General features: G+C 34.0%; 17 protein-coding genes, 3 non-coding genes and 1 pseudogene across 34 annotated transcripts in view; 11 read left to right on the forward strand and 10 right to left on the reverse strand.

Moving 5' to 3' along the window:
- Window positions 1–1,295: 1,295 nt before the first annotated feature.
- Window positions 1,296–4,750, reverse strand: LOC110606717 (aspartic proteinase-like protein 1). Its single transcript, XM_021745668.2, has 10 exons — window positions 4,224–4,750; window positions 4,002–4,140; window positions 3,475–3,722; window positions 3,153–3,380; window positions 2,896–3,034; window positions 2,743–2,813; window positions 2,559–2,658; window positions 2,157–2,217; window positions 2,001–2,072; window positions 1,296–1,746 (listed from the first exon to the last, which is right to left on the reverse strand). The coding sequence occupies exons 1-10, from the start codon at window positions 4,574–4,576 to the stop codon at window positions 1,505–1,507; spliced, it is 1,653 nt and encodes a 550-aa protein (XP_021601360.1). The 5' UTR covers window positions 4,577–4,750; the 3' UTR covers window positions 1,296–1,504.
- Window positions 4,751–7,606: 2,856 nt separating this feature from the next.
- TRNAR-ACG lies at window positions 7,607–7,679 on the forward strand. Its single transcript has one exon. It is a non-coding gene; the product is annotated as a tRNA-Arg (tRNA).
- A 1,559-nt stretch (window positions 7,680–9,238) lies between these two features.
- On the forward strand, window positions 9,239–11,881 carry LOC110609939 (protein FANTASTIC FOUR 3). 2 transcript variants are annotated; one of them, XM_021749781.2, is made up of 2 exons: window positions 9,239–9,381; window positions 10,255–11,881. In XM_021749781.2, exon 2 carries the CDS (start codon window positions 10,565–10,567, stop codon window positions 11,627–11,629), a length of 1,065 nt encoding a protein of 354 aa, XP_021605473.1. In that variant the 5' UTR covers window positions 9,239–9,381; window positions 10,255–10,564; the 3' UTR covers window positions 11,630–11,881. The 2 variants fall into 2 exon arrangements, with proteins under 2 accessions (XP_021605473.1, XP_021605474.1); XM_021749782.2 differs by lacking the exon at window positions 9,239–9,381 and adding an exon at window positions 9,456–9,536.
- A 6,111-nt stretch (window positions 11,882–17,992) lies between these two features.
- LOC122723125 (protein FANTASTIC FOUR 1-like) lies at window positions 17,993–20,144 on the forward strand. Its single transcript, XM_043954248.1, has 2 exons — window positions 17,993–18,120; window positions 18,864–20,144. The coding sequence occupies exon 2, from the start codon at window positions 18,967–18,969 to the stop codon at window positions 20,026–20,028; it is 1,062 nt and encodes a 353-aa protein (XP_043810183.1). The 5' UTR covers window positions 17,993–18,120; window positions 18,864–18,966; the 3' UTR covers window positions 20,029–20,144.
- A 1,479-nt stretch (window positions 20,145–21,623) lies between these two features.
- Window positions 21,624–24,554, forward strand: LOC110609531 (F-box/kelch-repeat protein At1g22040). Its single transcript, XM_021749154.2, has 2 exons — window positions 21,624–21,808; window positions 22,541–24,554. Exon 2 carries the CDS (start codon window positions 22,585–22,587, stop codon window positions 24,010–24,012), a length of 1,428 nt encoding a protein of 475 aa, XP_021604846.1. The 5' UTR covers window positions 21,624–21,808; window positions 22,541–22,584; the 3' UTR covers window positions 24,013–24,554.
- A 1,960-nt stretch (window positions 24,555–26,514) lies between these two features.
- Window positions 26,515–29,241, forward strand: LOC110610073 (membrane-anchored ubiquitin-fold protein 3). Of its 3 annotated transcripts, none has more exons than XR_002487156.2 (4): window positions 26,515–27,090; window positions 28,054–28,227; window positions 28,659–28,777; window positions 28,870–29,241. XR_002487156.2 is itself a non-coding variant. In XM_021749945.2 (4 exons), exons 2-4 carry the CDS (start codon window positions 26,961–26,963, stop codon window positions 28,712–28,714), a joined length of 360 nt encoding a protein of 119 aa, XP_021605637.1. In that variant the 5' UTR covers window positions 26,516–26,703; window positions 26,843–26,960; the 3' UTR covers window positions 28,715–29,241. The 3 variants fall into 3 exon arrangements, 2 of the variants coding, with proteins under 2 accessions (XP_021605637.1, XP_021605638.1); XM_021749945.2 differs by having other exon boundaries at window positions 26,516–26,703; window positions 26,843–27,090; window positions 28,659–29,241; XM_021749946.2 differs by having other exon boundaries at window positions 26,522–27,090; window positions 28,057–28,227; window positions 28,659–29,241.
- Window positions 29,242–29,800: 559 nt separating this feature from the next.
- LOC110610072 (interaptin) lies at window positions 29,801–43,374 on the reverse strand. 3 transcript variants are annotated; one of them, XM_021749941.2, is made up of 12 exons: window positions 43,213–43,374; window positions 42,650–42,738; window positions 41,862–41,964; window positions 40,005–40,205; window positions 39,753–39,875; window positions 39,543–39,580; window positions 39,354–39,471; window positions 32,615–37,984; window positions 31,821–31,973; window positions 31,552–31,650; window positions 31,329–31,471; window positions 29,801–30,350 (listed from the first exon to the last, which is right to left on the reverse strand). In XM_021749941.2, exons 3-12 carry the CDS (start codon window positions 41,937–41,939, stop codon window positions 30,071–30,073), a joined length of 6,603 nt encoding a protein of 2,200 aa, XP_021605633.1. In that variant the 5' UTR covers window positions 41,940–41,964; window positions 42,650–42,738; window positions 43,213–43,374; the 3' UTR covers window positions 29,801–30,070. The 3 variants fall into 3 exon arrangements, with proteins under 3 accessions (XP_021605633.1, XP_021605635.1, XP_021605636.1); XM_021749943.2 differs by lacking the exon at window positions 43,213–43,374 and adding an exon at window positions 43,028–43,160; XM_021749944.2 differs by lacking the exon at window positions 42,650–42,738.
- An 18,799-nt stretch (window positions 43,375–62,173) lies between these two features.
- Window positions 62,174–65,527, forward strand: LOC110608492 (probable glycerol-3-phosphate acyltransferase 2). The gene is made up of 2 exons (XM_021747734.2): window positions 62,174–62,894; window positions 64,451–65,527. Exons 1-2 carry the CDS (start codon window positions 62,211–62,213, stop codon window positions 65,309–65,311), a joined length of 1,545 nt encoding a protein of 514 aa, XP_021603426.1. The 5' UTR covers window positions 62,174–62,210; the 3' UTR covers window positions 65,312–65,527.
- A 1,872-nt stretch (window positions 65,528–67,399) lies between these two features.
- Window positions 67,400–69,712, reverse strand: LOC110604794 (pentatricopeptide repeat-containing protein At4g18520, chloroplastic). Its single transcript, XM_021743104.2, has one exon. The coding sequence runs from the start codon at window positions 69,578–69,580 to the stop codon at window positions 67,724–67,726; it is 1,857 nt and encodes a 618-aa protein (XP_021598796.1). The 5' UTR covers window positions 69,581–69,712; the 3' UTR covers window positions 67,400–67,723.
- Window positions 69,713–69,812: 100 nt separating this feature from the next.
- On the forward strand, window positions 69,813–73,533 carry LOC110604804 (uncharacterized protein At4g37920). 2 transcript variants are annotated; one of them, XM_021743121.2, is made up of 7 exons: window positions 69,813–70,041; window positions 70,211–70,593; window positions 70,830–70,998; window positions 71,629–71,873; window positions 72,439–72,626; window positions 72,912–73,078; window positions 73,171–73,533. In XM_021743121.2, the coding sequence occupies exons 1-6, from the start codon at window positions 69,897–69,899 to the stop codon at window positions 73,069–73,071; spliced, it is 1,290 nt and encodes a 429-aa protein (XP_021598813.1). In that variant the 5' UTR covers window positions 69,813–69,896; the 3' UTR covers window positions 73,072–73,078; window positions 73,171–73,533. The 2 variants fall into 2 exon arrangements, with proteins under 2 accessions (XP_021598813.1, XP_021598805.1); XM_021743113.2 differs by having other exon boundaries at window positions 69,814–70,041; window positions 73,154–73,533.
- Window positions 73,534–76,257: 2,724 nt separating this feature from the next.
- Window positions 76,258–80,690, reverse strand: LOC110604814 (phosphopantothenate--cysteine ligase 1). 2 transcript variants are annotated; one of them, XM_021743124.2, is made up of 10 exons: window positions 80,442–80,690; window positions 79,690–79,831; window positions 79,460–79,583; window positions 79,320–79,364; window positions 79,135–79,220; window positions 78,678–78,730; window positions 78,484–78,543; window positions 78,029–78,130; window positions 77,466–77,585; window positions 76,258–76,804 (listed from the first exon to the last, which is right to left on the reverse strand). In XM_021743124.2, exons 2-10 carry the CDS (start codon window positions 79,820–79,822, stop codon window positions 76,565–76,567), a joined length of 963 nt encoding a protein of 320 aa, XP_021598816.1. In that variant the 5' UTR covers window positions 79,823–79,831; window positions 80,442–80,690; the 3' UTR covers window positions 76,258–76,564. The 2 variants fall into 2 exon arrangements, with proteins under 2 accessions (XP_021598816.1, XP_021598820.1); XM_021743128.2 differs by lacking the exon at window positions 80,442–80,690 and adding an exon at window positions 79,947–80,384.
- A 2,457-nt stretch (window positions 80,691–83,147) lies between these two features.
- Window positions 83,148–83,219, reverse strand: TRNAW-CCA. The gene has a single exon. It is a non-coding gene; the product is annotated as a tRNA-Trp (tRNA).
- A 2,517-nt stretch (window positions 83,220–85,736) lies between these two features.
- On the forward strand, window positions 85,737–85,809 carry TRNAR-UCU. The gene has a single exon. It is a non-coding gene; the product is annotated as a tRNA-Arg (tRNA).
- A 12,058-nt stretch (window positions 85,810–97,867) lies between these two features.
- On the forward strand, window positions 97,868–99,838 carry LOC110608442. The gene is made up of 2 exons (XM_021747658.2): window positions 97,868–98,586; window positions 98,673–99,838. Exons 1-2 carry the CDS (start codon window positions 98,230–98,232, stop codon window positions 99,282–99,284), a joined length of 969 nt encoding a protein of 322 aa, XP_021603350.1. The 5' UTR covers window positions 97,868–98,229; the 3' UTR covers window positions 99,285–99,838.
- Window positions 99,839–101,023: 1,185 nt separating this feature from the next.
- On the reverse strand, window positions 101,024–104,890 carry LOC122721251 (serine hydroxymethyltransferase 7-like). Its single transcript, XM_043954250.1, has 3 exons — window positions 104,792–104,890; window positions 101,863–102,002; window positions 101,024–101,568 (listed from the first exon to the last, which is right to left on the reverse strand). The coding sequence occupies exons 1-3, from the start codon at window positions 104,792–104,794 to the stop codon at window positions 101,412–101,414; spliced, it is 300 nt and encodes a 99-aa protein (XP_043810185.1). The 5' UTR covers window positions 104,795–104,890; the 3' UTR covers window positions 101,024–101,411.
- A 118-nt stretch (window positions 104,891–105,008) lies between these two features.
- LOC110608821 lies at window positions 105,009–105,924 on the reverse strand (annotated as a pseudogene).
- Window positions 105,925–108,710: 2,786 nt separating this feature from the next.
- On the forward strand, window positions 108,711–109,244 carry LOC110608822. Its single transcript, XM_021748112.1, has one exon. It carries the CDS (start codon window positions 108,711–108,713, stop codon window positions 109,242–109,244), a length of 534 nt encoding a protein of 177 aa, XP_021603804.1.
- Window positions 109,245–114,611: 5,367 nt separating this feature from the next.
- On the reverse strand, window positions 114,612–121,581 carry LOC110606665 (protein GrpE). Of its 3 annotated transcripts, XM_021745594.2 has the most exons (4): window positions 121,244–121,578; window positions 119,289–119,795; window positions 118,740–118,966; window positions 114,612–118,497 (listed from the first exon to the last, which is right to left on the reverse strand). In XM_021745594.2, the coding sequence occupies exons 1-3, from the start codon at window positions 121,478–121,480 to the stop codon at window positions 118,769–118,771; spliced, it is 942 nt and encodes a 313-aa protein (XP_021601286.1). In that variant the 5' UTR covers window positions 121,481–121,578; the 3' UTR covers window positions 114,612–118,497; window positions 118,740–118,768. The 3 variants fall into 3 exon arrangements, with proteins under 3 accessions (XP_021601286.1, XP_021601294.1, XP_021601277.1); XM_021745602.2 differs by lacking the exon at window positions 114,612–118,497 and having other exon boundaries at window positions 118,527–118,966; window positions 119,289–119,792; window positions 121,244–121,581; XM_021745585.2 differs by lacking the exon at window positions 114,612–118,497 and having other exon boundaries at window positions 118,527–118,966.
- Window positions 121,582–124,416: 2,835 nt separating this feature from the next.
- Window positions 124,417–127,563, reverse strand: LOC110609071 (eukaryotic translation initiation factor 5). 2 transcript variants are annotated; one of them, XM_021748395.2, is made up of 2 exons: window positions 127,400–127,563; window positions 124,417–126,437 (listed from the first exon to the last, which is right to left on the reverse strand). In XM_021748395.2, exon 2 carries the CDS (start codon window positions 126,075–126,077, stop codon window positions 124,743–124,745), a length of 1,335 nt encoding a protein of 444 aa, XP_021604087.1. In that variant the 5' UTR covers window positions 126,078–126,437; window positions 127,400–127,563; the 3' UTR covers window positions 124,417–124,742. The 2 variants fall into 2 exon arrangements, with proteins under 2 accessions (XP_021604087.1, XP_021604088.1); XM_021748396.2 differs by having other exon boundaries at window positions 124,417–126,471.
- A 2,990-nt stretch (window positions 127,564–130,553) lies between these two features.
- On the reverse strand, window positions 130,554–134,967 carry LOC110610024 (2Fe-2S ferredoxin). Of its 2 annotated transcripts, XM_021749892.2 has the most exons (10): window positions 134,808–134,966; window positions 134,534–134,619; window positions 134,161–134,239; window positions 134,000–134,040; window positions 132,901–133,016; window positions 132,003–132,109; window positions 131,643–131,691; window position 131,603; window positions 131,484–131,566; window positions 130,554–131,400 (listed from the first exon to the last, which is right to left on the reverse strand). In XM_021749892.2, the coding sequence occupies exons 3-10, from the start codon at window positions 134,216–134,218 to the stop codon at window positions 131,286–131,288; spliced, it is 570 nt and encodes a 189-aa protein (XP_021605584.1). In that variant the 5' UTR covers window positions 134,219–134,239; window positions 134,534–134,619; window positions 134,808–134,966; the 3' UTR covers window positions 130,554–131,285. The 2 variants fall into 2 exon arrangements, 1 of the variants encoding a protein (XP_021605584.1); XR_002487136.2 differs by lacking the exons at window position 131,603; window positions 131,643–131,691 and having other exon boundaries at window positions 134,000–134,045; window positions 134,808–134,967.
- Window positions 134,968–138,654: 3,687 nt separating this feature from the next.
- LOC110609671 (beta-1,3-galactosyltransferase 7) overlaps window positions 138,655–140,449 on the forward strand; it is a 3,665-nt gene continuing 1,870 nt past the window's right edge. The window contains exons 1-6 of one of the 4 annotated variants that reach the window (XM_021749426.2): window positions 138,655–138,872; window positions 139,015–139,111; window positions 139,203–139,261; window positions 139,381–139,598; window positions 139,691–139,754; window positions 140,311–140,383. In XM_021749426.2, coding sequence (XP_021605118.1) covers window positions 138,781–138,872; window positions 139,015–139,111; window positions 139,203–139,261; window positions 139,381–139,598; window positions 139,691–139,754; window positions 140,311–140,383 — 603 coding nt within the window. In that variant the 5' untranslated portion in view covers window positions 138,655–138,780. The remainder of the gene's footprint in view (window positions 138,873–139,014; window positions 139,112–139,202; window positions 139,262–139,380; window positions 139,599–139,690; window positions 139,755–140,310; window positions 140,384–140,449) is intronic. The other 3 variants (XM_021749429.2, XM_021749428.2, XM_021749430.2) reach the window with 3 other exon arrangements.

Here is a 140,449-nt window from a genome sequence, read left to right on the forward strand (position 1 = left end):
TTAATACTTATAATTTTAAAACTTTCAAAATATGCTTATATATTTTTAAGTGCTACCAAATAACTTTTAAATATATTGTAAACTTTTATAAATAGTATTTCAGAAATAAATTATACTTTCAGAAAAAAGTTTGAGTATCCACTAAATCTGAACTAATTTCTATAAAAGATTGTAGAATTATAATTTTAAACAAATTAAGTATAAAAAGATTTAAGGATTTAGTATTAAAAATACAAGTTAATAATACTAAAACTTAGAAATCAAAATATAATTTATATACTATAAAATTCTCACCCAAATTATAAAAAATTTTAAGTGTTCATGAGAATATTTTAAATATTTGAAATGTTTATTCTGTCATTAACCGGTTGATTAACGAAATTATCGATGGAAATAACTTAAATTTGAATGAATTAATTATAAAAAATTAAGTATTTAATTTTAGATTTATAGAAATTGATATTTTAATTATATTAAAATTTAGAGAAAAAAACATAATTTATTCTAATAATAATAATAAGAGTTATAATTAAAGACAATTCACTCTATCTTCTTCCTTCTTAGCAAGGGAGTATTGTTCTGCTCCTCCTTTTAGCAATCTCTCCCTTCACTCGTTCTTCTGACTGAGTTATTGTAAAAAAAGAATTCCATTCCTTAAACTAAAGCATATTGGTGTGTTATTGCTGAATTTTGATTTGTGCTTCAACGATCAAAATTTTATTGTTGAGTTTTTTATATTAGGAGATTATGAGTTGGCGTTTTCCATTTGTGGAATTGCTGAGTTTTTGAGATATTATTTTGACTTTCTTATTTTTCACAATTTTAATTTTCTTTTAAATAATATATTTTAATTTTTTATTTAAAGAATCTTCTAAAAATAGAGGCCAATTTTATAGTATGGACGCTTTAATGTGACTCTACACAGCAATAGAATGTCTTCAAGAAAATGTTAATGCCATTGAAGTCTTGTCACAAATAATCATCACTTGCATGAAAGGAATCATCATGAAAGTTTTTGCCTTTCTTTGATTTTGACACGTGGAGCAAGAAAATTATAACCTTTTGAAAAGCACAAAAATCTCTCATACATGTATACTATTGAATTAATTTTAGAAAAAATAAATAGTTTTAAACTATAATTAATTAATTAATTTTTTAATTTAATAGTTTTAAATTATATCATGAAAATTAACGCACGCAGCAAATCTACTATGCTTTCCAGCATTAACTTTGCATTAAAGATCATACCAAGTCTACAAAGATAATTTGACAAAAGCATGTAAATGCAAGAACCCTAGCGATAACTATACTATTAGCATTAATATATACCATGCAAATACAGAAGTTAGCAGCAAACTGAACCAGCTACGTGAAGAAGATAGTTGATGTTCTCTAGCAACCCCAACTAATAGAATGATTTTCAGTAATGCTGAAAACCTGAGGAAATTGGATGAGCTTGACAGGGATAAACAGGATTTACAAGCAGAACAGAGTGGGACAGATATTAGGTCCACAAAACAAACAAACACGAATTCAGCAGCAAAACTAAAGAACTCGTTAAATGAAGCAGAGAGGGAATATGATGCGATGCTGCAGAGGCTTTAGATGAAGTCCTTCCAGCAACAGCAGGCGCAATTGCATGCTTACTTGGGATGCTATGTTGCTCATTAGTTGGCAGCGGATTTGGTGATTTAGCATTTGGAGGTGGTGCAAGATTTACTTCTGTTTTATCGCTTGCATCTTGACCTGCACATACGAAACAAGGACAAAGTCGGTTCCATATCATCCAATAAATGTAAATGTTGAACCAAGAAAGCAAACAGGTTAAGTTTCTATAAATTTTATGTCAGAATCTCTTTTACTTGGAAGTTGATTCTATTATTCATATAAATTCTTCACCAGCGGTTTGGACCAAGTTAGAGATCTCTAAGAATCAATAATTCAAGGTATTCAGAAAAAAGTAGACTTCAAATCCAAATGACAGAAGCACAAATACTTACAATTTGAATTAGACCAACCCAATTTCAAATTCTCCATATCAAATACAACACGATAACCTGTCATGTAGTTTTCTGCAATTTCACATTTATCAGCGTCAGTATAGAAACTGTGAAAAACAATATGTATGCAAAGTGACAAGGCGGAGTAATACTCACGTCCAATAATACCAAATTCGAGATCGGTTGGCTGGAGAGCTAGGCAAAACATGGTGAATTTCTGCATCATTAAAGTCGAGATGATTAAACCCCTTAGAACTTGGTGAAAAGCACATATATAGAGAATGCTGAATCTGAAGCAGGTTAGATGATGGAAGGGTCACTGTGGCCTTGGGTCAGCCAACCTCTTTGGCTAATTGCTACTGACAAAATCCTCTTAAGGTTCCTTCCAATCACTTCTCAAATTTCCTGAATCAGGTCATGCATTGAATGCAGTACTCATAGAACTCCATGCACACAGTACTACTCTATCGAATGCTTATGTTGCACATCTTTTGTCCCAACTTTCTTCCCATAAACAGTCTCAGAAGTTCAAGAAAATATAAGAATAGGATTCAGTACCTGATTCTGGGAAATGGAATATTTGGGATTGTGAACTATAAAGCTCTGGTTCATTAGAAAGTGGAGTCGCAAGGCAGGAATATCAATTGAATCCTGTGAACTGTTCCAAAGAAAAGTAGCAGACAATCAGTTATGGGTGAAATGAGAAAAGGGGCTTGCAAATCTCTCAAGACTACAATCCAACCTGGAGTTATAACAATAATTCCATGGGACTCCTTCGTAGCTAATTCTCTGTGCATTCACTTGTTTGTCAAACTGCAATCAGGAAGCAATTACTTCTTAGGCCATATAATGACTAACTCTTTAACATATTGACATTGCAGGCTTAAATATGTACCTCTAATACAATCTTATTATAAACTTCAGTTGGGAGAAATGTGAAAGATGAACCACTGTCAATAGCTGCTTTGAATCCAGATTGCTTAAGACAAGAATTACCAACACAAACAGACTCCACCTCGACAAAATAAGTAATACTGAAACAGTAAACGTACTAGTTACATTATGTACAGACGGAAAGAATACAGGAGGCAGTAAGTATAAAGACAAGCGCTTTAGTAAATAAAAAATGAAAGGAAGAAACAGATGCCTTACTAATTTCCCTGTATAGGAACAAATGGTGTTGATTTTTGGGACGCATGTCCTTGGTCACCAAAGAAAATCCTCCCGCAATCATTCTCATCAAAACAGAGCGAGAAAGATTTCCGAACTAATCCAGCTTTTGCAAGTAAACTTGGAACAGAAATGTCTCCAGGTCCTAGACCCATAACGCCATCAGGAGCAGCTCCATCCAAATAGCCACCGCTTTGCTTTCTACCACAGCTATATCACACGAAAAAACATTAAAGAGTAAGAACCAAAACTTGAAGCAAAACAGAGTATTAGAAAAATCACAAGACGAGAATAACATAAGCACCCTATAATAACTGAAGCCTGCACCCTTCTCCGGGTTGCGTTTTCGCTAACTGAGTCCAGATGTAATGTGTCTTCGACCAAAAATCCAGAACTAGAAGTATTTGCAGCAGGGTCATCATAGGTAGCAATGTATGGGCAGGGCTCCTGGAGGTTTTTGCAATTGGGACCCAACTCGCAAAGCTGATGGCTGCAAGAAAGATGCCTGCTTGTGCTGGATAAGGATGGACTATACTGGCTTAAATCTCTTTCCTGCACAATTAGATGCCCCATATACAAGGGAGCACCTATAAATCAATCATTGGAAATTAAACGCTAAAACCTGCTATCCAATTCTTAGTTTGTACTATTACACTACTTGACTTCAAGTTACTACCATATTTCCAGTTCTAATTTCTCTATGTATTAGCTATTAAGCAACCAGTAGATGGGAAATTTTATTTTCTTGGAAAAGTAGGAGGAAAAAAACACATTAATCAGTTGAAAGGGGAATAGAAAAAAAGGGGGTAAATGCCTAAATGGCTTGCACACCAAAGAACTGTAGTAACCGGCAGACAAGGGGGCACATTGTATGCAATCACAGGGGACCCACAGCAGATCGCTCCCAGCATCCAATGCAACAAGAAATGATACATTCGGTGTACCTATATCAATCCATGTGTAATGTAACCTGAAAAAAAATATATAAAAAATAAATTTAAATAAAAAAGTCACTATTTTCTTTTACTTTCTTGGAAACCAAACAGCACAAACCAGTCAAGCTCATTTCCGAAGAAGAAAGTCTCGCTTCCCTGTACCGGAAACAGCAACTGACTATGCGAACCGAGCTTCATTCTCTGGCGCTTCAAGTCACTACCAAGCAACAACTGAAAATACTCAAAACTATTCCTTTTAGGCCAGGAATCAAGACTCACATTACGATTCCTAGAAATCCACAGAGCTTTGGCCTCATCAGAGAAACGATTAATCAGTTTCGAAGAGAATGTGAGTCCAACAACTCCAATCGAACCGTCAAACGCAAAGCAAAAGCAAATCGCCATGAAAACCAGCAAAGAAAGCAGACGATTCTCAGCCATTGCGTGCAAGCATGTGTTTGTGCAGTGCATGTGAGAGAGAAAGAGAGCTCTGCTTTTGAAGTTACAGAGGTGAGAGTGCTAAAGTGCGCGGGTGGGCGCAGTGCGCAGCGAGTCCAATAATGGTTAAATTGTTTTAGCCTTGTGCAGGCGTCGAGTAGCGGAAAAGTAGAAGGCAAAGGGGTAGGCCTAGGAGGAGCTTTTTGAATTTTTAAAATTGGTATGTGATAAAAAGAGCAGTTTTTAGCTCTGTTTGGACGTGTGGAAAGTTGGGAAAAGGGAATTGACTTGAGAACTATTTTATACATACGTATATTACTTTTCCTTGTTTTAAAAGAGAAAAAGTTTCCTTAAAAAAAAAAAAGAAAATATTTACTTTTTGTTACTTTTTTAATTTAGACAGAAAATAAATTGTGATTAGAAATTTTACTGTGTTTACTTTTTCATTTATTTTTTTAAATTATTTTAAATTTATTATTTTATTAAAAACTATATATATATATATATTAATGTTAATATTATTCTATTGTTAGCTTTCTTGTCTTTACTATTGTTTTGATATTAAAATTTTAAAATGATTTATTATTTTAAAATGAACACAACAATGTTATGATTTTATGTGTGAAAACTATGATTTCAACTAAAATAGAGATTTAAATTTAAATTTAAATAGAATTAAAATAAAAATTGAAAACGGTTAAGGTTGCTTATCCTTGACTTCCGTAATTATTAACTATTATACTCATGATTACTCATTCATTGCTTTTTTTAAAGAAATTTTATAACAAATAGCTATAATAATTTTATATAATTATTAATTTATTATAACAGACTATAATAATTAATATCTAATTAGTATATATAAATATATGATGGTTTGGTTGAACAATTTCTCCTTCTTTCCCTAAACTTACATTCTTTCCTACATCTACCATTTGGATCTAGATTTTTGTTATGTGGGTAGAGTGTAGTGTTTATTTGAGAACTTGGTTTCACCTTGGTCAATAGTTACTGGTGGTGGGCAAAGCTGGTAGATTCGACGCAGGAGTAAGTTATGTCTTTTAACAATGAGCTCTATAAGTATACTAAATTGGAAGTGTCATGGGCCAGCTTTTTTTCTAGTTATTGATGCTACTGCGCCTTGGAGACTTTGATTAGGGTGATATTTCTGGGTGTGAGATATCTCTGTGGGTTATGCAGCTTGGTTCTGAGTTTTATGACTCCGGTGATTTTTTGGGTTACGTATTATTTGTATGTGGAGATTTGTATTTTCGGTGTGTTTTTCTATAGTCATGCGTCTTTCTTCTATAGTCTGGTGGTGTTGAATCGGTGGTCATACGAATGTTCTAAATTTCTCTAGTAGAAGTAGTTATGGATTGGCGTCAGAAAACTGGTTTGCTGGCTAATGCTGCTGTGGACTAGGCTTCTCGAGATCAGATTTGGTGGACTTTGTTCTTTCATGTTTATGCTTTGCTTCTTTTTAGTTTGTAATGTTGCTCAATAGATTTTTAATACAATATACTTGTATTGTTAAAAATAAATTATTAAAAATAAAAATAAAAATTTATTAAAAAATAATTTTTTTCTACACAATAATTGTGTGTAAGTGTCAACATCATTTTAATATATTAACACGGTTATATAACAAAATCAATCACAAAAGGTTTACTTAATTTTATTTTTTAAAATTAAAGTTGAAAAATAATGTTTTAGCGAAAAATAATGAACAAAGAAAATTATAATTTCTCTTTTTTACAAGAAAAATAATTTTTTAATTTATATTTATTTCTCTTTAAATTGGAGGGAAACTAAATAAATTTATTTTATTCTGTTTAAATATTAAAATAGGATATTAATGAATCAGAGTGCTTATAAATTTTTTAGTAAAATTCATTAGTGAAATTATGTATTTAGCTTTACATATGTATATTCTTTCTCACGTGCACATAAATTTCATTCTATTTTTCAAGTAAAAGAATGATTTTTTTTTCCTTAAAAAAACAATTTTTTAAGCATTTGAGTACGTAATATAAATTTGCATAGACAAATACTCCATAATGTCACAACACATAACAAAGGAGAAAAGTGAAAAAAATGAAAATTGTAAAAAGAGAAGAATAATGATTGGTGGGCATATAGGAGGCGAGACGAGAGCGACAAGTGAGCGAAGGAGGCGGATGCGGAGCACACGTGGGATACTTCGAATTGCTGCTTTTTTGAATTGCGCAATCACAGTGTTCTGCCTTTTTAGTATGGCGGTTGGTAGCTCCACCTTCTATATTTTTCATTATAATTTCTTCTGCTTTATGATTTTTCTTTTATTTTTCAATTATAAACAAACAAAATTTTGACGTAGATTTTGCACTATAAAAGTTATATTATTATTTCTTACCAAAACAAGCAATCAATTTAAAGTATTTTCATCCTTTTCTCTCTTTTTTTCCCCTCATCTTGGAACCATCAAGCAATATCACTTGCCAACTCTTACAAATTCCATCTAGCACAAAGCCTCTCAATGTCTAGTTACACGTTAGCAAAGACATATTTCAAACAATTACCTCAAACTTTGAGAAGCTTGTACAAGTATAAAGGTATACATAGTTGATTTTGATAATTAATAAAGCACCACTTAGTTTTTCTTTTCATAGCATTAACAATGACTGGATTGGTTGCTCTGCATCTTTGGCTCCGATTGCACCTCCGTGACTAGGAAATGCTTTTGTCAGTGGGTCTCTTTGTTCTTAACTATGTTTGTTAGCCATTTTTGGCATTGATGGAGAGGATTCCTCTTCTTTTGGCTATGGCTTTATTGGTTCCCTTATGAACTTTGTGAGTTTAATTGAATAAAGTTTTATGTTTGTATGTATATATTTTCTTCTTTGAGTTTTTGATAGGAAATAATTTTATTTTCTTATTGGCTTTTAAAAGTTCTCTTATAATTGAATTTGGAGTAAAATTTCGAATAACTATTTTTATATCTCAAGCATTATGCTTTATAATCAGTCTACAATTAATTAATCTTTATGTTTAATGGGAAGGGAAAAGGGGAAGCATCACCAAAGGGACTCCGTGGCCCAATGGATAAGGCGCTGGTCTACGGAACCAGAGATTCTGGGTTCGATCCCCAGCGGAGTCGTTTCATTTTTCTTTCTTTTGAAATCTTTTTCGCGTTTCAACCTTCCTTTGTTGATTGCAAAAACAGTATCTGTTGGGATTGGACAAGTAAGTGCTCATAAGCTAGACTTTGGGTTTATCACTGTGGTAATATGAATTAATTAGCGAATTCAAAGATGTTGAAACTTTTGTCTCCAGGAATTTAAGTTCAATTCCCCAATAAAATTAAAACACTTAAGAAAGAATACTTTTCACCTCTGCCTGGCAAGCTAACTGTTATAGGAGAAATGCTGTCGTGGACCAGGAAGATGAAATGAGAAGATTTAAACCCTTATTTTCAAGTAGCTAACTGAATTTTCATTATTGACATAATTCCCCCAGTCAGTGAAGTTGCCTTGAACTTGTTGAATGAGTTTATTGGCGCAAGTATGGTCCGAGTATGCACCAGTCATGGGTCGATATGCCCCAGTTGTGAGGCGAAGATTTCCAACTAATGTGCTCGACTGACAGATTTCACATGAGAGGACTTGTTCCCTTCACAGTTGGAAATCTTTTGTTATCTTCATTACACTCCAATTCCTTCTTAAAATCCTCATGCTGCTTCTACTTGGCCATGCTTTTAGACAATGTTTATCTGGGAACAGCATGTGGCCAGAATTTTTTTTGTTTTTTCCTTTTTTGGTTTCGTGCTTCGCATAAGTTATATGTGCGATTTATTTTTAACTTTGAGTTGTTCCTTGAATTGCTTGTGCATGATGATTTAGATCATCTGTGTTTACAAACTGGATTTGTATAAGTATTTCTTACGTATAAGTTTTTTTTTTTAGGTTGGAGGCAGCAGCCTCTTTGATTGGAAAAGCTCCTGAAGAGCAGAGTTTCAAAATACCAACTTTTGTAACACTTCAATATTAACTACTATAATTAATTAACTTTACTGATCAAAGTAACTTCTACGTTAATTATTTTTTAACTTAAAACTTATTTTTGAGTACATGGGCAGGTAAGAAAAATATTTATATTTTTTTTAATAAATTTATTAATCAAAATAAAAGTAAATATTGATCACTTGAGAGGAATTAAATTGAAAATAAACAATATTTCAATTAATTTGATAGTATTACTGATTCTTTATTGCAGAATGTTATTAATCACATGAGAAATTTTAAAATCCAATCAATTTCTCAGATGAGAATTGAATGAAAGCTTACGCTGTTGAGCGAGGACGAATGGGGGAATTTTATTTTTTGGGTTAAACATATTTATTTATCATATTAAAATTTTATAAAACTAATTAAGACCTAAAAAAGGTAATTAAGTAAAGCATATACACTTGGCTGAGATCGACTCTACAGATTAACAGTCCTAATCCCTTCAACCCCGCCTAAAGATATATAGCCAAAACTTAAGATTATAATTTTAGAGTGAAAAATCAACAAAATTATTTTTTTTTATTTTTTTAATTATATATAAAAACTATAATTTATAAAAAAATTGGAAAAAATGGAAATCTTGAAAGTTGTATTTGAGCCTATCCATGGTTGGCTGCCTGTTTGTATCTCTCATATTGTGAGTTGTCGTGTGGGTTGCTCATCTTTTTAAGCCTCCTCTAGGTGGAAACGCCTAAGAGAGAGAGAGCGAGAGAGGGGGGATGTGCCTGCCAGCATTCATCAACCCATCTCCTACTCATCCTCCTCCCATTACTCTCTTTTCCTTGAATTTCTCTGGTAAGTGCTTTTTACCCAATTAAATTAATATTCTATTGTACCCTTTATTTTACCTTGATTATTTTCCCATTTTATTGTATTCATCAAGTGATCATACACAATCCTATTCCCTCTTCTTTTGTTTCTGCCAAATGTGGTTCTTGTTTTCTGCATTGGTATGATTTTTAATCTCGATTATTATTTTGCTTTATGGGTAGGGTTGTTTTCCATTATTGTAAATCAAGTGATTTGTTTTTCAATGGAGTTTTCGATCAACACAACATGACAAATCAAACAACCAAACAGTTTTAGGGTATTGAGTAGATTTTTTTTATTGATTAATTAATTGTATTTAGATTTTAATAAAGGATATATTATTAATTTATGGGTTGTGTTTCTGGATTTCGCATTTTCAATGGCAGATATTTTCCTCTCCTGTCAAGCTTTATGGACCCATTCCTTTTTTAATTTTTATTTTGTTTTCTCCTTCTGGCATTTCAGTTTTTTATGGATAAAATCTTATGCAAGTATTGTTGGGGTTGTTGTCGGAGCTAAGAATCCAAATTCCTAAAATTGCTATCTGCCGTAAAATTATCCATTCTATGATACTAGTGGACCTTCTTATGGAGTGTCGTTGTTGTTGATGATGATGATGATATTCTATCTTGTGGCCCCAACATATTAGCACGTGTCAAAGAATTCTACCCCACGTGTAAATAAATTTCTGCCTGTATTTACAAGCTGTACAAATTCCTTCTACTGCATATATTGTGTTTGTATATATGTGTGTTTCTAGCTTTCTTGATTTTTTTTTTTTTTTTGAAAAAGGATGAAAATTATATATGGGATTTGAAGCTTTTTTGGTAATGTGTGGTGAGATTTGAATTGTTGCAGGTAAGATTATAATGGCAGCAGATTGGGAAAATCTCCATTTCACATAAGGAACCAAATCTTGACGTCAAGGTATTAGCTGTCTCTGCCAGCATCTTCACCTACCTTTCAATTCAATTCTTGCATTTCTCGATAACATCTACTGTCTCCTCTATTTTAAACTGCAAGTATTAATTGACCAGCCACACTGCCAACGCTATTCTCTTCATGCACTACCCGTCACTACGCTTATACCCACAACCAGTAACTCCCAAAAAAAATTAAAAAAAAAAGAGAAGTAACATCCTCTCTTTCTCTTCTTGTTGCCTTTAAAATGCAGACCCAATTCCCAGCTACATTGACAACACACAACCACAACATTGATCACTGTCTTGTGAGCCTGACCTTTGACTCCTCACGAGAAGAAAAAATTCCCAGTAGTGGGAGATTTAGTGCAACTTCAAGCATTATGGGGTCTATTTCTTCATCACCACCTTCTTCTGCTCTCATTGGGGACTACATTGGCGTTGAGAGCTGTCTTGATCTGAAAAACAATGACGATATCTTCAAATCTTCATCAGAGGTAGAAAAGAGTCAGGGTTTCTGTCTACGACGTAGTAAGAGGGATCAAAGTTGTGCAGTGAAGAAAGAGTTTCCACCGCCAATAACATCGCTGGCTCGCACTGGGAACTTGTCTTCCCATATGCCTTGGGTTTTGAGGCGATACTACACTGATGATGGAAGATTGATTATTAGAGAAGAGAGGGTGAAGCATCATGAGTACTTCCAGGCTCACAGATCAAATGGCCGTCTTACCTTGAAGCTTGTTCCCCTAGACGATGAAGTTTATCCCCCCTATCCCCAAGGTCTCGCTGACGATTTAGATGACAGTGAGAGTGAGTTTGAGAATTGTCAAGAAGAAGTACCAGATGAACTCGATGACTGTCACACTGATGAAGTTGACGACGACGAAGAAGAAGTACAACCTGGGACTGATAACTGTAGCAGTGAAGAAGCAGTTAAAAATGAGCTAGAGAACTGTCTCGTCAATGAAGAAGAAGATGATGAAGAGCTTGATAACCGTAGAAGTAAAGAAGAAAAAGAGGACAAGCAAGAAACAGTCATTATAGATCAATACAAAGACACACAAGTGAATGAGAATGGAGGAGACTATGCATTTGATAATGGTGTGAACTATTTCCATAGTTGTAATGACATTACAGTGAAGGATGTCGTGTACGAAGATCAAAGAGTTCCTTCAGTGGAAACTGGGACTAGTGGAATTGGTGGAAATATGAGTGCATTCAAGTGCTTGAATATTTACAACAGTACCGTGAGACCAGACTCCAATTGCATATTTGGGGTGCCAGTATCACCTCTTAGGCCAGTTCATGGTTAGACAATAAAAATTCTAGAGTATTTATTATCATTATTATTATTTTTGGGGAATGGGGACGATGTGGGTGGTTCAGTTTTAGGTTTGAGGTGAGTCATCTTTATTGATAGATTTAGCTTTGCTTTCATGCTCCAGGAGGCTGTTAGTGCCATGTCAAGATTCAAGAGAGTAGGAATTAATCCTTATATTCTGTCTATATATCAGTACTAGTGAACTCTCATTTGAAATCTGATTGAGCTTTTGTTTTTCTGATTCTATGTGAGCCTCATGATTTACAATTTCTTTCTTAGATGTTTGTCAGTTATGGTTTGTGCATGCGTAACCGTCAGACACAGGAGGCAGTTTTGGCAAGAAATAAGATATTTTCGAAAGCAAAACATTAAAATGGTAAAAATTTGAACTTTTTAGCTGTACCCATGAATTGAAGAGAAGGAAGAAGAAATGGGTAGATAGGAGGTGGTAGCACCTGGCATGGGTTGCATGAAGGAGTCTTTAAAGAAAGTGCAGAGGAGAGCACGGCATAGAATGAAGAACAGGGAACAATTTCCGAGGTGGCGAATTCATTAGATGTTGGGATGATGAAGGAGTGATCATGTAGTACAGCTACCTCCCAATATCTGCAGGCAGTGGTTGTCAGTGCTCATGATTGGGCTGCCTTTGCCTCTGCACACTTCCACACGCATTTTCACACATCACTCTGGAGATCACTCATCATCCCTTTTACTCTATGTTGCCTTTGTCCTCCTCGATCTTCTCATTTGTTCACTCTTTCAATTCATTCTCCACTTAACAATCCATTTTACACTTCAGGATAAAGTATTATTATCTTACATATTTAAAATAAATTAAACATTATTAAATTAATATTTATATATTTATTATATATAGATAGTAGATCACTAGTCACCTTTAATATACTCGTCTGATACATATTGAAAAGTAAATTATTAATTCAAAAAATAATTTAGTAATTGAGAAATGTGTATGAAAGATATTTTAGTAAAGAAAATATAATATTTATTATTTTAAATTATATTTTTAATTTATATAAAAAATAAATAATTGATTATATTAATCATATGTTTTTAATTTATACAATTTTAAATGTTATTTAAAAAATCATTGACTTTGGATTATTTAGATATAATTACTGAGGGAGAAGAATATCTCCAAACCGGTCCTCCGTTTTGCCTGTAAACTTGGACACAACCTCTGACATGGATAAGGAAAAAATATAAATATATACACTATGTCGAATTTAAATGGGAATTAACTATTCAATTTAAAAATTCAGGATAGATTTGAGATTGACTTGTAATTTTTTATTATAATTTAATTTAATAATTAAAATATTTCATATTCTTTTCCAAATCAAGAAAAATCATCATAAGATTAATTATTTTAATTTGATAAAAAAATTGAAATAATGTAATTTTGCACTACAATTTTTTTAGTAAATGCAACTTATTCTAAACAAATATTGATAATCTAAATGGTTTTAAATTAATTTCAATTTTAAGTTTGCATGAACATGATTATCGGGAGATGTTTGGATTACAACTTTTGCATTGGTGTGTGCATGGCCCTTGGAAATTTAAAACAAGCAAATCAGTGCCAATATACACTTGTAACTCATCATGCGTTTGGAAATTAAGGAGGAAGACTAAAAAATGAAGGAAAAGAATTACTTTTAAAACACGCTAAGTTTAAAAAATTTTCAAAATATAAATTATAAAACTTAAAATTAATTTTTAATATATATATATATATATATATATATATATATATATATATATAATATTCTAAAAAAGAATTATATTTAAAAAGTATGGAGGAAAATAAGTAATGATCAAATTACACTTAAACTTAATCTCATCATAAACTTAATTATTATTATATGAATAAAATTTGAATTCATTTATTTTCATATATTTTAATTAATAATTTATATAAAAAACAGTTTTTATTAATAATGATCATTTAAAAGATTTAATATTTTTTAAAAAATATTTAAATTTTAATTTTTAAATAAATATATATAAATATTTTTATAAAATATATTTATTATATTAAATTAATTATTTTTATAAACAGATTTGAATAATAAATATCCATAAATAAAATTTAAACTCTTATATATATTATTTTTTAAATTCAAACTCATCTTGATTCATTTTATTAGATTTTGGTCAAATCGAATATTCAAAAATATTTGATTCATTATTCTCCCACAATTATGTAACGACCCGGAGACCGGATCGCTACCGGCGCTAGGATTCAGATCGACTTAAAGTCGTCGGAACCCGTAGCAAGCCTACTATGCATCCTGTGTGCCTGATAAGTCCCATACATGATCATACATTTCCATAAAAATTTGAAATTTTTCAATGACCAAACTTGACATGTGCATGCACTATCTCTGTGAACATAAAACTTCATACTAGATCCCTCATCAAATGCTCTAGATGGATCAACATTACATATATCAAGCTTGGTTCTCATCACAAAACATCATTAAAACATATTACATACTGATCATGTACAAAATGGATTAAACAAGCTCTAGGGTCAAGCACAATACTATCCTCAATATACATTACATTACATTACATCATTCTTTCTATAATACATGTCCACTACTATTCTATTACGTTTTATGCTCTTGCTGCTACCCTGTCTTATCTCTGGCCCTGCAAACCTGGGGGTTAGGGAGAGGAGTGAGCTACTAGAGCCGAGTGAGTAGAATCATAAAAACATTCAAATATCATATGCCATCATGAAATGCTTCACATCACAAACAATGCACATTAAGGATGGACTGACCCAAAAATCCCTCTACTCTGTGCCCGGCTCTCGAAGGAGCTCCTCAGGACTTCTATTACATACATAAACTCTGTGCCCGGTCCTCGGTGGGGCTCCTCAGGACTTCTTTACATAAAATCATAACTAGAGGGCTAAAGGGTCGTCCTGTTGTCCATCCACACCAACAAGAAATAATGCAATGCACCATATTCGTGTATCCTAATGCAATACAACCTAACATATTCATGGAATTCATGATGCATGTTTCATGCTAAAACCTTTCATTTATTTTAAAACATAGTTCAGTTCTACTCACCTCTAGCAAATGATGCACTAGCTTTGAACCAGCTAACTCTGTGGGCCTCCTGGGTTTCTTGGGTCCGATCCTACAAAGGTGGACTCAAATGAGGGACCAAACATACTCGGACATAACTCTAAACATCTCCCCAAAAACCCCCCTAAAACACCTTAAACATGCATGGAAAAACATGCAAAGGAAGGCTGGACAGGGCACTTTCGGCGGCAGGTTCGGCGGTCGAAAGTCCCTCCAGAGCCGAAACTCACTCTAGAGCCGAAACTCAACCACTTTCGGCCGCATCTTCGGCGGCCGAAAGTGGTTCCAGAGCCGAAACTCAACAACCTTCGGGGGCAGGTTCGGCAGTCGAAACTCCACTCCAGAGCCGAAAGTCCAAACTTTCGGGGGTGGGTTTAGGCGGCCAAAACAGCCTCCTCAAGGAGTTCGGCGGCCGAACCTAGGTTCTCCAAAAAGGTAGAACCCGGTTCCAACTCATGGTTCCAGCCTCCAAAACCTCTCCAAATGCCCATAACAAGCATCCAAACATGCAAAAATATGCAAATACTCTCAGCCATGCAAAAAGGAGTTTAAAACTAGCCTAAACTCCCACAAACAACATCATAGCAACACATATAGCTCAAAAGCTCAACATAAACCTTAACCTCTAAACATGCATAAAAACTCTCTTAAAACTCTCAAAACATGCTTTAAACATAAGGGGAGGTGAGGATCCATGCTTACCTCTTGAAGATCGAGAGGATTGATGGTCCAAACTCGGAGATGTCAAGGAAACTAGATCCAAAGTCTCCAAGTCTCAAAACTTTGCTCTTTTGCTCAAAATCTTCAAAACCAAACTATAAACTTATTAAAACTTGTAAGATTTGAAGAAACACATGAAATCAACCAAAGGAGAGCAAAAACCTACATATGACCGAAAAGAGAGAGATAGCTCATCCCTTTCCCGGTCAACGCACCTTTTATAGGTGGCCGGCCTAACCATCTTCGGCGGCCAAAGCTTGCTTCCACACCTCCACCACATTCGGCAGCCGAACATGGGGTTCGGTGGCAGCGATAAGAAGCCCCCTTTGGCGGCCGAACCTGACTTTTGGTGGCCGAACCTAGCATTTCCCTCCTTGGTCTTTTCTTTTCAAAACTCAAATTTTCTTAATCAATTCAATAAAAACATGTAAAAACATTTTGGAAAACCTTTATTTTACCCTTCTAAAAAGCTCCGACATCCTAGAATTCTAGATTCCAATGGAGATTCCGCCGGAAAGTAGGGATTCCGATGCTGGGGTCTAGCCGGGTATTACATTCTCCCCCCTTAATAACATTCATCCCCGAATGTTCCTCAACTAGTACATGCAAGACATAACATAATCACATAAAACACATAAACAAACACACAAAACTAACCTTAAAAGAGATGAGGGTATTGCTGGAGTATAGACTCCCGTGTCTCCCAGGTACATTCTTCAATATTGTGGTGGTTCCAAAGGACTTTCACCATCGAAATTTCCTTATTTCTCAACTTTCTGATCTGAGTGTCTATGATCCGCATTGGCTGCGGATCTCCACAAATTCCATGAAAAAACTAAAATATACAGAGATTAGATTTACATGTAATTGGAATCTATTAAAATTTAAATTAATTAATTTATGTGAGAATTAATTTAATAATTCATAAATATATTTTTATATAATTTATTGATATATATATTTTTATATATAAATATTTAATTTAATTATATAATTATTGTATATAATTAAATTAAATTTATTGTTGATTAAAGTATATTTTAGTAAAATATTTTTTTTTATTTCAACAATGATTTAAGTAATATCAAAATATTATTTTATTATCAAGATTTTTTATGGTATTAATTATTTATAGTGAAATGTGTATTAAAATATTAATATTTATTCATAAAAATTACTAATATGTTATAGAACAATAATTGATATACATATTCCATTGCTAATTTCCTTTAGGGAATTATTCATTTAGTTAGCTGCTAATTTTAAAAATCAGGTGAAATATATATATTTTTTAAAAAAGTTAGATTCAAGGGGCAACTTTTGGAGAGAAGGATAGAGACAATATACAAACGTTTCTATTACAGCACATATGGTGATTATTCACCCACGTGTGCATCTAACATGTTTCCCACGTTGATTTGCATCCCATAGTCCGACAACAGATTCAAAGCTATAATATTTTATCGTGTCCATTGATGAGATCCGACGGCTGATTGGTAAGGGTAGGGTTTGTTAAGTTTTAAGACACTGTCTATAATAGTATTATTATACGTGGCTTGAAAGGTGGTCAGTGTAGGAGGAGGGAAGAGCAGACTTGGCATAAAAAATGGATGCCAGACATCCAAAACCAACCGGTTGACACAAGTTTGATCTCATGTAACTGATTAAATTTATAATTTAGTGTCATTTGCATATAAAATATTTTTTTAATACAAACGGTGTTAGTTAATGGCGAATTTAATCTTATTTTATAGTTAGGTTTTTAATTTATATTTTTTTAAAAAATATAAATTATATTAATAAATTTAAAATAAAATTTTAAGAAATGCACGAGAATATATAATCACTCCAAATATTGAATTTTCATACAGAAATAACCGCTTTAATTAATAAATGAGTACATTAATTCATAGACAACTTAATATCAGAAAATATAATAAAAAAAATTATATTTATTTAAATTATAAAAAAAATTTTCAATTTAAGTTTTAAAATAACGGTAAAAAATTTACATGTATATGTAATTATGCAAGTTGAATTAATTTACCTACTTAATTTTTTTTAAAAAAATGAATAATTTAACTTATTACCCATATAAAATATGGGTTAAAATTATGTAAGGTGTGATCTTATTATGTGAACATACTGTATGCAAAGATTTTGAATCCCACCCATGGTTTACTGACAGCCAAATAGCTCACATGGAATCATGATTTGGAGAGTAAAAAAGGGTATGAATTGCAACAACTGGAAGCCACATTGGCTGCAGATAAACCAAAGTTCCTCATCACCAAATGTGGCCGTTTCACTTCAACTCATTTTTGGCTCTACACTAACCTTCACAGTATACATGCCAAAAACAGAGGCTGTAAAGACACACAAATATTATATATTAATCTACACAAACTTTAACCTAAATTTAATTCACTGTAGACCCAAAATATAAAAAAATATGTCCCATGCTTATATTTTAAAATTTCTCTATATATACCATGTTAAAAATAATATTAAAGAAGTAGAGACCTTGCTTGTATTACTTGAGCATTTAGTTTTCTCCTTTTTTTCCTCCAGCTAGAGAACCTGGCCATAGTTTGATCCCCTAGCTAGCAAAGAAGATCATGTAATGTCCACCAACAACGTAAGTTAATCTCTTCTCTGTTGTCCCTTAATTATATTTATTTATATAGATCTTCATCATCCAGATAGAATAAAATCTTGATTTTGGGATCCATATTTCTTCTGAGAGCATTCTTAGTTAAAAGATTAGCAAGATCTCTACTCTTTGATAATTAGCATATTAATATGTGTAGGATGAGTACAGCTACCATGGGAGCTGCCTGCTTTCTTTTAAACCTCTTGCTTTATAATCAAATATCCATTGACATATCTTTACATCTTCTGTGACAATGATCCTTTGATTCTGAGGAAACTTTTTTTTTTTTTTTTCCATTGTATTTGTTTCAAACTTCGCAAAAGGTATTTTTTGAACAGGTGAATCTTCACCATTGTTCAATTATTTGCAGAATACAGCTATATTTTGTTGGCAGAGGCACAGTTTTCTAACCGTAGCCAAATGTTATGGTTCTAAACAAGCAGTTTTAATTTCTACTCTTTATTTTATTTATATTTGCTAAAAAATAAAAGGAAAAAAAGACTAATCTTTGCCGTTAAATGGGTTGATATAACTCTAGCAGATCATCCATATCAACGGTGTAAACCTTAACCAGATACATGGCTATCACCACACCACGTGTGTTCCACAAACAGACGATTCTAGCTTTATTTTGTCTTCTTTCAGATTAACCGAAATTTATATAATATATTTTTTTTAAAAAAGAACCCGAGTTTGATATTTTCCTCTCTTGTTTGTTTGTCTTGCAGGTTCAGAATTTTACAAGCTTAGATTAACTCTCTTTACCCGTGTTTAACAGCTAGGGTTTATTGAAGGAAATTAAAATTTTCACTGCTGCGTTTCATAAAAGCCATGGATTTTTACAGTGAAAAGGGTTTTTTTTGCAAGGCAAAGTCTGTAGCTTTATCTGTTTATGGATTCATATCATGGTCAATAACCTTGCCATCTACCATGCAAATCCAAAAACAACATTGGCCAACATCTCCTGGTCTCAAAACCCTAATTTACTCACCGGAAGAATCCCCTCAAAACCCAAATCCTCATCGTTTCGTTGTCCATTCTTACATGATATCATCCTTATTTTTTCCACCATCACCATCTAGCTCCAGTACTTCTTCCTCGTCGTTTCGATCACTGACCAGTTCCTCATCGTACTCCTCTTGGTCCTCTATGTTGGACGATGTGATTGGGACAGAGAGTGGTGTTTATTTGGACTCCATAAGTGAAGAAGAAACAGAAGCAAGAATGGAGAAACTGCTGCAGCCTTATCATCGTAATCTTAGCAAGAGAAATCAGCAGCCGTGTGAAATGAGGAAGAAATATCCACCGCCTATTCCTTTACTAGCAAGAACAGGCAATTTGCCTGGTCATATGCCTTGGAACTTAACTAGACATTATTCTAATGGAAGATTGATCCTTAAAGAACAGAGAGTGAAGCATCACGAGTACTTTGAAGCATATAGAGAAAATGGCCGTCTCATCTTGAATCTTGTACCTCTGGATGACACTGTTAGATGTTGCCATTCCGTTTATGATGAAGAAGAGGAGATAGAGCTACAAGATCTTGAGCTGGTCGAAGAAGAAGAAACAGAAGAAACTTATGACAACATAGAGGAAGAAGAAGAAGAAACAGAAGCAGACGAACAAACTGAAGATGACAAATACTTAGAAGATAAGATAAACAACGAAAAATTAATGGGTGCAGCATCTGCTTCTTCAGTGCCAAAATCAAGTTTGAAGAATGTAAGTGATGAAAGGCCTGGAGATGTTCGCAAATGTCTGACGTATGCGGGTAGGAAGACATTGGAGTCTTATTATTTGTCTTGCAATGCAAATGCTGGTGGCTACATAGCTCGATCTGGCTCTGCAGCTACTTTGTCCTTCACTATTCGTCCAATGACCACTGTGGTGTAGCTGGATTAATTAACTGGGATTAGTTAATTACTTATGATCAGTACTCGTTAAGTTGGTTTTCGTCTGTTTGTTGTCTTCTAGAGAACTAAAAAAATTTGCTTTCTCATAATATAGAAGCAGCCAAATCGTGGGTTGCTAGCTTTTGTTTATTTGTATTTTGTTTTTACTCAGAGGAATTTCTTAATCCTGATAATGATATGCATGTTTTGTTTTGTATAAACTTCCTCTGCTATCATGCATATATATACATACAGGTTTCTGAGCACAGCTTAAGAAAATTCAGTAGATAATCTACGGTACGGTTCACTAAAAGTTTTTGGGTAAGCAGAGCTTAGGAGAAGCACCTCTTGAGTTAATTTTTTAAGTTACTATGATCAAAAAATATACACTATATTATATTTTTTTAAATAAAAATTAAAAATTGAAATAGTAAAATTTGAGATTTTTCAGATTTACTCGGATGCACTTAGTATCGATTAAAATATATATTATTAATATTAAAATTTAAAAATTTTAATATATATTTTTAAAATAGTAATTTTATTTAAATAATAATGTTAAACGTATTCCTGTATTATAGTTAAAATTTCTTAGATCGGATAAGGATTAGAAAGTAAAAAGAAAGATTTGGGATTTATTACTTTGATAATTTATGAAATGGGTTGGGTCAGAAATGCTTCAATCCAGTCCAGTCCAGTCCAGTCCATGTAGTTGACGTTGTGCAAATTTTCCATCCGGTGGATGAAATCCGAGTTCATACGCCAACACAAATCGTGACCAAACTAGGTCTCTCAATGTGTCTCACGTCACATGGGATTCCCTTCAAATCTTTTCCTCGTTTCGCTGTTTGCTCTATAATATTCAAACTGCGAATTTGCGTGCAATTTTCATTAAATGTTTAATTGTATCTAGCACGTGTCAGGTTGAAAAAGCCAGATTTACACGTCAATGTAAAAAAAAAGTAAATAATAATTTAAAATAAAAAATAAGAGAGAAAATACCAACACTTGGCATCATGAAATGGGGTAATAATCCAAAACTTAACCTCAACACTTCAAGAAATTATATAATATCATGATTAAAATTTCTAAATTATTATGACAATCCACGTATTTTTTATTAAATATAAAAAAAAAAAAGATAAAAAACGGTTGCTGTCTAAAATTTGTTGTGACGTCGAAGGTGTGGGCTCCATTATTCTTTGTATATTCTCGGAGCTCCGACTCCCTTAATGGAGCCTTAGCTCATTGCCCATCCAACATCGATCTTCATATACTCTGATTGCATGTGCTAACAATCTCGCCCACCCTATTTAACAAAGAAATAATTTGTAATATATAATTACTTTTTAATAAATAAATAATTTTTATAATATTACTTCAACACTATTTATTTGTCAAAAAATGAAAATTTTCATTTTCAATAAAAAATTATTAGAAAAATTAATTAAATTAAATTAAATTAAATTCTAATCCTGATACAAACAGTGAAATACTGATAAGTTTTATGAGAAATATTAATACTTTGATGCCGTAAGAATTTCCTTTACATACCTAACTACCTTAAGTAGACTAAGCAGAGCAGTCAAGCTTGAAAATGAAATTAAATTATTTTTTAAAGAAAAGGAAAATGCCGATGGGTGTGTACAGTGAATATATAAAAATCTGTGTTCACATAGATATTTGGAAATGGAACAAAATCTGTTTTTCTCTCCTAGATGCTTTAATTCATTCCGTTGCTTACTCAGCACTGCTGTTCTTCTTTTCTCAGCTTCAATCAGGTACAGAATCTTCTATCGGATCTTCCTTTCTTTTCTTTCCTCGCAAAGATCCATCAGGGGTAAATGTAAAAGCTCCAATTTTGTTTGTGAATCTGCTATTTTTTTTAATTCCCTTTTAATCTTTAGGATTTTGTTTGATACAAATATGGTTTGTGTTGTCTAATCTGATAGATATTTTGGGATCATGATGTTCCTTTGTTCGAGTGAAATGAAGTGAACAGGTGTGTCGGTGGGCAATCAATTGTTAGGATCCTGGACTTTTCACTTTTGTGATAGAATATTGTTTATTCTTGTGGTGGAAAAACAGTATTGGTTGGAGGAATTTGTTTCACTGCCTGTTTTTCTGTAATATATACCATATGTTAATTGTGTGAAATGAATGTTTTTAATTAATTGATGAATATAGATTCAACTTTTGAGAACTTTGATTGAATGTTCTCAAATCTGAATGGAGGACGTGGAGTGATTGGGAAATTTGGGAATGTGAAATATTTGGGAGAGGGGAAAGGGTCAGTTTGATCAGTATTTGTCACTTGAATTTCTCTCTTTTAATCGAAACCATGGATCAAGATGTAATAATTCATTTCTTTATAATTTTTTTGGTGCAAGATTTTTGACACTATTCCCTTAAATAAATGTTTGTCTTCACTCCTCCTCTGTTTTCTTCTTGTGTCTAGCTTTTCTTTTGATGTACTGAAGTTGTTGCCTATTCTTCTTCTTCTTCTTCTTCAGCATTTTCTGGGTTCAATTTGGAATTACGGACCAGGGAGTTTTAAATGGGGGCTATTTTGAGTCTGGCTAGCAACAAAAGCAGTAGTTGCGAGGTTAATGAGGTCCCATGTGATTCCAGCTGCAAGAGGCAGAAGAGATCCTTGAGCTTTGATGTGGAAAGCTCAAGACTGATTCCAAGTCTTCCTGATGAGTTATCAATCCAAATTCTTGCTAGAATTCCCAGAAGTTACTACTTCAATCTGAGGTTGGTGTCCCACAAGTGGAAGGAAACTATTATGGGCCATGAGCTGTTTAAATTGAGAAAAGAACTTGGATTGCGAGAAGAGTGGTTGTATGTATTGACTAAAGTTGAAGAGGAACTTTCATGGTATGCTTTGGATCCTTTTTCAAGAAAATGGCAGAGGTTGCCTCCAATGCCCAATGTTTATTCAGAAGAACCTAGGAATGGTTCTTCTGGGCTTTGGTTGTGGAAGATGGTGGGGCCACATATTAAAATTCCTGAAACTATAAGGAGTTGGCTTGGGAAAAAGCATACATCGGATCACATGCCATTTTGTGGTTGCACAGTTGGTGCTGTTGATGGCTGCCTCTATGTGCTTGGTGGATTCTTTAGAGCTTCAACCATGAGCCGTGTGTGGCGATATGACCCAATCCTAAATAGATGGAGTGAGATCACCCCCATGTCTACAGGGAGGGCTTATTGCAAGACTAGCATTTTGAACAACAAGCTATATGTTGTTGGAGGGGTTACTCAGCTCCAAGGGGCATTAGTTCCTCTTCAATCTGCTGAAGTTTTTGATCCTCATACAGATACATGGTCTGAAGTTCCAAGCATGCCATTCTCAAAATCTCAACAGCTCCCCAACGCCTTTTGGTCAGACTTGCTAAAGCCTATTGCCACTGGGATGACTTCGTACATGGGAAGGTTATGTGTGCCTCAAAGTCTGTACTCATGGCCTTTCTTTGTTGATGCTGGGGGAGAAATTTATGATCCTGAAACCAATTCATGGGCTGAAATGCCAACTGGCATGGGAGAAGGTTGGCCTGCACGTCAGGCAGGTACAAAGTTGAGTGTTGTGGTAGAAGGTGAACTATATTCATATGATCCCTCTAGTTCTCGAGACAGTGGTAAGATCAAGGTGTATGATCACAGAGAAGATGCTTGGAAAGTTGTCATTGGAAAAGTTCCTATTTATGATTCTGCAGATTCAGAAACTCCACATCTGCTTGCTGGTTTTCATGGAAAGATTCATGTCCTCACAAAAGATGCCAATCATAAAGTTGTAGTTATGCAGGCTAGCATTCGTGATAATTTGGATTGTTCACCATTGAGCTCAGCTTCCAATTTTCTTGGCTCCTCAAGCGAGCAATTTTCTTCACTGGCTGAATCAGAAACAGTTGTCTGGAAGGTCATTGCCAATAGAGATATTGGATCTGCTGAACTTGTCAGTTGTCAAGTTCTTGATATATAACTTTATGTTGGATGATGTGGTTTAGTATATATTTAAGATACTGATGTCTCAGAACCTATAAAAGCAACCAAGTGTTGGGAAGATTTACTATTGTGGTGATTTCTGTAGATACAGTAAATAGTCTATTTGAACTACCTTATGCGGCAGCCATTTCACCAGTTAAAGGTAAAAGATTGAGAATATTACAGCAAGTCCATCAGGTGCTCTTAATCCTTATGTGGCCTTTTTAGCATCTTTTGATGCATTTTCTCCCCTCTATTCAAAATTAAGTTGCTGCTGATTTCCACATCTGGAGAGCTGGGATGTCTGCAGTTTGAAGATAACAAAGTGGGTCTTATTTATCCTAACTAGGATGGAGTAATATATAAGTTCAATAATTAGATATTTACTGTACCAATCAATGTAGTTCTGTTTGAAGAGTCTGTATAGTCTCTATCCAATACAGCAACAAATAATGCAGAAATAATATCTATCAGATTTGAAAAATCAAATAATGCAGATGATGCTTGGTTTCACCATATGAGAATATTTTTTTATCTATAGCTTCTGCACCATGTCAATTCTTCATCTTTTATGTGATAATCAGCAAATAAGAACAAGACATCATTCGATATAATGTGTTTGAAAGGGAATTGTCTGTGTGAATAGCGTGTTATTTTCATCTTACTCCTGTGTTTAGCAAGTTGCATACATACTTTGGCTGTGTGAAACATGCTTTGAAGTAAGTCTCAATTTATTACTTCAGTTTTATTTGTTGTCTGTGCTGGATATTGGTCTGGTGTTGTATGAATAGCATGCGTTTTGACTATACTCTTCGTTTAGCAAGTTGCTCTCATATTTTGGCAATCAATGCTTCAAACATGCATCATTATTTCCAATTTTTTCTCTGGTGAGAATTGCATGAATAGTATTTTTCTCGTTTTCTGTACTTACCAGTACAAATCGTCTTGCTTTTGATTACGGAACCTTAAGATGATTGATGAAATTGAACATTCTTTGAAACTTGGAACCTACTGATGATTTGCAAAATTGAACTTTTAATTCATTTGTCCTTCTGGCAAAACTTTGAATTTAAAAGTCGTACATTCTGAAATTGAACATTCATAGAATAGTTTTGACTTTGCAGCAAAGGATTTAATGTTTGGATATGTGTCCTAACTGCTGAAAATGGATTACAAGGTAAACTTTCTACCTAGTATATACTTCAACTCTTAGACTGCTTGGCAAGGCCTGAAACAATCATTAGTGCTGAAGACATGAAGATGAAAATATCCATGTGAAAGCAGAGATTATAATTAAAAGTTTCCTAATCTGTGCCTGTATAATCAAGAAAGATCAGCTTCAATGGCGCTAAAATCCCTCTGTAATCGCAGATTATGGTTCAGCTGCCTTTTTCGCATCAGATTTTGTTAGTGTGCCATTGGGATTCTAATGCATGAGCCACTGCACTATATAAAATAAGTATACATTAGCTTTACTTCTTCATACTACTGATGGTAGTTATTCATATGATCTCTACATAATGCAGCCCTTGTCTTACAGTAGTCCTATCCAATTATTTTAACCGTTTTAAAACTGGTTTCGAATAGTTAAAAATCGGATCAGATCCAATGTGATTGGCAAATCAGATCAAACCGGAAGCAGCACTTGGTCAGTTCTACATTTACCTTCGTTGCAGCAACTTAGGGCAGGTACCTGGTCGGAGATTTTCCTGCTGAGTGTTATCTAGAGATATTGATTCTCACGAAAATAGTGATGTCAAACATGAGGACCAGATGCATAATAATAAGCACAGCATGATTAATGAACAGAACTGGACAACAATGAGATTGCCTGTCAGAGTCATCTAGCTGTAAATCCCTTGCACTTTGACTTCTTAGATTTTATGAGATTATCGTGTTGTGACTAAGCCAGCTGGCTATGGCAAGGAACATGCCAGTGGCCATCAAGCTAAAGATAGGACATCTTAGAATTATTTTTTTTAAATTTTTAATACATTTATGCTCGTGTAAAGGTTCTGAATATTCGTTCTTTTACTTTTAATTGGCATGATTATTTTGTAAGAAAAATATTAAATAAATATTTACAAATCATGCATAATTTTATTTTATAAAAATTAAAAATTTTATAAATTAAAAAATAATTTTTTTATTCTAAATAAGAAATTTAATAAAAAAACAAATTAAATTAAAATTTTTTACATGTCAACCGTAAAAGTTGGCTCTTACCAATATGTGATACTTTTTTCTTGCAATAAAAAGCTAATTAAGCTTTCAAATATTTTGTTTTTAAGAAAATATTTTAACAAAATAATATATTTTATATTTCTTAATTTTAATTTAATAAATAAAAAATATTGATAATTTAATTTTTATTTTAGCTAAAAAAATATTTTCATTAACTAATTTTCTTAATACTTCAAATATTATAAAAATAAAAAAATATATATTTTATTTTATTTTATTTTTTATTTGAAAAAACGGAATCTAAGCCTATGATATGATTATTTAGTTTCTCTCTCGCTGTATCCCTCTCTTCAGGCAGTTCATTGACCTGCCCGTCTGTCAGTGGCAAATAGTTTGGGTGATCGAATAATAATAAAATAATTTGTATTCTTCCTGGAGTTCCTCTTCACATTTCTGATCAATCAATCGTATAGCATCAAGAAATAGGATATGGGGATTTAGAAAGGTATTTCTCAAGGGAAAAAAATGCAATTCCTTAAAATCAAAATCTGTTGATATTCAGTTTATTTTATGGTCAAGATCACTATATTTGATGTGGGTTCTCGGTTTTCCCTTATTTGATACTGTTCTCGATCGGATGCTAGGTTACACTGTTGTCTGCTGAAAATATTTGTCATTATTTAGATCTTTTGGAGATTTCCAAACGTCTGTTGAAGATTAATATGAAAAATTGAGGTGGGATTTTGTTAAATCCATTTATCAATGGCATTACAAGATTGTATTGAGCTTAAATTCAGGCTGGCAGATGGTACTGATATTGGGCCAAGTAAATATAGTCCGGCAACCACAGTGGCAACGCTCAAAGAGAAGATAATTGCAGAGTGGCCAAAAGGTTAATCATCTTCTCATCTCCTGTATGGCCTTTTGCATCTTGAAATGTTATGTTTATTGATTACAGTTCATATCTTTACTTCTTGATTTTTGATTCATTGCTGCAAAATCTGATTATTTGTCTGAAGGTTTTGTTCTTGTTCTTTAATCTTTGTTGTTGCATATTAGTTGAGGTGTTGGGCAGAAAACTTTGATTTTAAGTGTTTCTCATCCTTCCTTGCTTATATATATAGATATATATATATATATATATTTCCCTCTGCCTTGTATATCTTTTCCTTGTATCAAAATGCAACAATCCTTATTATTTCCAAATTACTCCATAAGTTCATTGGTGGTTTTCTTATTTGACTTTTTTTTCCCCGACATTTAAGCAATTCATTGAACCCAATTCTAGTTCTTTGGAAATGAAAATCCTGGAAGAAGATTTAGACAAAATTGCATGCTAGAATAGATTGAACTTGGTGAGGAAGTGAATATTGTGTTTAAAGCATTTCTGCTTTGTATCTAAAATAAATGTTGATGTCTAAAACAACGCTACTTTGCTGTTACTGTTGTTCATTTTGCGTTGCCCAAGCTCTTTATGCTGAAAGAGGACGCCCTATTCTACTGTTCCAGTATATAAAACCAATACAGAATCAGAATGGTATAATGCTGTGTTTTGAACTTTGAATTGGAGATTGAGCTTTCTCCAATATTAATATATCAGCATCATTTTGCTTTGTTATATATGCAGAGCTTGTATACTGCATTTTGTACTTACTAGTCTGAAACTTCTGTTGGATGGTGAAATTGGCTTCAGTGCTCGTATCTAGTCCCCACACGTAACAAGAAGGAAAAAATAACAGAAGGAAGAAAAACTGCCTTGCATCAAGTCTTGAATGCTGCATAGTTCAGTGATTAAAAAACTGGCTATTGGTTTCTGATCAATTTACTTCTCTAATGAGTTGCCATTTTTCTTTAGCAGATAAAGAAAATGGTCCAAAGACTGTACATGATGTGAAACTCATAAATGCTGGAAAGATACTGGAAAACAACATGACACTTGTGGAGTCAAGACTGCCAGTTGGTGAACTTCCAGGAGGTGTCATCACCATGCATGTTGTTCTTCGTCCTCCCATGCCAGATAAAAACAATGGTAATGCACACAGCTACTAAGCTGTTATGTTCATAACATTTAACATGTAGTTGAATCAAAATATACTTTGGTCCTTCCATTAGAATGTCATATACTTTAGCCCATAACTTTTTTTACTGCAAACAACATAATTGAGTTTTCAAATGGAACAGCTCCATAAACTCTGAAAAAATTGGAATAAATGTTGCTTCAACTCAAAGGTGAGGCACTAAAAAGTTATTATTTTTTTGGGTGCATTATTTAAGGAATGGTGATAAATTATTCCATAAACTTCAGGTTGCTAGTGCCATGAAGCACGCATGTGACCGTTGAACTATTGAACAGTGTTTCAGTGATATGCATTTGACATCAACTAGAAACAAAATGAAACCGCACGAAAAATGCAGGTCGCAATCAAAGAGCTGACTCTTGCTTTTTTCTTTTTGTCGCAGATAAGTTGAGGAAAGATTCTACAAAGAAGACAGGGTGCTCATGCTCAATCTTGTAGTTGCAAGTGACCAAAATTGCTGACTTCTATTAGGCTGGGGTGGTTGACTTTTCAAGCATTTAGGTAGATGATAGTTGAGATGCAGTTGAGAAACCTTTCATTTTCCGTAAGTCTGCATCATTTGGTTTCGTTAAAGCTTTGTCTGTTTGTTTCAGCAATGTCTAGTTTCAAGTGGTCTCGAAAGCTGAAGCATGGAGGAGGACTAAGACTCTTCTGCTGCTTTGTCTTTGATTTCCTTGGAAAATTACTCCTTAGATCCTCCATTATCTGTGAATGCAAAATGGAACCAATACCAGTAAATTAGAAGTTGAGTTCATTGGAATTGCATCTTCCAAAAAAAATGGTAAAAGGGGGGAAACGGCAGTTATAGAGGACATGATATTTTCGATTTGATTTGTTTGTATATCTCTGACAGCTTACAAAAGGTACAGAAAGTAAATTTTCATCTGAAGGGTGATGTTTGTATTTAACTTCATAATTTCATTTGATCACACTCGTGATGCTTCTGAAATGCCAGTGGTTTCTGATGATGCAGGGGTCTCTTTATCATCACTTATGGTCATTTCTTATAAGTTCTAGCATCCATCATAACATCTTAAACAAAAACTGCTTCAATTCTTTTCTGCTCAATTGTAGGATCATGAAGAAGAATAGAAAGCATTTTCAGCCTAAATGAAGACAGTTAGACAGTAGACATAGTTAAGGTTATTTAGCTACTCGTCAATCCAATTCAATTAACCCTCTATTTGAAAATTTTTTAAAATTCATTTCAATTAAATTCGAGAAATAATTTTAAAACAAATCATACATGATTGCAAGTTTATTTAAATTTTTTTCTTGCAAAAATAATTGTTCCAAACAAAGTCCGAGTTTCTCAAAACACCTCCATATCTGCAAATGTACAAGGACACATTATTTGCATAGCAGAATCCCATAAACAACTAGGTGCTACTTCAAAGAATTGGCATGTAAAGCGACAACTAGATGAAGGAAATGTTTTTTTTTTCCACTTGGTGGGATTAAACAAAATTGATTTTTAACGAATTTGATTTACTATACAGTAAAATAATTACAAACCTGCGACGAAATTGTCATAATGTTACAGGGATGTATACCTTATGCTAGTAACAACCGGGGGACAACACCCAGCAAATACAGTTTTATTTACATTTCCTAAGCTTGTGGCATCCTCTCCAGGCTTATAAATATTTGAAACTTGCATTTCGAATAATCACGTACCCCATGAATAGCAGCCAGCCATGCAGTCTACATAATCATTTGCTGGTACTTCTTTCTCTGTAGAAGAGAATCCGGAGACTTTGCAGACAAGACTCTAGCAAAGGCTTGTCAAACTGGCTACATGTGGTCCCCAATTGAAGGTGAAGAGGACCGATCTAAGTGTGGGGCCTTCTTGGATGTCCTAACATTCTTAAGAGTCATCCGGAGTTTCTGTCTCTCGCCTTCAACCTCTGCAAATTGAAGGCTCAGCTTAGAGTAGCGGTCATGCATCTCTTTTAGTTCAGTCTCCACAGCCGTGTACTTTCCCTTCAGTTCAAGCATGTCTTTAATCAGCTCGTTGATATCTCTGAAGCTTTTGAATACTGCTTCCTCATCACTGTGTTGTTTCAAGAAAGAACTGGAGCAGAGGAGAATTTCATATTTATTAGTGATTTTGCACCAGTCAAAGATTCTAGATTACCTAACATATTCAAAAAGGTTGAAACAGTTTTGCAGGTTCACATATTTGGAAGGATCCTACCAACATAAAATGGAAGACTGAAATAAAATGATTCTTGAACAAGTTTAGACTGTCTACAAAATAAAAACAAGGCAAGGCAAAACATGAGAAGTCCACACGTTTTAACTTATTAGTGTCATTGAAGCAAGTTCACAGCATTTCAAAAGGATTTAAAACATGAGAAGGTGTTGGAACCTAACATAAAAGCAGCCAGTGCCAGGTTAGTGAATCGATTTCAATAAAAAACCAAATAAAGGCACAGCTAGGATAAAAGGAGAAAACAGGACGAAAGAAAAAGAAAAAGAAAAAGAAAAAGAAAATGATTAGGCAAATCATAAGCTCATTTTACCAAGCATGCTATGCTTTTGCTCACAACTGATAACTATGAACAAGTGGGAAAACCAGACTAAAAGTAATAACAATGAAGGCCACAAATAACCTGCTAATCCTTCACAGGGAATTCTATAAATACCATCTTATAGGTATTTTATTGGAGAGATTTGCATGACAAAATTGCTTTGAGCAAAGAATTTGAGAATTTATCTCTCACCCCTTCCCCATTATCCTACGGGTTCTGCATCAATTTGGTATTAGAGCTTGTCCTACATTAAGCAAAGCCATAAATGCTGGTATACGATTCTCAAAAGCATTTGCAACTTGCGCCAAATTCAATTCCAAAGACAGTTTGGTTTCTTTCTTTTTGGCCTCTTTCTATTGTAAAATACCAAATTTCAGGTTTGGTTAGGCATACTGCAAACAAGGCACATTTGAAAGAAAAAAGCCTCATGAAATATGGAGAGAGATTTTCCCTGCTCCCACTGATGCAGTAGGATTCAAGTTTGCCAAGGCTTTTCATGGCTATAATTGATGGCATACCTCTGAAAATGGATACTTGATTGCTTCTTTGCCTGCAGAGCTTCTGCAAGCTCAATTTCTAATGCAAGCACCCTTTCTAACGCATTGCCACTTTCTGAAAATTCATTGAACAAGGGGAACATGCTTCCCAGTTCTGCATTGGCCTGATAAAACAGCAGAAATTTAAAGCTCCAATGAAGGGAACTACTACATTATAAGAAACTAAAGATAAAAGTTTATTTACCTTTTGTAACTGCATAAATTCTCTTTCTAAAGTAGGAAATTTTTGGTGAAAATCATGATTATCTTGCAGAAGCGAATTCTCGTTTTTCATCCTCTCCAACTACATGGAGAACATAACAAAGATTAGCTTGACATTAGGCTTTGCTTTTGCAGATTCTGTATCTGGACCTAAAGGCTGTAATGTGCCTTTCCTTATCATTCCAAACTACAGACAGACGAGTGATCAGTGTGCATCTTCTTACTTGTCTTGAGAGGATATAATATGCATACCTCATTGCTCAAGTGGTCCAAGCTAGACTTTAAACTTTTGGCTCTGAAACGCTCATTAATAAGAGCTAAATTCTGCATGTCAATGTCCAGCAACTTCTCTTGATTTAGGAGTACGGGACTACGAATTCCATTCATACTACTAGACAAAATATCCTGGTAACAATTATGCAAATAATTACTTAGAGACCCATTTATTCAATATGTTCAATATTGCAATAGAAAAGACAATGAGATTTAAGCATTTTATGGCTCTTATAGCAAACTTAGGATAATCTTCAGCAAAATACAAGTCATACAGTTTTTCTGTCATTTTATAGGGCTTCATTTATTCGTTTTCAAGTTTTCTCATTGTAAAAGTTTTACAAGCTTAGCGAGAGAGGGAGAGAGGGAGAGAGAAAGGGAGAGCTATTTCCAGAGTTTCAGGGACACAATATAAGGGCTAGTTTTTTAGCTAATTATAATGTCATTCAATGGTGTTGGTGTTATGAGTAGAAACAATAAACACAAACACCATATCAAATTCTCATGTAGATGTACCACATTAGGTACTTAAGGATCACTATTCCAATCTAAGAAACTGGACTTGTAACACATTTCTGTTTCTGCAATAAATTGATATTCTGCAGATTTGGATATCTACACATCCTCCTGCTACAATAAAATCAAACTTTAAGATGCTACAAGTAAATTAATAATGCATTAGGTGCATATATGCTACATATAATATCTATCACCATTATGAACACATTATCAGTAATTGAAGAAAGCAAAAAAAAAAAAAAAATGGAACTTACCTGGTCAAGTTGCACATTCATGAGTGCGTTTGCTTGGCCAACTGTGTTAGTGGGAGCTGGGCATGTATGTTCAGCTTCATCACAATTCCTGGAACTACCTTGTTCCAAGCACTTGAGAGTTGATTCTCTCGTTGGACCACTAGTAGGAGCTACATCCACACTCTTTCTTTCAGATCTTGAAGCATCAGCATTGGGATTTTCCCGGTAGACATTTCCAAAAACTGACTCATCAGAAGACATGCAATCAAATTTGCATGATCCATCATTTCCTTCCTCCTGAATATTCATGGCCAATTTTGAATTCTCTTGCAATTCTTTCATCTGAGCAAGTTCAACTGCAAGTTTAGACTTTTCCTTGTTGCATTCTTGCAAACACATTTCAAGTTTTTGCTTTTCTTCTTTGCAGCACTCTAGACTAATTAATGAACACTCCATCTCAGCTTTCATGACGTCATAAGCATTCATTCTTTCACGCTTGTCAGATAGCACTGACTGTAATTCAGACTCCAATTTCAAGATCTTCATTCCCAGTTCTTCATTTTTCTTCAGATGACAAACTTCAGATTTTTTCCTGTTCTCAATTTCATCAATGGCATCTTGCAATTTCCACAACATTTCTTCACTATGCTTTTTCGAGATGGACAGCTGTTGTTTCAGTTCTTGCATCCTTGTTTCATACTGCTCTTTGATAAATGCTATTCTCAAGGACTCCTGCATGGCATTTGGTGGTGCTTCAGGTTCTCTTTTTTCACGAGCCTGGATACACTCAGCATCAGCCTTGTCCTTAAGCTCCTTCAAATGGACAGACAAGTTTCTGAACTCTTCTGTCTTCAAAATCTGTTCTGTAAACTTTTGGGTTAGCTCATTATACCGTTTCTTCAGCATCACTACTTCATCCCCATATCCTTCCATTTCAGTTATCCATGCTTGCTGTTCATCCAACTTGGCTTTGAGTACTAAAACTTTGACTTCTAGCTCTTCCTTGGACAACATCAGATTGTCAGTCTCCTCTTCAGAACTCAACAGCATGTTTTTCAGCCTCTCAACCTCTTTGCAATGCTGACTTTCATCCCCAAAATGTCTAAGGCCAACATTGTGAGCCTGGAGCTTGTATTCCTCGTGCTCAGCTGTTGTAAGTCTCTTTGCCTCAAGAAGTAACCTATTTTCAGCAACAGATGCCTCGATCTCAGATCTCATGGAGTTGAGACTTATTAAAAGATTTGCATTCTCTTCAATGTATTGGGCTTCACTGGCAAGACAGCGATTTAGGGTTGTTTCTACATCAAAATGTTTCTTCTGAAGTTCAGTAAGGTGCCTATCTGAGGAGCAAAGTTGCAAAACCAGCTCTTCAGCCCTGCCTTCATACTGAGTTTTTGTGAAAATTAATTTGACATCTGCAGCTATTAACAGTTCATGCATTTCACATATCTCATTTTCAAGAACAGAAAGAGAAGCACATTCTTCACGTGCGCTTATAAGGATGTCATCATACTGAGCCAAAAGATTAGAGACCCTCAATTTCTCCAATTCTAGATCTGACACCAATTTCTTGAGATGGAGTAACTGAAACTCCTTCTCATTTAATTGGGAAGTTTGATCTGCACTTTTAATCTCTAAACTCTCTCGCAACCTTCTCTCTTCTTGCAACTGATCATGCAAAGATTGCAAATTATCTCCCAGTCTGTTCAACTCTGATGCAAGCTGAAGACACTCATTAGTTTTATCCCGTGAAGACACAATCAAAGCTTGGTTTTCATTGCGCAGACATTGATGACGTTCTTTCAAACTGTTTACCTCTGATTTAAGCTTGGAAGATTCCTCAGACTTTTCCTGTGAGCACATCACCAAAACTTGGTTTTCATCATGCAGAGTCTGCAAATTCTCTTTCAAACTGTTCAGCTCCAATGCAAGCTTGTCTGTTTCCTTGGTTTTTTCTTGTGAGGAAGCCACCCAAGATTGTTTTTCATCATCCAGAGATTGCAAAATTTCTTTCAAATAGTTTAACTCCAATGCAAGGTTAGCAGATTCCTCAGTTTTATTTTGTAAAGATCCAATTAAAGTTTGTTTCTCATCAGTCAGCAACTGCAAACTTTCTTTCAAACTGCTAAGCTCCAAAGCAAGTTTGGAAGATTCATCAGTTTTATCCTGTGTAGATGCCAGCAAAGCTTGATTTTCATCATTCAGAGATTGCAAACTTTGTTTTAAATGGTTTAGTTCTGTCGCAAGCCTGGCAGATTCTTCTGTTGACACAATCCAGCTTTCCTTCTCATCATGTAGAGACTGCAAGCTTTCTTTTAAACTGTTAAGCTCTAATGCTTGTTTGATAGATGCCTCAGTTTTATCCTGTAAAGACATCATTAAAGCTTGGTTTTCATCACGTAGAGACTGAAAATTTCCTTTTAAAACGTTCAACTCTGATGCAACTGTAGCAGCTTCCACAGTTTTATCAAGTGAAGATACCAAAGCTTGGTTTTCATCATGCAGAGATTGCAAGCTTTCTCTTACATTTTTTAACTCTGAAGCAAGCAAGACACACTTCTCTGTTTTTTCCCTAGAAGATGACACCAAAGCCTGGTTTTCATCATGCAGAGATCGCAAACTTTCTTTCAAGTTCTTCAGTTCTGATGCAAGCTTGGTGCATTCCTCATTTTTTTCCTGTAGAGATGCCATTAAAGCATGGTTTTCCTCGGTGAGTTCTGCCATCAAAGTCTCTAATGCTAAGATTTCATGAGCAAGGTCTCTGTTCTTAGAAGTAAGTTTTTCAAGCCCAACTTCCAAATGATTAAGATCAGAGAAAAGCTCATTGTGCTGCTGTGTATATTTTTCTTCAACTTTGGCACCAACCTCAAGTCTGTTAGCAAAAGCTTCAATATCTAATTGTAGCTTCTGCAGCAACGCATTTGATGCATTTAATTTATCCACCATACTCCTTATTTCATGTTCAAACTTCTGCTTCATCATTGCAATCTCAGATTCAGACTCAGTTCTGGATAATTTTGCAACATCTCTTTCATGCAGTAGACATTTCTTCTCTTCTTCAAGTTTGAGAATCCTTTCACATGCAATATGCTGAAGCCCTTCCAACTGCATTATAATACCTGTTAAGTCCCTGGACCGCAGATCCGGACTGTCATATTCACTAAGGAGAGGCAATCCATTGATACTTTCATTTTTGTATGACACCAGTAAGTCCTGCAATTTACACTGCAAAGAATTGACAAAATTCTGCAGGTTTTCATTCTGAGAAGCCTGCTCAACAAATTTAGATTTGACAATTTTCAACTCCTCCTGCAAAGACAAGTTTTCATGTTGAAGAGTCCCATTTTCTAGGGTTCTCTTTTCCAATAGGCATGCCAACTCTGCTTTCTCTGCACAACAGGCCTCATATTTGCTCTCATAGCCTCTGTATTTCATCACCTGAGCTTCCCATTCAGTAATCTTCTGCACAAGACAATGATTTTCACGGGTCACATTTTGTAAACTCACCTCCAAAATTTGGTTTTGTTGAGTCACATCATTACACTTAGCAATGTAATTAGCCTTGTAATCACTGAGAGAGTGAACATCATCCAGTGCAGTCTGCAGCTTTTGCATCAGTAAAGCCTTTGACTCAGCTGAAAGCTCTAGCTGCTTCTGAAGGTCATTTACTTTCTCATCCATTAGCTTAACATCTTTATTTGCACCAAGCAAAGTTTCCTGGAGAGCCCTTGAAAGCACATCCAAGTACATATTCACAAAATGCATTTCATGAACTTCTTCTTCAACCTTCCGATAAAGACCTTCCTGTAAGTGGAGTGATCTCTTCAAGTCACCTAGAGAATCTCCACCCAACTGTTGTTTCTTTATGCCAACAGCTTGATTTTGAAATTGCAAGAGTTTTGATACATATTCCCCTGAATCAAATCCTCTAATGCTTGTTTGTGAAGAATCTACAAAGGCTTGCCTGATGAGGTTTTCATTAGTCTCATACATGGACAAAATCTGGGAAGAAAGTAGTTCAAGGTCCTTCTGTAACTGATCTACAGCAATGGAATAGTTCAAACGGGCCCTTTTGAGCGCTGCTTCTGCAGTTACAGCCCTTCCTTCAAGCTCTTTGTTGAGGGAATCCAAATCACATTTGTCTTCAGCAAGTCTTGCTATCTGGTCGTTCAGGTCTTGGCGCATGGACTCCATCTCAGCCTTAGTGGATGAAACTGAATACAAGCAAGTCGAGTGCTCATTTCTGAGATTTTGCAATTCACGCAGCATCTGACTCTGATTTTCTTCAAGTTCCTGGACAAGGGCTTCATAGTAGCACTCCATCTGTTCCATTTTTTTGGCAAGGCTCTCCCTATCTGCTTTTGACTCATCTAACTCTCTCAGAAGTTCAAAAATCTTGCTTTTCATTGCACTGTTTGTATCTACTGCATCAGATTCATGAGAAATCAGACTTGGTATGTTAAGGCAATGAAGCATGCCTAGCTCTGGTTGATACAAGTCCACATCAACTCCTGTACCTGTTGCCAATGGGCCATTTTTAATCTCCTTTATGCTTGCTCCTTCAGAGTGTATCGTGTCTAGTCCACTTGCTTGTTTGAGATTCTGCAAGATACCAAGCAATGCCTCCATGTCTGAAGCAAGGAACCTGAAGTCTCCCTCATTGTAGCCAAAGCATGCCTTATTTTGAAGCTCTCTCAATTTATCCTCTATGGCTAAAATCCCCTTTAGCCATCTGAGCTGCAAATCTTGAAATATGTGATCCTGTTCTGTGACAAAAGCTTCTCTGCTAGTAAGTGGAGAGCCTAATTTAGAAACCTTTAGCTGTTCAAGGTCACCTTTCAACTTTGAACACTCTGATTTCAGTACAGATACCTCTTTTTCTAGCTCATTTCCAGAAGCAATCTCGGCACCAAGTTGCTCAGCAAATTTCTGTGCTTCTTGACCTATGCTATCAGCATGACACTGTAACAAATTCAACTCCAATTTAAGCTCATGAATAGACGACTCAGCTACTTCCAAGCTTCCTCTAAGCCGATTATTCTCTTCATATGCAGCTGTCAAGTCATTGTCGACAGAATAGTCTGAACTCCAGCCATGCACCCAATCATTGGTCCCCTGCACCAGAAACCGATGATCAGAAGGATCCCCCTTCTCCAGCTGAGGATTTTGACCGAGGGAAAGCCCAGCTAAATCACCAGAGACTGTACTTCTAAGGCTATCAATTTCATGCGTGCTGGAGGTTTCATGCTTCTCAGCATATAAACTTTCTGAAGTATTTGAAGATCCATCAAATCCAACAGCTGATTCTGCATATTCTTCATTTGGCCCCACTTCTTCCTCTAGTGAAGCAAGATTTTTAGATTTTTCTTTGAATCTAACTCTTGTATTTACCTGTAATCAGGAAGAGAAAAAAGCAGATGGAGCAAATATAAGTACCCATGTGTCAGCAGGACTGATCTTTAAAAGTAAATGTCAGTCATATATATATAAAATATCCATTCAAGAAATTCAGAGTTTCCAAAATGCTTGCACTCTTCCTCTTATTCCATCTTTCTACAATCTACATTGCTTAAATTTTTAAATGAAAAGAAGTACCAAGCACCCAACAATTATAAATCATGAAAAGCACAAAATAATATGATGTGCAAAAAAAATACATACTCAAGTTAAGTCACTTATTCTTTTCATTTCCATTCATTTAGTCTAAGTACCAATTATGATTCACATCCACAAATTATTGGGGGATGGGAGTGGGGGGAATTTAATAATCATTACAGATAAATTTCCCATGGTCTTTCTTTCATTTCAAGGAAATCCTCCATTTCAAATGCATTGGAATATTTACTGTTGATCAAACAATGAGACATTCTTGCAAAAGGGAAGCGTGGGAAAGAGAAAGAGATCTGAGTCTGACCCAGATCTTTCCATGCTTTTTTCTATTAGATCAGAAACAAAATTTGACCCATATATATTTCCCTTATTTTTTCTATTTGATCAGAAACAAAGATCAAGGAAGGAGCATAAGCATGTCCTTTAGTCACACTGATCTTTCATAGTCCCTTCAGTTTTCTATCCCATCCCATGTTTAGTTGTTTCTGTAGTTCCACTTCACCTTTATTTTGACACGGCAGAGACACTACTCCCTCTATGCACTCCCATTTGGCATGTTTCTCCACTCACTAGTAAATTGGTTTTCAGTTAACCATTAAAAAACACATCTGCTTGACAATTTTCAAAATATCAAATTTCATAGCAGAAATATTTCAAGATTTGCTACTTTAGATTGTTGAAAGAAGAACACATAAAAGGATAGCTTTCTTCATCAGTAAAAACCAAAATTGTAGTTGTTAGACGAACTAATTCACATGATACTATCGCTTGTTTTTAGCAATTCTGCATAACCAAGGGCCTAATTTGCCTTTCGTTCTTTCTTTCATAACATATATATATAGGAAGGAAAAGGTGAATTTGAAGAGTAAGATTTTCATCCTAGTGCGGTTTCTGTAGATGTAAAAGATTAATGCTTTTAAAATATATCTTAATATTAAATTAGTAACCAAGATGATGCTTGTACGTCGAGAGAAATTTAGAATTGCTTATGGTTAGGTTGATGAATATGCAAAATCCTGAAAGCACACATACCTTCAATAATCTATTAGTTAAAAGCTTACATCATAGGAAGTTCATTTAAATTCAGTGTAAATTAGAAAGAGATCAGGTATCACAAGAAAGCATATTAAGAAAAAAAAAATTATTGAACCTTATCCATATGATCATTGATTTCAAAAGATGATACTTTTCGGCCAGAAGATTCATCGGGACTATTTTGGTCAGCCTGCAATCCCCTTTCTCTAAGTTCTCTCTGCTGCTCAAACTCTCTGAAATCAATTATAACCACATATAAGCAGGTAGAAACAGATAAAACACAACGTTCATTATAAAAAAATACCTGAAACCAGTTTTAGAAGTAAGCAGCTGCACAGTGACCTGCAATTTTGACAACCATTTTACTATACGTGTGGAAGTAGTATGACAAATCCCTAAAACTAAGGAGAATTTTAAAACAAGCAAGAATGGCAGTATTGGAAACCATGAATGTCACCACCAAATCTTATTGGTAAATTGACTCATGTAGCAGAGCAATGACAGAAATGCTTACATGTAGAATAGTGCCAGAATCACATCCATGAAGAGGCAGAGCAATCACAGAAGGTTTTAATGCATCAGTATAATCAGCAAGGTTGATGGTAGCCTCACCAAATATACTAGATCGTGATGAACCCTGATGCGTGTTAATCAGATTCAGATCAAAGACAATTTCCTTACTTAGAATTAGATGAAGTAAAGAAATCAGCAAAGATGACTAGGGACCATGAGAAAAGTCCTTCACAAAACTAGGAAGAAACATTACCATTGCTATAACAAGCTTATAGAGTTTTTCATCATATTGCTTGGTTTTATTATCTTGGAGAAGTCTGGTTGTCTCATAGATGGGATCTGCCCACTTACAGGTCCCATTTCTCACATTGGCTTTAGTCGTCTTTGCTGTTGCTTTTCCAGAATCAGTAGGAATGAAAGATATAAAAAGCTTATCCCATCCTGATTGTGGAATCTGTACCTCACAAAAACAAATGTGACATTCAGTCATTGTTAGGGCTGGCTATTCTTTGTCATATCCTGCCATAAACTATTCTTATTAATTTATAACATAAAAATGGCAAATTCTAGGTCGACCTATTTATTAATTGTGTCAAAATTGTCAATCCTGACCCAGACATGTTCTCTAAACAATTGCATGACTCAACCCATATATATATGTATGGCCTACAGCTATACGATTTATTTTTAATTTAAAGATATTAGCATGTATAACATTGAATATTATTATTCTATAAAAAGAAAAATATATTTAATAAAGATTTATAAAATCAAATTATTATTTTCCCACTCCATCTAATATGATCATAATAACCATGTATGCACAAGTACATATAAAATATTCCAAGTACTGAAATGTTTTATATTTGCCTACCAATTAAACACAATAAATTTAAAAATTCATAACTTTCTCTTCCTTCAATTGACACAACCACAGGAGCGGTTGATCCAAGTAGTAGTTACTAGTTAGTCTCATTAGTATCATAAACTCATATATCATGATGAAACTAAACTTAAAGTTGTATTTAAATTAAATTAATTATTAAAAATATTCCTAATTATCATTATTAAAAATATTACTAATTATCAATGTTGAAAATAACTTTATGACATAAATTAAATCATGTATTAAGTGTTAACACATGAACCTGACTAATTAAATGAGTTATATCATGTCATTTCAAGTTAACCTGTCTGTACATTAACTTTTCATGGGCTTAAACATATTGACCCGTTTATGACCTGAACTCTGTACATTAACTTTTCACAGGCTTAAACATATTGGCCCGTTTATGACCTGAACCTATCTCCTAGAATATCAGATGCATGCTTCAGCATTTTTGTGAAATATCAAAAAATCCCAAATAAACCTTTTGTTTCTATCAAATGGGTTTTGTGAAGAAAGTCAAATTATGAGCATCAAAATTAGCAAGAAAAAGATAAAATAGGATTATTACATGAAATTATTTTTGACAATTTTTTGTTGCTTTCTTCATTTATCTTCATTTGAGAAGGGGAGAAACAAAGGAAAAGATGATGGGAAGCACATTGAAGGGGAAAATGATAGACTACAAAAATGGAACCAGAAATCGTTAGCAATTTTTCATATGCAGAACTCTTCCCATAACATAAACTCAGTATATTGTTATACATAGTTCAAAATATATTTTACAGTCAGAGAATGCTTACTATATTAGTTCATTAACAAATACTAAATCCAAGCTCATCATTGCATTGCTATAAGTTCAATGCCTGCATGTTCTAACATGCAGACCTCTTTAAGATAATTTCCCCAATGACAATCAAGATAATTTATCGAACAGAGAAATGATTGTATCCATTAGCTTGTCACATTCTTCTACAACCTTATCATTGTCTAAGAGTTGGTTTGCCTTTTACTATTCCTTATAAGTTAAATACTTTTGCTAAAACTCTGAATGCACTAGATTAATCCAGCCATAAGTTTATAAATGAAGTGAGATCAACAAGGAAGTTCAGTGACACACAAGCAAATTAAATAAGTTGATCATAGTAACAGCACACCAATACATCCAAAAAGAACACGATGCTCAGCCGTAGACATATTTAACATTGATGATAGTATACTTACATGTGTAGCATGAAATTGTAGCCGGAAGACTACTTTTACTTTTGTTTTCTCAAGCTTCCATTTGGTGATCCTCGACATTACTGAAAAATCAATCTACCATCAGCTGCACAACAGTTTGGAATCACCAATAAGATCTCCAGAACAACCAGTCAAAGCAAGAGGAAATGAAGCTTTAGTTGGAATGATATTCTGTTTAAGAAACAACTATCAACAAGGTGAAACGTATCACAGAGAAATGTATCATTCAACAGACTCTCATCAAGCAGGTTATCAAGAAAATTTAGAGTAACAAAAAATTATAATAAAGGAAAGAAAGATCCGAGGTGAGCATGAAACAGTCAACCAATGAAGACTAGTTGGTGCTTATATAAATATCAGAGATCAGTACTTGCAAATGAACCGGTAAACCGCTGAAAAACACATGTAGTTGCAACCACTAAGGTCTAATTCACTAACAGTGTTAAAAGCTAAGTCAACAGCGTAGGAACTATGTATGAGAAAATTTAATTAAAATTTCTGGGGTGAAAGAGCAAGCTCTAATATCCTGCAAATCTCTGCACCAGCACAAACCGGGAAATACAAAATGCAAACACATGATCCTCGAGCCAGCCATTATCACTGACCCGCAGTCAAAACTAGGACACACCTAACATCACAAGATCCGATAACTTAAATTCAATCCTTTCATTCACTTTCTTATAAACCAAACCGAAGATGAAAGAATGCAAGTCAAAATTTAAGCTAAAGAGAACAAAAGAAACAGAAAAATAGCTAATTGCAGCTCATACCTGCTTCAATGAGGCAAAAACCTCCCTAAAACGCCAAACCCAGAAATGATATCAAAATGTCGACTAAAGAAAACACCCCGATCCAAACCCTACAAGAATATAGTGATTTTTCAAAAATTTTAACTCCATAAACGACAAAAAAGCACCAAAAAAAGGCACCCGCTTCACAGTAAAGAGGTTAAAAAGACTGACACAAAAGAACAAATAGTGAGAGAGAATCCAAAAACCAAATGTCTAGCTAAATGTGGAAAAAAATGCACCCTATAAAGCCTAATACACGAAAATTTTCTGTTTTAAAAGAAAAGGAAAAAGAAAAGAAAATCCAACCACCAAATAAGCTAAGAAACTAAAGAAAAGCCAAGAACAGTACACATTTACCAGATTAGAACTTTTTAGTCTTTGAAAAATGGAAAAAATGCCAAAACAAGTAAAGAAATTTAGAACCCAGAAAAGCAGGGTACCAAAAACAGAGAAATCCGCTGGAATCTCATGTTCATAATTAAAAATATATATATATATTAAACTAATATTGAGTGAAAGAAACAATAAATGAGGGTAGGTACCAATGGGCGGATCTGCAGGTGCTTAAGGTGGAAGCGAGAGTAGAGAATCTTAAGAGAGAAGGTTCTGACTGAGAGAGATGAGGGAGTGTCCACTGTCTAGTGTTTTATGCGTATGGTTTTCTGGGAAAGAGTGATGTTTATTAAAACGGAGAAATTGGGTTGATTAAGAGATAATTAAAAATAAGGAAATTAAATTAATAAGGTGAGATTGAAGGTGAAATGTCAAATGCTAATGAGAAGAAGATGGATAATAATTTGGTATTAGAACAAAAGAGACATCCCGCCAAAGCCTGGAAACCTGTCATTCTCACCTTCTCTTCTCATCGTTGATTAATTATTATTTTATTATTCTAATTGATTCTGATGGATTTTACTTTAGATTTTTAAATTTAACTAAAATGGGCATTTGGGTTTTTGTTTGGGCTACAGGAAGAGGACCACCACACCAGATCAGAGCAAGCAAGGGTTTCAATTGGACTAACCAAGGCTGACTGGCTTCCCACTTTGAAGATTTTTCACATGTCTTGGAGCTATTGGATTTTTGTGACCGTTGTAGAATCCTTATCAAAGGGCTTATGAGTTTTTCTATACAATTAAATTAATTAATTAATTAGATTGCACTTCAAATTATTCCAAATAATTATATATAGATAAAATTGTTGAGCAATAAATAGAAAGTCATTAATCCATCAATCAATAAGCGGTGGGACTTGGTGATACATGTGGAACTGATCAATGAATTACCAAAATTAGAGATTTAATTTATAAAATTTGTGAAACACATTATGAGAGAAACACTTTGGCTCTCGTTTGTTTTTTGGCAGCTAGAGATGATTTTACAAGAACATTTGAGGCAGGGTTGTAGGAGACAGAATGATGAGGCCTAGCTTCTCCTTTTGGATTATCTAATATATTGTCTTGAGAGCAATTAACTAAACTTGTCATTGAAAAAAAAATCAAGAGTTGTAGTGGTAGGAAATCAATGGCCATATATGAAGCAAGAGGAGTTTGATGGGCAGTCATTCAAGAGTTGAATCAATTGGGATTTGGGCAAAGAAATTTTGGCCATCGTGGGGTCTACTTGGTTTGGCCTTAAGGCACATGGGTTTGGTCTGGTTGTAGAAGAGAGGCATTCATCTTTCAAAGCTAATAGGATTCTTACAGCAACTACTCAGATTGCCATGATATTGCCACAGCTAAGCCTTTGGCCCTTTTATCACGTGACAACCCTTTCCTCATCACATGCACCCGTTACACGTGGCAGCATTTGGGAGATCATGGGAAGATAAATATAATGATTTTTGTCAAAAATAAAATGGAAAATTACCCAAAAGCAAAAAGGGCGATTAGTAATTAAGATTATCTCATATTTTAATTATTTGTGATTTGATATTCCACATGATGATCTTATGGGTCCAAGTCCATTGCCCAAGCAATCCTAGAATTAAGAAAGTGGAATTTGACAAGACCATCATTCAACAAACTCCACTTTAAAAATCCTCTAGAAAGAAATTAATTACTTATAAGTAACCTTTTTCAACAGTAGTCATGTTAAAGGTACCTTTTTTATTCATGATGTTGCTGGGCCAATTGGTTGATGGGCCATCATCCATAACATATTTGCTTGTCCCCACATTGTGAAGCCCACCACTTAAAGGCACATCATTACAACATAGAAATTTATTAGAAGCCAATTAGGTAAGATGGTAAAGAAAAATATATTGTAATTCAGTTTTGATCATTTTTTTCATTATTATATTCGAGATTCATAAACACGATCTCTTGTTGAAGTTGGATGGAGCTAGTTAGCTTTGATGATCCCATTTTCTATCTTTTGTTTATGAACTTGCTTTTCTTGTGAATCCACTGAGGAGACTTTCGCAGAATGGCCCTTGTTGAACAACACTCGCTGGAAGAAGCAACCACTGGAAGAAGATTTATTGCTTATTTCGTTTGCATCAGCAGAAAAAGTTCCTTTAACTGTCGCTTCTTTCTTCATCTTTTCCTTGTGAAGCTTTCTCATGGTGTAAGCTTCCGCCAGCGTACACCCTGCAAAACCAGCTTCTGTTGCCATACCTGGACAGAGATGATGGATTGAGGTTTGGCCAAATTAGAGTCGGAGAAGATGACGAGGCTGAGGTTGCGAAGCAGAAGCAGCAGAGGACTGATTTTATAGGCTTCTATATATGGAACGCGTACTATAGGAGGGGAATTCAAAAAGAGGATGCGTTATTGGCTGGCAGGCTTGGGTGACCAATAAAATAATTAGTGGGGGTGTGATTGAGCATTTTTCTAATGGTGTATGTATAATGGAATCAAGATGAGATTAGATCTTTTATACGTGCAATTGCGTAAGAATACGACGTATTAAGCCACTCTGATCAATTGGATTAAATTCTTCTATCCACTTAACCTTTACTTTCCATTACCTTACTTTATTTTATTTTATTCAAATTCATTATTAATGTTAATACACTCATACAAGTTAAAATTGATATTTAATTAAAAATTTTTTAAAATAAAAAATTAAGAATATGGGAATTTCAACCTAAATTTACTAAATAAATAATAGTATACCTTTAACCACCTCTCTAAATTAAGCTAAGGTATAATGAAATTTTAATTTTTAATTAATTAGTGCATAAAAGTTTTTGGACTCTGTGTGAATATGGACATTCTTGTTGTATTGGACTTTAAGATTTATTGAATGAATTTTCTTTCTTTCTTTTTCTGGAAGAAAAAGAGTATGACAATTTTTTTCTTATCCTCGAAATTTGAAAATGACATTTTCTTTCTTGGATCTCAAGAATGACCAAGGTCAGCTATTTGTCGGTGTGATTGGGGCGCGGGTAAGGCCTCGGACCGCTGGCCCGAAATCGCTAGGAAGCATCACTGCTTCTAAATACTAGTAGAGTACAAGCATAGAACACCAACCAATGTTAGTATGGATCGCTTTTCTCTTTTAAATAAAATTAAAAATTTAACTTTTATAAATATAATAAATACTCGGTAAGAATATATATTTTTTTAATATTAGCTGTTATTAGAAAAAATATATATATATATTTCTTATATAATTTAAATTTAATTTTTTTCTTTAAATTAGAGTATATATATATATAATTAAGGGTTTAAAATTTTAATTAAAATTTAATTCAAATTAATGAAATTATTTATATGATAAAAATAATGCAAATAGTGTGTTATGTAAATTAATTTAAATATAATTAAAATTAATTTAAAAAATTACTATAAAAGTTGAAATTTTTATTTAAAATTAAAAGTTTAGACTATAAAAATAAAAATTTGTAAAATTAAAGTTTTTTAATAAATAAATTATTATTTATTATTTAGTATAATAAAAATCGAATCCTTTAGCCCCTGCTCACATATGGGTTTATTAATAACGAAATGTAGGTATGTCAACACTAATATGAAAATTTTCATTTATATAATTGATAAATCAAAGATGTGTTTGTTTTGGGTTAATAGTGGTCTAAAGTTATTCATATTAATGTTATGATTATGGCTTAATTCACAGGATAATTAGCTATTATACAAACAGTACCATAATTATATACCATCTAAATTCACCAATATTACAATTCAGCCTATCTATTTTGATCTTTTGCAGCACATTGAACCTTTTCTGATGCGGATCGGACAGGACCTGGATAGACTTTCTTAAACATTGAAGGAAAGCAACCACCGGATTGCTTGACTTCAACATCAAACCCCTCAGCCTTAGCCCTTTCTTCTTCCAATTTCTTCAGTGCCTCTCTCTGTAATTTTCTCTGCACATATGCTTCAGCTAGGCAATACCCAGGAGTTGCCATGGCCTACGAGATGTTGAGCAGGACCACGAGCCTAGAAATGAAGCAGCTTAGATGGCTGTGAAATTGAGAAGGGCTTGAAATGGTTAGTTTTTATAGGCGGATGGTGGCTTGGGAAGCAAGAAAATTAAAATAAAGAGGTGATTAGTGGGTTATGAAGTCAGATTTTGAATAATTAGGATTATATTATTTGTATTATTAGATTGACCCTCATAAATGGTGGCTCATGGGGTCGGAAATGGTCAATAATTGAAGGGGACATCAATTCTTGTTGGTGTGGTGCGGGGTGAGCATTTGGTCGGTTCGGTTTAAAATCGAACCGAACTGAATAAACCGAAAACTGAAATTTTAGTATTTATGAAAACTGAACCGAATTGATTTTAGTCAGAAATCGAATCGAACCGAACCGGTCTGATTCAGTTCGATTCGATTCGGTTTGATCGGTTTTGATTTTTAATTATTTTTTTATTTTTTATACTTTATTTTTAATATTTTAAAATTTAATTAAAATATTTTAATCTTAATATGATTTAATTTCTCTATATTATTAAAAAAACATATTATTATCACTAATCGGTTCGGTTCGGTTTTTTTTATTTTTTTCTGATCAAAACCGAACCGAACCGAAATTTTTGAAATTAAAAACCGAATCGAACCGAAATATATAAAAAATCAAACCAAATTTTCAAATCAATTCGATTCGATCGATTTTTTCGATTTAAATCGAATACTGCTCACCCTAAATGCGGTGCTATTGGTTCATTGGTTAATAGGTTAATTTACGTTGAAATTGCTGGCCATTTCTTTATATATGTATATATATGAGCACAGAAATTGTTCATTAATTAATTAAAATAATTTATTTAAATTAAAAATAACTAAATTTTTTCATTTTAAATAAAATTTTTATAAATTTTTAATTTCAAAGATTAAATTCATTACTATAAAAGTGTGGGAGAGTAATTCATCATTCTTTTCTTTTAAATGAAATTAAATTAAATTATCATAAATAGCATAAATTTAACTGGCTGATCTAATGACAGTTGGAACACCTGTAATTATACTTAAAAATATATCTAAAATTCATTTGAAATAAATATCTACCAAAATTAATATCTATCCCTAAATCAACCAAACACTACGGAAAAGGAGTTGTGTGGTTTCCTATATCTGCGGTTGTATATTTGGTGATAGTGGCCTGGGTTTCATCCAATAAGGAATCACCACCTCTTTCAGACTCATTAACAACTTATCTGTAGACATTATTAGGATTAGGAAGAAGAAAGAAGTAATTACTCTTACATCTACCTCTTAACTAATTAGCTAAGACAAATGCCACTTTCACTCCGTCTTTTCTATGTGATTGATAAATATTTTTTTTATTTTATTAATTTTAAACATAATAAATAGTGATCAATTAATAAAAAAAAATAATTAATATTATATATTAAAATACTTACATAAATTATTAATGAGTTTTTTTTTTTTGTTTTGTTGATAGAGAGAAGAAGAGTTAGTATAAACCTTAGTTAAAATTAATTATAGAAAAAATTAAATTAGCAAATATTATAAAACAATAGTACAAAATAAATTGCATTAAAAAACTCTCATTTATTTTGCAAGTTATGTTGTTCTCTTTTTTTGTATTTTTTAATTTTGCTTTTAACAAAAATAAAATAGAACAAACGTTGAATAATAGAATAAAAGAAGTTAAAATAGTTAATAGTAGAATTTAAAAATTTTTCAAGAGAATTCGAGTAATAAAAGAACAGAATAAATAAGTAATTCGCTAATCTAATTGTAGCTATCAAACAACGTGATTTTAGTCGAATTATATTAATTTTTTATATATATTTAATTCAAAATTTATGATTTTTTTTTATCAATTCTTAAAAAAAAAAGCATTTAGCAAGACTTGATAAGAGGGTAAAATTATAAGGAAAAATAAGTTAACCCTGTTGAAAACCCAACCCATAACCACTAGCTTAGAAAAACATTCACAGACGTACTCGATAGATCACAATTCATCCAAGAAGTAAACAACATCACCAGGAATCGAACCACCATCACCACCCCTGTAATTTAGCCACCGCTGACAAGGAAAACATGGTCAAAAAATATATTGCACAGGCCAAACATAAATATGTGAAAAATCAAACATAAGAGACAAGAAGTAGTAATGGTAAGACATATAAACAAAAAAAGACTAGTGGAACCCTTCTTAATATCATAATTGAGTAAACCCCGACAAAAGAGAGTCTCCAGCAATCAACCAATAACCTAGTCGCCAGTAGTACTTGATTTATAACAGCCCGGAAACCGGTATCTCTCTGTAACGGTCCAAACTACTCGGCGCTAGGATCTAGATCGGCTTAAGGCCGCCGAGACCCGTAACAAGCCTAACCTGAACTCTGTATATCTAATAAAAACCTATACATGATCCAACTAGACCACTAGTCTTTAAAACGTTTTCTGTAAAATCACCAGACTCAACCTTAAAATTACTCAGACATATCAGTCTGAAACAGCCCCCAGGGCCTACACCAGCGATCCACTACCAAGCTCAACCTTCATGCCCTATGTCTGTAAACATAGAACCCACTCTCTTAAGGTCAGCATATCATAGGTTAGCCTTGGCTCCCGCTTCGGGTCAAGGGAGTGAAACCCTTTCTTCCCTCACGGTTCTCTGTCTGGGTCAAGGGATTGGAACCCTTTCTTCTCTCTCACTGGAGTTTTATAAACACATCAAACGTTAAGCCTAGTTTGACACATTTCTCATCAAGAAACATAAAATAGGATACATGCATACACTAGGAATTAAACATACATTAGGCAAAGCACAGACTAACCCATAACACACTACTTTACAATCTATTACATCATTTTACATATATCTCTGTCATTTATATCATGTCCACTACTCTATTACACAAGCAATACCATAGCTGACATCCTGCTGACTCTGCTCTTCCCTGGCTAACTCTGGCCCTGCAAAACTAGGGTTAAGGGAAAAGGATGAGCTACTAGAGCCCAGTGAGTAGAAACACTGAAAACAGTTCATGAATTACACACTTTCATGAAATGCATCACAACACAAACATTTCACATCTCGGATTAGACATGACCTCAAAACTCCCTCTGTCGGCGCCCGATTCCCGAAGGAACTCACACAGGACTTTCATTGCCATGACAGATCGTGGGCTATTGATGTCGCCTTGGTCCAATCCCCACTAACAGTAAATAATGCAATGCACCATAGTCATGATTCTACTGCAAACACTCTAGTACATATCATGGTATTCATGATGCATGAACTATGCTAAAGCATTCTGTTTCTTAGTATAAAAAGATTAAGTTGAGTTCTACTCACCTCTGGCTGATGCTCTACTGACGCTGGAGCAGCTAACTCACTGCTGGTCACCTCTGCCTCTCAGGTCCACTCCTATACAGGTGGACATCAAATGAGGGACCAAACTAGCTCAAGAACAACTCTATAGAACTCCCCATAAACCCCCTAAAAGATCTTACAACAATCATATAAAGCATGCAAAAGAAGGCTGGACAAAACACTTTCGGCGGCAGGTTCGGCGGTCGAATGTCCTCTCCAGAGCCGAAACTCAAGCACCTTCGGCGGCCGAATCTCTACTTTCGGCTGCTGAACCCTTTCGGGGGCAAGGTTCGGGGGCTGAAACACAAGCCAGAGACGAAATTCTCTAACCTTCGGTGGCACCTTCTGCGGCCGAATCCCCCTTCCAGAGCCGAAACTCAAAACTCTCAGGGGTGAGCTGTGGCAGCCAAAGCCACCTCTCAAGGGGTTCGGCGGCCGAATGTACCTTCGGCTGCCGAACCTGAGTTCATCCAGAACTCCTTTTCAACGGCAAGCAGCTCCTCAAACCACTTTCAACTCTCACAACATGCATACTTCAACTCCTCAACACACATATACTCAAGTATATGCATAAAGGGGTCCAAAACTACCTAAAAACCCCAACAAACAATACACATAACATAGATAACATGCTTACATCAATAAAACACCAAAACACATACGTTTACCCTAATCATGCATCTCTACCCATAACCTCCATAAAACCTCCTGAATCATCAAAAGAAGTTCAAGATCGTCACTTACCTCTTGAAAGCAAGAAGATGAATGATCTGAACTTAGAGATATGGCCCACCTCTTCTTCAAACTCTCCAAACCTCAAAACTTCTCTTCTTAGCTTAATACCTTCAAACCAACCTTACAACTAATCCAACCTTTGCAAGATTTGATAAAACCATGAAAATTAACCATGGAGGACATGTTCTTACCTCTGAAAGTGAAAAGACAAGCTGGACTTATCCATTTCACCGACTGGAGGTGCTTATATAGGGGGCTGACCGACTCACCTTCGGCTGCCAAACCTGCATGCAAAACCATGCAACGTTCGGCGGCTGAACGTGGATTTCGGAAGCCAAATCTAAGGCACTTTCGGCGGCCGAACTTACCTTCGGCGGCCGAACCTGGCTAAAACCTCCTTGGTCTTTTCTCTTCACAACTCAATCCTATCTCTCTCTAAACCTTTAAACTATTTACAAACATCTTTAAAAACCTTTCTTTTACCCTGCTAGAAACCTCTGACATCAGCGAATCCCACCGGACGGTAAGAATTCTGATGTCTGATCTAGCCGGGTATTACATGATTCGCCCAAGGACAACAGCATATGAATGAAATGGATCCAATAGAACTAAGTCTCATCGAAATCAGTAGGAGTATCGCCGGACGCAACTACGCAATCTCGAGATATAATTATCAACAGCAAAAGCTCTTCTTCCGATCTGAAAATAAAACTTCTCAAAATTCAAAATTTATGAAAATAAAACTAAAGGCATACAAACAGACACAAAAATAAAATAAAATAAAATATGACTATACAGAAAAAAAATTTAAAAACTAGAGTCTCTACTCGTCGGTTCGCAAATCCCTAACACTTCGACTAATGCTACAGTCTTTGCCTTTTTTCTTCTTCTCTCTATGTTATGTTTATTTTTTTTATTTATTGATGAATATTTTTTTAATTTGTATATAAATTTTTATTTTAATATTTTTTAATAGTGAATATTTAGTTAACAGAAAAAAAAATATTACACTTTTCCATAGCTAAATTTGTTAAAGTTAAAGAGGAGGAGGAATGTAAAGATTAGAAAAAGTTTGGCAAATAATACCCCTAATGAAATGTTAGCCACACGTTGTGGAGATGGTTTGAATAATGAATAATGTATGGTTGGGAAGGGGGAAATTGAGTAATTAATTAATTAAATGCTTTCCAAAAAAAAAAGGTAAATGCTATCTACTAGCCACGTGCAAAGGTTACCTGGTTTATTTATTTATTAAATTTTTTAGGATTATATATCATTATCATAAACTTGTGACATGTGGATTTTACATAAATGTATTATTTATTTTTATTATTATTATTTTATCTGTAAAAAGATCAAAATTCAAATAATGCTTATAAAATTATTTTACAATAAAAAATTCAAATAATACTTATCAAATTATTATAATTTTAAATTATTTTAAACTACTTTTAAAATTAAAAATAATTAAATTCTTTATTTAAAATAAAAAAATCAAATTAAAATAAAGTAAATTTATGTTATAAAGTAATTTTGCTATATTTTAAAATAAAGTATGTATAGAAAATACAATTAATTTATGTTATAAAAATAAATAAAGTGTTACTTAATGATATAGAACTGATTAACTTTAACTAATAATATTTAATTAAAATGAAAAGTTAAAAGTTAAAAAATTTTATTAAAATTTTAAAATATTAAAAATATTTCAAATAATAAAAAAATATTTATAATAAAAAAAATTTAATATATAAAATTATAAAATATTTAAAAAATAATTAAAATATAAAATTAACTTTTTAAAATATTTATCTCAAATTTTATGATAACGTTAATTCTCATCACACTTTTAAAAGTAATATATTTCGAAATTCTTCTTTTAAAATATTATTATAAATTTTTATCGGACGTTGACGATAAAATTTAAATTTGATTCAAATCTATCATAAAATTAAAATTAATATTTTTCGTATCACTTAATATACTATAATATAATTAAATATGGTCTACCAAAAATTGTATAAAAGCAACATGTTATCAATTGTAATAAACAGCCCAAAGAAACCATGTTCACATATTCATACTCCAACTACCACCACCTCATAAAAACCCTTAAGACCAAGTTCCTCGGAGCCTTCAAACGCTGCCTAAACGACACCCCAACCTCACTTATTAACCATTTTTTAAAAAAAAAAATGTAGAAATAAAACTATTATATTTTTTTTCTTAAAGAAAAAAAAAATGAAAAAAAGCAGATAAAGACTGAACTTGCAAAAATACCCATCATCGCTTTAATAAGCACCAACTCCAGATTAAACACTCAACTGCCACCCCGTACAGAATATGAAGTTAAATCAAATCAAGCGCAATACTCACCAACCTACCGCTTAATTATCATTCATTAATATGAAAAAAAAAAAAAAAAAACTTAATTGGGTGATATCCACTCAAGACATAATGCTTCACATAAAAATTAAATAAAATTCATTTATTTGTATTATAAATTGATAATAACTTTAGTTTTAAGTAATAATTAATTGGCCAGGTAAATGTTAATTACCCCATCATGAGCAAGAGCCGGCTTGGCCGCCAGTCGCCCTGCCTCAACATCACATGCATCTATGGCTGTTTCCTTACGCAAAAGGCAATACCATGCTTGCATGGCACCACTAATTTTACTAAAAATTTATTTAATTAAAGTGATCACTTCAAAAATTTGAAACTCAACAAAACAGTGAAAAAACAACTACTCAAAAGCTTTTATGACCAGAATTTCTCTCACAAATTAAATAAGCATGTAAGTTAAGAAATAAATAATAGGGTACTAATTAATTAAAATCAAATTTCTACCCACGTAAAGGTATGTATATATCATTAAAAATAAAAATGAAAAGTTTTTAATCTAAACTAAAACCCTTTTAAGTTATAAGGAAGGTCAAAAAATGTTATGTACATGGGTGAAGTTATGTACGAGGTTGGTAATTGTAGAGTGGTAGGTAGGGAGATGGCTGGGCATCATGGTCCCGAGGCCGAGGATTACTTGGTGTTATTACATACAGAAGCCACAGCACAAAGCTACAAATCGTTCCGAAAATAATGGATGAGAAGCGGACCACTTTCATTACAATCCAAATGCTAATTATAAACACTGAAAAGGATACACTGCGAGAGCCAACTCATTTGATTTTGAAAACTTAAAGGCCATATGTTGAGCGTATTGGACCGAAAAGGATGCCTTACAAAATAGAAATGAAGCAGTTGAATAAAGTGCATATATATTGCATTAGGATCAAACAGTTGTTCCTTATCTATAACAACCTCAGTATGGTGCATTATCTCTCCACTAAGTCTTTTCCGGCATGTCTCAAATGAAAATGGATCAAATGAGTACAATAAAAACCTTTGTTGATTACTTTTATTTTGGTATAATACATCATTTGACTCTTGAATTTTTATGAAAAAGTCAGTCGACCCCTTTAATTTGAATATGTACATTTTTAACATCTAAAACTTGTGTAAAATGTAAATTTTTAACACTCAACGACTATAAGAAGAGATGAGTGTTTTACACGTACCCTGACGTGGAATCACTTAATGAGATGTCAAATTTTCATTTATTCACATTAAAAATTGCTACTAAATGTTACCTATTCCTAAATTAAGCTATCTATTTTCTTCTTTAAGAAATTGGGGATTAGCATTGTGAAGTGGAATTGCTCGACTATGCCACATTGTTGCTATAATTGAAGAACCACGATACTTTAAGATTAATAATTGTGTAATGTAGTGTTATTTACTTTCTCATGTTGAGTGTTAGTTTGGGTTGGGCAGTAGTATTACTTGTTTGCAAACATGAGGGCATTTGTAAGATTAGGTTGCATATTCTGGATATGAAGTCAAAAGGCTTTATTAGTTTTCATTTATTTTTGGTTTGTGGTCCCAGTAAGAATTGCATTGTTCTATTTGTTTATTGATTTGCTTTTTCTTTTTACTACATAATGAGTGGTCACACGAAAAAATTAAGGTAGCATTATAGCGGCAAATTTGTAAATAAATCAAACTCTAAGTATATTGGGGTAAGGTTTCAATTTAAGATATCTCTTTTGGAGCTAGTTGACTATGCAAATGGGTTGGGATATAAAGCAATAGAAAGGATATACCACAAGAAGATTGGTCATGAGAATGATGATTTCAGGAAGGTATGGTCAGATAGTGTTATACTAGAGATCATAAATGGTCTTGTATGTGGTGCTACCATAGATCTTTTTATTTGCCATGGTGTTGATACTCTATTATTGTTGATGTGAATGCACCAACTCTTGAATCAGTAGATCCATCAGTTGATGCAAATAAAGTTAGTGAAAATTATTTAGGAGATAATGTAGAGATTGATCTGGATAATGAAGTTAAAAATAATGATTTAAATATGGTCACGAAGTTAAGATTAGTAATGAAGGAGATAGTGAAGATTATGATAGTGACTAATCAAGTGAAGGTATTTTAGATGATAATGCATTAAGTGACAGTAATATTGATGAGGAGCTTAGGGCTGCAAAAGGGAATGTAAAGTAATATAAAAGGAGAAAATCTATTGGAACTAAGGAAAGTGATTTACCAGAAGTAAACCTTGTGCCGATTGAAGTTTATGCAACATTTGAAGACAATAAAAGTACTGAAGGTAGATATGGAGTTAGAACTGGTGGTACTGATGAGCACCTATATAGTGATAATCCTAATAGTGGAGAAGGAAGTGAAAATGATAGTGAGACATATGTTGTGAATAGAGAAAGGAATAGGAATACCAAAAAAGTTTTTTATGATCCAGACTGTGAAATACCTTAATGCGAGCTAAGACTAATATTTGAAAATGTCGATCAATTTAGAGAAGCAGTTAGAAAGTATGAGATTTTCAAGGGTGTACAGTTATATAAGAGACCAAATGAGAAAGAAAGGGTGAGAGTTAAATGTAAAGAAGGGTGTCCTTGGCTTTTACTTGCAAGCATAAAGAGAAAAACTAAAAATTTTATCATCAAGACATACAATTCAATCCATAAGTGTTATAGAACTAATAGGAATAAACTGGTCAATTCAAGCTATATTGCTAAAGTGTTCAAAAGGAGGATTATCTCACAGCCAGGGATTAAGATATTAAAAATACAGAAGCTCTAGAGAAAAGAACTAAAAGTATATGTAAGCAAAACAATTTGCAGGAGGGCCAAAATGAAAGTGTTATCCAAGTCATTAGTAAAGTTGAATTTGAAAAAAATTCATGATTATGTTGATGAAATCAAAGGAAGCAATCCAGAGACTACATGCTTTGTTAACAGCAAAGAGACTTCTGATGGACAACTAATGTTCACAACATTTTATGTTTGTTTCAAATAATTTAATGCCGGGATGCTAGAGAGTTGCAGAAAAGTAATTAGTCTTGATGGTGCTTTTTTGAAAAGAGTTTGTAAAGGACAATTACTAGCTACTGTATCCAAAAATAGAAACAATCAAATGTTTCTAGTGGCATAGGCAGTAGTAAGGCTAGAAAACAAAGTCACTTAGAAGTGGTTCATCAAACAATTGAAGGAAGATTTGGGAATTGATACAAGTGCAGATTGGATATTAGTCATTGATATGCAGAAGATAATTATATTTTGTCATATAATTGAAGTAGTTTTTTAATCGATAATGTGCATTCTAATAACTAACTATAATGTTTGTAAGGGTTAATCCCAATAATTAATGAGCTATTATCTGAAGTTGAGCACAAGATATATGTAAGGTACATATGGGCCAACTGGGCTATGAAATGGAGAGGGGCAAAAAGAAGGAAAAAATTTTAGACATGTGTATGGGCAATATTTAAAGTTGAATTTAAGGAGAAGCTCAATGAGTTAAATAAACTAGGAATAGGTATTGTTGAGAATTTTTTAACCCTCAATCATCATACATTTTATAGGACCTTTTTTTGGTTTGGATAGTTATTATGATATAGTAAAAAATAATATTTCAGAAATTTTCAATAGGTAGATATTACAAGCTAAGTTTAAGTTCATGATTACTATGCTTGAAGAGATTAGGGTTCAGATTATGGAAAGTGTTAGCATAATAGTTTGTATAGCTAATATAGATAGAATTACTTTCTGTCTGTCACTAGCATTAGTGACTTAGCGGCTCTAAATATAGGAAGTTTATTACGTTGCCTTATAATATAATAGAAAGAAATCATTTTCAATATTTCCTTTAAATATCATGGTATCAAAACAGGTTTTTTAATTTTTTCTTTTTCTGTTTTCTCTCCTCTTGAGAATCTTCCTAGATCTAGAGAATGGAGGAAAGCAGCTCCACTAAGGTACGGAATGGAACTAATTATAGAGGTTAAAAATGAGCGATGAAAATAGCGCTCGGTGCTAGGAATAAGCATGGATTTGTTGAAGGAAAAATGGCAGTACCGAAAGAAGGATCTGAGGACTTCGAGTGATGGAGAAGATGCGATTTGGGCTAGTCCTAACTCACCCCAAAAACTAGTTCAAGGGCAGAAGTGCCTAAGACCCTTAGAAGGGGCACATTACCCCTATTCTAAATCGATGTGGGATTCAACACACTCTCCTCACGCTCAGAACTATACTAGAGTGTAACATATTTATAAAAGTCCAATATTGGTGGAAAAATTATGATACCATGTTAAATTTAGGTCAGACCTAACTGGGATTCAAATCAGGAGTTCTGTTAATGCTAATTTCACATCAACAAGTAGAGGAAAGAGGCTAAATTATTCAACAGGGACAATAGCAAGTGAAGCAAAGAGAAAGAAAATAACAAGCCATAATTGTTATATTAATATGCATACATGAAAACCCGTTGAAATTGCAAGTGAAAGAAAAATCTATATACTGTTATTTGAGCTTTTACATTTATTATATTATTTATTAAAAGTACAATATTCAATTATAGCCAAAGAGACCAGCATAAAGGTTGATAATTGATAGACCAAATATTAAACATGCATCAGAGTCAACAAGTGACTTTAGATTCAAAGCAAGAGGTTAAAGATACAAGGAAAAAAATGTTGTCACCTCTAGGCAACTCTATCAACAGAGAGCTGAAATGGTAATGAATAGAAGGCAAACACAATCAGGTTCTTAGCTGCACCAAACATCAACAACAACCAAAACGATTGGCAATCTGACTCAATCTAGTGCAAATGCTTGAAGATACCACTATGCATAAATCTGATAGGAATTGGTAAAACTTAAAACTTTGTTGTATTTATATATTTTGTAGAACTTGCAGCTTTTTGAACACTTGTTACCTTTTTTGTGTTTGGAACTTGTTGCTAAACTATGAAAAAACATATGGTTTTTGCATGTCTACTAGATGCTTGTGATATAATCTGTGCAAATTATAATGACAATAATATATTGTGTAAATTTTGGCAAAAACATATATTCAAATGTCTCTATTGTAATTTGTATACTTGTAATCTGAAATGCACTGATCTTAATTTTATCTCATAATAAACAATAAAGGCACCAATTGCAATAATAGATAATGTAAAATGCATCTTCTATTTATAATCAAATGCATTTTCATTACTTTGGACTACTGCAAACTTGACAAACTAAAAGCCGATTGAATATAAAACTTTTTACTATTCTAGACCTATGTGAACAATACAGTATCACCGGTTAAGGTCATCACAAAATACACATTTGCAAGGCTAAATAAGCTCCATCATTTCACTTTCATATTTGCTACTAGAGCATGTTGAATAAAATAGAAGTGTTGAAACTATAACAACAGCAACACTTATCAGCCTCCCATTTTTTTCACCCTTCTTTGCTCTACCCCTCTCTGCTTCATAAAATTTAACTCTTGATAGAAACCTCATGATCACTTGCTTAGCATGAGTTGGAATGGGAAGGTCTAGCCACATAAAGAAATTGCAAGCACCGATAATCTACAATTAGGTTTCATGCATTACAATTAATATACACCTAATTTGATTTAAACTTCTATAATTACGACAGCTAAAAAACTTTCTTATCGGGTTTATATTAGTCCATGAATGCTTCAGTACAAAAGTCTCTCCATAATGGTAGATAGGAAGAACAAACTCATGTTGTAGGCTCTCCATTTCTCTAAATTTGTGCAAAACTTTGAAGAGGCTTCGATGAAAGTGTCGAGACTAGGGGTGAGCATTTGGTCGGTTTGATTCAAAATCGAACCGAACCGAATAAACCAAAAACCAAAATTTTAATGTTTATGAAAACCGAACTGATTTTGGTCAAAAACCGAATCAAACCGAATCGGTCTAATTCGGTTCGATTCGGTTTGATCGGTTTTGATTTTTAATAATTTTTTTATTTTTTACACTTTATTTTTAATATTTTAAAATTTAATTAAAATATTTTAATCTTAATATGATTTAACTTCTCTATATTATTGAAAAAACATATTATTATCACTAATCGGTTCGGTTCGGTTTTTTCGGTTTTTTTCTGATCAAAATCGAATCGAACCAAAATAATCGAAATTTCTGAAATTAAAAACTGAATCAAACTGAAATGTATAAAAAACCGAACCAAAATTTTAAATTAGTTCGATTCGATCAGTTTTTTCAGTTTGAACCGAATACTGCTCACTCCTAATCAAAACTGATATGTGTGACGATAATGTATCAGAAAGATGAGATAACGAAGAAGAGAGGAAATTCTGATATCCTTCTATATATTTCAATCCCTAAAATTTGAATTTGAGAATTAAGGATTATATTTAAAAGTTTTAAATTTATAAATTTATAAATTTATAAATTTTAAAATTTTCAAAATTATTTCTTACCAGTTTCTGTTTCTATATCATGTCAATTGCACCACCCTCAATTGCATATGACAACCAACTACACACTGCGATGCTGATAAGGATATTGAGTGTTAAAAATTTACTTACACAAATTCAGATGTTAAAAGTATATATATTGAAGTCAAGGGGTCAATTCACCTTTTCATAAAAGTTCAGGGCCAATGATGCATTATACCCTTTTATTTTTGTCTTCTTATATATATTTTGGGTTGTTATTTATTTTGATTTTTATGAAAGAAATATCATAAAAAATTATTTTATTTTACAGTTATATTAAATTATTTATGTTCAATTTTAAGGTAAAATAATTTTGGTGTATTATGATTGAATGCATTAAATTGTGGTTAATTTTTATTATATTGTGCATTTAACAAATTAATTTAATGATACTTATTATTATTTTGGATCAAAGATAGAAAAATTATGTATGAAAATATAAATTGAGGATCTATTTATAAATTTACAAATGAATTTACAAATAAAATTTGTGTTATAGTTAAAAATAAATCGCGCCGTCTGTAATTTTATAAATAATATCTATAAATAAAATATAAACTGACAATTTATTTATATCTATAAATAAAATATAAGTTTACGAGTTAAAATTTATTTATAAATAAGAGAGTATGTAAATGAAAAATATAAATAGATAATTTTGAAAAAAAAATTATTTGTTGGATAAATCTTACAAATAAACTTTTATATTTGTCAATCAATTTGTAATATAAATGACTTTTTAATTTTATTTAAAATAAAATTGATTTATACAAATGAAAAAAAGCTCGGTTTGTTTCTGTTAATAGATTGAATTACGTACAAATGGATATGTATTTTTTTTTTTTAAGTGATTGAGATTATAAGATTAAACAGGAAAAATAATTTCTTTATTAATAAATTTGTTGTGCACTAAAATTAATATTTTCTTATTAACTTAAAAAATAAAAGTATTGGCTTGAAATTTCTAGCTCTACACTAGAATATATTTAGTCAATTATCAATTTTCAAAATATATGGTATATTAAAATGGAAAGTCCCATTACTTTTTAGCATTCGATTTTTTAAAAAATTATTTACTTAAAAATTTTAAAAATATTGTTTATTTAAGAGAAATGGGTTGGATTTGCTAAGTTTATTAATAATTAGTAAAATTCAATATAATTCTTTTATTACATATTAAGCTTCTTACTATTTACGTAATTTTTATTATCTATTTTTAGATAAAATAACTTATTATATATTATCTTTGAATTTTCTTAGCTATTAAAGATTAATTTTTTTTCTAAAATTTAAGGAATAAAATGTTAATAAAGCCAAATCTTATAAAAAATTGAGTTGTAATTCATGTTTAAAAGAACAATTAAAATAATAAATTTAATTGTAAATTTTATAAAAATTCAGAGTTTAATGTAATTTATATTTTATTTATTTTTTGAAAGGCTATATACTCCTAATTCTTTAAAATTTTAAGATTTTAGAGGAGCTATAATTTTCTTAAAATTTTAGAAAGAGCCCTAATTTTTTAAAAATTTCAAAAGAATTTTTTTTTTTTTAAAGATCACCGAGGGACCATTGCCCTCTTTGTCCCTTTAGTGGAGCTGGCCGCCACAGCATCTAATCGGCTCTGTTTGGATTTTGATAGAAACTTGCAAATTTACTTTTGAGTTAGCTAGATGTCTTCATCAAGAAGGCACCCAAGTTATTGTAAAATTTAATTTGTTCTAATAACTAATAAAAAAAAAAAAAAAGAAGTTTGCACTTTTCAATATTTGTCATTTTCTTTAATTTTATAGATTTAAGTTTAAATTATAATCTCCATAACAATTTTTTTCCAATTTAATTAGTGAGAGGAAAATTATATAAATTAAAATAAATAAATATTGTAAATGCTGGTAAATGTAAAATTTATTTTTAACTTCTCTTTAAACAAATAAATGTTTCATTCTTTCGGACTTTCATTAAAAAAGAAAGCATATCCCTTCTTAGGATGATACGTGGCCAATAGATTTTCCCCCTTAACGAAATGGTGAAAAGAAAAGAATTTATTGATTTTTTTTTTTTGAAAATTAGTGAAGTTATATGCACATCAAATTTATTATAGCATTGATTATGGTAGATGCAATGAAAGAATTTATCCTTTAAAGCTTGTTCAACCTACTAAAAAGAAAACATACAAAACAAACTAAAAAGAGATGGTTGAATTCAGGAAGCAATTTATGAAAACTCTTTTTTCCTTGTTTAAAATCCTGCTTAGAAGACTAGAACTCCCACAAGAATCAAAGACGATCATCAATTCTCATGCAAACCATTCAACGAGGTTTTCTTCAGATCAGACAATAATGGTTTTTGATTTAGAGGCTGCATTGTTGAAGTCATCTTCTTTATTTCCCTACTTCATGCTTGTAGCCTTTGAAGCTGGAGGGTTAATAAGAGCTCTGTTCTTGCTTATTGCGTACCCTTTTGTTTGTTCTGTTGGAAAGGAGCTAGGGCTTAAGATTATGACTTTTATATGTTTTGTCGGGATTAGAGAAGACAAGTTTAGAGCCGGAAGTGCTGTTCTTCCCAAGTTCTTCCTGGAAGATGTTGGCTGCGAAGGCTTTGATCTGGTTATGCGGTGTGAGAGGAAGATAGGAGTGAGCAAATTGCCTAGGATCATGGTGGAAGGATTTTTGAAAGATTATATTGGAGTGGAGGGTGTTATGGGTAGAGAGATGAAGGTGGTTTGTGGGTATTTTTTAGGTTTAATGGAGGAAAAGGAGGTGGCTTTCACCAGTTTAAATGAGATTCTACTGGAGAAGAAGATGGGTTCCTTTGCTGCCGTCGTTGGTTGCTCCTTCCTCATGTCTCCCTTTGGACAACTACTTCGACACTGTAAGGTTGATAACTCTCTCTCTCTCTGTCTGATGCGAAGATTATTTACCATTCACTGTTGCTGTGTGTTTATAGATTAATCATCTTTCCATTCTTCAAGTTTCTTACGCTCATTCGAAATCTACTTAACAAGAATCAGAATTAGAAAAGGTTGTGTTTTAGTTTGCGTTTAATCTGTAATTGCGGCAAATGTATGCATTGGCTTTCATGGCTTTTAGGACAGCCCATCTTTAGAGCGGGGACACCGTGGCCTGGCTATTCCAGGTATCTTTAGAATTTTTGTTAAGTATTTGTTAATTTTTTTTTTTAATTTGGATTGGAAATTAGAGAATAAAAATCGAAAACTCTAAAATAAATTTGTGAGTGCTAGTTATTATTTAAAAAGTTAAAAAAATATATTAAAAATTATTTAATAATTATAGATAAATTTTTTTATTATAATTAATATATTAAATACTATAAAAAATATCGACCAATATGGCATATAACTTGCTTATATCCTGTCACTATAAACAATGCTGGCAGTTATAAATTTATGATAATAATATATAATTGTACATAATACTTTTATAAAATTGTGATAATAAAAATTTTATAATAAAATTAAAAAATAATTTTTAATAATAAAAAAATATTGTTATAAATTTTTTTATTAATACTCATATTACAGTGTAAAATTTTTTACTATTAATTCTAATATTTGTTATGATGTACCAATTTAAATACTTTTCTTTACATTATTTGATTTAGTTTTGAATTTAAATGTATGAAATTTAAATTATAAATGATAACTATATTTAAATTTGATAAAAGAACTAAACTAGAAATTAATCAATTGCTTTTCTTGAAAACCTAATTTTTAAAAAAATAAAAATAAATGAAAATTAAAACTAAAATTGGGGGCTTTCAATACGATTCAGGTTGTCGGCCCTAGAACCGGGCCGGCCCTACTTTCATGAGTTCTCTTTGTTTTTACATGTGCATGCGCATGAGGGAACACTTGCATGTATTACGGATTTCTGTGCTTGCATTTTCATGACTATCCATGAAAGTGAAACAACACAGTTTCAGTTGAAAAATAAACAAACAAACAAATACAGCATATATCTTTAAGGAGAGAGAAAATTGCAAATGGTAACATTAAATAAAATACTATTAAAATTTCATTTATTTTTTAAAAATAATTTATATTTATAATTTTATATATAAAATATTTTTTAATTAAATAATTTATTTTTTATTATTTAATTTTAAATTTAAAAATAAAATATATTAACAAATTTATATAAGTCTTAATAAATATTTTAAAGTGTGGAAATAATTTATATTTAGAATTACTTAAATCTTTTTATTTATTATTATTATTATTATTTTTGCTTTTTTCAACTTTGACAGTATCAATTAAGAATTTTTTGCTCTGTAATGGGAAGCTTCCAAGTCCAACGACCCATTTTATTGTGACATTTAATTTAATTATTATGAAGTTTTTTTTTTTTTTTTTGAAAGCATAATGATTATGAAGTTTATTAATAATAAATAAATAAATTTCTGGTACAAACAGGAAGTATACTTGGTGTCAGAATCAGAGAAAAGGAACTGGCGAATTCTACCACGAGAAAGATACCCAAAGCCATTGATCTTCCATGACAGCAGATTGAGTTTCAGGCCAACTCCATTTGCCACATTCGCCATGTTCATGTGGCTTCCATTCGCATTTCTTCTCTCTATCTTCAGAATCACCATTGGTGTCTTATTGCCTTTTGAGATTTCCAATCCCATCCTGGCTTTTACAGGGAGCACATCCATAATCTCTGTACCCAAACACCCCTTAACCTCGGCCAAAAGCAGAGGATCTCTCTATGTCTGTAACCATAAAACTCTGCTAGACCCAATCTTCATCTCATCTTCTATACTGGAGCATGTCACTGCAGTCACCTACAGTGTGAGCAGATTCAACGAGATTATTTCCCCTATCAGAACCATCCGATTAGCTAGAGATCGAGGTAGAGATAGAAAATTGATGGACGAGAAGCTGAGCCAGGGTAACCTTGTGGTTTGCCCTGAAGGAACAACTTGCAGGGAACCTTATCTACTGAGATTTAGTCCTTTGTTTGCAGAGATTACAGATGAGATTGTTCCTGTTGCTGTAAATGTTCAGATCAGCATGTTCTATGGATCAACAGCTACTGGAAGTAAATGCCTAGACCCATTTTTCCACTTCATGAACCCACGTCCAAGATATTTCGTCAAGGTTCTTGAGAAGTTACCAGGTTCCCAGACACATATGGTTGGCGGAAAATCAAGCTTTGAAGTCGCCAATTATGTGCAGAATGAGATTGCCAAAGCTCTTGGATTTGAGTGTACCAGTCTTACAAGGAAAGAAAAATACAAGATCTTGGCAGGTAATAATGGAATCATTTAGGACTATACCAGGCAATTGTTACCTGGAGCGTGGTACGGAGACATGGCACGTGATTTACCAATTAATTCAGGAAGAATATATAGGGTAGGGTTAATTGGTATACTTATTCGATTAGGACTAATTTAGTTGGTATAAATTAAATGTAAATTATATTAATTTAATATATAATATCATGTTTAAATAATTTAATATATTAAAATGTTTCAAAATGTATTATCTTCTTTTGCTATAATTTTTTTTTTCTCCTCTTGTGTTTATATATTATTGTAGACTTTTATATTTACTGATCTTTCTTTTTTTTTTTAATCTTTTTATTTCTCATAAAATCTCTATTTAAACGAATTTAGATTATAATTTTAGTGATTTAGGTTGTAAAAGTATTACATTTTGGCATGTAATACCGTAATCATAGTTCTCGAAAGAGATGAAAGAATTTGATAACCATGCATGAAATTTGTAGTAGCAGTATATAAACTTATATTTTTTTAAAAGCAATTTATAAATAATGTATATTTTTAAATTTAAAGTTAGAGAGACTAAATTATAAAATAAAGCATTAAGGAGGATGTAATTCTAAAATTTTGATATTACGGTGTAACTTTTTTTTTTCTTTAAAAAAAAATTAAAGGAAAACACAAAGCAACTTAATTCAACACTTCAATAAAATAAGATGAAGTTACTGTCTAGCTGACGTATTGAGCTGGAATCTATTAGTTTTTATTTTCACAATCTCATACAAATTCTGGAGGGCAAGTTGTAACTGTTAGGGTTCTAGAATCTTAGAGGGACTAAATGTAATTTTTTCAATATGAAATTTTTGAAAAACGAGATGGGTAGAAATTAGTATAAAATACAGTATTAAAAGTGTTATGTCATTTTCTTGTAATTCATTTTCATGTATTTATTAAGGGGTTTATTGAGAGAGTGTCACATATCTCCTCCTGGCATAACCCAACTTGTTCTAAATACTCTTTAGGGGGAGTGACTAGTTGGCCACCAGTGAGGACTGGGCCCAGCTGGCCACCGTAGGCCTATTGAGTCCCTGTGTTGTGCCTCTACCCTTGTAGGTGTTCCTCCTGTCTGCAAGTAGTGTGAGGACCTTTGTGTTGAATTGTGTAATGATTGTTTTGCCCCTGGAATGAAATGAGTAGCCCTTTTATCAAATATCTGTGCCTACATGTGATATTTTGGTTGCTTATATCTTTATGCTTGTTGGATGTGGATATTTGCTCGATATGTATTTATCTTGTTCGCTTTAATAGCATTCTAGCCTCCTGACTAACCAACGTGCTTCATTGTGCAGATTAACGTGTAGACAGATCGGCTGACTTGCTTTGATAGTGTTCAAGTCAAGTGTCACACGGTCCCAACTGAGCGCCAAAGCCTAAGCTCTTGATAGTAACAACCCATGTATAGTGTGTAAGGAAGTCATGAATAAGACCACAATCATAGGGGTGGTATATCTACATTACCTTTAATTGACTGCCAACAATCTAATTCCAGTTTCGAAACGAAAATCTTTACCAACATCAGAGTGTTTATATATTCAACCAATTAATCCTTTGTTTGGAAACTGAAAAGTTTTTCAAAATTTAAAAGTTTTAAATATATATTTGAAAAAGAGTAAACTTTTTTAAAATGAGATTTTTAGAGATTATTGAGAAGATTCAATTTCAATCCACCAAATTAATGAATCGATAATATTTTTTCTTAAAAATCTTTAAATATCTTAAAAAATATTTTATTCTTTTTAGATAATAAAAAATTATTAAAATTTAAAAACTATAAAAGTCATTGTCATATTTTTTTAAATGAAATTAATTCAATTGTTTATACGTCGTATATACGCATTAATGACCCAGCTAATTTCCTTAATTTTTTAAATTAAAGATAAATTAATTACAACAACAATTACATCCCAAAAACATTTTTAGGTCCGAGGCAGAGAACTGGTTACATCCAGAAGAAGAAGAACAACAACTAGCTGGTGCTTCAACTAGCAAATTTTGACCACTGAAGTACAAAAATAGCAACCTTTGCGAAGCCCAAGAAAAGGAGTCTGGGCTTTGGACTCGAATCCTACATATGTTTAAAGGTAATAACAGCTTTTCTATTAGATAACGCCACTGGAGATTACATAATACATGGCGTCAAGTGCTTTGAAGCCCTTCGAAATTATTGACTAGTTTCAATAAATAGAACAAGAAAGACTATTACAGTCTCAAGAGGGGCATTTTCACTTCTTTTCTTACTGACTTAATTCACACCTTTCACAATTATAGCACGGTTTGTAGATCACATAATATCAGATCTGGGTCTCTTATGCCAGCGGATGAATTACTAATATAGACAGCTGAACACAATTTCGTGCATTTTTTGTAGCTTAGACAGTTTCAGTGGAATGCAGATTAACTAAGACAACAAACACTTGTTTGATGACTTCTCAATATTCCACTCAACATCTCCACATTCACCCATGACTGAATTAAAGATATATTCATCCACCTCAATACCCTCTGCCTGCATCCGATACATGAGCTTCAATGCCTCTTGGCAGAGTCCATTCCTTGCATAACTCAAAATCATTGTTTTCCAAGAAACCAAGTTCCTCTCTGGCATGCTGTCAAAAACTTGAATTGCATCTGATAAATAGCCGCACTTGGAATACATATAAATTAATGCACTGCCTACAAAGACATTAGTTGAGGCAGGAGTCTTGTTGGCAAATGAATGTATCAATTTTCCTTGCAAAATATCTTCAAGATTAGCACAAGCTTTCAAAGCTGATGAATAAGTAAATGCATTTGGTTCCACGCCTTCGTCCATCATTTCTTTCAAGAACTCAAGAGCCTCAGGCTCATGCCCAAGACCTGCATAACCAGAAATCATTGCAGTCCATGAGACAACATTCCTGAGAGGCATCTGTTCAAGGACTTTTGAAGCAATACGAAAGTCCCCACATTTACAGTAGAACCACACGAGAGTGCTTCCTATGTACTCATTTGATTGGATCCCCTTCTTGATAATTTGTGCATGAACTTCTCTCCCTGTTAGTAAGGCCCTGATTGAGCCACAAGCCCTGAGAATGCTTACAACAGTTAAATTATTAGAAATTACCCTCCGTTGTTTCATCACTTGAAAGAGACTTATCGCCTCCTCACCAAGCCCTTTCCTAGCATACCCTGCTATAATGGAAGTCCACGTAACTGTATTTCTCTTCCTCATTCTATTAAACACTTTCCTAGAATCTAAAATCTCCCCACATTTTGCATACATATCCACTAAGGAGCTCCCTATAAAAACATCATCTTTATACATCTTTTTAACTATGGCAGCATGTAGCTGTTCCCCAAACCTCAACGCTTTCTTTTCTCCGCAAGCCTTTAGAACAGCACACGCTGTAAACTCATTAGGCAAAAATCCCTCATCCAACATTTGTGAGAACATCCCAAAAGCCTCCTCTTCATGCCCTTGTTGGGAGAAAGCAGCAATCATAGTTGTCCAACAAACCACATCCCTTACCGCCATCTGATCAAATGCACAACATGCACTTGTCAACTCGCCACATTGGGCATAGAAAGAAACAACGGCACTATCTAGAATTAAGTTCCTCCAATTACTCTTCACAACAAGAGCATGGAGTTGCCTCCCTAACTCAAAATCTAGTCTTTTACTACATAAATTGAATATACATACAAGCGTCCTGCTGTTTGGTACGACCCCATTCGCTATAAAATCACTAAACAAACAAAAGGCTTCATCATCTAAACCAAAACTAACGTAACCATTAATCATAGCGGTCCAACTAACAACATTTCGCTCCGGCATTCCATCAAACACCTTTCGCGCTTCAATTACTTTCCCTAAATACAAATACGCACCAATCAAATTGTTATTAACATACGTAACCGAGTTCCTCAAGCACTTTAAAGCAACTGTATGTACTCTCTTAACGTCTTTTGCTCTGCAACATGACCGAAGCCAAAGTGCAAGCACACCAGAATTAACGAAATCAGTTCCCGGTTGTGTATCCGACAAGTCGTCATCCGAGCTTCCCCGGAACCTCAAGGCAGAAGTATTGGCGGATGAGAAGCGAAATTGGGAAGTAGAGGCTGAATTAGTATCGTTCTTGCAAGACAAGCAATGGAAATTTGTTGGACTTGTATGGCTATTGCTTCTTGTTCTTGAGGATTGCAGTGGTTGAAATGAGAGAAGTGAAGGCTGTAGAAACAAATTAGTATTCAATGAGAGGCACGTTAACGAGAGCATTTCACTGGTTATTACAAAATTTCACAAGAAGCTCTGCGCTCGCAGACCTGAAAATTTGAAGTGCCGTTGGGCTTTGGCAGCCACTCATTAGCGCTCGAAATTTTGGTCTTAATTTTTCAAAAAGACTGAATTGCCCAGCCGGTTGCGTTCCTCACTTGCGTGCAACGCCACCGTTTTGGACAATCCAGCACCCAATACGCAAGCTAAAACCTCTATCCATAAAATATCAGGGTTCTGGCGTTCTCTATAGAAACTCTAAACCCTTCGTGTGTGGGTTTAAAATCCAAAGCCTAAAAATTAAAGGCCATAAATTTCAATGGAGTTAGCTTCTTCGACATTCCAGAGCTCTTGCTCTTTACTGGTAACAGTGTCTTCCACATCTGCCTTTCGAGCTCAGTCTCCTTCTTTATTCTTCTTGAGATGTTCATCTCCAAATCTTAATTTCTCTTCTAATTTCAAAGGCAAGTCGCTCTCCGTCGCTCTTTTCATTTCTTTCTCATTTTTTATGAATCAGAATTTGCATAATTATAAATAAGCTTTGCAAATTTATGGCGGAGAATAAATTTTGCTTTTAAAAACATTGTTGAAGGATTGCAATTTAAAAATTGGTTGCATTTATGAAAATTGCAGGTTGCCTACTGCCAGTTGTGGGGACCAGGCAGCGGAAATTTTCTCCGGTCGCTGTTATTGGCGGTGCAACTGATGTATCTAGTGATAGGAAAGGGAAGGAATTTTCTGATTCATCTGAACCCACGGCGGTTAATGATAATTCTGAAAGAAATGAAACAGATAGTGTGGATGAGGGTAAAATGGTCCGAGTATGTGACAAGTTAATCGGGGTTTTCATGGTTGATAAGCCCACACCTAATGATTGGAGAAGGTTGCTTGCTTTTAGCAAAGAATGGGACAATATTCGGCCTCATTTTTTTAAGCGTTGTCAGGAACGAGCAGACAGTGAGCATGATCCTGGGATGAAGCATAAGCTATTCAGGCTTGCAAGGAAGCTGAAAGAGGTGAGAATTTTTAAGGATTGGTCTTTTCTCTAAGCAAATTGTTTCTGTTAGTTACTTTCCTACATGTTATTTCTACATCTAGTAAAATATGCTATCTTTGGCCTTTAAATTTGATATATTCTCAGTTGTGGTTAAACATATTCCCTTTCCTTCTCCAGCTCTTTTCATCCATATTCACTGAGTTTGATTTTAAGTTGATGTTGTTATATGTTTAATTGTAAACCTGTCTTTATCAGATTGATGAAGATGTACAAAGGCATAATGAACTTATTAAAGTGATCAAGGAGGAACCATCAAAGATTAGTGAAGTTGTTGCTAGGCGTCGCAAAGACTTCACAAAAGAATTTTTTATACATCTGTTCACTGTTGCACAATCATATAATGGCAATCCCACTGAGCAAAATGGTAAGGGTGAATTTTGACCTTTTGACAATGTATTAATTGATTTTTCATTTGTGTAACACTGTAAGTGCTATATGCCGAGTGTGTAAACCTCAGTGGTGCTTGTTTACTTTGATGCATAACCAAGGGCTTTATGTGAAATTTGATCAGTGGTGCTTGTTAGACTTGCAAGCATAACCAAGGGCTTGATCTGGAATTTTTTTATTTATCATACTAAACCCATTTGTGGATGTCTATATCTTGAGATACAATTAATTTGAAGATATCCTTTTCATCATGAAGGTGATAGTTACAATGCTAAGGAGCTCAATCTAAACAAGAGAACGTGAGTTTCGAATTATACAGTTAGAAGAATGCCAATATGAATGTATATGCTTATACAGTAAAAATGACTGCAATATAGCATTTGACAAGTTGTTCACTGGAATTGTTAGGTCAAAGCAGTTTGGTTTGATTACCTGTTGGGCGGCACTTAAAAACTACATCGAGAATTGAAAAGTCCTATATTGTTTGTTGTATCCTGGCTGAACCTCTGCACGAATAGAAAACCTAGCTTCTAAAAGTTCACTGAGAGTCCAGTCTTCTACTGTTGTTTATTAGACTGATAATATTTCCTTCTTTACATGTGACAAGCCTTGGCAAAGCTTGGAAATGATTGTGTGGCTGCTGTACAAGCCTATGATAGTGCAGCAGAAAGCATGGAAGCATTGAATGCTGCAGAGTTAAAATTGCAAGATATTATCAATTCTCCTTCTCTGGATGCTGCTTGCAGGAAGATAGATGATTTGGCTGAGAAAAATCAACTTGATTCATCATTGGTTTTGATGATCACAAAAGCATGGTCAGCTGCCAAAGAGTCGAACATGACAAAAGATGAGGTAACTGATTGAAGGTTCAGAAAAAATATCTCTTGTTATTTAACGAGTTATATATTTTTAATGCTTTGACTAGAAATTGTTTCATCTGATTGCTTAACTTATTAGCCTGATCTGAGAAGATCATCAACTGGGATCGTGGGAAAATTATGCTGATAATTGGAGGGAAAATTATGCTGATAATCGGAGGGATAGCGATAGAAAGAATTGGAAACTATATGCAAATTTTCAATGGTGGCCTCTTCTTGAAAATTATAAATAGTGGCCATAAATTTAGTTAATTGTTATAGTTGTAGCCTGATTATATTTTTCCTCTCTAAGGTGTGTAGTTATGATGACACAATAACATACTAAAAGACTATTTGAACTTTTACTTGTATGTTGATCAATATTCATAGTTACATGTACAAAGTTTTTAAATTAATGGATTTGTTTTGATTGCTATGCTGTTTTCGTACTCCATCCACACCCTCCTACCAGAAAAATAATGGGAAAAAATAGTTACTATTCACGCATATGTTGTTAGAACAATGCTTTGGTTGTAATCATCTAGTTTGCTGTATTGCAGGTAAAAGACATACTTTATCATCTGTATATGACGGCAGTAGGTAATCTTCAGAGACTCATGCCAAAGGACATTAGGATAGTGAAGTATCTTCTTAAAATTGAGGATCCTGAGGAGCTATTATGTGCATTAAAAGATGCATTTACCCCGGGAGAGGAGCTTGAAGGAAAGGATGTGGACTCCCTGTACACGTATGTAAATGAAATTGTTTGATTTGATTGATTCATTATTATATTAGAAATTCATGCATTTATGCACCATACTGTGAAACTGATTCCAAAACATCCATAGTCGAGGATTCAATTACTTCCTTGAGTTTTTACTCCTCAAGGAAAGTGACGAATTCCATGGTGGGGTAGATTTTCCCTTTATAATTGTTAGATCCTTTTACATGATTCCGTCTCAAAATGGTTCCCTAAGTTTGTTGAAGTTATTAGTTTACCAGCTGAATTGTTTCTCTGTTGCTATTATCATAGGACCCCAGAAAAGCTACATACTTGGATTAAGGCTGTGGTGGATGCTTATCATTCCAGTCAGGAAGGCACTCTTATAAGAGAGGCAAGGGATCTGATGAATCCAAAAATTGTCAAAAAACTTGAAGAACTGAAGATCCTAGTTGAAGACAATTTCATGTGATAATGAGGTAGTCATGCTCATCAAATTTATTTATATGGTTGTCCTGAAAGTTAACAATCTTGACATGAATGTGAACCATTAGGCTCGTCTATCTAAAAGGTAAATGAGGCAGCGAGATGGATGCTAGAGGACAAAGAGGATGCTATCAAATCACTGAGCAAAGCAGCGGAAAGACTACTCGAGTAACTCTGGAACAGATAACGTCCTTCATAAGGAGACCATAATAAATCTGGAGGAAGCAGATGGAGAAAGCTTCATGCAAAGTTCTCGATAAAGATGATGAGCAGAAATTTGGCTTGTGACTATTTTTAAAAATGGATATTGAGCTTAACATGTCTTATACATTTCTGTTCATTATTTATGTTAATTAGTTAACCAGTATGTTTGTTGACATTGTATTTCGGAGAGACATATTGTTGTACATTGGCAATATATGGATGTTAAGAGTAATTGATTCTTCAACTGTTCTGTTCTCGATTTCCCTACGTGAAGTATGGTCCAGTCGCTTAGCCATGTAAAAATTCTCAAATTAACGAACTAACCGTAATTGTGAGTAACAAATTGCTTTCAAGGTAAACGAGTTGGTCGTTTATCCTTTTATCGCTGAGTGGCTAGACGAGTTGTTGAAGTACAAGATTCTCTTTCTTCCCATCTGGTCAAGAAAATTTTCCATTCACCGAGCAACCAACATCGATGATTTGAGAGATAAAACCAGAAAATGAGATGAAACTTCCTTGATGTCAAATTAGCATGTGGCTCTCTTTCATTAACAATACGCTTGCACAAGATTTATCAGCAAGGTCCAAACCTTAGAACGAACACGGCCTCTTTGAGAAAATAACTGAAGCTCACAATGCAGGTCAAAATTGTAATTTGCAGGTCTATGTGATGCCCCTATTTGATGAACTTTGGTAGCTAGATGCAGACATCTGAGGTGTGATTTAATTTGATAGACAGATCAATAGATCATGATAGATTTGATGAGGAGTAAATGTCTTTCAGATTTATAAGGTCCTCCATACTCAATTTCGAAGTCAATTTAAAAAACAGAGGCTTACAAAATATAAAAAAATAAACTTTTTGATATTCAATACAGATCTAGAATTTTAGAGAGATGTGTTAAAAAAAATAAAAATATAATAGTCGAAAAAGAAAAAGAAAGGTCTAGAAAAAAAATAAAGATGATGTAAAAATAGAGTACGGGAGAGAAAAATGAAGCTCTAGGGAGAAAAGAAAAATGATGTGTTCAAGAGTTTTTATGTGAGTGTGGGAGAGAGAGAGTTTGCCCTCTTTTGAGTTAAATTAGTAATATATATATATCTAATCATTATGATACCCTTATATTATGTTCCATCGAACTGGATAGATGCTATTTATTTTATTACATATACGTTTATGACTCCAGTGATATACTAAGAAGATAAACATTCTATCCTATGTCCATATTTAATTCTCGTATGTAGTATGAGTTTTAAAGAGATTTGTACTGCCAATTTAAGTTTTGGTAAAATTAGGAGTAGGAGCGATAATGGTCTAATCTTCATATCGTGATGTTATCGATTTCTATTATTTTTTTTTTTTGAAACGAGAATTAAGGGAATATTTGAGACCTATTATATTTACTCAAATGCATTTACTATCAGAATAAACTTATAAGTGCACCGAGTCCTAGTGTTTATAAGTTAATGAAATGAATATATTATATTATTCAATTTTTTTTCTTCACTAGGAAATATTAACATGATAAGCTAGAACGGAGCTGAGCTGGTTCGCCCAATTTGGTGTGACCCACTGAGGGAAGCAAAGCATATTTCATTTTGGTTCCATTGGTAGGAAAAAATGTTGTAGATCGTTTTAGTCATTCTGAAAAATGATGCAAACGAAGATTTTGCAGATTATGAGCAGATTTCGCTGGCGAGATCATTGTCATGGTTCCGAGGATGAGCCCACATGAGATCATTATGAAAAAGAATAAGATTACAAAAATTACGGGAGGGAGTATAATTTTAAGCTTTGCTGCTAATAGACCTACAAGGATGAGCCCCACATGTAGAAATGATCTGCAGGCAGAAATGGGTGGATCATATTTTTAGATTGAGAAAGAGAGAGGGAGTGAGAGTGAGACCCATCTCAACAGTCACATAGAAACGGCCCTCTCTTTGGAGTTCCTCTTCTCTCCGAGTTTTTCTCTTCTCGTTCGAACCTAGTACATGAGTACAGTCACCTCCATTTGAGGCAATCACACAAGTCTTGATATGAAGAATTCTGAGATGGTTATCTTTACTATTTGTGAAAATATAAAGAAATTTGGAAATCTAACTCAATATCAATTAACAGCTCATCTTTTGAAGGTGTTCATTTGTCGATATCAATTAACAGCTATTATTTCCTGGACAAATTTTCTATCAAGTTTGTTTTGGACTCCTCTGATTTTGTAGTGAGCCATAGGTTAATAAATGAACAACTTTTAGTTATGCCTTTTCCACTATTTCACATTTGCCGAAATAAGCAACGCAATTAAGCCATTTTGTGTTATAACTAGCTTTACCTTTATGGACGTGTATTGGAATTTTAGACTGACCCTGAAGAAGAGAGAAGAGCATTTTGATGCAGAAGGAAGCAGAGCAAGAGAAGGAGGAGGCTACCAGTCAGCTTCCGACTGCAGAATGCCTTGAGGATGATGATGAAGTTCCAAAGAGAGTGATGCAGATGGTAGCTCACTACTCTCAAACGCATTCCACGTTTTAGAATATCTTTCGGGAGCAAACCGATACATATTCTATCTGTAGAAAATTAATTGTAGATATGATTAATTTTCAAGAAATGAATGAAATTTGTCCATTTATACCAGACAGCATACAGCCACATTAGCAAGCACTCAAAAATTTTGATGCCTCGCCACGTGAGCTGTAGAACAGTAGAACAATGGGCTCCATACACATCCAACTGCATGATTTCAATCCCACGTGATGGTGGCGGACCTCCACACTCATGGAGGTTCCGCTTTTGATATCCAACACGGCATTACTATTACTTGATTGTGCATATGATGATCATAAAGAATGTTGAAAAATGTCAATAAGAACAATAAATGGAATATAAACGATAAGGAAGAAGGATGCTCTTTGCTCTATGCATGGAGAATAAATGAGAAGCAAAGAACGGAAAGTTAAAACTGATACAAGATTTTAATCAGAATACGTATGCATTCATTGTGACTATTATTTATTCAGCTTTTCTCTCTAAACTGTAAAGAGGTAGAAGGGTTACAGTTATTTCCCTTTGCTCCCTTCTGCAAGGTTATTAGTTGCACGATACAGAGAGGTTTAATTGCCGGCGCCCAGGTGTGGTGATATTAAGAACTGCTCTTAGTTCAAAGAAAAAAATGATAATAAAAGGAAAAAAAAGAATGCCAACGATATTCATCCGGTATTGGCAGAAAATTAAGTTGTATGTGTCGGGTTATCACCCACATGATGCTCTTAGCGCCGTATCACTTATCTGCATCCTTGATGTGAGCTGAATGCTTTTCCACAAGTAGTTCAATCAGTGGCTTTTCCACATCAGAACCAGCCTGAGTCTTGTCCCGGCGGACTGGAATCTTTTTGTCAGCTGTAACAACTGTAACCTCTTCTTTGCGGGTCAAGAGCTCATTTGCAATAACCATGTGCATCTTGTACTTTTTAAGTGCCATATCAGCCTTCTCCAAAAGAATCTTTGTATCTGTCTCCAGCTGTTTGAGTCAAGTAGGGAACACACTCAGAACCAACCATGAAAACCATACCAGGTTGAAATCTATGGTAAAAATATCACCTCAATATGATTAAAAAGAAAAGGTCAATTTTGTCAAGTTAATCACTTTTCTTTCTAAGGTGGGTCTAGAGAGGAAAAGAAGAGGTAAATATCGTTCAACAGAATTGTATAGCCATAACCCCTCTACTCAAATTTCAAACACTGAATCAAAATTTCAACGTTATCTCACAAAAATAAAAGCTGTGATTTCAATTCCCAATTAGTGCACTATAAAATAGACATTAGCTTTCTGTTGAGATACTAGGAAAATTGAAAGATCATATTCTTGAAGTGTTTTCCATTGTCCACTCTGTTAATTGAACTGGGAATAGCAGGAATGGAGGAAGCAAACTTTTAGGTTTAAGTTTAAGAATAATGAAACCATATGAATAATTAATTTCCCAGAAAAATGAGCTACTTGTAAGTTGTAACTCTTATACTAGACCTCATATCAATTACATTTAAGACACAGAGGGTAGGTCCAACTGGAGCAGTTGTCATCTAACAATAACATAACCCTTTATAGTTTAGGGTTTATGGTCAAGTCAAGGCTCTCTGAATGTCCAAAACGACACTAAGCATAGGAGGGTACAACATCTAACCTTGAATGATATGCAGAAGGCCATGGGAGCCCATTCTTTCCTCAATACTGAAAGCATTTTCGGAACTTGCACAAGTCGCATGTCCAGAGGGCCAGATGCTGATTGAATCTTGTGCTCTGCCTGCAAATAGTATATTTAAACCAATTTATTTGGATAAAATGAACAACATCCAGAAAATAAAGAGGGAAGATGTTTCTGGGCTGGTCAAATTACACGGCTATCCTTGAGTTAAGGTGTGCATAATGTGGGCGATGTAACACCACTTAAACTTTTTTTAAGAATAACTTTTCTTTATTATTATTTTGCTCTAAAACTTTTTCACATAATTAGTCTTGCAAATCAGGATTGTTCCCTCTAATAAGCATTCTTGCCTTATCTAATAAGAAAGGGTGGATCAATTTAAGCAGCGCAAAACCCTTCTTGCAATCAATGTAGAAAGGAAAGTAGTGAGAAATTTTCAGGTTCACAGTGGTCTACAGTTTTCCAGAACCAAATATAAGTTGGAACTAATTAAAAGAGCATTAAAAAAATCCTTCTGAAAAATCAACATATTCAACTATTACCATATCTTTCCAAGGGACATAAAAGTCAGACACTGCAGCAGCAAGATAAAACATAGCATGTGGCCCAAGATCCCTCATTGATATTGCAATCATTTGTAACATCTGCCAATGGGATTACATGTTAATTCAATATATAAAACAGTACCTAGAGCAGCATGTAAGAAAGATCTGTATGCTGAATAGAGAACAGAAAAATGAAATGGACAAGAAAAAGTTAATATGTAATTGAAACATCAAAAAGAGAGAGAAGAATCTGAAGTAGAGGATGGTCAAGTGATGACTCCCTAAAAAAATAATGACAATCGAAAAGTCCAATTAGTAGTTGACTGTTTACATGGGTGGACTCGCCAACCAGATTCAGAATTCAAAATGCCAGTGCAATGGGCATTTATGGAAAGAAGCTTTCGATAAAAAGAATGCCTGAAAGGAACATTTAAAAGCTAAGTGAAGCTAACCTGAAGATATTCAAATATGGTTGTAAAAGGAAGTTTTAACAGGTGACCTGCAGCTATAGCCTGCAATAAAACAAAAGGGAGAAGTGTCTCACTGTTATTAAGATAAAAATCAAATCACGCACCAAGAGATAGAAAAGGTAAATGAGCAAAAAATCTAGAATATTATATATAAGTACGCCATCAAAAAGTCATACAGCATGATGGTCATTAATGGCTCTCTTCACTGCTTCAGAATATGATTGCCGCACTGAAATGACACGTGGAACTTAGTCACATAATTGGAAGAAACCAAATGGTTATGCTAGTTAATTATTAAGCAAATTGACTAGTTGCAGTTCAAATTCCAGAGAAATCTTATGGTACCCCCCTTGCAAAGTAAAGGACTAAGAGGGGCATAAAAAAAAAAGACATTTTTACGAAAAAGTTCCAAAACCAACAATGAGAAACAATTTACCTAAAGAAAAAAAAACACACAACATGGTTTAGTAGTAGCAACAGGGAGATGACAAGAAATTAAACCCCAATACCCCATATGTCTAGCTTTTGGGTCATGTTGAGCATGTTTCACAAAGTTCACCCATCACAAAGCAGTGCATTTGATACAAGAAAATAAAGAGTCAAATTTACAAACAGCAGATAGAAACGACAGGCCTTGAACATTGGAGCCATTAGTGAACTCAAAACACTCTAGCAGCGGATCCTCAGGAAGAGATCGGCAGTATGGCTGGCAAGTTCCCCTGCATAAGAAGGCAATAAATTAATCTCACTCTTAGTTTTTCTGCAGTACAAGATGCAGTAGCAGGGCACAGGCAACACATAATTTCTAAGAAACCCACCTCCTGTATAAAAATATAACTGCATATCCAGCCTTGATGAAATACCTGCAATACAGCGATTGAATACCTTCAATCCATCTACAATTGAAAAAGCAGTCTAAATAAAGAATTCTCCACCTGATAAAGTTTAAAGTAAATACTCGGTGGACGTGGATCCTCTATGACCTGAGCTAAAATTATCAATATAACGAACACAACGCTGTTCCAGGGGAACAGTGGTACCACCCGAAGTCACACACACGACCCTCCTAGGACTTGCATTTCCTGCATAAACACGTCAAAACAGCCAACCGCTGATGCAAATATTATAATAACAATGATAATAATAACGACAAAACAAAACAGTACAAATATCTTGTATTATTCATACCTTGTGGGGCAGAATTGAGCTGAATGAATTCCTTCAATTTGTTGGTGATACCGGCACTGTCTCGTAGTGGAGGAGCAGAATCAAAAAACGACTTGATTTCTGCATCCGTTACTAATCCATTTGTTGATTCCATTTGAAATCCCTAAACATTTAGACTTCCAATCAAATCAAATCTAAATCTAGGAAGAAGAGAATCAAACTACTAATAAAGAACAACAAAAGGACAGCGAAACTGAAAATTCAGAGAGAATTATTACCCAAAACAAAAGGAGAAGCAGAGATGGGTTTACGAGGGCAGACTGTAGTTGAATTTATAGGAAGGTGAACATTAGAAGCTTTTACTTTTTTAATGGTGGATTTAGATTTCGGTCTTTGTCAAAAATGAAATCAGTCTGTGCAGAGCGGCGCGGTGCGTTGGGCACGGAAGGGGCAGCAAAAGAATAAAAGCTAACAGTGAGTTAATTTTAATTCTCGCCAATTTGTTAGCTGAAGAAGCAAAAATGCCAAGCCAATACCCGAATATCTCAATCCAATAGCAGCCATCTCAAGTCAAATCTCAACCCCACAATCCACTCAATTCATATCCTTCAATTAATTCAATCCCCACTTAAAAGTTTGGGAAATAAAGGCCACTATTATATCGCCCAAATGCTACACTCTAGTGCACAATAGTCCTCTCAAATTATAGTTACCTACTCTTTTTAGAATTAAAATTTCAAGGAAGAAACTTATCTGATGAGTTTCGAACTTACCGGTGCAGAGATGCTCTGAATCAATTCAAATTTCACAGCTGGGGAGAGCAAGGACTAGAAGTGGAGGACTGGTAGCTAGTTGCTTGAATTTGAAGTTTCATTTCTGGTTCTCTTCTAGATGTGTGGAAATGGCGATTATAATTTCCTCTGGATTTATATGGGACTTCTCACTTCATTAGCACGGCTAAAGGCCGAGGAGAACGGAAGTGAAGCTTTGATTAATCTCTATGGGAATATGAAAAAGCCTAGAGGGGAAAGGAAAGTTAATTCTTTAAAAAAAAAAAAAAGAAAGTTAATTATTAGAAGGGAAATTAACTGTTTAGTATATTTAGTTTATAATATGATAAAACTCATTAAATATCTCTATATTTAAAAATATATTAAAAATATTTTTTAAAAATTTATTATTAATTTTTTTATTAATTTTTATAGTATTGTAAATAAATTTAAAATAATTTTGATATGAAAAATTATTTAATAGATTTTTTAAAAATATAAAATATTAATTAATAAATTTTTTAAAATTATAAAAATTAAAATCAAACAGACTAAAGAGAATTGAACCTCAAAAGAATTGAGTCTTAGAAGAAAGAAAAACTGCTTGAGAAAATTTCTTTCTCTAGAAACCAAGGGCTGATGCAGCATCAAATATTGAAAATTAAAAATTTCTTCGCATTTTGAATATTTTTTAAATTGCATTTGGATGTATAGATTTTGATTTTAAAATCTTTATTTTCAATATTGAATTTGGAATTTATAAATTTAAAAACCTTTTATTTGGCTAATTAAAAAATTAAAATCATTATTTTAAAATTTTGTTAGGATTGTTTATTAACCATATTTAAACATATAAATAAATTTTAAAATTTATTTATTTTAAAGACTCAAATTTATTACATTTCTTAAATAAAATGAGATTTCAATTAATTAATTTTTTTTACGAAAATTATTTTCATATAATATGGACTGTGGACATTTCAATTAATATAATAATAACAATAATAATAATAACATATATTATCCTATATTTGTCATTATCAGTGAAATAAGTATCAAAATTTAAGATATTAAATTAAATAATAAAAAATATAAAATTTTTATAGGGTCAAAATAAAGATGAAAGAATATTGGGAGTAACAGTATTTTTTAGAATATATTACTTAAATTTACAGATAAATTTTTAATTTTATAAATTTTAAAGAGCGAAAAAGTAATTAAAATAATAAATTTTATAAATAAAATTGTAATTTAAAAATTTGGGGTGCCACGCCCCGACTTACAATGTGTGTTTGAGCCTACGCTTACAGATATAATCCTCTAACTTTAGATAAAAATTAATTAATTAATTAGAAAAAATATAATGTTAATTCTAGCATTTTATTGGTGCTTCATAGTAATTTGAAATAATCAAATATAACAGTCTATAATAAATATTATCATATTTTCTTACAGCGACCCAACTTGACTTTTCACATTGCAGTTCATATGCTGTGATGTTTACACTCTCCTCTAGATAAGTGAAACTAAATATAGTCTCTTTACGTGGCTCTAAAAATTTGTAAATTTTTCATTCCTTATTTTTTAATAATGGATTACCTATTTTTATTAATTTAATTTGGTATAATTAAGTATTTTTTTTTCTAATTAATTAATTAATTTTTTCTAATTAATTAATTAATTTTTTCTAATTAATTAATTAATTTGGTGTAATTAATTAATTATTTATCAATTTTTGTTAAAAGCTTAAAATATATTTACTTTTAATATCCAGTGCAATTTGACATATTAGTTCCTATAATTATAAATTTAATTATGTAGATTTTTCTAATAAATGTTATTTAAAAGGTTTCAAATGAACAAAAAACTCTCTCTTTTTGAATTTAATTATTTTTATCTTATAGCATATTTAGAAAAACATAAATAAAAATATTTTTAAATTGATACAGTTGGATTTAATGACAACATCACGTTTTTATCTTTATTGATTTCAGTCTATTTTAATAAAATAGTATTTTTATTTATTATTCTTTTTGGCCACATTAATCTTATTTAGTTGCTATTTAGTGTCATTTTCGGTGAAATTTATTAAATTTAATTGTAATATAATTTCTTTATTTTTATTATTGTGATGGCTAAAAATAAAAAAAAATTATGCATAATATTATTATATGGATATAATATTTTTTAATTTTAATAAAGAAATATGTGTATTGTATTAGTAATAATTAAATTGATATGTAATACAGATTTATATTCTATTGAATATAAAATTGATTTTGTTATTATATGATGCTCTTTATAATTTATCGTTTTTAATATCATTGAAAATTAAAATTTCAATTCAATCTCGTATTTCACACTTATTTCAATAGTTTTCATTAGGTAAATATTATTACATGTATAGAGTAGCTAAATTTGTTTTGAGAATTTATTATCATTGAATTTGGTAATAGTATTAGTTGACAGATTTATTTATTTTTAATTATTGTAATAAAATTTTGCTGCCCGTAGTAATGCAAATGATAATTTACAAATACAAAACTTAGTTTTTCATCAATGCTCTTTGTTGACTTTTTTTCGAAAAAGAAATTCCAAAAATAAGGGAAATTATAACATTTTTAATTGAAAAAAATAAAAAGAAAAATAAATAAAGTGGAAAATTTTATTTTAATTGAAGGCAATATATAAAAAAAGTACATTGGGAGTTGAACCCGACGTGAATCGAACACGCAACCTTCTGATCTGGAGTCAGACGCGCTACCATTGCGCCACGGATCCACGAGTTGCTGTTGAACATTCTCAAAAACAAATATAATATTTAAGCACCTCCACACTGCACAGGAGTTCGACTGCTCCGTTTTACTTCCCAAGCAGCTGCACCGCTCCCGTTTGATGTAGTATCCATCATAGGATTGGTCTGAGTTCTTCATGTAGTGCCATATATAGAAAATTCCATTGCAGAAGGATTGATTACGTGTATCTGGATTCTGCTGGTCTTAGTTTTGTCATGTTTGTTCAATCATAGGACCTGTTTGTTAGAAGCAAAATATGTTTGGCGAGAAAATTAACATAGCTTCTTTCAAAAAACCATTCAGGGGAAATGTCTGTGTTTCTTTGCTTTTGTTGCGTAAAGAGTTGGACTTATCTATATTCTTTCCGACCTTTTTTGGTACAATGGAGCACTGCACTTTTTGTTCGAGATAGCCCAGTACTCGTATAGTGTCCCTATCAACTTGGATTACGCACTTCGGAACTGGAAACTTTACGGGCTTTTTGCGTTTTGCAAGTGAAAAAAAAAAAAGAAAATTCTCATATCCTGGAGCGAGTGGAGTAGAGCTTACCGCACTTTTAAAGTGCGGTAAGAGAAAATAATTAAAAAAAAATATTTAAATACATTACATTTAAATATATTACCGTATTTTTTATGTGCGGTAATGCATGAGTGCGGCAGAGCCGCACTCAATCAATTTAAAAATATAAATTTAATTTTTATTTAATTAATTATATATTAAATTTATAAAATATAATTATATTAATATTAATTAATAAAATTTTATTTAATTAATTATTATATTTTATTAATTTAATTAATTTTATATTAAATTTATAAAATATAGTTATAAAAATTATATTAATATTAATATTAATTCATTTAAATTATTTATAATATAATATTATATTTATCATATTTATTATTTTATTTTATTAATTTATATAATTTAATTAATATTAAAAATATATATAAATATATTAATATAGTATTCACGTACTTAATATGATAGTATGTATATTTAAGTAAATTTAATTATGTATATTTACTCTCCAATTTTCAATCTCCAATTTAAAAAAAAATATATTAATTAATGCCAATGATATATATATAATTTATTTTATTAATTATATTTATCAACATAGAAAATATAAAAAATTAAATAAAAAATATATTTAAATATTTAGAAACAGTAATGTAATAAAAATAAGTTAATATATATATAAATAATAAGATCAAAAAATAATATTAAAGATGAACAATCATCCTCTCGTATTATATAGACTATTTCTTTTTTTTATTTATAAACTATTTTAACATGAAAAAATATAAAATAAAATAAATTTTAATTTTTTATAATTTTATAATTTATAAATATTTATAAATTAACTGTAATAAAAATAATAAAATAAAATAATAAATATAAAAAATATAATATTTTATTATAAATTAATTAAAATAATTAATATTTATAATAATATTAATATAATTTTTATAATTATATTTTATAAATTTAATATATAATTAAATAAATAAAATTAATTAAATAAAAATTAAATTTATATTTTTAAATTGATTGAGTGCGGCTCTCCCGCACGCATGCATTATCGCACTTCAAAAGTGCGGTAATGTATTTAAATATTTTTTTTTTAATTATTCTCTCTTACCGCATTTCAAAAAGTGCGGTAAGCTCTAGCACTTTAATGCGGTAAGCTCTACGGCACTTTTAAAGTGCGGTAAAATTAAAATTCACTCTGATTTGAGAAATATTTTTTATAGGACCAGGATCTGAGAATTTTTTTTTTTTTCACTTGGAAAAGCAAAAAGCCCAAACTTTACGCTCATAAGGTTCTGGTCCTGCACATTTCTCTTTCCATTGCTATGTTGCAGTTGCAGCTGTGCTCTGTCTTTGCATGTCATTTCATGCTTGATTTGCCACCTTATGCAAACAACTAGTCAAACATTGGAGGTCTTAAATCAGGCTTTCTGCTTGGTTTTGCACTTCTATTCACTCCTCAGCTGAGACAAGTAGCTCAAAACAAATCAGGCCTTCATGATTCTGGAGTCAAAAGTTCCTTTAACTTGAAGCAGAATCTGGACAGGCTTTCCATTTTTCCTTTGGTTTCCTAGGAGCTTTTCTTCTTTGTTAAATTAAAAAAAAAAAAAAACATTTCTCTGTTGCTTGTCAGTGTGGTCTTTGTGATATAAAGGAGCTTTTTTTTTTTTTTTTGATCATGCTGTTTTTTAGCATTAGCATTTAAAGTCCTGTGTGAGAGGTCAAACCATACAAAAGAGAGGGAAGATTCTATCCCACATCTTCGCAATGTTTTTTACTAAAAATTATAATAACTCCCACGTAAAAATACACGTTAGAGCTTTTCATAGTTGGATGTTTGTACATTTTAGTATAAGCAAAAAATTTATATCCCTCAATCCTGACATCACCTGGGAGGACAAAGGAGATGTGCAGTCTAAAAGCAAGATCAATTTGTTATTTACTGTTTCTTAAAACAGTAAGACAAGAAGCGCCCATGGCCTAATGGATAAGGCGCCTGACTTCTAATCAGGCGATTGTGGGTTCGAGTCCCACTGGGCGTGCTTAAAAATATTTTTTTCCCCGGCGGCCGAAACTGGACCTCCATAGCTGTAATGGGCCCAAAACCAACCAGCAGCTTTTCTTCATTATTGCTGTTTATTTCCTTGGATTAAAAGCAAATTATTACATCCGGCTGAGGTGTCCAACAGACTGCGGTGGCCGTCCTTCATAGCCGCAAACGCAATGCTTTTTAATTTAATATAGGATTTTGAGTACATACAGATAGAACAACTTTTAACAACTGACATAAAGCATCTAATAATGTGGGCTTATGACAACCCTACAAAAATAAATTTATTGGGTATTAAGCCCTTTATTAATCCAGGCCTTACTCCACAAGTCCTTCCCTCTTCCAATTGCCAAGAAAAAGTAAATCAGACCACAACTTCACTTTTCCATCAGTTAACACATTTTCAAAAGAGCCCCACTTTTGGATCAAATTTCGGCTTGTTTGGACCACTAGACCCTTGAGAGCCAAAACCATGAAATGCTGGACCATTGTGTACCTAATTACCTCAACTATAGCCATTATTAGCCCACCAATTCCTATGCTTAAAGCTAACTATTTATTGTTACAAGTACTGATATTCTCTTTAGTCATTGAACAATAGCTAGCTAGCTAGCTAGTTGGAAATGCCAACTAGGATTTTCAAAGAAAGATAGATGTATTAACTAATTAGTTCTTTTGTGTCAATTTGTCACATACAGATACAGTGACTTGAAAAGAGACCATTAACCAAATCTTTGAAGCTAAAAATTTCATTATAGATTGATTTGTCTTAGATTGGACCACTTAAACATGCAACTATGTGTCTAAATCTAAAACACACATGCAAGTCTTAGATGATTAATTAAATAATAAAAAAAAAATCTAATTTCATTCCCTTAATCTCTTTACTTGAGTTTGGTTTAGTGACCCCTGGTGAGGATCACCAAACATGTCATCTATCAAGATTTATTTTTGCTATCTTCTCCATATTTGTTATGCACCATTGAGGTAGCAACCACTAATTCTGCAACATGTGGCATGTTCCCATTAGCACATGGTGTGAGGCAAAGGCCTTAACTATATTGGCATGCAAATTCTAAATCAAAATCATAATCATGAAAAAGTGAAAGCCTCCCTATATAGTAGATACTCCCCCACCCCTTCCCATTTATAAAAAGCCTATAAGCACTACATCTTTGCTTGCATTACTATAAATGCTTAGTTGATGGATTGAAGTTGTTAGATGATTATTAATTTTTAGAAGGCTCCCTCTTTTAGGGATGTGTAGGGAATAAAAAGTACCTATAGTGGGAGGGAATCCTGAAGTGGGTTTTGCCTAGTTGAACCAAAAGCCAAACAAAGCCTCTATATCTATCCCTCTCATTATCTATGTTAGTCAAACTCAGGTAATGGGCTATAGGGTCTAGCCCCTAATGACTATGCTATGCTCTTTAACTATCATAATGGGTCCTTTCTCATGTGTGTTTATCTCAAATATATATATATATATATAAGTAGAAGAGTCAGCTGGCATAGACCTTGAGTTGAGTCCTTTTGAGAGCATACTCTATGAGCTGATTTTTCAGATTTCAGGATTTATACAGCACTAAAGACTGTCAAAATTATTATAATTTTGACAACAGTATGTTATTATTATTGCCTTTACCTTCCCTTTACTTCCTTATGATGCTTGCCCCTCATGCATCTGTATTTATTTATATTAGTTGATTTTTTGTTTTTTATCTATTAGAAGGCTTCATTTAGAGGGAAAAGGTCAATAGATGTTGATTTATGAAGTCTTTTCACTTCATTTCGTCCGTGTGACACAACTCTACTAGTAGATTGAATATTACAATATAATCCCCAATTTATTTATTTATTTATTTTTTTAAATTAAAGATTCAACCTATCGAACGCCAAGCTCCTTGGTCTTGTCAATATAATGCGTTGGTGGGTGGTCCATGTTTCTGTTATAAATAAAAAGTTGTCCATCCACACGTAAATCTGAAATTATTAAGGATATATTCTCAATCCAACCCATTTCAGCCATTGATTAGGGAGATTTTGTGCTCAAATCATTAAATAGATAATCTAGCTATTCTTTGTAATTAGCTCAAATCTGCCTTCATCAATTCCAATAATTTGCTTAATTAAAAAGTAATTAAATTAAAAAAAATCCCATCAAAACATAAAACAATTATTTTCAATCATATTCTATAACCTTTCTCTTATGCATATCATCAAACATGATTTAAGCAATATAATTAACGTAAAACAGACCATGTTCTAGTAATTAATATACTAAATAATAGTGTCAAAAGGTAGGTAAGCAAGAAACATTTTTATCCAAAATTGAGATAAAAATAAAGGGCCCAATATAGATACAGTTGCCGTATGTAGATTACGATTCATTCTTAGCCACATGATTAGATGAATTTTCTTTTTCCATATCAAAATATTTTAATATAAATGAGATTATCTTAAGTTTAAATTATTTAATAATACTGATATATTTTCATTCACATATTTTATTAATAAATATATCTGAATAAGTTTAAAAAATTTTATATTTTACCTCTTAATTTTTAATTTTCGATTAAAAGAAAAAAAAAAGGTCGTAACTTTGTGTTGGGCTGCAAATTATTTTTCTTAGGTGGAAAAGGTTGAAAATTTGATTATTATACAGTGATATAGTTTTTGGATTGCCACCTGTCCTATTATAATGAGTAAGAATCACCTTTACCTTAACTTTGTATTGGAGCACCTCTCTTGAATGTTGTCAAATGACAACAATGCCCTTTGCCATTTCTCTTTATTTATTTATTCAATTTTATAAAACTCCTCAAAAATCGAAGGAAGGATCCAGACCGACAAGTACAAAAACAGCACACAAAATCTTTTAATAGGCAGTGGGGTGGTAGAGGAAGAAGCCGTAATAGCAAGTAGCCCTTCTTCTGCTGTTGAGTCTGATGTTCAAGTATTCAATTATTGTGTGGATAAAGTCTAAAAGGCTCTATATTTATTTATTTATTTATGAATCTTCCTTCTTCTTCATCACCATCATTATTGCTACTTAACATTTTTTTTAACACTTTAAATCCCTAATTAATAGACTACTCAATTGAAAACTATTCTCAAAATGTATATAATTAATAAAATTGGAATTCTGAATATTTCTTATCTATATTAAGATAAGAATTATTTTATTTTAGATTTTTTTTAAATTTTAATATAACATCAAGGTGAAGAATGAAAAGAGGTGTAAGTGGTCCTCCACAGTAACCCCAATTAATTTGGGAATTAATATGATAAGCAACTTGCCAAGACTAGGCATCTCAACCTTCACTTCTTGAACTGATGGGATATTCCCTTTTCTCAATATTACTACCATATACCATCTCTCTTTTTTTTTATTTGAAAAAAAAAATCATTTAAATTATTTACTTTCATTTCCCCTTTCAAATTCTGCATCAACAATTATTCCTTGGTATCATTTTCACATGTTAAGAGGCCATAGGACCATCCAGTTGTATATTTGTAAGGCCATTAAGAAGAAAATGATACATTCCCCAATAAGGGATTTCTAGGGTAAAAACAATATGATGTGATGAAAGTGATGCCCATGAATCAGCAACTCTACATCAATTTTCTTTTTAAAAAAAAATTTCACTTTTCTTTCTTTCCAATGATATAGATGTGGATGGCCCTACAAAAGGGCTGACCTTAGTTTTGCAGGGCAAATTCATTGTAAATTTTCTGCACTGAAAGCTTCCCCCCAACAGCTATGAATACTTTTCCATTTTGTGTCCCTTTTTTTTCAGTTAGAGGGTATGAATTTTTGCATATAATTTACACCATTTTAGTAACAAAGGCCAGCTTGTGCCATAGATAACCAAGCAGCTCAATCCCCAGTCCACCACATCCCAACTCCATTGTCAGTAATTGCTTCTTCTCACTCGCCAACATATTCATATTTATGAGCACTTTTTGCTTGCTTGGAGAAAATGGGAAACTCTTACATTTTGAGTTAGGTTTTGCATTTTTGTTCAAATTCTTAGCTTAATCATCATCACTTGTATGTGTTAATTCAGTCATGTAGGTCAGTTTGCCTATAGTGAGCTAGCATGGTGGAGGACCCAATAAAACAATGGACATCTCAAGGAGTAAAGTTTGGTAAGTCTCTCTATCACCATAATTATAAATATGAAAAGAATGATTCTTTAAACATGTGTACTAATTTTCAATTCTTGGAAAAAAAAATATTGTTATGAATAGCTGTCTTAAATTAAAAAAAAAATCAAAATTAATTTATCATAAAGATAATAAATTTAAATTTAAATATTTAATAGAGTTTTAGCCTAGCTTTTTCACCCATGTTATGGGGAGATGGGATTTGAAGAGTTGAGATCAAATTGATGCCGACAAGTCAAAATGGAAATTATACAAACTTATGAGCCACACCTAGATTGAAGCCAACCTCATTAACCATAGACAAGACCTATTGCTCCTCTTCAATACATAAATGAAAGGGCCCTATATATACTTATATTTGAAAATGCCACCACAAAAAAAAAAAAAAAAACAAAACAATTATTCCTATTATTAATTAGGGAATGAAGGATATTATATATCTAATTATAGAGGCTACACTTATCATGTTTTTAACATTAAATACCTTTTTATATTCTTTTGATTTTTATACGAAAAATCAATTAACATTATAATAATTTTTTATAATTAATATTTAATATACAAATTTTAACTTTAATAATTTAATAGTTACACTCAGTGACGTTTAAAAATTAAAATAATTATATTCTATAAAATTTAAAGTTAAGTACTTATATTTTTATAAAAAAATGATTAAATGTTAATTATTGAAATTACTATATACAAATCGAATTTTTAATAAAGGGAAAGCCAAATAGTATATTATTTATAAATTATAATATAATTAGTTGGAGTGCTTTTTTAAAACTGATGACCGTTGACCCTCTAACACCTGAACTGAAGTCGAGTTCTGGAAAAAAAAAGTAGGCTTAAAATCCATTAAAATCCACTAAATAGGCCGATCCATCATGCATCATCCAACGGTCTAAACTCGTCAAAGGAGAGTTTAGCTCGTCTGATGTGATGGAGAGTAGCAGAGCAAATCTAGCTACGCCATGACTCTATCAGCATATGCACCAGAGGGAAATTAAATGGCCGTCTGATGAAGATGAGCACGACTCTATCAGCATATGCACCGGAGGGGAATTAAATGGTCGCCTGACGAAGATGAGCACGACTCTATCAGCACGTGCGCCGGAAGGGAATTAAATAGTAGCCTGACAAAGATGAGCAGAAAAATACATCCGTATGTATAAATCTGTATCACAGAGACATATGATGTAATACCCGGCTAGACTCCGGTATCAGAATTCCTACTGTCCGGTGGAATCTCGGGAGTCGGAGACTTCTAGAAGGGTAAAACCATGTTTTTATAAAATGTTTTAATGTAATTTATGTTTTTAAGCAAGAAAGAAAATGAGTTTTTGCATGAAAATAACATTGGAGGAAAACTCGGGTTCGGCCGCCGAACATGCATGCGCTTCGGGAGTGCTTTAGGCCCCCGAAGGCATAAGTGAGGAAAGTCCAGGTTCGGCCGCCGAACCTTATGTTCGGCTGCCGAACATGGCATGCATGCGGAGGCACGTTAGGCCCCCGAAAGTGGCCTGGCCAGCCACCTATAAAGGGGTCCCTATGTCTGAACGGGTGAGCTTTTTCTCCCCATTTTCGGCCAAGGTGAGTCTCCGCCGCTCTCATGCCGATCTTGAGTTCTTCCTTCAAATCTTCCATGATTTTTATGAGTTTTCACCTTTGTTTTGAAGATTTTTAAGCAAATAGCAAGTTTTGGAGCTTGGAGGTTCAAAGAACCCGATCTCTCCCATCTCCGAGCTAGGATCGTTTTTCCTCTCGATCTTCAAGAGGTAAGAGCCGATCTTGAGCTCATTATATGTTTTAAACAAGTTTCAAGTCGATTCTTGGGGTAGAAATGCATGCTTAGGTTAGTTGAGCTTTGTTAGGTTTTATATTGTGTTTATGGATAATGTAGGTTGCTGAGTTGCTTTTGATGTGTTGTAGTTGGGGTTTAGGATAGTTTGAAGCCCCTAGGAGCTTATGTATGTGTTTATGCATGTTTTGGTTGAGTTGTATGCATGATTGAAGGTTTTTGGGAGGCAAATGTGCATAAGAGCCGAGTTTCTGCCACTTTGGGAGAAACTCAGGTTCGGCAGCCGAAGGTACTTTCGGTTGCCGAACCTGCTTGTGGAGGCAAGCTTTCGGCTGCCGAAGCCTACCCCCGAAAGTGGACTTTCGTCTCTAGAGGGGACTTTCGGCCGCTGAAGGTGCCGCTAAACATGCATGAGTTTCGCCTCTGGAGAGAACCTTCGGCCGCCGAAAGTGCCGCCGAAGGTGCATGACTTTCGGCTCTGGAGGGACTTTCGGTCGCCGAACCTGCCGCCGAAAGTGCCCTGTTCAGTCCTCCTTTGCATGAATTCTTTGATTGTTTTGAGGTGTTTTAGGGGGGTTTTTGGGGGATATTTTTAGAGTCATGTTCTAGTATGTTTGGTCCCTTATTTGAGTCCACCTGTGTAGGTTTGGACCCAAGGAACCGAGGACCCCAGCAGTGAGTCAGCTGCTTCAGTTCATTGTCAGAGTTAGCCTGAGGTGAGTAGAGTAAACCTTATGTTTTAAATTAATGCAAGTTTTAGCATGAATCATGCATCACGAATGCCATGTGATATAATAGGTTGTTGCATTAGAATCCACGAATATGTTGCACTGCATTCTTTGTTGTGGATGTGGGTGAATGCTGTATGATTCAATTAGTCCCTGAGGAAAGACCAGGACCCCATTCTACGGCCTGGCACGGTATGAAAGACCAGGACCCCATTCTACGGCCTGACACGGATATGATGCTGAGACTATTTGGTGACAGGTTCACCCTTGATGTGATTTGTCTGTGATATGATGCATTACATGCTGGCATATATTTTAAATGTTTTAGTATTCTGCTCACTGGGCTCTAGTAGCTCACCCCTTTCCCTATATCCCCTAGGTTTGCAGGTACGGGCTAGTTTAGGGAGTCAAGAAGAGTAAAGTCTTGTGATTTGTAATAGTTAGATGTGGACATGATGATTTGTAAAATGATATAAGGTTATGATCAGTCATGTTATGTAATATTGATATTGAGGATTATAATTGTGCTTGACCATAGTATGTTTGAATAATCCCATGTATATACATGATCTATGTTTTATAATGTTTATGTTCAACCAAGCTTGATGTTTGATGAGATACCCCATTGGAGCATGTGATGAGACTCCAGTGTGTGGTTTATGTTTATATTTATGTGCATGCACAGGTTGAGTTTGGTAAAAGAAAAGGAAAAGTTCGCATGTTTATGTATATGTGTGATCATGTATGGGATTTGACAGGTATTCAGAATGTATGTTTGGCTTGCTACGGGTCCCGGCGACTTTATGTCGATCTGGATCCTAACGCCGGTAGCGGTCCGGTTTCCGGGTCGTTACATATGACATTATAGTAGAGTGACAATTATGCATCATTAGAAAATAAAAAAAATAAATAAAAGAGAAATACGTGACTCCAAATTAAATTTACTTATTTGTAACCCTACTTTAATCTCAAAACATTTTTTTTAAGCAACACTACTAATTGTATTAATAAAATTGCATCAAATAAAGAGAGATATCATTCTAAACAGAGAGACGATTATGACACGATTATACCTGATAGATTCTCTAGCCAAAGTATGAGCAGTTAGAGTAGGATTACGACGAATCCATCTAATAGAAATATCGGTTCTAAAGTCTAAGAAAGATTTACAATCATTCAAAATCAAACCCCTGTATAAGATAATTTGGCAAAAATGCTCATCAATTACCTGTCTAAATTTCTATATAAGATAATTTGGCAAAGATACTCCTCATTCTTTCTCTTCTCTCAAGCATAAATCATTAAAGTCTCCTGAACAAAGTCACTGAAGAGAGCTTCTACGAGATAAAGTTCGAATAAGATTCCAAGACTGACGTCGTCATTGCGATTCCAAAAACTCATAATAACTAGTAAACCTCCATTGAACAATACCTTTCGAAACAACCGAATAAATCAAATTTGAAGAAAAGCCAACCACAGATTCATAACTTTTCCATATTAACGAAAGACCTCCCAATCCTTATCTATTGACTAAGAAACAACCATTAAAATATAAAAAATTATAAAAAAATTTTATACGAGAACTACGAGCTTTTGTTTCCATTAAAAATAAAATGTCCGGCTTGTAATTAGGAACCAAATCTTTCAATACAATAACTGTTTGAGGATTGCAGTCATAAATCTGCCAAAAAAGTCTGTATATTCTGAAAATTAATTGGATTGTATGTGAGAAATATTCCTACCATACAAAAATTATAAGTGACGATCGAAATATTTCTGAAACTCTTAATAGGGATAACAATATCTTCTTTTTCATCGATAGTCAATTGACGCATATCATCTTCTATGAGAAAAGGAAAAGAATAAGTTAAGTTTAAGGTAGAGAAAAATGCAAAAGTATCGAGAAAATTTGCTTAATCTCGAAACATTAAATGGTAGGAGTGTCCATATACATAAGATCTTAATCTTTAATTTGACTTTCTTTTTTTTATAAAATTCAGAGTTAAATTATATAAAATTTATAATATAATTAAATAGAGTGCCCGTGAAAATTAAAAGAGAAAGCGAGGAGGGTGCCCATATCAATAAGGCTTGGTTAGTCTTCACTTTCCAATGAAATCTTAAAAGACCAACATACTCAACTACTCTTAAAAAGTCCCATTCTCCAAAAACCCACGAGCACCCTTCTAATACAAATTTCATAAAAATGAAACATATAATAACTTGAATATAAATAAGAAGATTTGATGGTCCCCCACCTTCCCAACTCAAAGAAAAAGCCACAATCTTATGAATAAACATAGACAATTAAACAATGGGGGCAAAAGTGAAACCCATCTATTATATAATGGGTGCCTAAGAGAATAAAGGAAAAATACTCCACCCCACAACTTTAAACATTCTATTACCAACTAGGTCCTATTAATCATTTGATACCCATTTGGTCAAATGCATAAAATGTGGCAGCCATGGATGATTTTGATCAAATAATCAAACTAATCTTTTCTTTTTGATCCGCCGTTTGATGGGTCCTAAGCCTCTTTATCAATCAATGGATTGGATTAATTTATGTGGAAGTGTATCATTGTGATGGGGGCTAAGGGCATGGGAAAGAATCATCCAATTTCTCCCAAAAAGAAAAAAAGTGGAAATTATAATATATGTAGTATAAAAAAAATAAAATTGAAGGCCTAAAAAGACTTGATTTTGCATAGTAGAAAGTCACAAAACACGTAAACAACCTACCTCATCATTTAGATTCCTTCCCTTTTTAAAAAAAAGAAAGAAAATATGACAATCAAGAATATTAATTTAGGTGATAAGAATATGAAAAAATTCTCATTTTTTTATTGATTATAATTTAATTACAGATATAAAAAAGAAAAAGAAAAATATCTAGGAGAAATAAACCCACAAAAAATTGAATGGGATGGAAGAGTTGGGAAGTAAAGGGGCAAAGTCAGTTGCTCGAGGGAGAAAAAGAGGGGAGAAGAAGCCAAAGAGAGCACTCAAATCAAAAGGGGAAGACTTTGTATGTAAATAGAAAGAAAGAAAGAATTAGAAAGTTGTGTAAGAAGCAGAATCTCAGTCAACAATCCAGTCAAACTCTTACAACTCAATAACCTCACTCTATCATCATACAACATTTGCCAACTAATATTAATATTACCAATTAGCATTAGCATACCACTTGGACCCATTTTATAATTTTATTATTCTTATTACATTTTGTATACAATCAGAGTTAGTAGTTTAATGGGTTGGGTAGAGAAAAGAAAAGAAAAGAAAAGAAAAAGAAACACACAAAAGGAAAAAATTGGAATGGAGCTCATGGAAAATTCATGTCTTGTGAAGAAGAGCTCTGCTAATCTTTCTTTCCCTCTTTCACTTTCTCTCTTTATTTTTTAATATCCTCTTTGGTTGTTTTTTTCTTTGTTAATTTCCCAACTCTTTAATTTTTTTTAAAAATTATTTTCATTTTCCTTTTTCTCTTCCTTTCTGCCCATTAAACAATGAAAATGGCATATTACCAATCATCCTTTCCCCTCTATAGGAAACACACATCATTGCTCCCAACAATCCTTTTCAACCTTAGAAACCTGAGCTTCTAAGCTATTCCCTCTCTTCTCATTTTTTCTTTTTCCCTTTCTCTCTTATGCCTCTCTCTTCTCTTATTCCTACCATACAAAAATTATAAGTGACGATCGAAATATTTCTGAAACTCTTAATAGGGATAACAATATCTTCTTTTTCATCGATAGTCAATTGACGCATATCATCTTCTATGAGAAAAGGAAAAGAATAAGTTAAGTTTAAGGTAGAGAAAAATGCAAAAGTATCGAGAAAATTTGCTTAATCTCGAAACATTAAATGGTAGGAGTGTCCATATACATAAGATCTTAATCTTTAATTTGACTTTCTTTTTTTTATAAAATTCAGAGTTAAATTATATAAAATTTATAATATAATTAAATAGAGTGCCCGTGAAAATTAAAAGAGAAAGCGAGGAGGGTGCCCATATCAATAAGGCTTGGTTAGTCTTCACTTTCCAATGAAATCTTAAAAGACCAACATACTCAACTACTCTTAAAAAGTCCCATTCTCCAAAAACCCACGAGCACCCTTCTAATACAAATTTCATAAAAATGAAACATATAATAACTTGAATATAAATAAGAAGATTTGATGGTCCCCCACCTTCCCAACTCAAAGAAAAAGCCACAATCTTATGAATAAACATAGACAATTAAACAATGGGGGCAAAAGTGAAACCCATCTATTATATAATGGGTGCCTAAGAGAATAAAGGAAAAATACTCCACCCCACAACTTTAAACATTCTATTACCAACTAGGTCCTATTAATCATTTGATACCCATTTGGTCAAATGCATAAAATGTGGCAGCCATGGATGATTTTGATCAAATAATCAAACTAATCTTTTCTTTTTGATCCGCCGTTTGATGGGTCCTAAGCCTCTTTATCAATCAATGGATTGGATTAATTTATGTGGAAGTGTATCATTGTGATGGGGGCTAAGGGCATGGGAAAGAATCATCCAATTTCTCCCAAAAAGAAAAAAAGTGGAAATTATAATATATGTAGTATAAAAAAAATAAAATTGAAGGCCTAAAAAGACTTGATTTTGCATAGTAGAAAGTCACAAAACACGTAAACAACCTACCTCATCATTTAGATTCCTTCCCTTTTTAAAAAAAAGAAAGAAAATATGACAATCAAGAATATTAATTTAGGTGATAAGAATATGAAAAAATTCTCATTTTTTTATTGATTATAATTTAATTACAGATATAAAAAAGAAAAAGAAAAATATCTAGGAGAAATAAACCCACAAAAAATTGAATGGGATGGAAGAGTTGGGAAGTAAAGGGGCAAAGTCAGTTGCTCGAGGGAGAAAAAGAGGGGAGAAGAAGCCAAAGAGAGCACTCAAATCAAAAGGGGAAGACTTTGTATGTAAATAGAAAGAAAGAAAGAATTAGAAAGTTGTGTAAGAAGCAGAATCTCAGTCAACAATCCAGTCAAACTCTTACAACTCAATAACCTCACTCTATCATCATACAACATTTGCCAACTAATATTAATATTACCAATTAGCATTAGCATACCACTTGGACCCATTTTATAATTTTATTATTCTTATTACATTTTGTATACAATCAGAGTTAGTAGTTTAATGGGTTGGGTAGAGAAAAGAAAAGAAAAGAAAAGAAAAAGAAACACACAAAAGGAAAAAATTGGAATGGAGCTCATGGAAAATTCATGTCTTGTGAAGAAGAGCTCTGCTAATCTTTCTTTCCCTCTTTCACTTTCTCTCTTTATTTTTTAATATCCTCTTTGGTTGTTTTTTTCTTTGTTAATTTCCCAACTCTTTAATTTTTTTTAAAAATTATTTTCATTTTCCTTTTTCTCTTCCTTTCTGCCCATTAAACAATGAAAATGGCATATTACCAATCATCCTTTCCCCTCTATAGGAAACACACATCATTGCTCCCAACAATCCTTTTCAACCTTAGAAACCTGAGCTTCTAAGCTATTCCCTCTCTTCTCATTTTTTCTTTTTCCCTTTCTCTCTTATGCCTCTCTCTTCTCTCAGTTTAAATATCAACCTTCTTTATAACCTTTTCTCTCCTCCCTCTCTCTCTCTCTCTCTCTCTCTCTCTTATATATTGCCATCTCTGAGTTCCTCTCTATAATGGATCCTACCTCAACAAATTCTGTCAATGGTTTCTATTCCTTTCTCACTCGAGGGATCGATGATCTTGAACGTGTTTATCTCTCTAACAATTTCATGTCAATCCAATTCCTCCAAAGGGTTCTTTCTCTGTTAAGATCTTTTCATTCTCAGTTGACCTTGCTGGTCCAAAAACTTCATTTGCCTGTGGGAGATAAGTGGCTTGATGAGTACATGGATGAGAGTTCCAAGCTATGGGAGGCATGTCATGTTCTTAAATCAGGGATTTCTGGGATGGAAAACTACTACTCAGCTGGATTCAATATTACTTCTTCTCTTGACAGCCATCGGCGTCTTAGTACCCAGCTATCTCGCCAGGTTCATCATTTCTTAATTCTTTTATTGAATAGATTAAAAGAGATTATGCAACTAACAATGACTTCAAATTGAATTGTTGGAAACAGGTAATACGGGCAATTTCTGGGTGTCGAAGAGAAGCAGCAGGATTGGAGGAAGAGAACAGAGCTTTAATGGAAACAAGAATCCAACCACTATCTCTGCGGTTCGATGAGAAGGTGTCGATTGAATCTAAACTGAATGGTTTCAATGGGTTTCGAGGGGTTCTTTATGCAATGAGAAACGTAAGCTCTTTGCTTCTAATGATCCTGCTATATGGGCTAGTGTACTGCTGGCCAGAGTCAAGCTTTCTGCGAGGAGGGTATGAAGGATGCCTGTTTTTTGGATCAGCTTTCATGATCTCAACAGCAAGATTGCAGCAGAGGGTAGCAGGAGAGATAAACCAGATAAATGGGAGACCAGGGATTCTGCTGTATGAATTTAGGAGATCAAAGATGGCGATGGAGGAGCTGAGAGGAGAGCTAGAGATGAGGTGTGGACAAGGCGTGGTGGTGGATTGGGAAACAGAGGTGGAGATAAGGGAGAGAGTAGAGAATTTGAGAGGGTGTTTTGGGGTGTTGAGATCTGGGGCTGAGAATATTGTTGGCCAGCTCGATGATTTCTTTGATGAGATCGTTGAAGGAAGAAAGAAGCTTTTGGACTTTTGCAGCCATAGATAGAAACAGGGACATAGCAATGGGTGAAAAAAGAGAAAAAAAAAAATATACAAGGTAGAAGAAGCAGTTGTTGGGGTGGTTGCCTTTAACCCATTCTCTCCTTTTATTTTATTTTATTTTTATTTTTTTAATTTTAAATCTTTTTTTTTTCTCTCTCTCTCTCTCCTTTTATTTTCCCTCCCAGGTTTCTGTTCATTACTACAACTACTACATTCTTTTAAAACTTTTCTGTGAAAACCCTTAGACGAAGATTGAACAAAGAAGAAACAGAAAATTTTCTGGGTTGGAGAAGAATTAAAATTGGAGGGACCATAATTGTCGTAGGAATGGCCGAGCTGTTTCTCTTTGGACAAGAACATGAAACACCATCTTCTGGGTTCCATTTATTAATTATAATGGACAAAAGGAATGGAAACTTCTTGATTTTTACAAATAGGTTGTAGTTTATCTTTGCATTTTTAATTAGTTATTTTATATTTATAAGTCAAAGTGGTTTCCCTCCTGTTCCACTTACATATAAATAGAGAGAGAAAGGAGCTCTACTTGTTTATTTGTTATAGTAAATGACTAATCATTCCAGCTGGGAAAGAATGATGGAGAAGGGTGGCTTAGAACTGTAGGGAGTACTGTGAGATTCCTGGTTTTAGCTTTAATTCAAAAGCAAAACCATTTGCTTTGCGCCAAGGAAGAAGAGAAGCTTTTGTCTGATTCAGTTCACTCTGAAAGCAATGGAGTTGATGATGAAAGCTTCTTACCAATTCTTCTTTCTCGCTTCTTGACAAGTCTCTATCTTTTTTCTCTTAGATAATTATACTATGTTTGCCATTTTCTCCTTTTTTTTTGGGGTCAATGTGAAATATAAAATGCAAAAAAGGAGAGGAGGAGGGGGGGGGGGCGGGTTGGAGGGAAGAGGGGTCTCATGCTTTTTGTCCCTTGCCGGAAATTCATGGCATGCCTCCTTTGAAGGGTTCCATTTGAGAATGGGGATTAAACAATAAGGACAAGCAGTAAGCATAACGACAAAATCTAGATTAATAAATAAAGCGTAGCTCGCTGCGCCAGAAGCAGGAAATTTTTGGCAGCAGAGTTGCGTTCCAACAAAGCTGTGGGCAGAGCTTACTGTGAATGATCATTGCCCTTTAAACCACAGGACGAAGCCTTTAATTATCACCAGCAATCATGTTCTTCCATAATGCAACAAGATTTGAAAAGTGAAAAAACGCTGCGAAAAGAGGAAAAAAAAATAACATCAACTAAAGTCCAAACAACAAAATCCACCTTCCACCTCTTTTTTTCTATTTATTTTTGCTTTGCATGGTGAAGAGTTGTGATCGACACAATTGATATTCAGGAACGGCAAATCGTTATCCATGCCAAAAAATAATAATAACAATAATAAAGCCCCCTTGTTTTAACAGCAAGAAAGCAAAGAACACGGACAATCATGCAGCACGAGACATACATCCAGAGATCATATGCATCGAGCTTCAGCACATTACCTTAGGACCTGCATCTTGGCTATGGTAGGGGGAACATAAATACAGTTTTTCTCCCTAAGCAGATAATTCAAAACTCTCGCAGGTTTAACCCCTTTTTTTTTCTTCTTTTCTTTTTGACGCTTCTTGCATGTTTAACTAATTCAGAACAACACACAACCTGCTTAACAACATTTAAATATTTACCAAGCCACATTAATAGCCTGCAGAATGAGCAGAAGAACTTGAAGAAACATACAGTTACGCTTTTAACAAAAAAGGGTATGTTCAATAGGATGTAATCAGATATTTACAGTATTTCTATAGAATATTTTATTACATTACATTCAATTACTCCTACAGATGTACGCATTTTTACTAATTCTTGCAAGCTTTACAAAACCAGGAAAATACGGTTTGAAAATTGACAGTGCTATATTCTCTCAACAAATCTTGAAGATTCACCTATATTTGTAATTTGAATGAGACGAATGAGAAGTATATTACGGGGAAAAAAGGGCAGGTTACCATACTGATAGCAGGACGCCACCAAAGGATGCATTCAAGTTTACCATCTATTCATATTCAGAATTCGAAGTTCGAACCTAGCATTGGAAACTGGGAAGAAAATGTCCTGCCCAGTTTCAGAACTCAACTATATCTCTGTTCTTTTGCAGATTCTTGAGAAAATCTCCCCAAAATTTCCATGTTCCCTCTGTATTGCACACGGTATCTGAGCTACCGTAAGAAGAAAGTCGGCAATAGTTTCAAATCGACCTCTAAACAGCCTCTTGATGTCAAAGCAGGAGCCCCTGAAAAAGAACAGACATATAGAACATTCAGAAATTGACTTAAGGAATGTTTACTTCACCTACAAACCACTATATTGGCAGTTTAGGTTGAGGAAATCATAACTGACTAATTCAAAATTTGAATAATCAAGACTCTAATAGCTCCCACCAGTTAATGCATGATTTACTATTTGCTGTTTGTAAAACTACATTTGGAAATCTAGAAATTTAGATTGAGATTTGGAACTTATGATACCCATAAAGACTCCAACAATTGCAAATTGATACGTTGTACATTATGAGACTACAGCTTACCGATTCTCATTTATAGCACCATTGTCACAGAAGATAGCACTCTTATTTAGAGTGATGAGGCACATTTCACACACCTTCTCATAATTTTTGCATGGAATAACAACATTAACATCGTCATTAAGCAGAACATATGAACCTGCCTAAACACGAAGAGACATAATAACGCTGGTTGATAACTTAATAAAAACAGATATAATAGCATAATAACCTGTTCAACAGGGGAAAAAATTCAAGTACGGGACCAAAATGAGTAAATGTCCACACACGTATATAGGATGTGCACTCACAAGATTAACAATGGTCATCCTATTCATTTGTAACTAATACCCAGGTATCATAGCTAATGTTTATTTGCTGCTTTAAAAGGTTCAACAATAAGATTTCTACAGATAAGCAAAAAAGCTAAAATTTGGTGTCCCTATGACAACTTAAAAAGTAATGGAAAGTGGAATAAGTAATCAAATGGGGCAACAATTTAGCACTGCTGGAAAGAATACACAAACTAGTGTTCATTTGAAATGCCTGGACCCTAAACTTCTTTTCCTTCTTTGATTCCCATAACAGTCTATTCAAAGTCTGCCATAATTGCCTGGGCCCAAACTACAATCAAACTTATCATGCTTATCTTCAAAAGGTAGACAGATATTTTATCTATTACTGCTAGTGTCACAATCAACTGCTTATCTCATGTGTCCTGGGTGCCAGGTTCATGCTGACACATCAAAGACATTATACTAAAATCTTTTGACAAGAAATAAACAAGAAAAGAAATGTACATGTCAATCAGACTGAATCTCAAGTAATCAATTTATGCAGAGGCAACAACTAATGTCTCAAGAAGTAACATAATACTAATTTTTAAGTTGAAAACTAAAGCAATTAGGTTATTAGACTAAAAATATGAAGTAAATGTTTTAGTTGTCGTGACAAATACTTATTTAGTCATTTGGAAAATCTGATGAATCCTTTCAAGCAGAACAAATAAATCCTATAGTACTGTTAGAGCAGTAAACGAAGTGATTGAAAAAACATGGACATACAGAAGTACAAAGGAGAAAAAAAAAATCTCAAGTGATCATAACTTACTGAAATGAATTTGATCTGGATAATTAAAAACATCAAAACAACAATATATAGCATCCGAATAATAAATAGTGATCGCACAGTTACTGACATGCATTTCATCTGGATATCCATAACATCTCAAGAATATAGCATCCAAATAATAAATAGACAAATTTTGTTGCCGAGTTTATAATCTTTGGTCTATCGACAGTCACAGTAGCTAGAAAGCAGTTAGAGTAGATAAACAGTAGAGAAGAGAAAGTGAGACTTAGAGACTAGGATGCAAGAGAGTTAGAGAGAGAAAAAAGAAGGTAAAGAAAGGAAGAAGATATAATAGAAGAGAAAGAACAGAAAAAGAAAGAGAAAGAAGTTGCAGAAGCTCCAAGAAAGAGGGTTCTTCCCTTAGAGAAGAGAATGAAGAAAGGGGTTGCAGAAGATTGAAGAAAAAGTTAAGAGAGAAGAAAAAGTAGAACTAGAGTTTGGGAAGAAGAGAAAGCAGATAAAATAGAAGAAAAAACCTGGACTTTGGAAATGTTTAAAACTTGCACTGATATCAATTGTTATGTATCATACCTGCAATGCCCTTCAAAACAGAGAGCTAGGAGAGGAGGAGATAGAAATAGACTGGGTTAAGAAAAGAAAAACAGAAAGGGAAGAAGATTTTGAGGAAATACAGAGAAGAGACATAATTCTTGTACTTGATTCTTGAACTAGCGATACAGGTGCTTTTCCTTTATTTTATACTCTCAGTCCACTTTTGATAACTGTCACAGACACACTCAACTGATTATAACAGATTGCATCATAGTTACATGAACTACTTCCTATATTTCTCATTAACTCGCTAACTATTCTACTATTTAGTCATAATACACGTTAATTAACCGAAATCTCTCAGAACTCTTAATACATGAAATTTTTAGCTGACTTATTCCCACTGCAACTATTATCCATAAGAATAGGAAGACCAAAACTTTGAAACTGCAGAACCAAGTACCTAAAGAACAACATAGATGTTCTTTTTGTTTTTAATAAGGTCAGATATTTGTCTCCAGTATCTCTGGCACAAGTTACTAAAATTGATTATAATATACTGTTATGGAGCAGCCTAAGAAGGTGGCTTCACCAGGAGCTTACACAAGCAAAAGAGGACTAAGGGTGTATATTTGAAGGAAGAAGGAAGGAATGACAGAATCTGGAGATGAGGAGCAAGAAGAAGTATGGTTGGAGAAACCAAGCTGGTTGGAAAAAGAATTACAGAAAAAAGGCAACCTGTGTATTCTTCTTGTAAAAAATCACATCAGCTGTACTAAAGAAGCTATAAAATGGAACCAAGAAGAAACGGAGAGCATGTGAGGTAGTTCAATCAATTAACAGCATTATTGCTGGGGCAGGAGAGAGAATTCTTGCTGTAATTATGTTTCTCAGTTATTTTGCTGGTGAATCAGTGAATTGGAAAGTCACCACTATTATTTTGTGTTCAAGGAGAATGATCTATTGTATTGCCTTCATTATGAAATTTCCATATAAATTTCCTCTTCCCTACTTCTCTCTATTTTATTCAAGCTCTTCACCTTATCATAATGTCAATGTCATTATTTGATGTATTTATGCACATTCACTAGTTCTTAATTTTAGTCAACTCCTTGAAGTTTATCTATTTAATGCATTTTGAAACCTTTAAGCAGCAACTGCCTCATTTTCATTTCAAACAATTACAACTATGTAGAGCTTGAAAGTTGTTAAATAAGCTATATGTTTAAAAATTAAAAAGCAAGCAGATCAAAATCACAATAGAGCTAAATTCTAAACCAACCAGAAAGAAAATAACAGGAAACATAAGAAACTATACTCTAATAATTACCATAGTTTGATACACTTTCAAGTCTCAAAACAGAAAATACAAAAACAAAGTCACCAATTGGTGCTGTTCAATTTTCCTTCCGCTTCTTTTTTTTTTTCCCTGAAACATTCGAAAAATCAACAAAGAGAATTGCAACTATAGTTTCAATAATGAAGCTTTAACAACACAAATCAAAATCTCCAAATTAATGAATAAGCCTATTTAAAATAATCTCAAACCTCAGCTGCAACAATGCCGCTAATATGAGCCATCTCACACATCAATGCTGCTCCAATCTTATCCCACTAATATGAGCCATTTCACACATCAATGTTGCTCCAATCTTATCTGCGACTTGCCTAAACATAGCATAATCCCATTCCCTGAGGTATGCTCCAGTACAAATAAGTATTCCAAAGCCTTCTCCTCCAAATTATCAAAATCAACATACCCAGTTTGTGGATTCACTTTGTACGGAAAACTCTCAAAGAAAATCAAGGAAGCAGACACCTTTTTTACCTCTGGCGTATAATATCCATGACTCAGATGACCCCAGAAGGTGAATCCAAACCCCTAACCCGATCCCTAGGTAGTAAAAAGCCCCGGTAAACCCCATTTATCAGGATAAAGCCCAAATGCCGATAATGCCCCACTAAAACATAGCGATTCAATTTGTTCTACATATTGACCACCAGTGCAGTATCATGCTCCAGGAAATCCCCCCAAGTGTTTATTCGCCATCCATCAGTGCTCGGCAAAAGAAAATCCTCCGATGTACAAGTACGATTCCTTTCGCCTGCCTCCGCTTCTCTTTTTCCATAATTTCATGAATTTCTGGGTCGTCACTGGAACTCTGGAAGTGATTGGTTCCTCCAGCCTCGAATCGTAGCTCGCCGACTATCGAATCCCTGTCCATGGAGACTCGAAGATTAGGCGATTGTGGCCATAAGGACGATGATTGGCCATCTCTTTGCCTCTTTATACAAATTGGATGATCCAAAATGCTAAAACTGTCCTCTTCTTCGGCCTGATTTTCATCCGCCTAACTGGGCTCTCCTCCTTCTGCTCAAATAAATGCAACGGAATAGGATTCTATAACGAGTGCGAGTGAAACCCAAGCGACATGCCCGATTGAGATCTTGGAATAAATCCATGTCAAAACATCAAAGAACAAATAATTAAAAATAATTGGGAACTTCAAAACTCTACGGATTTGTATCGAAACAACAGAAAAAGCGACAGCAAAGCCTAAAGGAACTACTCAACTACAGGTTTACAGCTAAAATAACGAATCCTTAGTATGTTACTGATAGATTTTGAAGAAGCCGAAGCAGAACTTCCACGAAATTCCCAACCAAACACAATTACGCAAACCCTAATCCACGAGACGGAACCTTCTCTATTCAAAAAATCTTTGAATAGTTCGGTGCTGCTGGTGGCAGGAAGGGTGGTACCCGGAGTGCGGGAATAGACGGTAGCGAAAAAGTTGGTTACACGCTAAAACAAAACAGAAGGTACACGTGGTGGAATCCAGCAGAAGGAGCTCTCTCATGTGATGGCCGTTAATTCAATAGAAACCGATTTGCCTTTTCCGTTACATTCTATTTCCACTGACGGAATGGGAGATTACTGACTGGGCCGCGGCAGCTGGAGTGCAGCCCGGATGTGGGCCCATCAGAAAAAAATCTCCTTTAGAATCCTGGTGGAGGCCATATTGGCCCAGCCAAACTAAAGACAAACTAGAAATTTGAAAGGAAAAAAAAGAAATATAGATATGTGCGATGATAATCGAATCCAGGACACTCCGGCCGCCAAGTTTAAACTTTATTTTGATAAGCTGGATTAGGTTTGAGCTTACGCATAAAAGGTCTAACTGTATTTTTCTTTATGTCCCGTGAGACAATAGACCCATGACATTCGGGATCGTATTCATATGACGCCAGATGAAATTAAATAACCATTTGATATTGGAAAAGGACACGGTACGTCCATACGTACAGTCAGCGTGACTATAATGGGAGAATACAAACACATGACGACGGTTACACGTTACTAAAAAACAAAAGGAAAAAGGAATAAAGGAAGTAAGGGAGAGACAAATCATACCAAACTTATCAAAATACACCTTGAACCTATCTTTTACTCGATCTTAAAACATTAATTGGCATTATCTATGTGAACGAAGGGGATGTTTTTATCACCGAAGTTCTCATCTTCATTTCACCCACTGAGAAGTTCAACTCAGGAAATATTACAGTTCTCATTCACTAGCCCAACTGCCCTATTAAATTAGCCACCTATATTGTTTAACTCGTCACCTAACTCAGTCGGAACCACGCCTCGAACTACCTTATTTAACTAAGAGCTGCAAAATATGGCTCTCAACATGTTGCAATAGAGAGGGCTTAGCACTCCGTTGAACATACCACCTGTAGCCAAAGGGCTAAATGTCAACGAGCCTCAACCCACGTTAAACTATCAAGCCTCTCAACAGAACAGTAGGAGAACAGATGACAAAGATGAAGAGGCCAGTCAAAGAAACGAGCCGATAGCCAGAATAAGAGGTAGGGTAGTGAGAGAACTCATTGAGAATGATGGGGCTGAGAACTACTTCTCTAAGCCAGCAGAAAGGTCGGCGAGTAAAAAGCTAGAAAGAAATTACCGTTTGGAGAAGAGGCCTAGAAGGGAAGACGTAGATGCAGATCAAAAGTTGAAAGGTTGAAAGAGCAACTACTGACAGAGTTAGGAGCGCGAGACAACAAAAGTCTCATGTTGCCAACCTCATAACCATTTGTGAAATGGGTTTAACAAGAAACCATTTCAAAGAAGTTCATGATGCCAACCATGGCAGCCTATGATGGGATAGGAAACCCCGGGAGCATGTCTTAAACTATAAGACATTCATGGAATTGCAAATCCATTCGGATGCCTTGATGTGTAAGGTTTTCCCCACCACCTTAATAGGACCAGCCAGAGCATAGTTTAACAGCTTGGAGGCAGAAAGTATTAAGAGCTTCATAGACTTGGATATTGTATTCATTAGCAGATTTATCACCAGAGTTCCTGCAGAAAGAAAAATGAGCTACTTAGAGATCGTTCGATAGAGAAGGAATGAATCCTTGAGGGAGTATATCGCCAGGTTCAACTCTGAGGCTTTGCAGATACTTGAGCTGGATGAAGGGAGAGTAGTAGAAGCCATGCAAAAGGGCACAACCTCCTCGGAGTTTTTTGGGTTGTGTGCTGAAAGCCCCCCATTTCCCTGTTAGAGCTGATGAAGAGGGCCGAGAAATACATAAGGTAGGATAATACCTTGACGACCAGTTGATTTGCCAAAGACGACAAAGACAGAGGAAGGGTTGGGGAGGACAAGGGACAAAATAGGCCAGAGAGGAGGCAAGATCGGAAGCCAGAGGCATTGAACAAACACCGATAGGAGAGAAAGGAGCAGAGACCTTATCAACCCCGGCTCCATTACTCTCCTGAACGTGTCCAGAGCCGAAGTACTTGTGGCAGTCCAAGATAAAGATTTCATATAATGGCCCAAGCCCATGAAAGCAGAAGCGAACAAAAAGGACCCGAATAAGTACTGACAATACTACAGAACTCATGGCAATGACACAAGCGACTGCTACCAGTTAATAAACGAGATGGAAAGACTAATCAAGAGAGGCCACCTCCAAAATTTCATGAAGAAGCCAGAGGGCTAGAGACAATAATAAAATGCAGCTGGGGAAAGGCCTAAGAGACAGATCGAGGTGGTAACAAACGACGGCTCCAGCGGAACAATCAACATGATTATGGGAGGGATTGAAGGTCATATGAGTCGGAGAGGGAAGAAAAGAGGTAGAAATGAAAACAAAAGCAATGCAGAAGTGATGCAGGTTGCTAAACACTCTCCAATAACCATCTCTTTTTCCTCGGAAGATGGACAGGAATACAGATGCCCCATGAGGATGCCTTGGCCATCGAGGTTGTCATCCATAACTTCAGAGTTCGGAAGGTGCTAGTAGACGACAGCAGCAAAGTGAATCTATTATCTTACATGGCCTTCCAGCAGATGAAGATACTTGAGGAGCAGCTGGTTAGGGATCAAGCCCCGGTTAAAAGCATAGGAGGGACCCCGGTAGCAGTAGAAGGAAAAGTAAAGGTAGCCATCACCCTAGGGGAGCCGCCCCTGTCACAGACTCACTACATAGTATTTCTGATGGTGAAGTTACCCCTGAGCTATAACACCATCCTTGGAAGATCGATGCTATATGATTTTGAAGTAGTAACCAGCATTCAGTATCTGACCATGAAGTTTCCAATAGAGGCAGGGGTCGGAATCATCCGAGGAAGGCAGGAGGAGGCCAGAGCTGTATACCTGGCCGCAATGGAGGAACAATGCACCCAATTAAAAGAAATAAACCCTGAAGTCATGGAGGTCCGAGATGAAAAGAAAGAGGCCATGACTGAAACCTGTGGACAAGCTTGAGACCTTCCATTATCCAGAGAAGAAAGCAATAAGGTCTTCACCATCAATGTGAGTCTAGAAGAGAGCCAGAAGGAAGTTGCAATGGCCTTAATCTAGGGGCATGTCTTAACATTTCTGGAAGCCCTCGGATATGCCAGGAATTGATCCTGAAGTGATGATCCATAAGCTAAATATCCTCCTCGGAACCAAGTCAGTGAAACAGAAGAAGAGAGTCTTCGGGAAGGAGAAACAACAGGTTACAAGGGAAGAGGTGGAGAAATTAAAAGAGGACAGGTTTATTAGAGAAGTAATGTATCCTCAATGGTTAGTTAACCCTGTGTTAGTAAAAATAGTCAATGGGAAGTATAAAATGTGTATAAACTTCACTGATCTAAACCAGACCTATCCAAAAGATTGTTATCCCCTCCTAGATATTAATAAAATGATCGATTCTACGACCGACTTTCATTACTTATCGTCTTTAGATGCTATGTCAAAATATCATCAGATTCCCATGGACAAGTCGGATGAAGAAAAGACCTCCTTCATAATTGAAAACAGAACATATTGCTTCAAGGCTATGCCTTTTAGGTTGAAAAGCATCGGGGCAACGTACTAGCGACTGATGAATAAAATCTTCAAAGATCAGATAGGAAGAAATGTGGAGGTACAAATCGATAACATGGTAGTTAAAAGTCAGACTTTCCAGCAATATCTTACTGACTTAGAAGAAGTCTTTCGAGTATTGCAGCAATACAGAATAAGGTTGAACCCCACAAAATGCTTTTTCTTCATTAGAGGAGGAAAACTTTTGGGTTACATGGTCAGTGAGAAAGGCATAGAGCTGAACCCAGAAAAAGTAGAAGCCATATTAAGTATACTTGAGCCGACTTGTGTAAGGGATATACAGAGACTCACAAGAAAGGCAGTAGCGCTTAACAGATTCATGTCTAAGTCAGCAGAGAGATGCCTACCTTTCTTTAATAAGCTAAAGAAAATATCGGACTTTGAATGGATGGAAGATTACTAAGAGGCCTTCAAAAGTCTCAAAGAATATCTCAGCTCTCCGCATGTGCTTAGCAATCCCCTGGCAGGAGAAGAGCTGTTGATCTACTTGATTGCATCAGAACAGACAATGGGTGTAGTACTAGTAAGAGAAGAGGCAGGGATCCAAAAACCCATTTTTTACATCAGCAAGATACTTAAAGACGTCGAGGTCAAGTATATGAATATAGAGAAATTGACATTTGTTTTGTTGTTGGCAGTGAAGAAGTTCAGGATGTATCTAGAAGACCACCAGGGAGTAGTGATGACGGATCAGCTTTTGAAAAAGATCTTACACATGCCTAAAACTTCAAGACGGATACTAGCATAGTCGGTAGAAATCAGTTCATACTGCCTCATTTACCGACCTTGGATAGCAATCAAAGTCCAGGCTTTGGCTGACTTCACAGCTGAATGCTCCTGTAGCTCGAGTGAGAAAGAACAGAATGATGTATTGCTGAATTTAGTGAAAGAAGGGGTGGGGAGTCAACACCGACATGAATTCATGTGGAATCTATTTATAGACGAGGCATCGAGCTCCATAGGTAATGGGGCATAAATTCTTCTGAAAGGGCCTGATGAGTTCAAAGTATGTTATGCCTTATGCTTCAGGTTTTTAGCATCTAATAATATGATAGAATACAAAGCTCTTCTGAATGGAATGTAAATAGTCTTAGGAGTGGGGGGCAACTAACCTCAAAATAAACAGTGACTCGCAGATAACGCGAGTATACTAGGCAAAGGACCCGTCATGCAAAAGTAATTAGCTAAAGTACAATCTCTGGAAGCTGAGTTCGGGGAGTAAGAAATCATTATCAAGTACCAAAGAATACCTTGAAAAGAGAATGAGAGTCAGACTTGCTTAGCAAATTGTCTGTGGTAGAGCTAGAGTAGCTCTCGGATGAAGTGTATGTGCAACAAATTGATGTCCCTAACTTCGAGAAGTCAACCTCCATCATGCAAGTTGATAAAGAATGAAACTGGATGACCCCATATCTAGAATACCTCGAGATCAAAAAATTGTTCGAAAACAAAGCAGAAACTCAGAAAATTGCAGCTAAGGCGGTCAATTATCAAGCAGTAAGAGGAACCCTATATCGGAGGGGGAAATTCAGCCCATGATTGAGATGTGTAAGACTGGAAGAAGCATCCAGGGTAATCCAGGAGATACACTAGAGGGTTTATGGAGTTCATGAGGGAGCAACGAAGAAAGAAGCCAAGGAATTTGTGAAGATATGTGACATTTGCCAAAGGTTCGCTAATGCCATCAACAGCCGGGCTACACCACAGTTAAGTATATCAAGTTCGTGGCTATAGAGTACTTCTCTAAATGGCCCGAAGTAGAGGCCGTACCCACCATCATAGTCAGGAAAGTGATAGATTTTGTGTGATGCAACATCATCTGCTGGTTCGAGATAGGGCTGAGCAGAATTCGGTTTAAACCGAAATAACCGACCGAACCGATTAATTTAAAAATTTTGGTTCGGTTTTATTTTTTTTCGGTTCGATTCGGTTTGAAATTTTAAAAAAATCGGTGATTTCGGTTCGGTTCGGTTTTAGACGTAAAAATTTCGATTAGACCGAACCGAACCGAAATCACTTATACTACGTCGTTTGAGTAGTTTCCTAATTCCCTATTTCCCTTCCCTTCCTTTGCCTAAATTTAAAACAAATTTCTGTCTCTCCGTGCATCTCTATCTCTGTGCTCACCCACCCCTAAACCTAACGCCCTCACCTCTCAACGTGCCTCGCCTCTGAGTTCCATCCAAGTTCCAGCGGCGGTTCCACCATCCACCGTCCAGCCTCCGGTCTCTTTCTGAGTAGTAGAGCCACGCACGCATCTCGTCGCGAGATTCTCGCGCATGTGATGTGCCTCCACTCTCCTCTCGACTGGACTGATTCACCATCGTCGATCTTCACCGATCTTTAGTCTCTCTTTCCACGCAATCATCGGCGTCGGCCGTCGCTCTCTATTGGCTCTCCACGCATCATCGGGCAGTCAGCAATTTGGTCGTGCTTATTCCACAGCCCTCAGTCCTCTCCGAGTCTCTGTGTCGCGCTTCCAGCCTTGAGCCTTTCACAGTTCGTGGACCAGACTCCAGGACCAAGAGTGCCACTTAGAGTGCCACTCGCGCCTCCAGCCCTCGGTTGTGTCGGACATGGTTGCCTGCCAGTGCCACGGCGTGCTGTTGAACTTGAGTCAACCGTAGAAGCTAAGTAAATATTTGTGATTTGCTGTTGATTGTTGAATTTATGTACTCTTGGTTGAATTTGTGTACTATTGATTGTTGAATTTGTGTTATTGATTGTTCAAGTGTGTGCTCTTGATTGTTGATGTAAACTCATGGCCGTGAAGTATTCTATTCTAGATTATGTTAACTGTTATTGATTTTTTTTTAAATCGGTTCAATCGATTGAACCGACCGAACCGAACCGAACCGAATCAAATCGGTTCGACTCGATTATCCCTCTTATTCGATTCGGTTTGGTTTATGTAAAATACTGCAATTCGGTTTTCGGTTATTTCGGTTCGGTTCGGTTTTGAACCGAACCGACCGAATGCTCAGCCCTAGTTCGAGATACTCAGAACGCTCATATCAGATAACGGAAAGTAATTCGACTGCAACTCTTTTCGAGATTTCACAAGGAACATGGGTATATGGCATAAGTTTTCCTCAATAGCTTATCCACAGACGAATGGCCAAACCGAGGTGACAAATCGAGCTATCTTCTAAGGGCTGAAAAAGTGGTTAGATGGTGCTAAAATGAATTGGGCAGCTGAGCTGCATAGCATCTTATGGGCATTGCAAACTACACCTCGGACATTAACAGGGGAGAAATCATTCGCATAGCATTTGGAATAGAAGTTGTAGTCCCCATATAGCTATAGATTTCTACTCACTGGGTCCAATTCAATGATGAAAGCACCAATGGTGAGAAATTGAGAAGCAACTTGCATGCCCTAGAAGAGATCAGAGATGAAACACAGGTACGAACAATCGTCTATTAGCAGAAGGCAGCTCGGTATTACAACCAAAAAGTCCTTGAGGGGAACTTAAAGGTTGAGAACCTAGCCGTGAAAAGATTGAAAGCCACGGGAAAGAGAGTTACAATTATAAAATTAGCATTGACCTGAGAAAGACCATTTAGAATCTCCGTCATCAGACCGGGAGTATACAGAATCAAAGACTTGTAGGAAAATAAAATCTCACGCTTGGAATATCCAGCACTTAAAATAGTATTTTCCAAAAACATGTACAATGCAATTATTGTATCAAAAATATAAATAAAATTATTTGTTCTACTCTCAAAACACTTCTAAGCAAATGATAAAAACCTCAATGAGATAAGTGACCGGTCTCGGAAATAAGACTGTCGACACCACAAAACCGATTGAGAAGATGAAACCCTTAATGAGATAGCTAATCGGTCTCAGAAATAAAACCGCTGGTACCACAAAACCAGTTGAGAAGATGAAGCCCTTAATGAGATAGGTGATCGATCTCGAAAATAAGACCACCAGCACCATAAAATCGGCCGGTCTTAAAAATAAGACCATCGGTATTACAAAACCGATTGAGAAGATAAAGGCCACGCTAAAGGCCCATGTTGGAAAAGCTATAAGTTAAAAGAAATGAACTAGGGGGCGCGATGCCGACCTTAAGAAAGAATCTCAGCATATGCAAAGTCTAAAGAAAAAGGAAAATAAAGTCGAGGTTTGATGCCGACCTCACTAAAAAGCTCGGCTCAAAGAAAGATAAAACCGAGGTTTGATGCTAACCTCACCAAAGAGCTCGACTCACAAAAAATAAAGTTAAAACTTGGTGCCGACCTCATAAAAGAGCTTGACACCCCTAAAATTTAAAGGGAAATAAAACTAAGTCATAATCTCACCCTTGAAAAGGGGGCTTGGCACCCCTAAAACTCTGAAAAAATTAAAACCAAGACATAGTATCGACCCAAAAGAGAGCTCGGTCCAAATCAAAATAAAATTAAGGCCTGATACTAACCGTAGAAATGGACCTGCGAATATCAAAATATGAGCAAGTGGAAGGTATAATTTTGGGACACTGAGAATCAAGGCAAAAAGCTGTACAAAAACTAGAGACAATAACAAACAAAAGTTCGGCCAGCTAAAAACTTCAAGGGAACAGAAGGCATAAAACACTAAGGCATTCGATAAACAAAGAGCAAAATACAATAAGTTAGACGCTTTACAAGCAAAACATCAAACGAGTAACCAATCTAGCATAACTTGCGAGCAGCATACATAAAAACAGTCTAAGTATAAGAATGCAAATAAAATTAAATAGACCAAAAAAATGAAAGTGAACAGATGAAAAATAACATAAAAACTTAAAATTTTATTAATGCAATTAGCCATTGGAATGAGTTACAAAAACAGTAAGGGAAGGAGGAGCAGAACTGACTAGGTCATTTATAGTATTATTATTTACAAAATTGCCTTCTCTGCAATCCAGAGGGCAAAGAAGAAGGGTTCTTGGGCAAGTGATTGTCGTCCTCTCCATAGCATATCTCCTCATCGTCAAAATCGAGTTCGAGGGCTCGTAAGCCAGCCAACGAAGTGGAGGGGGCATCCTGAGCTGCTTTAAGGCCCTGGTTGAAGCCTGAAGCAAATATGCGAAAGGCCTCTTTGTATATCCTCTCCTTTAGCTTTGCTGAGGCCTTATATTCCTCCAATCGCGCTTCACAGGCCTGCTGGATTCTCTCCTTCAAGTATGCAAAATCCCTATACTCTTGCAATCGCTCCTCATAGGCTTGCTAGACCCTGCCCTCTGTAGCCTGAGCATCCCTCAGCAATGAAGTACACCTCTCCTTTAAGGTAGAGACCTCTTGGCAAAGTTGTTGTTGCTGAAGTCGAAACTCCTTTGTAGCAAAAGTCATGCCCCTCAGCTCCTCGATACATTTGTTGAGCTCTTGCTGGAGGATAGCGGCACGAGCCAAAGCCTCGTCACGTTGGGCCTCGGCCTCATCGCGCTAATGGCAAGTCTCCTCCAAAGCGAATAGTTGTGCAAAGGCTTCATCTCGCTGAGACTCTGCCGCATAAGCTCGTTGGGAAGCCCTGGTGACCTCCCTCATCTCCCCCAGCTGCTTGGTGAGGTCCTCGATTTGCTCTTGGAACTCGATAATGTGCCCGCGGACCTCACCAGTTGCAACTATATTCTCGTCCAGGTGTTCCTCAGCGATACGCTGTTCCACCGAGCTCTAGAAGGACCGATTCCGAGCATCAATTTTCATGAACATGCCAAAGGCCTACCACAGAAAAGCAAAAGCGAGACTAAGAAAGCTAAAAGATTAAAAATATTCTCAAGAGAGCAGATAACTTACCATGAGAAACATCTCCCTCAAACTGTCTCCAAGGTCATTCATGGAATGTGAGCTGAAGACCGCCTATTGCTTAGTAGAGTAGGCTAGATGGCTGACGAGGGCCAGGAAGCGGGGATCAGAAGCATCCGAGACTCCCTGAACATCTTCTGGCACATCATCTTGGCCGCAGAGACCGGAATGGACTCAACAATCACCTTAGTAATGTTCAATAATTCATTGTTTGGGGCAGATGACAGGTTCTAAAGTCCAGGCACGCTTAGTAGCTCAACCCCAATCACGACAGCTCCTACAGCCTAGATAGGTGGAACGTCCAAAGGAGCAGTCCTAGTGCCCTCTTCCGAGCTGCTCTCAGCCGACTCGCTGAGCGTGATTGGCTCCTTAAGAATTTTATTGGGAGCAAGAGTCTTGGCATGAGTCGACGCTTTAGCGAGAACCAACGTCCTAGATGCTGTAGAGTGAGAGCCCCCTGTCACAAACACTAAAGCCAGGGAAGGCGTAGGGGCAGAGGCAAAGCGACAAGCTACAGATGTAGGGTCTGCAGCCTGAAAAACCTCCCGGATCACATTAGCTATGGATTTGTTGGCCTTGAAAACGGCCAGAGTCGCCTTCATGCTCTCCCAGGACAAGGTGAAATTCTTGGGAAGCTTGATGGTGCCCATTGATACAACAGAAGCTGAAAAGGAAATACAAATCCAGATAGAGCTCAAAACAATGAAAGAAAAATATAAAAAGAAAGAAAACCAAAAAAGCATGTCAGCTTTCCGGTAGTCTCGCAGGTCAGACATAAACATGCACTTCTCGAGGTTATATTTCTTCTTTACAGAGGTCAGTTGGAGAAGGTAAATTTGGTCCACTAGGCTTAACCTAGGAAGGTCGTTACAGCCCTGAAGGACCTCCTCAAGAAGAGGTCGATATCCCAATTAATTCATGAGCTCTCTTTTAACTCGACAACTACAAAATTCTCTGCTCAACTATTTATCGAATCCTTATACCTAGCAAATATGGATAGTCCGGCTCGGGGACCAAAGTAATCGAATTCGTGGGTAGACCTAACAAGGTGAAAGAAGGTGCAAAACAACTCAATAGAAGGGGCAAAACCCCAACACAAGCAAACGAACTCGAAACAACACATGAATAAGATAGAATTGGGGGACAGCATCCAAGGAGACACTAAAAAATGACAGAAAACCTCAATAAAGAAAGGGCAAAAGGGAAGGTCAGCCCGATATCACTCTGCTTGACGAAAAGGACCAAGTTATGCCCTTGTTGGGCGTCTATCAGACCCGTCAGTAGTGGGTAGGGGAGAACGATCCACTCGTTAGGTAAGGGAACCCTAATTCTATAGATGATAGTGTCAGAATAGTCATTGGAAAAGTAGTGAGAAAAAAAAGGAAGAGGTGATAGAGGATACCAGACCCACTACATGGAATTCTAGCAGAAGCCATAAGAAGAGCAAGACGTACCTCAAATTGAAAAGGTAGAAATTATAAAGAAGAGAAAGGGGCAGGATAGCAAAAGCAACGCAAGAGGCAGTGCAGTCAATGAAAGTAAAAGCATAAGTTTGAAATGGGTAAAGGCGAAGAGGAGACGTTTTGACAAAAACTTTTCTAGAGCTGCGTAATAATAATTGGAGTGTCAAAATTTATCCGCTCATTAATCATGGAATAATTAATGAGCAGGTAAAGGGGGCACTTAATGATAATCGAGCCCTAGACACCCCAACCCTGGTTAAGCCCGTGCTGGAAAGACCAGACCTTAACTCTTCTAAGGCTCGATACATAGGTTTGCTTCACATACAAGACCAAGCTTCACTTTGATGAGTCAGTCCGGTCTCGAGCCTATACATGGGAGGCCTAATCATGTTTATTCCTATGCATGGGAGGCCTAATCATGTTTATTCCTCTAGCCTCATGAGACAATAAATCCAGTGACAACAAACCCCATGACGCCCGAGATCATATCCATATGGCGCTGGATAGAATTAAATGACCGCCTTACAAGGGAAAAGGACACAGTATGCCCGTACGTACGGCCAGCGTGACTATGACAGGAGAGTACAAACGCAAGATGGCAATTATACGTCACTAGAGAACACAAGAGAAAAGGAAGAAAGGGAAAGACAATCCAGACCAAACTTATTAAAATACACCTTGAACCTACTCTTTATCGGATCTCAAAATATCAATGTAGTAGGTGGATTTAGATTCCCTCCTGCGCATAAGTTTATCGAGCCTTCACTATACACTTACGTATCATTAAATGATGGATACAATTAGTTTTTGTTCATAGATGATGAAATGTGATGGTGGGATTGGGGGCAATGCAGCATAAACATCTCCAGATCAGCACGAGATCAAACTTCTTGAGTGGCAGGAAGAAAGTTAATGGACAAAAATCACACACATAATAAGATTCAAGTGTATAGATAATATAGCTATTATGCTTTTTGAATACACATTTGTTGGCATCCTGAAATTCATATAAAAAGATGCATTACAGTGACATAAGCCGATAGTTGGGAATTTCACCAATCCAAGTTCCATGAAATCTGAGATTAGTTTATCGTAATGTTGGCTGTATAATCATCTTCATACTATTTATGAGCATAGTCAATGTTAAGTGCGCTGAATGCTGATTCCCACTTACAGCTTCCAACAAATGATATGCCAGAAGCAGCAACAAACGCAAGCAATTGCAAAAGCAAAGAAAGCCCCGACATGTAATTTAATAAAAAAACAAACCATCATTTGGGGTGCCTAAAGTCCGCTTGATTCTTCCCCTAATGCAGCATTAATAGGAAATTGAAGTATGTGTTTTCTGAACGAGAGTAAGAGCAGCTAAATTTATCTCCAAGAAATGCAAAATGCAATCAGCTAAGCCACTGAAATACAAATTAGGAACAGTTCAGACTTGGAAATGATTATTCAATTGGTTTAACATGTTTCTCATCCTTGTATTAACAATATGCCTTTGTTCTCCTAAATCAAAATACAAATCTGTTTGTAAGACATAAAAATTGGATTCTAGAGCCTGGACAGCATAGGATAACAATCTTTTGTCTTCCAAAATGTAAAAAGAATAAAATAATTCAACAAAAGATTCACAAATTAATATAGGATTCACCATTTTAGATGCTGAGATTTGCAACATTACTATCTGTCATCCACTCCAGTAGCAGTTGCAGGTTGCTCATTGCTGACAGGGGCTTTCTTCCTACCAGGCCCAGCAGAAACTTTGACCATTGCTGGTCTAAGAAGCCGATTTCCAAGAAGAAAACCGCGCCTTAACTCTTGAATTATAACGCCTTCCTTGTACTCTTTTGACTCTTCACGTGCAATGGCCTCATGCAGCTTCATGCAAAAAATGAAAGTCAACTCAAGTATCAAGAGTTGTTATGGGAAGAAATAGATTGTTCACTGATTCCTATCATGTAAAATTAAGTACGACATCATCTTTCTAGAAGGTACAGGGCATAATGGAACAGTTTCCTTGTTTTCTATTCTGAGCATTTGGTGTATTATTGCATCACAATCTTAGGGGTTATAGAAAAGAAGAGCATGCATAAGAATAAACCTTTCAAGCATAGTTCTATGTACTTTCATTGGTGTGAACAAATCCAACAATAAGCCAAATCAAGTAATCTTTACACTCTAACAGGTCTCAGTGTTTTACCGAGGGATCAAAAGGCTTTCCAACTGTTGCTACAGCAGCTACCTGCAAGCTCCTCATAATCTCCACAAACTGCTTGTATATACCTTGGTAACTAGTATCAATATTCTTTTCCTTTTCTGTTTCTGGTTTTATTTGTTGTTTGGCTATTTCAAAGCTGTCAACCATGGGCAAAAGGCTCTCAATTACTTCTCCCTGGGCATCACTCCTAATCGTAAGCTTTTCCTTCTCTGACCTTTTTCTAAAATTATCAAAATCTGCTTGCAAGCGAATATATTTCTCCTTGCCAGAGGTTATTTCTGCTGATAAAGCTGAAACTTTCTGGAGTAATTCAGAATTCTCATTTTCTATAATCTTTATCCTAGCCTCAATGTCCAGTACGGTCCCCTCATCTCCATGAAGAATAGCTGCTTTATAAGTACTAATAAGGTTCTTCAAACTGAGCACACCATCTGCTTCTCTTTCTGATGCTTTCACATCATTCTGATGATTCTCCTCTTTGTCATTTGTCTAAATTAAGAACAAATATGAGAACAATATATTGTTTTAATCATTTTGAATTGCACCAATCACTTTAAGGGGAAAATAGAAGGTGCAAAATAATTACAAATATAACATCAGGGAAGTTGGATTTCATGATCTTATATTGTAACCTACTTCGAAAAGGTTGCAGATGAGAACAAGGTAGCAAAGTGAATGGATGTTATTTCATTTGATTATCAGTTTAACATCAAAATTACCAAGATCTCAAGGATGCAGAATAGCTGACTGGATCTCAAAAATGATGATTCTAAATTTCATTCATTAGCATTTTAAAAAAGTTAGAAGATACAAATATGGGGTCCAACACCAAATTATACTCAAACAATCAGCCTAATATCATAGGATAGTTGTCATTTATTGGTTTCAAATTTATGTCTGTAGAGGGTCCAGTGTAGGACATGCACATTCACACTGCCATCCAACTAAACCAACCCCACTTCACCATCTAGGAACTATGATTATGTGCCAAGCTCTGATACCCATCCTCAGAACCTACCCATACTGCATTCTAGATGACTCTGTTTGAAACAATATAAATAAACAAATGTTTGAAAAAGGATGACTTCAACATCTAGAACAGCAACAGCACAACTATGGGTCCGCAAGGCACAAGCACATGAAACCTCATAGCAACAGCCTTCCAAACTAAGACATCTAATGCAGGCATAAAGTCAGAACGACCAATAGAAAACTAAGAATTCACCAATGGTTGATATATCAACCAAAATGTGAAAATAAATAAACAAATAGAAGGCATCCATGGTTTTGTTCATACTGAGTTTGACTACAGACAGATTTGTGACCAAGCTTAAAGAGGGGAAGAGAGAGAGATCTAGAAGCCAGCTAGAATGTGCACTCAGAGAGCGTGCTAGCTGTGCTGAAAACTACACCAGGAGACAAAATTCCTCTAGGAGACAATCTAGAATCTGGAAACCTTTATGTGACAGCCAATTGTTGATGTTTACTTTCAGAAAATTTTCATATGCCAGACGCTTTCTGAACCGACTATACTAAAACATCACCAGTCTCCCCCTTAGCAAAAATCATAGTTTATGCCTGTGGCACACACCAAGTATGCAAATCGTAGCTGTAAAAGGGCATGAGACTTGGTGAGCGTTTTGTCATTTCTCATTTGTTTTCGTGAATAGCATATATCATTTGTATATCTACAACACCATCAATTAGTATCATTTCAAATATTGTTCTGCATCACAAACTAAGGTATCAAATTCCAGAAAATAGTAGAATTTAACCCACAAAAAAAAATCAACTCATTGAAGATATTAGACTTAACCATTGGCATAGATTTAAATAAATACATAAATAATTCCCACCAAGTTTATCGCGATAATAAGTCTAAAAGGAACTGCATTGAACAAGCATAAATGAATGAGTTGTGACAATGGATTGCATACAGTAGGTGCAGAATCTTCGGCGGCAAGGTAAGCCTTGAAGGAGGGCGATTTGAAGCAGTAGTTGCCGACTGGAGACGAACCTGAGAGGGGCAATCCAATGATAGGATTGCGAAGATGAGGCCTGTAACGAAGAGATTGGGGGGTTAACAGTGTTCTGGTTTCTAGGGTTTTAAAAGAGAATGAAGCAGAGAGGCGTGGAGGTGTTAAGAGAGAGTGGCTAGAGAAAGAAACAGCCATCGAGAAATGATGGATGATGATGATAATGGTTTACTTCACGAGTCAACGATGCAAGCAGTTGCTTAGTTGCTTAAAGCCCTCCAAAGAATAATAGAAACACAGTGGGAGCGAATTTGCAGCATTATTCAATTTAAATTATATTATCAAATTTTTTTTATTATTTGATTTTTAGATAATTTAATTTGTGATGAATTATTATTAGATTCCCATATCAAAATTAACTACTTTGAAATCACTTTATATTTTAAACTTAATTAAAAAATTAAGTAATATAAATATTTAAATTTATACGAATTAAATAATATAAAATTAAAATTATAAAAAATAAATAATATAAAATTTCATACAATAAAAACTTAAAAAAAAATATATCCGAGTAAATTAAAAATTTAAAATTCTTACTCATCAATCTTCATTTAAAAAAATAATATAAAATTTTATAAATTTATTTAAATTTAAATTATCCATAACGTACTGATTTGCATGTTTTGCGAGATAAGTAATTTTCATGTTGAGATTTCTACCTGTAACCCTTGTAAACGAACTGAATTATTCATTTGTTGTTTAAAATTTGATTTGATACAAATTCGACATTTTCTCAACAGTCAATGCACAGGCTTATTACCATTATCTCTGTCTTTTTAATAAGTTTAAAAATCAATTCGTGAAAATGCTTAATTTACCTTTATATTTATTATTTTTAATATGAAATTTACTTGATAAAAAAATAACTGATAAAAATTAAATTAAAAGTGATATTAAGCAAATTAGCGTATTTATACCAACTTTACATTCAATCTCTATGCATAATGGCTAGAAATCTCCTGCTCATATAAATACAAAATTTCTCTAATCTCACAATTAACATAATCAAATTTTATCCTTTACACTTAGGAGCTCTTACCATTACATTTTCTTTCATTTTCATTTTATTTGAGTAATTTTCACTTAAAATCACTTAAATTTTAGTATATTTTAATTTCAATCACTCAATTTTAATTTCTTTCTTAAAATTCCTCAAACTTCTATTAAATTTTCATTAAACTCCTTTTTACCTATAATTGTAAATTTTCAAATTAACATGAATTAAAATAAAAAACTCTCTCTTCTATTATTTATTTTATATTTTTATTCTGTTTACTAAAAAAAAATTCTTATCCTTTTCTTCTCCTTCCAAAAAATATATAATTTCATTTTATTATATATAAAAAAAAAAGAAAAATCTAAAGTTACCTAAAATTATTACAACCCGTACCATAACAAAAGAATAACAAATATATTTTTTTTCTTTTTTCTTGAACCTATACTCCTTATACATTAATTAACAAAAAAAAAAAAGTAACATCACATTTCTAATAATAATTAGTTATTTAATTTTTTTTAATAAAGTTAGAGGAATATATATAATATATAGTTCTATTTTATTCTATTTTTTATAATTTATTATTTTAAATTACTTTTAAATTTTAAATATTAAAATCTTATTTCATAAAATAAAATAATAGTTATTTAAAATTAATTTTTATTATAAACATATAAAATTATGTAAATAACTATTTAAAAAACTTATTCATTAACCTTTAAAATGAAATGACAATTACTAAATAATTTGTTTTTAATAAAATTTTATATTGTTATTTTAAATATACAAATATTATATATTCCAAATAAATTAATAAATAATATGCACAATACAATTGCTTAAATACTTAAATTTCATTTATAATTTATCTAAATTAATATCTATAATATATTTATTAATATTTAAAATAAAATTGTATCTAATTAATATTTTTATTATTAAGAAATTTTTTAGTGTGATTTAAAAATAAAACATAAAAATATTATGAAAATTAAATAATATATTATTAATAAGTTGTGTAAGTAAGTACATAAAAAAAGAAGAAAAATGAAAAAGAAAAGAGAGAAAAAAATGAATAATAAGAAAAAGAGAAAAATAATATTTTTTATTTATATTAACTTTAAAACCTAGAGTAATAGATAAAAAAAGAGTTTTGAAAGTAAATTAAAGTTTGAGGAGCTTGAATAAAAAAATTAAAGTTAAGTGATCAAATTAAAAATATATTAAAATTAAGTGATTTTAAATAAAAATTAACCTTTTAATTTAAAAAAAAAAATAATTTTCCCTCTTCTCTTGGCCGCTTCAATCAACTCTAGCATTTTCTTTCTAAGTTGGTTAGTACCCTATATTCCTTTTCTCCTCGGCATTGCAGATTTTACCATCATCCCTTCCTCCTCGTCAGGGCTCTTGAATGCCACAAATCTAAGATTCCGATAAGAATGCTAGAGATAGATAAAGCTAAGCAAGATAACGTCCTTTATAGTCTTTGCCCTCAATGAAATCCTTAGCCAACGACGACCCTCTAATTAATGTGAAGGCGACTTTCACTATGCTAAGAGAACTTTTAGAGGGAAGATAAACAAGGGAAGAAATATTCATATATTTTTTATTTTATAATTTAGTTGGCATTTGTTAATTGAAAATAAAATGAAAATTGAATTATTTTTTAATTTAAAAAAAAAAGAAAATAAAAAGGAAGAGATTAATTATAATTTTGTTATATACATTTAAAAAATAAGAGATTTCGTATCTTTATTGCTAAAAGACAACATACCTTAACATTCTTTTTCTGATCAGAATTTTCTACTTTCCCTTCTATTCTTCGCAAAAATTATCAAGTGGCCATATCTAGAAATTATTTTTCTCTCACCTAATTTTTTCACATCCAGACAGGTTTCACAGTTTAATCAGCGACCGACGACTCAATCCTACCCCCAAGACTGTCATCCACCAATCCTCGGAAAACACCTGAAAATTGAACAAAATAAATCAAACAGGAGGAGCCACATTGGAGGTAATCTTGTTCTGCCATCCTCAAAAGCGCAACCCAACGAACAATTAGAAACACTAATCATAAATGTAAAGAAGTGCAATTAATCACCAAAAGAACAATTCCAACACAAACTGGCAATTAACTAGTAAATGCAAAACCAGACAAAACATGACAAGCTCACAACGTAAGAAAGATAGACATACCCAACCCAAGAAATCCAACAAGAAATCATTAAGCGACACAAAACCCCGAACACGCCCAGTATTACTCTCCCTTAATCAAGTATGGACCTCAGACAAACAAAAAAAAAAAGTGCGGAAAGAGACCAACACTATGACCAACTTTATTCTACGAAGGTACTGACGCTGACCGACTGTAAGCACACCTAGTAAACAACCCTCAAGCAGTCACTCCTCTTCTGATTCAGACTCGGCATTCTGAAGCCATTCAATAAAAGGCTTGACATTCTTCCAGACAGGTGAGCTTTTGTTACCACCACTCACACCCTTCTGGTACCACTCAAGGATAAACTCCTCTTCCAGCACATCATTGTCATACAGCACTTTAACAGCCAATGGTACCTCTTTAACTACCTCAGGGCCTGCCTTACAACAGAAAGACTCAACCGTGTGCAACAAAAGCATCTGTGATCCCTCCTCTTGAGTTGCTGCTGCCAGGTAGTTCTTCTTTTTAGTCACCTCCTTGACAAAACCTTTTTCAAGGCCTTCAAAGAGGGCAGCAAACAGAGCATTAATGACTTCTTGAGGTGTCCCAGAGAGTGAGCTCAAGAAGGATTTCAGCTGGCTTGCAGGACCACCCTTTTTCAGATACCCCTTTATTTCATTAACAAGGCCTTCTAGGGTGTCATTGCTCTTAGAGCCATTCTGATGAGCTTTAACATCACGTTCTGGAGACTTTGCTGAGTTAGCCTTTTCTTCATTTGTTGATAGCATTACCATATCTGCAGTTGCGGCACTCAACTGCTCCTGGATGCGTTGTTTAGCTGCCTCCAAAGAAGTATCTGTTTGCCACTGGACATCATCATCATCATCAGCAATCACTAGGTCATTTTCATCAGCCTGGCTGTGAGATGGAGAGTGATCCTCATCTGAGCCATTGCCTTTCTTCTTGGATGATATACCTTTAGCACCATCCTTAGAGCTACCAGAAGAACCTCCTTTCTTCTTTGCTGTCTCCTTTTTGTGCTTCTTCAGCTCCTCATCAGCAGCCTCACCCTCCTTGAGCCGTTCCTTCTCAGCCCTCCTCATTGCCTTCTTGTCTTTGGATCCCTTTTTTGGCACAGGTGGGTTCTTGAGAATAAATGTTGTAATCTTATCCCTCATATCAACATCAGAAACAAATCCGCAGGCAGCACACTTCAGGGTGATCATTTGTGTCTTAGTGATAACTATTTCAGTTTCAGGGTTCCCACAGCCGTAGCACTGAACATACTTCTTAATGAAGTTCTCAAGCAGCCCAGCAAGTTTTGGCGTGTCATGGGCTCCATTCACAAGTGAAGTTCCAGTCTTTTCGTCAAACTTGGATTGGGCTCCAAGCTCATTACCAAAGTACTTTGTTGTGTAGGAAGCAGGTCTAGCCAAGGCCTTAGCAATATCAACCATGTTAACCACGTTAGTTTTTATGCCATTACCCCTACCTTCAATCTTGGTTATCATTTTTGGCATCTTATACCTGTAAAAGGCATCATCACTGTTGGAAGCACCAATATTTTGTAAATCCATCTTGTCTTTACTGATGGAGGACAGATATCACGTTAATCAAAAGTGACAAACAGCAGCAGCAGTGTGCTCTCTGATAATAGAAAATTCTCCCTTGGCAGACAGGTTCCTTGCAGAAGGGAAAGGCCACATAAACTGGCAACCTATATAGTCTGTGCTATGGCCCTCAAATATCCCAAGATGCATGCAGCCAACCTTAGATGAAGAAAGTCTGATCTTTTTTCTAGACGTAGGACAGTACTCTCCAAGTAATCCAATTGATGACAAGAAGAGAGAGGCCCGTTCAGACATAAAAGAAGCTTCAAACTTAACGAGCTCCACTTTTAACGAACTGCAGATAAAGCAGACAAAACTGCCAACTTCCTGATAGTAAATGTGGAGTAATGATTTAAATAAACTGAGAAAAAAATCCAGCGCAACGATGCAACCATCCAACCACGTCAAAATATCACAGAGAACATTAGGATAGGATAAAGAGTAAGAGCAGACTTGACTATCAGGAATAATTGCTTTTTGTTAGCAAAATAATAATAACAAGAGGGAGAGAGGAATAGGGGAGAGGGAGACAGAGCTAATTAAACAAAGCATTAGTTTTTTTGGTTTTGTTTTTTAAAGAAGCACTAACATGTAAACGAACATTAGCAAACCAATAAAAATACAGAAGTACTATGCATGTACTTTTAGATCAGAGATCTTAAAGATAAAAGATAAAGTAACTATTAAGCAGATGATTGTGATGATCCTACAGCAAGAAAATTCACATTTATACCCAATAACATAAGCAAGCCATGAACCGATGATTCAGATAAAAATCCCCCATCTAGCGAATGGGTGTACATAGTATGTACCTATACAATCTCCCATACAGTGAATGGGTAAGACCGCAAGACAATTTACATCAAATAGATTATTAACTTTCAACAAATCTACGCTAAACAGATGATGGCTTTAGCTTCAAACAAAACCCACTAATCATAAAACTCTAAGCACAAACCAAATCCGTAGAAACTCCAAACCAAAAGCCAAATCTAATTCGCATCGATTAATCACAACAACGTAGCTAAATCCCACATTAAAAAAATCTAAAACCGGAAAATATATATATATATATATATATATATATATATACACAGAGACCTAAAACGATTTCTCAACAAATCAAATCTCGGATCGAGCAAAAGCAGTTTCAATCGGGAGAGACGCCACAAATCTCTTAAGAAAAACAACCAAACATACAAAGAAGATAACCAAGAAAAATGAAAAAGAAATCACAATCGATAGCAATAAAATCGAATTAAATCGCTTAAGGACTCAGATAACTTTACCTAAGAATGTAGAAAATAGAAGGGTTTCAAACAGATGGCTTCAGATTGTGCGAGCTGTCAAGGGGGTGTATTATAAGATGCTTTGGTTTGGCTTTGGGGTAGAGCAAGAGAGAGTCAGTTTTTAGGGCAAACTCAGCCTCCTAATTTTAATTTCCTTTCTTCTTTTCTCATTTATTTTTTCCCTCCTGCTGTTTAAATAATTTTTTTTGGACAGTTTTACGTTTTTGCCCTCCCCTGAAAATTGCTGAAAATATTAGTAATTATTTACACGTAAATTTTAGTTTCAAAAGAAAAATCTGCAACTTTTAACTTTGTCTTTAATTAATCTAAGTGATTTTACTTAAATTATAAAAATATAATTATATTGTGTGTGTATTTTAAAATCTAAACTAGCAGTATTCTTTTTAATTATAATTTATTAAGTAGATAGCTTAAATTTTAAAAATCTATGCAGTATGATTAAAATACAATCTTATTTATGTATGAAAATTATAATTAAAATCTAAATAAGACAAATTTACGTTTTTTTTTTCAGAAAATCAGGACAAATTTATGTTAAAATTATTATTTCATGTTTATATATGAAAATAAATAAAATAAAAGTAATTTAACTTAAATGACCAAAAGGATGTAGCAAAATTCACAGCAATATAATTTTTATTTTTTAAAATTTAATTATCAAAAGTAAAGATTGTTTCACTAGTTAAATTTGTCACGCCCACACTACAGGAATCCAAATTTATTAAATGACCTTTTTATCCTTGAAAAGTAATTTTATTTATATTAAATTTACCTACCATTTTGATAAGACGATGAATATTCAGTTTAAATAGAAAAATTTATTTAAATTAATTTTAAATTTTAATTTAATTTTTTATTCAATTCAATTCAGTTTGATTTTTAATTTTAAAAATTTTGATTATTTCAGTTCGATTTAATTTTAATAAAAAAAATTAAAAAATCGAATTGAAAATCAAAAAAAATTAAAAAAATCGAATTGAATCAATTATTTATAATAATATGTTATTTTCAATAATATTAAAAAATTAAATTATATTAAAATTAAAATATTTTAATTAAATTTTAAAATATTAAAAATAAAATATAAAAAATAAAAAAAATTATTAAAAATAAAACAGATCAAATTGAACTAAATCTAATCAAATCAGATTAATTAAGTTTAATTTAATTTCTGATCAAAATCGATTCAATTCAATTTTTATCAATATTAAAATTTTAATTTTCAATTTATTCAGTTCAGCTTCATTTTAAATCGAATTGATCGCATGTTGACTCCAGAAAATTTTTTTATGCCTAATTAATCACGCTTTGTACGGTAAAATAACCATAGGAAGTGAGATTTTTTTTTTTTTTATTCAATGCAAGAAAATTGGCAAATGGCAAAAAACAACTGATTATAAAATTTCTTTTTTGGCATAATTTTTCTTTTTCGCCAATAAATAAAATCACATTACATGCTGCAGCATAAAAGTTATAACAAAATTCTTAATTAAAAGAATATGACTCTCAATCCACAGACAATATTTCTCGAATAAACAATTTAACTATAATATCAATAAAAATATTAGATGTCTTTGATATCTATGAAAAAGTAATTTATAAGATATCTAATTAATAATTTGTTATTGTTGTAGAAATTTATTAAGGAGGAGTGTCATAACATTATACAAAATTTTTGAGTCTTACATATTATAAACTGAAATCGATAGTTTGCAGCTAAGGAAATTGTTGTTGATAAGACACAAGTTTCATCATAATAAAACTATGCATGGCGGAAATAATTTTTTGAAAAGTTATTATAATATTTAATTTGATTAAAAAAAAAGAAAAAAACATAAGATTCAATCCCTATAAAGTTAAAGCTACACATTAAGTTAAATTCAAATCTAAATATAAATATAAATAGAAATGACTGAATAAATCTGAATTTATAGCTAATCGCTTCAAGCAACCTGTCATGGCCGCCAAAGAGTCTTTTATGAATATAAACAATTAAAGTCCAATGAATGGGAGCAGGGAAGCAACAACTATTGGGAAAAAGCTCCGACGGGAGATAGTGCCAGATAAAATCGAAAAAGGATGGGATACACACATACCGAATAGTATTCTCCTTTAACTGCCAACTAATGGAGCTTCCTAAAGCTCAAAATCAGGTCATCAAGGAAGCTACAAATTCACAAGCAAGCTACCCTGTTGATTCTACACTGAAATCTTACAAAAAAGTAGAAAAAGCTCAAGCTCAGAGACTAAAAACACGTAACAAAAAAAGGGAAGCTAACGAATAAAACAACTAAAGATGTGTGCGAGAAGGAGAGGGATTATTATTGAAATGGCAAGATTTCCTCTCTCCCCAAACTAACTGGAAGAAAGGATATTTTATTTAGAGTGAGAGAGAATAGAGGTTAACTTTCTAATTTTTCTACTCTCAATCATTGTTTTATTTGCATTTTTTTTAGAAAAAAAATGAATTCCATTAATAGATGATAATTTTATTATTAAATTAATTTTATAATTAGTTAAAAAATCTTATAATATATATATATAGTGATATTAAATTTTTTAAATAAAGAGATAAATAAAATGATAATTTTATTATTTAAATTAATTTCGGGGTTTGTAAAAAATCTAAAAAGAAGTATATAAATCAATGAAAATACAAGTAAATTAATTTTAAAATTAATATTATTAAAATAATATATTCAAATATTAGATAATTATTAAAATAATAAATTTATATTTTTAAGTAGAAGTTAAATTTAATTAGTAAAAATTAAAAACATTAATGAAATAAAAAAATTTAAAAATAAATTTATTATTATTTAATATTTTAATTTAATTGATTTTTTATTTAAATCTAATCGTAAAATATATATGGTAAGGTTGCAAACAACCAACCGGTCGAATCACGGTTTTGAAGAGGAGGATGACGCGATGCAATGCAATGATGAACAGTTTGCACATGGACAGCTCTCAGTCAGCAGAAATGGCATGAGGAACTTTGCGCATGTTTTCTATTGAAAGAATTGTGCAGCAGCTACCCCGAGATTTTCATTAGGTGATCTGTAGGAATACTGAATTAGGTGCAGCATGCAAATATTATGGAATTGCAAGATAAAAAAGTTGACTAAGAAAGTAGCATCCACAAATTTTTGTCTGCCCCGATTGTTAACCTTTCGGTTTTGATTGGATTCACTGTAATTTATATTCCAGTCCTACACAATATGCATGAAAGGAAATAATAGGTAAAGTGTAAGAGAAATTTTATAATACAACTATTGTATATGCAACTATTATATTATACCATTAACCATAGTGAGTCTCATATAAATCCCACCACAATCAATGATTAACACACGACCGTTGTACATGCTACTCTGTAACATCACTCTGTAAAATCAGACGCAGCCAAAGTCCAGAAGTCCAGTTTGAATCTGGCATTGGTTTGCAACTGATCCAGTCAAAGCCAATATTAGAATCTCGAAAACGGTTCACTATTCAGCTCCGCAATCCGTCTTGAACCGCTTATGGGGCTGGTTTTCGGGCCCCTAGTCCTGAACTGAACCGTACTCAAAATGTGAATTAAAAAGTGGAAAATGATTTCACCAGTTGGATTGCCTCAATTTAGACTCGAACCAAACTGAAATCTATCTAAAATCAGAACCGGGGGGAACCAGCACTCCATCCAGTTTAAGCTACCCCATGACCACAAATTGGAACCACCGGGCATGCAATAATCAATGACAAAATCAATAAATTAGGTTAGGACTGGAGATGCTCGTTGGTTAAGTACAATATGTGAGCTTCAAAACTGAGATATGATTGCATCCTTTACACTCGGCGTACACGTTCCAGTGTTGCTCCATGGCTAGTGAGGTTTTGGAACAAACCCATCAACGGCAAAATTTCTCGTGGCAGCAGGAATAACCAAATGAATTCCATCAAGTTCAGGCCTTGCAATCACCTGACAACCCAATCTAGAACTGCAAAATCCACAGGACAAAAATTGATCCAGGTTAAACAAGCAATCAAGTTATTTTTGTACATTTATGTCGAAGAAACTCACGTTTCTGTGAGGCCAAAGGCCAAATCCAACATGCCATTCTCCTCATCAGTTGGGTCTTCTAATTTGTTGTAATGTTCCACATCCTAACATAAAATTCAAACTTTAGAGCCTAACTTCACACTGTTATGGAGCTCCTATATAAGAATGAACTTACATAACATGACAATCACATGACATGTTGAACAAGCAAGTGAGCCTTCGCATCCTCCTGAGATGGCATTAATATTATACAATTAAACTACAGAAGTAACGGTTTGCTAGTAATTTCACCCATCTATTTTCAGCTATAATATTAAGAAGACAAGAAGAACCAAGGGGAAACTATCACTGTTGGAAAAGGAAGGTAAGTGGAATATGCTGTGAGTATATTGTTATGATGCATGTTTATGGGAACAAAAGACAAATGATGGGCCAAATTTTTAAAACTGGATTACTATCAAAATAAGACACGATTAAGGATAAAACATTATAATAGACTCAAGAGATGAAAACACAAAATTAAAACTGCATCAATATTACCTTCAAGTTCTATATCATTTTCATGAGCAGCTTCCAACATAGACATTCCAACTGGAACTTTAATGTGCTTTTCCTCTCCATCCTTATCCACAAATGTTACAGATATCCTGAAAACATTGTCAAAGACGTTCAGAACCAAAAAGTACGATTGGACAAATGCCATGGCATGTTTAACCAAGGATGATGATGAATTCTAGAATCCAATTGAAGACAGGTGCAGATGATTTTATGAATTTCATATAATATGAGTGTCACCATGAGCATCACATCCCTTCAGTGCTTACCATATCAAATTTCAATAAAAAATTTCATCCTATAAATATTAGGAATCCAATTATTTAAGACAAGGATAGTGATCAGTTATTGATAAGCAAACTAAGCATCCACAAAAGAAGATGATGCAGAACTGTTTGTACAGTTTATCTGGTGAGCATAGAAGGTCCTTGGTGGATGATTGATCTTATTCAAGTTTGGAGAGATGCAATTGGCCAAACAAACAAGCAACATTCAGTATACTGTCTCAATGGGAGAGGATTGGTAAGTCCAGGAGAAACTCCCAAAATTACTGCTACTCAAGAAAACACTTAATTATGTCAAAGTTTATGTTATTTCAGAGGACGTCAGTCTGAACCTTCCTTCCAAACAAGGTAGTATAAGTATGAAATTATGCATTCTTCATGACTGCAAAATTCTGGAGATTTAATACCTATCCTATTTCAAAGAAAATTAGCCTATGAAATTATTGTTTGCGAGATTCTAGACTTCCTCAGAATCTAATTTGACTTTATTATGCAGTTTTGAGAGGGTTTATTTTTTAACTTAGATCCCAAAGAGAGAAAAATATAAATATTTTTCATAATGCTTCACTTTCTGAAATTGTAAATTCAAAAGAGCTTACATGTCATTTCCTTCGCTTCCAACCCCTACATCACTGCCAGAAGTTGTGGTAGAAAACAGATAATGCTTCTGAAATAAGGTACCTTGGAACGCTTTCCGCTCAGGATGTAATTCAAACTGTTTTAAAAGTTAATTAATCAATGGATATCTAAAAATAAGAATAATGAGATAAATAGAAATTAGTTTAAGACTAAAAAAGGTCCCTTATGGTCCCATCTATATATAACTTGTAAGCAGGTTTATCATGTGTGATTAGAATAAGTTGATCATTGTTCTCAGCATTTAAATGATTCACAATTTAATCACATGCATCTTGACTCAGGTGGCGAAATGAAGCAAGGTTAAAATTTGATCAAGTAGGCATAGGATTAAAATTTACAATATATCTGCATCATCCAGAATAATGAGAAATTCATACTTCTTTTCCAAATACCACATTCTTTCACTTCCAAATTAATTCAGATTTCTCTAGTTTAACTTTTGAAATGCTTGCAAACTCTTAAGTATTTTCTCAACTTGGTGAACGTTCTCCACTACAATTTCAAGTGGTTCATAAATTCTGACTAAATCCTTCTATAGAATTTAAAATGCCAAGTATCACCGCAAAATGAATAATCTAAACTGACCTGTCCCTTTATGAAGAAAATTGCAGGAAACAGTCCTTTTCTCATGAATACATTCTATTTGGAATCTATCTAGGCCAAATTCTAAAATACACAAGAAAATGATTGCAGCAACCTCCTTCAGCTCAAACAGCATTTGAAACCAAGACCAAATCTATCATAAAAACAATTGCTTGTACACTTCCTTATACAAAGGAATGTAACTGCCAGGCAATAAAGGTTCTTCTTCCATTTCAAACTCCACAATCAATCATGTACCAAAGCATCCATGAGGAGTAATAGAGTTTAACAATATTAATGAATGTTTAGTAAAATTCCTAAATTACTTGGATGAGAATTCAAACATGCAAATTATATCACCAACGGAAAAGAATTTAGCAGACGACACTGATTACTGACACCACAGTTCAGATTTAAAAAGAAAAAGGAAAAAAAAAAAAAAGCAGATGCCTTCATTGCATCCAGAAGAGAACCTACCCAAGATTGTCGACATTGACTATAAGGTGTTCTCATAAATTCTGTTCTGCACAGGATGTACACATGCGTGCACAGAGTGAATCAATGTCGCAATACAGAGAATAAAATGATAGCAGGTACAGATTCCAAATACTAAACCCAGATAAGAAATGAGCACATACCTCTTGCACCCTGTTTAACAGTCTGAATGCCAACTCTTGAAAGTCTAGCAACTAGCATAATTGCCCACCTTAATATCTCCTATTTTCCCCAAACAAAATAGAAGGAAAAAAAAAAAAGGAACTATAAGAACGCATATTACATCTTGAGAAAAGAAGGGCAACTGAAATTATCCTCCAATAAAAAGTTTCTTCAGTCTGCAAATCCGTACAGCTATTATGCTAGCATAAATTGCAGCTCAAATAACTCATAACAGTCAAAACTGCAATACTGCCCCAAAAATGAAATTGGAAAAACAGAAGCTTACTCAGATTGGTAAATTTTATTCCACCAAAGACAAAGAAGTAAAGAGAGATAGAATAGCAGAAAGAGAACCTTTCTTATTAGAAGCCAAGAGCAAAGTCTTGATCTAACTTGCAATCAGTGTTATCAAGGCGAGAGGCAACACTAAGGCGACAGACCTAAAACGATTTCTCAACAAATCAAATCTCCGATCGAGCAAAAGCAGTTTCAATCGGAAGAGACGCCACAAAACTCTTAAGAAAAACAACCAAACAAACAAAGAAGATAACCAAAAATAATGAAAAAGAAATCAAAATCGATAGCAATAAAATCGAATTAAATCGCTTAAAGACTCGGATAACTTTACCTAAGAATGTAGAAAATAGAAGGGTTACAAACAGATGGATCCGGATTGTGCGAGCTGTCAAGGTGGGAGATTGTAGGATGCTTTGGTTTGGCTTTGCGGGAGAGCAAGAGAGTGTCTGTTTTCTTTACAGTTTTACGTTTTTACTCTGTCCTGCAAATTGTTCAAACTATTATACTCCTCCGTCCACTTTGTTTCTTCGTCCTATTAAAAAAACAATTTTTTTATTAACTTTTTAATTATATTTATTTTAAAAATATTAAATTTTATTAAATATAAAATGAATTTTTAAAATAAAATAAAATAATAATATTTAATTTATATATTAATATAATATAAAAAATAAAAATAAATAATAATTCTAAATAATTAAAAAAAAGAATAAAAATTATAAAAGAAAAAGAGTAATTATTTAGACGTAAATTTATCTAAAATTAATCTAAGTGATTTTACTTAAACTATAATATTATAATTATATTGTGTGTGAATAAGAAAATTTAAACTAGCAGTATTCTTTTTAATTATAATTTATTAAGAAGATAGCTTAAATTTTAAAATTATAAGCAGTGTGATTAAAATACTATCTTATTCATATATGAAAATTATGGTGAAAACCTAAATAAGACAAATTTATGTTTTTTTTTTTCAAATCAGGACAAATTTATGTTAAAACTATTATTTCATGTTTATTTATAAAAATAAATAAAATAAAAATAATTCAACTTAAACGACCAAAAGGATGTAGCAAAATTCACAGCAATATAATTATATTTTTTAAAATTTAATTATTTACTGTTATAAAAAACTCTCAAGGAGAAAAGTATGAAAATCTATAATAGATTTATACAAAATTTTAAATTCTATTTCATATATTATAAATCGAAAGTTATTGTTTATGGTTAAGGAAATTACCGGAAAAAGATCATTAAATATGTATAACAAGATTATTCACATTAAAAAATAATTTATTAAAATGCAATTATAATACTTAATTTGATTTAATTAAAAACTCAATTCCTATAAAATTAAAGCTAAATTAAGATTAAATTTAAATTTAAATATGAATACAAATGATCGGATAATTTGGATATATAGTCAATCGCTTCGAGCAATCTATCATGGCCGTCAAATCATCTTTTATGAATATAAGTGACTAAAGTCAAATGAAATGAAAGAGAGAAACAACGACTGTTGGGAAAAGCTTGGACTCGAACTGACGTTGGATAAAATTGAAAAACAATGGGATACACAAATATCCAATAGGAACACTTTTTTAACTTCCTACTAATGGAGCTTCCCAAAAGCAGGTTATCAAGGAAGCTACAAATGCACATGCAAGCTACCCTGTTGATTCTACGCTGAAATTTTACAAAAAGAAGTAGAAAGCTCCAAGCTGAGACTAAAAACACATGACAAAAAAAAAGGAAGCTAAAGAATAAAACAACTAAAAATGTGTGGGAGAAGGAGAGGGATGACTATTGAAATGGCAAGATCTCCCCTCTCCTTAAACTAACTAGAAGAAAGGATATTTTATTTAGAGTGAGAGAGAATGGAGGTTAACTTTCTAATTTTTTTACTTTAAATACTTATTTGGTTTGTATTTTTTGTAGAAAAAAAATAAATTCTATTAATAAATGATACTATAAAATTTTAAAGTATATACATGTACATAAAAAATAATTATACTTTAAGATTTTAATTATTATATATATTATGATAACCTCCAGATCTTTCATAGCCCCAGAAATAAGGTCGGGTCCAAAAGAAGGCCACAGGTCCAAAACCCATCAGATCATACACTCGAGAGGCGGCTCGACTTCACGAGCCTGGGCCGGCAACCGAGGATGATCCGGATCAGATATGAGCACAAGCCCCATAAGGAAGTAGGCCCAATCACTCACTACCCCTACCCGCATGCGCTCTGAAGAGCATTAAATGGCCGTTACGCATGAAGCAGGTGCCTGACACGCCCGTACGTACGGGCTTGAGTGACAAGGACATGAAGCACTATATACCGGGGGGTCTTTTCTTGCAAGGGGGTACCTTCTTCTTTTTCTTCTCCGGCCTGGACTCCATTTTACTTTCTCTGCAACTCTTGTCTAAGGACACGACTCTTATTCAGGAAACCTGACTTGAGCGTTGGAGGGTCTCCGCCGGGGCATCCCCGGTGGATCTCTGACCCCTTTTCCCTTGATTTGCACGTCATTTCCTCAAAGAAAACATGGAGAGGCCCATTTGACAGACCCAACAGAGAGTCCAAAAAGAAATCAGATCCATATAACAGAGGACGAAGGAGAACCAGATCTATCGGATATGGAGTCCAAGTAGATTTAGAGTTATCATATTATATAATAAATTAATATTTTATATTTAATTTATTAATATAATAAACTAATATATCCGATTAATAGTTATTTTATATATTTACAGTAATAATTAAATATAATTTATAAACACATAAAATATATCAATTCTGCAAGTTACAATAAATTATGTGATATCATTTATTTAGTGACAGATATTAATTATATTAAACTGTTAAAACAAACAGAGTGCTCCAAAGCTGCTGATTAATTCAGACATGACATCAAATGGTGTTATTGGAACCCACACAACACGTTTGGTGCTTGGAGAAAGGAATCTTCTGGTTTGGCTAGCAGTTGTTGGGGGCGTTGTCAGCGACTGTTTCGAAATGCCCGTCGACTAAAAGTGCTGGGATTTACTGGCCTTTTATGCATTGCGGCAACTCATAGGAACGTTTTCGGCACTTCTTTTGAGCATGCAATCTCCCAATGAGTAAAGTACAAAAGAGTATATTATTCTCTCCTTTTTATTTCTCTCATAAAAAATGTAAATATTAAATTTTAGTTTTAAAAAATTTACTGAAAAGTAACTAAATAAAATAATTTAGTATATATTTTGGTTCTAGACTTTTATTTAAAAATTTAGGCATTTTAAAATTTTCATAGTTAATTATTGATACTTAAAATTATTAAATATTTATGCTGTATATTTAATTTTATCTGTATTATGAATTTTTAAAAATTAAATAATTATAGTTTTATAAAGATAAAATTGATAAGAGAAAGATTAGAGTGGTACTAATATTTTGTATGAAAATATGGGCCAAATAATATATTTGGCAAATAAGTATGACTGAGAAATTTATTTACATTAAATTGTTTATCCTGAAGCTTGGTATCATTTTTTCTTTTTTAAAAAAGAAACAAAATAAAAAGTGGAAAATAATACTTTTCTGTATCAAATTTTTATTTGCCTTTTTTTGAATAAAAGTAAACAAATGAAAGAGATGAAAATAAAATAATTTTCCTTAATCGGAAAGGCAAACAATAAGGAAATAAAATTTTGATAAATTTTCAGAGGATAAATAAATGAGAAAGATACTCTTTTAATTTTAATTTTATTTAAAAAACATAAAAATAAAAATATTATAGAATTATTAAAATTTTAAAACATAAATCATTAGCAAAGTATATATTTTAAACTTATTTATAAAAATAGAAACTTGAATATCACAGCAACATTTAAATAATAATTGAATTCGAATGAAAAACAAATTTGAAATTAATTTTAATCAGAACTTAAAATAACATAAATTAAATGTGCATAAAGCAAAAAAGCTTTAAATTGAGCCGGGTCCTCGACTCGTGGCGCGACTGACTCTGGGAGGAGGCTTCGACGCGGGATCCACGCCGTGACCAAGACGACACAAAGTCGCACCTTAATCGGCCTAACCTTTGACTGCTAAACGCGCGTAATTTGATGCTTTTTTTCTTTTTGATACAACTCGAATTCGAGACCCGTTCACATATATATAATATATAAAGAGAGAAATTTGAAGCACCGATTTCATTTCCATCTCCAGGCTCTCCTGCTGCAGGCCCTCAACGAGCTTTCCTCTCTCTCTCTCTCTCTCTCTCTCTCTCTCTCTCTCTCTCTCCTTAGATTTGCAGCGATGAAGAGCCGAGGCACTGCCAAAGTCTCTGTCAAGTTTATTCCGATCCTCTGTATATTTTGCTTCGCTCTTGGAATTCTCTTCTCTAACAGGTTCCTCTTTCTCAATGTCTGTTCTTTTTCTATGGCTGATCTTTTGCATTTTCATGGATTTTTAGGGTTTTGTTTCCTCTTTTCTCCTTTCTCATTTTGAATTCAACTCGTTTCAATTTGAACTTAGATCGTTCTTTTGCAGGGCATGGGACCCACCTGAATCCAATGGCCATCTCATGGCGCAGCGTCGACGTGAACAAGAGTTGCAAGTTGTCTCCGAAGACTCCACAGCTCAGAAGGTTTGTTTTATCTAACGAATCATCAAACTTAGTTTCTTTTTTAATTTTTTAGTTTCTTTGATTCTGAAATTTATTGTCTCTTTGTTTTAAGAAGCTTTCACATGATAAAGATGTGATGGACGAAGTTTTGAAAACTCATGATGCTATTCAGTGAGTTAACAATCATCTTTCTATTTTTTTTTTCTGTTTCTCACGCTAGTTTAGCTTTCGATTTTGCATGATTTCTATGTTGGTTAACATATTGGTTTACATTGGTCCATTTTTTGGAGGCCTGCCAGATCGCTAGACAAGTCAGTTGCTATGCTTCAGATGCAGTTAGCTGCATCTAGGAGTTCTCAGGAAATGAGCTTGAATGGCTCCGCTGCCCTGTCCGTTTTGTCTCATGAGGGTCCGCCCCGGCAGAAAGTGTTCATGGTTATTGGAATTAATACAGCTTTTAGCAGTAGAAAGAGGCGTGACTCTGTCAGAGAGACTTGGATGCCTCAAGGTTTTATTGCGGTTTTGAAACCTTTGTTTTCTTTTAGTTGTTTTATGTCAATCCATGTTGTAAAAGTTCAAATGGTTTTCTTGTTTGATCAGGGGAGAAGCTTCTTCAATTGGAGCGCGAGAAGGGGATTGTCATTCGCTTCATGATTGGCCATAGGTGATTGTTTTCACTCTCTTTTACTTCTTTAAGCATATAATTTTTTGTTGGTAAGAAAAGTTTTAGCGTGCTATAGGCGGTAGACAATTATCCCTTAGTTGTAGATTTAAAATGGAAATTTAACTTTTTGCAACACAGTTTTTAACTCACGGAGTAGATAAATTGATTTGCTTCTTAGCTATGGGTATAAACTGCCCTATTTTTCATTTTTTGGTATGAACTCTTTGTTGATTTTGTCATCATTCTTTTGCAGAATCTCCAAATCTTTGTGTAGGATCATCAGCTAGATGTTATGATGTTGGTTGATAAAATGTTCATTTGAATTCACATGCTCCAAGGAAAAAAAAATACTTAAATTGCCCCTTGCATGAATGTTGTTGCTTTGCCCTTTTTCTTTTCTTTTTTTTTTTTGGGATAATTAAAAAAATAAGTCAATGTGAGCCTGTTATGATAAAACAACAATTTTTTATATCATTTTGAGAAAAACTACTTGATATAAATATTTTCTGTTGTATTGACTTGGGAACTGACGTTATTGATAAATTTATTGCTTCAGTGCAACATCTAATAGCATTTTAGATAGAGCCATTGATTCAGAAGATTCTCAGCATAAGGATTTCCTTAGACTGGTAAGAACACGTGAACAATATGTTTGTATCTGCCTGCTATTACAGCAGCCATTGTTTGGGTCACAC

This window comes from Manihot esculenta, chromosome 2, assembly GCF_001659605.2.
Source record: "Manihot esculenta cultivar AM560-2 chromosome 2, M.esculenta_v8, whole genome shotgun sequence".
NCBI classification, from domain to species: Eukaryota; Viridiplantae; Streptophyta; class Magnoliopsida; order Malpighiales; family Euphorbiaceae; genus Manihot; species Manihot esculenta.

Excerpts from the sequence above, each read along its gene's own strand:
- LOC110606717 (XM_021745668.2), bottom strand. The coding sequence starts at position 4,576 with ATGCACTGCACAAACACATGCTTGCACGCAATGGCTGAGAATCGTCTG. Across the intron at positions 3,723-4,001 it reads CCGGTTACTACAGTTCTTTG|GAAAGAGATTTAAGCCAGTA; the intron begins GTGTGCAAGCCA and ends CTAATTGTGCAG. Across the intron at positions 3,035-3,152 it reads GTTCCTATACAGGGAAATTA|TATTACTTATTTTGTCGAGG; the intron begins GTAAGGCATCTG and ends TTACTGTTTCAG.
- LOC110609939 (XM_021749781.2), top strand. The coding sequence starts at position 10,565 with ATGCAGACCCAATTCCCAGCTACATTGACAACACACAACCACAACATT.
- LOC122723125 (XM_043954248.1), top strand. The coding sequence starts at position 18,967 with ATGGATTTTTACAGTGAAAAGGGTTTTTTTTGCAAGGCAAAGTCTGTA.
- LOC110609531 (XM_021749154.2), top strand. The coding sequence starts at position 22,585 with ATGGGGGCTATTTTGAGTCTGGCTAGCAACAAAAGCAGTAGTTGCGAG.
- LOC110610073 (XM_021749945.2), top strand. The coding sequence starts at position 26,961 with ATGGCATTACAAGATTGTATTGAGCTTAAATTCAGGCTGGCAGATGGT. Across the intron at positions 27,091-28,053 it reads AATTGCAGAGTGGCCAAAAG|CAGATAAAGAAAATGGTCCA; the intron begins GTTAATCATCTT and ends ATTTTTCTTTAG. Across the intron at positions 28,228-28,658 it reads CATGCCAGATAAAAACAATG|ATAAGTTGAGGAAAGATTCT; the intron begins GTAATGCACACA and ends TTTTTGTCGCAG.
- LOC110610072 (XM_021749944.2), bottom strand. The coding sequence starts at position 41,939 with ATGTCGAGGATCACCAAATGGAAGCTTGAGAAAACAAAAGTAAAAGTA. Across the intron at positions 39,472-39,542 it reads ACTTCTAAAACTGGTTTCAG|AGAGTTTGAGCAGCAGAGAG; the intron begins GTATTTTTTTAT and ends AATTGATTTCAG. Across the intron at positions 31,651-31,820 it reads TGGACCACTTGAGCAATGAG|TTGGAGAGGATGAAAAACGA; the intron begins GTATGCATATTA and ends TTCTCCATGTAG.
- LOC110608492 (XM_021747734.2), top strand. The coding sequence starts at position 62,211 with ATGGTTGAATTCAGGAAGCAATTTATGAAAACTCTTTTTTCCTTGTTT. Across the intron at positions 62,895-64,450 it reads AACTACTTCGACACTGTAAG|GAAGTATACTTGGTGTCAGA; the intron begins GTTGATAACTCT and ends TGGTACAAACAG.
- LOC110604794 (XM_021743104.2), bottom strand. The coding sequence starts at position 69,580 with ATGCTCTCGTTAACGTGCCTCTCATTGAATACTAATTTGTTTCTACAG.
- LOC110604804 (XM_021743121.2), top strand. The coding sequence starts at position 69,897 with ATGGAGTTAGCTTCTTCGACATTCCAGAGCTCTTGCTCTTTACTGGTA. Across the intron at positions 70,042-70,210 it reads TTTCTCTTCTAATTTCAAAG|GTTGCCTACTGCCAGTTGTG; the intron begins GCAAGTCGCTCT and ends TGAAAATTGCAG. Across the intron at positions 70,594-70,829 it reads TTGCAAGGAAGCTGAAAGAG|ATTGATGAAGATGTACAAAG; the intron begins GTGAGAATTTTT and ends TGTCTTTATCAG.
- LOC110604814 (XM_021743124.2), bottom strand. The coding sequence starts at position 79,822 with ATGGAATCAACAAATGGATTAGTAACGGATGCAGAAATCAAGTCGTTT. Across the intron at positions 79,365-79,459 it reads AGAGGATCCACGTCCACCGA|GTATTTCATCAAGGCTGGAT; the intron begins GTATTTACTTTA and ends GCTGTATTGCAG. Across the intron at positions 77,586-78,028 it reads ATGTCCCTTGGAAAGATATG|GCAGAGCACAAGATTCAATC; the intron begins GTAATAGTTGAA and ends TACTATTTGCAG.
- LOC110608442 (XM_021747658.2), top strand. The coding sequence starts at position 98,230 with ATGGATCCTACCTCAACAAATTCTGTCAATGGTTTCTATTCCTTTCTC. Across the intron at positions 98,587-98,672 it reads GTACCCAGCTATCTCGCCAG|GTAATACGGGCAATTTCTGG; the intron begins GTTCATCATTTC and ends TGTTGGAAACAG.
- LOC122721251 (XM_043954250.1), bottom strand. Across the intron at positions 101,569-101,862 it reads GGTGCTATAAATGAGAATCG|GGGCTCCTGCTTTGACATCA; the intron begins GTAAGCTGTAGT and ends GTTCTTTTTCAG.
- LOC110608822 (XM_021748112.1), top strand. The coding sequence starts at position 108,711 with ATGCCCCATGAGGATGCCTTGGCCATCGAGGTTGTCATCCATAACTTC.
- LOC110606665 (XM_021745594.2), bottom strand. The coding sequence starts at position 121,480 with ATGGCTGTTTCTTTCTCTAGCCACTCTCTCTTAACACCTCCACGCCTC. Across the intron at positions 119,796-121,243 it reads CCGAAGATTCTGCACCTACT|ACAAATGACAAAGAGGAGAA; the intron begins GTATGCAATCCA and ends TTCTTAATTTAG. Across the intron at positions 118,967-119,288 it reads GAAAGCCTTTTGATCCCTCG|CTGCATGAGGCCATTGCACG; the intron begins GTAAAACACTGA and ends TTTTGCATGAAG.
- LOC110609071 (XM_021748395.2), bottom strand. The coding sequence starts at position 126,077 with ATGGATTTACAAAATATTGGTGCTTCCAACAGTGATGATGCCTTTTAC.
- LOC110610024 (XM_021749892.2), bottom strand. The coding sequence starts at position 134,218 with ATGCTAGTTGCTAGACTTTCAAGAGTTGGCATTCAGACTGTTAAACAG. Across the intron at positions 134,041-134,160 it reads TGTTAAACAGGGTGCAAGAG|AATTTATGAGAACACCTTAT; the intron begins GTATGTGCTCAT and ends TGTGCAGAACAG. Across the intron at positions 132,110-132,900 it reads GGAAGCGAAGGAAATGACAT|GATATCTGTAACATTTGTGG; the intron begins GTAAGCTCTTTT and ends CAATGTTTTCAG.